At 39.8% G+C, this 144179-nt stretch overlaps 1 protein-coding gene and 1 long non-coding RNA gene across 3 annotated transcripts; one reads left to right on the top strand and one right to left on the bottom strand.

Moving 5' to 3' along the window:
* Window positions 1-2630: 2630 nt before the first annotated feature.
* Window positions 2631-111910, bottom strand: adarb2 (adenosine deaminase RNA specific B2 (inactive)). 2 transcript variants are annotated; one of them, XM_088283297.1, is made up of 10 exons: window positions 111443-111910; window positions 38522-38608; window positions 36917-37869; window positions 20505-20619; window positions 13768-13936; window positions 12117-12268; window positions 11447-11615; window positions 9104-9285; window positions 5194-5375; window positions 2631-2969 (listed from the first exon to the last, which is right to left on the bottom strand). In XM_088283297.1, the coding sequence occupies exons 1-10, from the start codon at window positions 111546-111548 to the stop codon at window positions 2793-2795; spliced, it is 2292 nt and encodes a 763-aa protein (XP_088139423.1). In that variant the 5' UTR covers window positions 111549-111910; the 3' UTR covers window positions 2631-2792. The 2 variants fall into 2 exon arrangements, with proteins under 2 accessions (XP_088139423.1, XP_088139422.1); XM_088283296.1 differs by having other exon boundaries at window positions 38522-38611.
* Window positions 111505-115796, top strand: LOC148318288 (uncharacterized). The gene is made up of 3 exons (XR_015839936.1): window positions 111505-111937; window positions 112020-112073; window positions 115515-115796. It is a non-coding gene; the product is annotated as an uncharacterized LOC148318288 (long non-coding RNA).
* The last annotated feature ends 28383 nt before the right edge of the window (window positions 115797-144179 follow it).

Genomic DNA, 144179 nt, shown 5'->3' on the forward strand with positions numbered 1-144179 from the left:
AAATGTCACAATGTTGTGGTTTTATTCACATATACAGTACAAACATTCACTTTTCTTTTAATTACTGAAGTGCATTTTGAAGACCTTAGAAGTAGTTCTTCGTATACTGTAAATGTACATCATTAGACATTTGAGGACCTCTTATCAACATCTCATATGGTACAGTTTTACATATTTACAGTTGTAGGTAGAATATTGCCATTCAGACATGAATTCAATGTATACAGGTCTGTTTGTGATGACTGCCGTTGACACACAGGTGACAAATAAAGGCTTCACTGATTTATATGAGATGAAAACACAACGTTTTCGGGTGTCGGTTTTGGGAAAAACTTTCATTGCTACATAACCGCTTTCCCACCAATAACACTTATTTAAAAGATTCAGTGTAACTGTCCAAGTTGTATTTGTGTAAAAGTGTGGCGTCTGCATTGGCTCACTTGATATTCTCCAATTATAAAAGTGCATGCTCCTCAGAGCGCAGGGGGCAAAGGTCACAGATCTGTACATGGAATTACCACAATGTCACTCTCGCTGCTTCTTGGTTATTTAGATGCCGTGTCACGAGCTGTCAGTCTCCTCAATCATAATGCAGATAAAAGGTGTCTTGGTCGTGCGGGTAATGTGATACTGAGACATATTAGTGAGACTGGATATTCTCTAAATGAGGGATGATGAAATAATTCCTAACTATATCTTTTAATTATCAAATAACTCACTATTTTTTTTTTTACCTATTCTCTTATTCTTCACTATTTTTGGGCTCAGGCCATAGCGATAAAAATAGTGCTTTGGTGCCATCTCTTAGCGTCTTGTTAATAAACAACTATATTAAGATGAGGAGCTTCATTCAGGAAAAAAAAGTTGTGCTTTGCTGCCATAATGTGGAATATTGCTGTGAGAAAAACATGTTGAGGGGAGTTAAGGTTTTTTTATTTTATCATAAATAGAGCTTTACCACCATCTTTTTCGGGACATATCCTGCATGAAAAAGTTACATTTGCAGTTTTTGTGCTCAGAAGCTTTGTAAAATTAAATTGCTTTGGCGCCATCTTGTGGCATGTTTGTGCCAAGAAATTGCAGCGTTGACGTGAGGAGAGGAGCTTAATAAATCAGGCTGTTGTGAGCAGTTTAATAGCAAAGTAGTGCTTTGCCGCCTTCTTATAGCATGGTGTGGCCAATTATAAAACTTGATTTATTTTTTTTATGGGGGGGGGGGGCTTCAATTAGTTGCAGATATTTGCTATTCATGGCAGGCCTATATATAGCCAAAACAAATGCAATCCTTTTTGACATCTCATTGCACCTGATTTTTTTTCTTCTACTTTTATGCCTTCCGACAGGCCACTGTACTCTTTAACATTCAGTCACCAAATAAAAAAAACAAAAAAACAAAACAAAACAAATAAATAGAGATGGAAGTACACTTGACTAGATTTGTCTTTTGCATGGATTTATATTCTCTCACTCTCTCTTGCAGATTTTTTGGCCTAGCACAAAGTTTTCATAATTTATAATAATAATAATGAAAATAATATGTAATATAGTAGTATATTTAGGAATTTTTATGAATTAAAGGTTAGGTTTAGCAACAGGTGGAATGAAACAGCAATAAATTACAACACGGTAAAATTAGTATTACGCAAGCTACTAGAGTTTGAACATAAAAACAACAATGTAAAATATCTAAAAAAAAAAATGTTTTTTTTTAAATCAGCGTAAAAAAAATAAGCAGTGTGACACATAAAGCCATCTCTGATTAAAATGTGCTGTTGATCATTGTAAGCTCTAAAAAATAAGACTCTTTCCTGAACGTGATCGTAGAGAACCGGGTCAACGAGGCCCACGTATTCAAAAAGTGACGCGAGATATAAAGATGTGGATCCAGGTCAGGCCACAAAAAGGCTAAGGAGCTATATTAAGTATGAAAGAGTAGAGAACAGAAAAGTGGCTCCCTCCGTCATCAGCTTCAGTCGCACTTTGGGAAGCACTAACGGCCACGCTCGTGCACCTCGCCTTCTCCCGACTCGGCGGGGTGTATTAACCTGTCGTCGTGTCGTGTTAAACTGTGCTGCGCTTGAGAGGCCAGGCCGCCGTGGAGATTGACAAGGAGCGGTGGGGGTGGGAGGTAGTGAAGGAGACAAAGGAAGTGGCGAGAAAATGGACAAAGTCAAAGGCGGGAGACAACCGTAGAAAAAAGGTGAAGACGGGTCGCTTGAGATGGCATTGAATCGTGTCTCACCCTTCTTTTTTTCTCACTCTCTCCTCCCATTCCTTTCTCTTCCTCTATCACCCATCACCATGACAGGGGCAATAATTGGACGAGGTCCTCTCTCTCCCTCTTCGCTTCCCTCCGTCTCTTTCACTCTCTCCCATGGCTTTGCTCCTCAGCGGGAGCCTCGGGGCCCGGAAATAGCTGATGACAAGATAGCGGCTGCCTTTCATTTCGCTCAAGGTTACCCCACCCTTCTTTGACAGACGCCACACCTGAGGGGCGGGGGTTGTGCTGGCACGAGTGTGTAAGTGACTTTAAAGGAGACATAGGATTAAAAAAAAAATAAAAATACACTATCCCTTTTATTTCCTGTTCCTTTCAGGACATCCAGTTGACCTTCTGTTTTTTTTTTGGGGGTTTTTTTTTTAACTTGAGTGGCAGAGTGGAGGTGTGGCCCATTCACAACAAAACACGGATGGCCCGTACCTTACCCTAAAAAAATATAGATCAACACTTTCACACTTACTATATACACAAACTCACACACACACGCACAGAGACAAAAAAAACACACTCTTCAGTCCGATAGCAGGAACTGTTCCTGCTCAGGTGGCTTCCTCACCCAGGTGCCCAGGCCTGTTTCTTGCAGAGACCTGAACCACTGCTGCTTGACTGTCTGGTATGGGCGAGCCGCCATCTTGGCCTGGCAGTAAACCAGCTGGCCGTCCTCCGAGCGGGACACGGGGATTCCCGCCTAGCAAAGGCAAGAGAGCAAAAAAAGAAAGACGTGACGGGCGTGGTAGCTTCCGGTGTGACCAAACCCATTCTGCACAAAAGTGAGGAAACCGTGGAGTGCCATATTGTTGTCATCCAAACGCACTATACTGAGTATCGGTTACTGCAATTATTAAAAAAATGGAGTGAATTTTGTTCAATCCTGCCCATTTCTCAAAACAGGAAATATATCAAAATTCTTTTTTACGTTTGTACATAAGTACATTTCAGAGTCAATTACCTGGACTGCTACTTACGCGTGACTAGGCTGCTTAAAAACAGAATTCTGGTTGCTTCAATCAATACCTAACCTAACCAATAAATGGAGTTCAAAATAATACATCTCACTTTTAACCTTGGCAGAGGTAAAAAAAATAAATAAATGAAATGCCAAAAGACAGAATGGGCTGAAAGGCTAAAGGTTGCGGCGGTGGAGCGAGGGGAAGACGACGAGCAAAACAAACCGAATGAGGTGGCACGAATGTATTTAGGGGGGGTTGAGGGGTGGCGGGGGCCTTCAACAGCTGTGTAATCTCCCCCATTTAAATTTCACAAGCAATTGAACATTCTCTGCGCTTTCTGTGCATTACTATCGTCGCAAGGGGAAACGATGAAGATCAGCACGGAGACAAAGGAGGGGCGGGGGGTAAGAATGCAAAAGTTTCTTTTGGAGATTAGTGCGACTGCTCTTGCGTGGCTTTATATGCATTGTGCAGGGAACACTTAGGTTAGGAGGAAAAGGGGGGGGGTGTTATGTGAGGGGGAGTGGCTGACGCGCGTCGAGTACTTCTCCAAATAATTATCGTTTCATAGTCATTATGCTTTAACGGCCGCCATTTGGCGATGAAGCCGCTGTCTGTTACATAAAGTTTCTGAATGGAAATTAGAGTGCGTCGAGATCTCCTGTTAAAGATCGACACTGCGAGGTTGCGATAAGCTGCGAACAGCACACACTGGCGGGTCAACACATTTATCTGCAGGAGAAAGACAAATGTGTTGTGCTTGTGTTTGCTCTTGATGTTGGTACAGATCTCCTGATAATGTTTGTGTGCTGTGAGAGAAAAAGCCCGCTTAATGTTTTGATTCAACGGAGTCTTCTAATGCTGTACATTAAGAGAAAATTGACATCATCATGCGCCATTGCTCAACACTTCTGACGCCTTTAAGAAAAATAGAAATTGTCATTTTATTTCTAATAGGCAGTTATAAAAAAAATACCCAACCCCCAAAATAAATGTAAAAAATATTAATATATTAATATATATATATATATATTGTAAGATTCAACTGCCATGAGTCATTGTTTTAAGTATTAGATTTAGACATGGAAGGAAATCAAACTTTCGAAAGAAAATCTGTGACAACCAAATGAAAAATGTTACAAAGTATTGGCGTGTCACGGATGTGCTCTCTGGTGTCGTGTTTTGCAGACTGACATTGCGACGAGGGCATCTTGATGGTGCACCTGTGTTCTTTGCGCAGTGACCTAGCACCATTATTACTATAGACGCGGTCGACCTCCCTTTGTTGAACTAAAACATTACACAATAGTTGAACTTATCCAAAATCGGATTTTACCCAGCGAAATTGCTGAACGCGTTATCGGGTTTCAGAGAGGTGTTATCTTCGGTTTGCTGTGAGTAGCTCACAATGGAATTCTAACCTTGAGGGAACATTTGCCACTGAAATGTTCTATGTGAGTTAAATAAATCAATGTTGGCTGATCCACAGCTCAGACAAGAGGGGAGAGTTGTAGCTGTAAAAATAGTTGATGGACACATTTCCCCTCATGAAATACAATGCTGAAAAATGATCTCTATGAGTAAGGAGGAACTATCCCAGTCGCTAAGTCTTTACTTATTACATGTGATACATCAAGAACAAAGTCAAGTGAAAATTCTAATCATTAACCCTTGGAAACAATCCCCAAATCAGCACAAATGGGAAATTTTAAGGAGAGAGGATAGCGTCCAACCCTGAAAATGTTCAAATAGTCGAATATGCCAAAGCTGAACCGCAAGGACACACAAGCACACAGAACACCAAGCACCGTGTCATGCGTGTTTTAATTTGGAAGATTTGTTCTAATGATTGGTAGCCATAACATGGTTGCATATGTCCCATATTTTTTTCGGGTATTTATTTATTTATTTATTTTACTCTCAGCGACTCCTTTTAGCTGAGTGGATTGAGAGGGTCCTCACCTTGCAGTAAAGTCGTCTCCAGCGTGTGAACAGCGCGTGTTTGCAGAGGCGTGAAGGCATCCCTGAGTCACGTCTCCGTCCCGTGGCGGTGTTGACCGCCTCCAAGTGGGCGTCGCCCAACGTCCAGTTGACACTCACGCACAAGGCCTTCCCTGAATGCTGATACTCGGCGCAGCTTAACCCTGTGGGAGAAATGCCAAAAAGGGAGATGGGTTCTAAAATTTGACAGAGGGCCCGGAACAGGAGCAGCTGGATGGTGTGTTTTGGTAACCTCACCTCATTGGAGAAAAAAAAAAATACATTTCATTTCAAATAAAAATGAACAAAAGCATTACAACAAAATATTTATGTTTGACACACCAGAGTATTAAGAAAATAAAACATTAACAAGCTTCATTTAATTTTTTTCAAGTTTGGCCGGCCGGATTAAAATGTTTAACGGGCTGTATGTGGCCCCCGGGCCGTAGTTTGCCCACGCTTCCTCGATAGCTTCTGCGGATGCGTCGCCAGCAAAGCACCAGCAATGTACAAAGTTCATTGTATTTGTTCGCTATAATGAAATAACGAGTATAGATTTACAAGGATTTTACACGAGTCTAGCTTCAGGCTACAACATAACAAATGAAGAGGATCTGAATAGTCTCTGAACACACACGTTTACCCAGAGGCTAATACCGGTGATACAACTTTACAGCTGCTTCAAACACTACTTGTGTGCGCGTGTGTGTGTGAGTGTGTATAACCCTTAATGACAGCTTAGGAGATTGAGTCAGAGAGGTGATAATGAGCGACCTAAAGGGATTCAAGCATACCTGTCAACCTCGGACAGTGACTCCCCTTATAAACCAGTGTAGTTCCCCTTATAAATGGATAAAAAACCTTATAAACACAATCGCGGCATTTTTTAATTATATTTTATTATCACTATTAAGTATTTAGCAAGAAAGACAATGTAATGGAAAATAATAAAGGCAGTATGCATAACATTCTTGCATTGTACTTCCAGGCCCAGCATGTATTCAAATAAACAATTTCACCTTTATTTTCATAGTCAGTGTTAACGTTTAATGTTTTTTATTATATTCCGATGTGCATGATTTTGCTGACATAATCTGTAGTGAGTAGAGCTGTAAGAGTGTCAGTGCCCATTGTCTTTCTATATTCGTCGTCAGGGACCAGCGAGACGAGACGAGACGAGACGAGACATTTTTTATCCGAAAAGCGTCAGTCGATACCGGTTGGATCCGAATGGCGAGTCGATATCGGTCTGGACTGAAACGTCATTGGGATTTTTTTTTGTTTAACTTTTTTGTGGTTTCCCGTATAAAAGTCGTTATACGCCGTATGTGATTAGAAATTGTCAAAAAACGTATAAAATACGGGGAAACCGTATAAGTTGACAGGTATGTTCAAGCAAAGTGTAAGCATGCACAAACTGTTATCAGCGACAAGTGTTGCTAGATGCTGAAACTGAACCAAATCCACTGAATGGAAGGCTTTTTATTAAAAAAAAAAAAATAAAAATGTCCTTGAAAAAATATATTTTCTCCATAATATGCAAGTTTCTGATGGAATTTTTAATGCTAATATCTGAAAAAAAATAAACAGTCAGACGCAAACCCAAAAGTTGGACATTATCCGGGTAATTACAATTAAGCCGAGAAAACATTGAACATGCTTATTTTTTTGGATGGAAGAAAAAGAACGTTTGCTCCCTGTGGCTCTCCAGCGTCGTTGTTTACCTTTTGTGTTGTAAATAAACATTTCCAATTTGAGTCCACCGGCACTCCATCACACCCAAACCCTGACAAACTACATGCCCACAGATCATTTCCCCATCATCACCATTATTCCGACATACCCGCTGATGCTCTTCTTTTGGAACCGCAATGAACTGCCTGCCGCAGCAACAATCCTCACGTTGTGTTATTACCCGTCTCCTCTCTCTTTTACCGACGCACTCCTTTGTACAAAAGAGGCGCTCTATCCATCTTGCCTTTGCCCCCCCCCCCCCTTTTTTTTTTTCTTTTTCTCAAACCATTCATGGCTCATTGGAGCCATTCAATGGACTCCACTCCTCTCGGTCTGTAATAGCCAATTCCATTTTTCTTCCCCTGATGGAAGACTTGATCGGTGTCTCGGGCTGGGAGAGACTACGCGCGTGCGTCAGACATGAAAGAGGCGAGAATTAGTCTGTTTAGTTACGAGACGTGTGACAGCAACACACAGGGCGGCGGGTTAATATCAGAAGCGGCGGTTAGCGTCGCCCATAACGGATACTGTATGTGTTCAGTTGTACACAATGAAATTTGTCTCATGTTCAAGCTCAGCAAAAAATAAACAGGGTGTGGAAAAACAAATTGCATTCATATTAATATCAATGTACATCCAGCATGAGCCACAACCTCACATTTATGTCAAAGGGTTGATCTGGAAAGTTGGAAACTTTCCATGGGAACTCACAGGAATTCCCCAAAGTGTGCCTTTATACCATTTTTTGTTGACTACTCTAATAATGTCAGTGAAGAACCGCCATGACACAGATTTGGTGCAGGGCCATCTCCACTCTCCGTTCACGTCCCTCTTCGTCCAACTTTCATCCCCCTACAGCTGCTTGAGCTACAGCAAGCGCAACGATCTGACGCGCAAATGCAAAGGGACGAATGTCATTGGAGGGAATGTCCAATTGAGGGGCGGAGTGTTTGTTGCAAACTGAATTCCAGGCCACAACGAATTCAATTGTCAACTCATATAGCATTCTCCTTGCACTATTTGGGTGAAGAAAATACATTTGTGGACATAAACTATAAACATGAATCTTGATTTTACTTTATGTCGTATAACTATACTGTAAAATTAGAAAAGAAATGGCATGATATTTTTTGCAAATAAATTAATGCCAATAATTATTTTGCTCATCAAAATTTAAATGGATTTTTTTGTAAGTATCAAATAAATAATGATTCATATCAAAATGATTTGATGTCAATTCTACGCAAGATAAAATGGAATCTAATGTGATTTTTGAAAGAACTGCTGATTACAGGTGCTATTTATTTCCGTCAACATATTTCTATCCAAAGAAAGACATGCCCTACATGGCACGTGGAAATTGCTCAAGGAGTGGCCTAGATTGGACGCGATGGCTGATGCAACATATACAAGCTGGGTGTCATTCAGAAGCTTTTCCAGCATTGAGCTTCACTACAAACGAAATTGTCGGGTCTCAGTGGAACCTTGGAAGCAGATTTGCTTGTCTGGCTGCCGTAGTGACACTGTCGGGTTGGACAGCGAGATGAGTTTGTGCGCCTGTTTGTGTGATGTTTGCATGCACTGCTGTTGTAGTTCATTTGGTACAAAGTCGGCACGTCTGGAAAGCGACGATAAACCTCATATGCCAAACAACACAGCAGTCAAAAAAAAAAAAAAAAAGAGATTCTCCAGGTAGATTCTAAAACGTGGAGGCATGTTTTAAGAATTGAAAGCACACGTAATGTGTCAAATCAGGCGATTTTGAATAGTTTTGGATTCATTTAATGAATTAATTAATAAGGGCATTAATCCGTTCGTATTACCAGTAGTTGAATGTATTTTGCAAAACACATTTATGTTGGATTTAGGTTGCACTACGTTATTATTATTTTTTTTAAACAAATCGGATCTTTAGGTTGTGTGTAAACATCCAGGTCAATTCCTGCACAACCTGCATTAATTTATTCTTAATGACTTATCAACAAATTTCAATATATCGGTTATTCAGTTTTTAGGGAACTTTGAGAAAAAAAAAAAAATATATAATTATTATATTATTTTTATTTATTTTTTAAATAAATTTGCCTCACCATTTGTATTGCAATCCCTTCATAATGAAAATCATAAATATATTGTTTTTTTTGGTGTTTTTTTTTACCACTGAGCAGCGGCTGGTTGCGTCTGTAATTGGCGGGAAGGGGGCCCAGTCGTTCCTGCCGCTGGTTCAGTACCCTGCCCAGATGGCCCGTGTGGTGCAGGCTTCCTACGGTCACGCTATGAAGGTACACGGGCTCCATTAAGCGGCTCAGCAACGCACCCTGCAGGCCAAGAATATTCCACCTGTGTGCAAGAAAAGAGGAAGGCTGCCTTAAGGAGTATTTGATGTCGATGATTAGGTGAGGTCGATGGTGTGGAGAGCGGGAAGGTTTGAGGGGATCGTGAGGGTGATGGTGAAAGTCGTAGGTTTGGGTGAGGTAACGGGCAGAGTGAGAGGGACCAATTTGAGAGCTTCAATGACAGCTAGAGACAATTTGATCGTTATCTTGATGTGCTACGTGATGAATAACATCTGCTGGACCGTCAACGCACACAAACGCACCATTTTCCCGCCGGTTAGAGACACAAACCATCAACAGCGCCGACAACAACAACACCGCCACAGGTCAGTGCATCAGCATTCATTACGGCAACAACACATTAGCATGCGTGCATTTGTCAGTGCCAGTGGGGTTAATGCACTGCACGACGTCGCAGGCAGCCCTCCGTCCATCACCGAGCGGGAGGTCCATCACTGCCAGTTTGTTAAGGGACACCCACCTGTGTCGGCCTGCCTCACTGACGCCTGATAAGGTAGCCGGACGGCCTTGCCTTGCAACACGAACTGCTGGAATTCAGTGATGGAAAGTGATAATTGCGATGTTTAGATATTTTTCAAGCCTCACAGAGGGCATTCTGCTGTACGGGATTTTTTTTCGACATTCCTAAAAGGGACTTGTGAGGTTCGTATAAGGCAGGGTGTTTCCCTTTTATCTGTGGTTTTATTTACAACTAAATTCAGGCATATGCAGAAGGTGGATTTCCGTTCAGAGAGAGACGTCTATTTTCTAGTGATTAACGTTAGCGTTCTTTCGGTTAATCAGCGACGCTTTATCATGGGTGCAATTACAGTGACTACTGTTTTTCTTTCCTGGCTGACTTAATAATCACTCATTACAGCGCCTTTCACTTCCTAAGCAGTCAATTAACATTAGCGGCTATCTGGGAATCGCTAAATGAGCTCATGATGCGGTGGCCACATTTTACCTGCAATCTGTCCGCAAAGGCGCTCAGCGCTTTGCACAAAACGCACGGACTACCTCCGCCAAAACCAAAATGGTTTCGCCTGAAATATTAATTTAGCCAGAAAGCGACACCGTGAATCAGAAACATCTTCTAATCTCATGCAAGAAAAGGCAGCCATCTGGCTCGGGTGTGTGAATTTAAAGAGTGGGGAGAGGAGAGAGAGAGGAGACCTCCACTCTATCTCTCTGTCGCTCGCCCTTTCTTCCCACCCTCCGTAAACGGCGCCATTAAAGTAATGTGATCATCTGCATAAAACTACGAAAGGATGGAAAACATCATGATTATATGAGAGCCATTCAGGACCCTCAATTAAATCCAGCTGTCAAATCAAATATTAGCGCAGGGGCATCGGCGGGCATCAACAACTCTCCGCCTGGCCTAAGAGAACATAAACGGCTGATTATCACCATGTGGCATCCACGTAAGTTAGCAAACATGTTTATGATAAGAGGAAACAGCCTCGGTGGTCCAAGCTAAACCAACTCTAATAAAGTGCAGGTCCTCAAGGAAAAGGGGGGATAAAAAAGTAATAGAAAGGGTGTTACAGAGGACAAAAAGAGCATTGATGGGGATCAGTTTAAGAGCGTGCGTGTGCGTGGTCACGTTGCAGTCCTCTCACCCTCCACCCTGACCTTGATAAAGCGGCCCTTGGTGACCCGCTCACTTTAACGATGAACACCGGTGATTTACAGCGATATAAAGAGTGCTCAGAGGAGGCTGCAGAGCAAAGAGTGTGTCTCGCTGGATTGTGGAAGAGAGGGGGAAAAAAAAAAAAAAATCAGGGTGTCCCTTCACCCTCTTCTGTCACTCCATTTTTTTTTTTTACAAAAAGTAATTGCTTTCACCCTTGGTGGTGACCTGGGTATATTTAATCACACCATCTCCAGACCTTGCCAACTGAATCAAATTGGTCAAATTAACAGCGGCTCCACAGGAGGATGGTTCACCTCCCGATATCTCACTCTCTTTTTATATGTACTTTTATCAACCTCTTCACACAACCGAGGCTCGGTTATGGTCCTCTCTAAGTGAAACTCGAAGGTGCAGGTCTTGATGTTTAAACAGAAGTTCCTATTAAAGAAAACTAAAAAAAAAATACTGTGGAGGGGCTCGGCTCTGTTCCCGAGTGGAGTATTTTTGAATATTTGGTAGGACAAACCTGGTGATTTTGTCAGTGCAGGACATGGTGATGAGCTGCTCCCCCTGTAAAACACCGTCCCACGTCTGGACGGAGCCCCGACACCGCACAGGGACGGTTCCCTCGCCTGATTCGATTTTGGTTCGCAGGTGGCAGCGGTGCTTCCTCATGAGGTGTCTGCTGCTGGGTACTGCGAGGAGAAATGAAGCACACGAGCAACGTGACGTGATGACAATTCTTGTATTTGCGGCTGTGTTGGGTATTAATTGAGCAAATAACATTAGAAAATAAAAGTAATCTAAGAGTAAAATAATCACATTCCTTTAGAATATTTAGGAAAGAATTTGTGAACAGAGCTCAACATTGATGCGTGTTCCCGTACGGCTCATAAATTTGGGGTTCAATTCAGATTTAATTGGTAAAAATGTATTTTTAAAATTCATGCTAAAGGTTGCGTAATCTGAATCTGGTAACCAATTCAAGACTTTGAAGAGTTTTAGCCTCTACCCTGACCGACTTTGTAGCAACTTCCTCACTATTGTAATGAGTATAATGCATTAAAAGGATGACACGTAAAAATGTGTCCATTAAAATATAAAGTCCTCATTTTGGAAAAATAATGCGACGAGGAAGATTTATCATGTATATGGAAATTATTTTCCATGAGTTGGCATGAGGTTAGCACACTTACGATCAGTGGTGATTTCGTAGGGCGAGTTGAGTCTCCCGTCCCCACACGGCGAGGTGCTGATGTACATGTGGAAGTGGACGCTGTCTCGTAACCTGTAGCTGCTCTCCTTATGCCGCACGAAAATGGACTGTTCCCAGTCTTCTGGCCTTTTACTTTGAGAGAAACATGCAAACAGGATTTACAGAGTTTGCGAAAATAAAGCCTTAGAGCAGACGTGGGCAAACTACGGCCCGTGGGCCACATGCGGCCCGTTAAATGTTTTAATCCGGCCTGCCGTACTTAAAAAAAAAAAAAAAATGAATTAACCTTGTTAGTCTTTTATTTTCTAAATATCGACCTATATATTGTTGTAATGCTTTTGTTCACTTTCAATTAAAATTAAATGATTTTTTTTTTCTCCGATGAGGTGAGGTTACCGAAACACTATCTGCTCCTGGTCCGGCCCCTCTGTTAAATTTTAGAACCCATTGTGGCCCGCCAATCAAAAAGTTTGCCCACCCCTGGCTTAGAGGTACAATTAACAATAATGAAAAAAACAAAAACCTCTAAAAGTTCAATAAAAATGTAAGAAAACAAACAAACCTCGGCTATACCTGATCACAAGTGGGTCATTGATTCACAAGACGATATATTTAAAAAAAAAAAAAAAAAAGCATCACAAGCACTCTTTAAATAACCTCTCATCTGTCTGTGGTGTCCTTTCACTGTGGGTAAATATGTCAGTTGTGGCATTTTGGTGGGTCATTTCATTATGAGTTATCTCCTCCATTAGCCTTCTTGCTCAACCGCAACTCCTTGTCACTGCCATCCAGCATTGTGCTAAGATGGAAAAGTCTGGCTGCGTATGCAAATATGACATTCTGCTATCTACACTTCTTGCCACTAATCTGATGAATCAGCCTTGCCATTAAGTTCTCGGTGGGGGCGGGGTTGGGAGGGGGGCATCATTTATGCTTATGGAAGCAGGCATCACGACGCATCTAGCCCGTCTCCTGGTCCCTATTGTGGGAGTGCAAGCAGACTGGACAACTATGCACAGGTTGCGAGAGCACATAAAATAGCTTCATTTACAACAGCTCTATTCTAAATCAAATAAAATAAAATAATATATATCACTATCGGGTTTCTGAGGTGTTTCATTCGCTGGCATTTATTAGGTGTAGTGATTATTAAGAAGTCAGTGTTGAATGGAGCCTTGCCATGGAGCTTTTCATAGACGATGGAGCAATTCTTAGCACTGCAGTGGGAGGTCACGCCAAATAAGCTCTTTAATGCTATTAAAAATTGAATGTGATAAGTTATGTTGCCGCAGGCATGTTTGGCAACAAACACCATGTAAACCTGGCAAGTCAGTGAGCTTGGACCAGTGTTGATCGTCACAAACAACTTGAAAGGTAATGCCTCTAAATATGCTTTATTTATATCTGTATCTTTATTAAAAAAAAAAAAAAAAAAGTTGTTTTGTTCGGAACGCAATCTAAACTTCAATGCTGCTAATATTTAAAGCGTACATTTCTGCATGACAACTATGAATTTTGAAAATTCTAATTCTAATTCTAATGACCGATTATTACATAGGCAAGATTTTCAGAATATAGTGAAAAAAATAGACGAGTGGACATAAAGCCACGTGGTTTAGTCCACGCCTTACCTCAGGAAGAGCTCAAGTTGAGAGTAGAGGAAGCGTAGCAGGGCTCTGCGTACCGTCACTTCAGCATGACAGTCATTGACCACTTGTCCCTGGTCACTCAGATTCTCCCCATTGATGCATTTGGTTCCTGTGGACAGCGCCACCACCTGGGCATAGTTCATGTCCAGTCCTGTCCAACACACAAACATGCTTGAATACATTTTCGCCATGACAAGCAATTTTGCATTAGGTACTGTGTAATAACATAAGTACAGTATTTTTCAGACTATAAAGTGCACCGAGTGAAAAGATACATCACTGCACATCAAGGGAAAAACACCTTCCCCCTGTGTATACCTTATCCACCGTTCGCTTTTCAGGTATGATCACCTGTCATCCATCAACCAGCCGGCTTTCCTCTTTTGCCAGATCATTGTCTCCGCTACTGTGCTCGCCAGCTCCGTCAACCCTTTCGCCCTTCCTTGCGTGATTAATCATCATTTACCTCAGCTCCCGCAAGTTGCCCTCTCAGGTTACACTGCTTGCCCGTTGGCCAACCTGTCAGCCACCTTGTCTGCTCCATTCGCCACCCTCTCTACCCGGGTTCATTACAAGCAGTTCTGCAACTCACTTTATTATTCTCTGTCAGACTCGTCTTGCTCACCGACCTCTTCCACTAGCTTCCCGTCTTTCCATGTCATGTCACTATATATTCGCATCCATATAAGAATCTGGGTTTGGGTCAAGACCTAGTGCCTGGGAATTTAATTTAATCCCTTTTGGCAATATTTGCCTCACACTTGTTTGCCGAAATTCTTCAAAGTATTCGGTTCCGAGACCAGACCAGCATAAGGCCGTGCGAGCCATTCCTTTGTTGGTTTCCTCACATCACTCCCCTCGCCTCAGAAAGTCAGGCTCCATTGGCTCCAGGCAGATCCGCAGGCGCTGCCGGACCAGCACGTGAGCTTTTATCAGCTTCGGCCCAGACGGCATGGTGGAAGGAAGCGTCACGACACCTCCGTTGATGAGAGGAAACGGTGGAAATGTTAGGAAGGGGTGAGTCATGGGTGGCAAGAGGAACTAAAAATAGCAAAGAATTTGTATTTCATTTCTTGAGTATTCTAATTTGTGGAATCGGAGAACTGTAAGACACTGTGAGGCATTTACACTTCCTTTCCCTTACCTAATATGTACCTTTAGTGAGGCACAAACGATACTAACCATGCGTCATGCAAAAATTAGAAAGGAGCCTTCAAATTGGGACATCCTCTGTCCGTATTGTGATCTCATCGACCTTCAAAACGCGGCCCCTGAATTGGGACTCGGCTTAAATTCTTAAAGTGATTAAGATCACCATTATTAAATTTCAAAGGTCTTGGAAATGTGATTGAAAACACTACAGCAAGGCTAGCAATGGTACAAAGAGGGATGGTAGGTCTATATCAGGAATGGGCAACTGGTGGTTTTGGGCTAATTTGAAATGACATACAAAATGCATTGAGAAAATTAATTATGAAAAATAACATTTATTAGGATACTATGATCATCAGAGGTGTCCAAACTTTTAACTGCGAGGGTTGCATACAGAAAAATCATAGTATGCTTTTTTTTTTTTTTAATTATTAAACACACTAAAGGAAATCAATCAATCGAGCGATTCTAAATAGTTTTTATAATGTATATATTTTTTAATTGCAGTCAACATTTTCTGTTCAAGGTGATAAGGCAAATATCAGAAGATTTTTTTTTTTTTTTTTTGTAAATTGTGGCGCACCTGTATCCCACTTGAATAGATCATCCCATACATCAGGTGAGGAAGTGCCTGGTGCTTTGACCCCTTACTCACACCCCTTAGCGCTGATTACAAATTGTGGCCCCCTTCCATTATTTTGTACAAAATATACATTAACAACTTCAAAGCATCCCAAAATCTCTCCATTTTAAGTCAACCCTTTCCCAGTTAGTTTTCCCTGTATTTCCTCCACAGAGATAAAGTGAGTTCAAAAAGGTAACAGCCTCCCAATTTCACTCTGCTGCTTTTCCTCATCGTTCCACTTTCCAATTGTTTAGATCCATTTTGCAATGGATAATTTCTGCAGCGCTATTCGCTACCGTGCCATGAAATTGGCACTGAGTTTGCTGTTGCTTCGCACGGGGGGTGTGAGAGATGGGTGCAAGGTGGAGAGCGAGGGGGGGGGAGACAAAGAGAGAGAGATGGTAAAAACGATAAAGCCCCCCCCCCCTCCCTCTCATTCGCTGTTTTAAAAGCAGAAATAATCATCTAAAAGAGGGTGGCTGTAGATTATTGCTGCTTTTCATGTCACGCCAATGGATGACACCTCTGTCACCGAATGTCAACTGGATGTCAGTGCACAGTGCTATACGGGAGCTAAATGAGGCGACCAAAATATTATCAACACCATTCATTTTGATGCAGCGCGGCTCTGCAAACAGCAAACTACAGCAACGATCATAAACACAATGTTAACTGAATGTTAATGATTGACGCTGTCAATCAAAACAGATCGTTAGTGTCAAGCCGGCTTTTTTAAAAGTCAGTGTGCAGATGGTCATAATGTTCTGGCTAGTCAGTGTACACGACCGTGTAATGAAAATATGGATTATATTAGCCGCTCATGATAACACCACGTTAAATTCAAATGGAATCGTTCGAGTGATTACTTACACCACTGTAGAAGAAAAATCTGTTACGAAATATTTAGCCTTTGAAAGGAAGTGATTAAACTATTTATTTAGCAAATATACTGCAAAATACCAACTGACAACATCCTGTATGTTGCAAACATTACAATGCTCAAGATCGTCTATCAATAGATTCACCCAAGTTTTTTTTTTTTTTTTTTTTCCCGCAGTCCATTGCACTAATTTAAAGGAAACAGTTTCAGGATCATCCTTTTCGTCAACCTGGGGCACACAATCGATGCAGGACAGGAAAATCAATAAGCCCCTGCTGGAGGACTACCATAGGAAAGTGGGTAAGCATGACATGCTACACGAGGTTACAATTAATTCACAATTTACGGTACGTTCATATTCTTTAAGAAAGTAAAAAAGTATTGACGTCTGCAATTATTTTAGTTTTTTAGTGGCAGTGCATTTTTCGTAAATTTGGACCATTTATTTTGAACTGACGCTGTTGTAGGACAATTTAAGATGCACATGACTGGCCAATGAATGAATATCAAATATTACGCTCTATACAATATGTTGCAATTCGGAATCCACAATCCTACTGGGGATAAACCGTATAGAAGAAAAGTGGAAAAATAAATGAGAATTGAAAAAATATTTGGTTTTCTTCCCGTTTTGCATTCATATTTTTTTTAAAAACACGTCTTTTAGTGCATAGCAAAAACATGTTTTTCCTCATCATGCCGTCATCATAAAGCATATCTTCTATGGGCTCTTTGAGCAACTTTAGGTGATTAATTGGAATGACATCCAAAACATGTTCTTTGAATCATGGGAAACCTCTGAACATCCTCAATGGTTGGAAGAAAAAGGAGAGTTGGCAAGAATAGAAAGCGCACCCTGTTGAATCTTTATTAGCTTTAGCAGGCAAGTGCTCTGTGCACATAAGGGTGTCTTTGTGAAATGGTACTGAAGCTCCCAAAATCTCTCCCTGGGCTGCAACACACTGTGCACATCTCCAACCACCCCCCTCCTCCCAACCACCACTTTTCTACTTTGAAAGGGTTTTCTTGCCTCATGTGATTACTGACTTGTACATTTTCAGGCAGCTTGAAAACCAGATTAAGTGGTGGGGGAAAAAAAAAATCCCTTTTTGAAAATGAACGTACAGCCTAAATGCCATAACTTAACTGTCATTTGTAATCAAAATATTTAAATCCTTTTTCTCTCTCATCTTTTTTTTCCCCGTCAGTCCCTCTGGTGGCTCTGCATGCTTCGGCATCTTGTAGCTAAGCTTCAAGAAATATGATTCTGAAAAACCTTCATCCAATTCAACCAAAAGCAGTCTCCCCATGCAGACTTTGAGATTTTCCGTGTCTTTGAGCCCATTTGAACATGAAAATCTCCACGCTATTTCATGCCGTGTGCTGCTTCTTTACTTTGACTCTCGTCTCGCGACTCTCACCCTGCTGGCAAGGCTAATCTCGATCTCATTGGGGCTCAACTGCCTCAGCGGGACTCCGTTGGCATGTGGGTAGGGGGATTCGCTGTCTGTCTGCGCTTCAAAGACGGACACTGATTAAGATTCTCGAGGCGCAAAACGGGGCATCAGACACAAGGAGGGAGACAAAGGAGGAGGGGGAGGCGGCGGTTAGGCGAGGCGACACAGAACAGGGCTCCCCAGTGTTCCTGTCAAGTTCTGCGTCTGCGTGAGCGGCGGCGGAAGCGCTGCGGCGGCCACCTCTGCAAATGCACAGGCCGTTTGTCTGGATCTTTGAAGATAACGCGCTATTAATAAACAAACAGAAGCAATTACTGGGAGGCAAAGGAGAGGAGAAGGATTGGATTAGGTCAGGATGGGCGCAGCCGCTCTCACTGAAGTCAGCGCTGATGAGCTGCAGCGCAGCTGCAGAGATACCGATCCCTCCTCGGTGACCCTTACAACCCTGCTGCCGGCAGCCACGAGGGAAAGTTAATTCTCTGGGGTTGGATTCACATTCGAATTTGTCCCTCTACTTATTCACAATTTAGTGCTAACTTATTCGCGGGCATTTGAAAGCTATCCATCGCTCTCTTTCTCTGGCCTTTTATTACTATTACTTATGAAATCTTACTTTAGTGCCACAGAACTATGTTTAAGTAAATTGAAGAGCGTCATTGTGACAAAACTAGTGCTTTGCCGCCATCTTATGGTGTCTATAGACAAAACCTTTTCCATAATGTCAAAAACAGATTTTCGCTATTTGTGGTAGGGCTTTGTCCCTATCACCTGTGAATAGTGGGTGGAGCATCATATGCAACCCCCTTGCCCCCCAATAAAAGAATGAAGACATTTTTTTATTTTATTATTTCCTCTAAAAGTGTAATTTGCAATAATTTGGATTTTTGAGTTATGGTACATTTGTTCTATTATTATAATTTAAAAAAAAATACAATTTACACATTAAAACACACTAGACTGTTTTCCTAACACATTTACTGGGAAGCTGTGGATTTTGAGGACCTTGGGTTACTTTTATCCAAGGTATGATTAGTTATGGGTGGGGAGAAGCTGCTCACCATTTTGGACAGGTTTGTTGAGTTGTCTCTGGAACGAAAATGTTGGTGGTGGCTGGATGGCTCAGTGCAGGGGTCTTCAATCCTATTCCTGTTCCATCTGTCCCTGTTGCAACACACCTGATTTCAATGATTGGGGATTCTAGCTTCTGCAGACCTTGCTGAGTATCTGATCATTTGAATCAGGTGTGTTGCAACAGGGAGAAATGCAAACAGGATTGAGGAACCCTGGTTTAGTGCATAACAGCACTGCGCGACGGGATTAAGGTTCAGATTCTGGTGAGGGTGGACAGGACTCATGCGAGTGACTTGTTGGTATGATTCGTATCAATAACTTTTTTAACCACATCTTTACTGATGACCTGGAATTGGAACCATTTTTAGTAGTTCTAACTCATCAGTATGAGTAGTTTTTGGGTTGAAAATATTGACCCAACATGCTGGGTCAAATGGTCAACCCAAAAGACTGGGCATAAATAACCCAAAGTGTCTCCTTCTGAACGCAGCCAATTTGGGTTACTTTAAACTTTTAGAGTGACCAATCAACAGAAAGACGCATTTCTACCGTCAACGTCCAGAAGCGTAATATGATATAGGTTATTGAAAAGTAGGAGGATTTGGGTTAGACATTTTAGGAGAGAAATACAATAAAATATGTAATCTCCCAAATTGATTAAAACTTCAGTCCTTGATGGAAATAAGATTGTCATTGGAGATTTACTTCAGAAATCTTGGGCTTTTGTTGTTGTAATGTAGGAACTGCATTATTTTAATTTTAATTATTTAAAATGCTTATCAATAATATATTAATATGATTAAATATTATTATAATTGATAATAAAATAATACAATTAAATATTAATAACATCATCATTAAAAATAATATAAAATATGAATTAACATGATTGGTTTTAATAAGTAAGTAATATTATTAATAATATATTACTATTATTAAATATAATTATACTTAATAATAAATAATAAAATTAAATACTAATAAAAATATAATAATAAGAATTATTAATTAACATTATTAATTTTAATAACTTCAGAAGGCTTGTGTTTCTAATTTGGTAGTGTGCACAGGTGTGTAGGTGACAATCCTCCTGCAATGTGCAGCCAATACAACATATGAAATATGAATAAAGCATGAAAGATGAATGTGCAGTCATAACTCATTGTTTCACATCACAGTGAGAAGTGTCATCCACCTTGCTGTTCCTTCACTGAGTCACACAGTCGGTCGCCAGATTTAAGATGATCTTGTTATGATTCCCAACGTGACATCGGCAAACTTGTGTCAAAGCTGCTTGGGCACCCAAAGTCCGGCAAGCAGGAGGGAGACTGACTCCCACCAGCATGTCTCCCAACCCTCGGCGATTGAGTCGTCAATAATTCATTGGCAAGGCATAATTCTTCATAATGTTTCTCCCAATCTAGACCTCCTCCGAGTTGCTCATTTTCAGTCTCTTCTTCCCCTCCACTCTTTATATTGCACCACCTCAATAATTCAACGCGATATATAAAAAAGTCAATGAAATTTACCATACCTCGGGTCATTACGATGCCTGCCAGGGATTTGTGTTGAGCGTAAGCCGGATTGCAGCCTCCCACGAGCAAGCGATACTTCTCCCTCACCAAGTGGAATATTGAATCGGCAAAGTCCTGGAAAACACAAAATAATTGCGGCCTCAGTTTCTACTCGACGCAAACGAGAGACAGTTGTGTTGTGTAAAACCACACGTTAGCATAAAATCAAAAACACAACAAATGTAATGCATTCACTAATTCATTCCCGCTCTATTTTTTCATCCATAATCTCTCTCACTCTCTGCTTGTGCCACTGTGACACCTCATGATGTCCTGTTAGCAAGTGGAGGCTTAATTTGTCCAAAAGACCCACTCGGCTGCCAGTCTGTTGATCCATTTAAGCTCTGCAGTTGGTGTGAGCACTGCTTGAAAACCAAGCCCTTAATAATAATTGCTCAAGTAAAAGACTCCAAGGGGTTGTGGGTATGATCATCATGTTTTGGCGACATCTGTTGAACTGCGTGCAGTCAAGTGGATCAGGAGTAACAGATGCCGGCATGGTTAGAAGGAGATCCAAAATGCAAGGACATTCCTCTGAACTGGTTTGCATTTATAGTATGTCACAAATCTCAAATTCTATTAAACATTACTGATTTGTTTCAAAGAAAAACAAATTAGTGTTAGTATTAACTCATTCAATGCCATTGACAGCTTTAGACGTCAAAGATGCATTTTTACCTGAGCGCATGTGAATAAATTAAGATTTTGTTGGATGCTAGTTTGAGTTTTGGTTGAACATTTGGGTCAATATTTAATTGTCATTTGTTTTATGTGTGGGGTTTGCTGGAAACTTTGGGGAAAATTGGGAGAAACGTGAACGCAAGAATGTCTTTATGGTTTATCATGATGGTCTACCATTTCTTGACAGCGAGATAATGAAAACAAGTTTAAAAGAAGACTTTTAAAAATTTTAAACTGCTTCGTTGTAAGACATTTTGATCACAAAACTCTCCGTATTTTCATGTTTAGGTTTGGCACAAAAAATCAGTGACAAGGTCAAAATGTAAACAGTCACAATTATTATTTCATTAAATTTTTTTTTGTAAAGTTACAAAAAGTTACTCTTTGGAACAAGGACAGAAATACAGATGTCAAAATAAAACTTGCGTCATTCATTTTGATTAAAAAAAAAATGTTTTTACAAAAATAATCAAATCGAAATCGGGGACGGAAAATTGAATTGTATTTGCTTTTGTTTTCCCCACACAATGTGTAAAATCACATTTCTCCCTCCGTGTGACTTGAGTTCTACCTTGACTGTGGGCCTAATGTGGCAGAAAAATGGGGCCAAGGATCACGCTCCACAGTCAGAAAGATTGTCACGGCAACCTGCCGTCAACTGCGAGCGGCGATCATTGTGCGCCCGTCTTCCTCTTGGTTGAACATTGCGCTTTATCCTGCTCCCGTAGCGGCGTTTTCACATTTGGTTTTCAAAAAGGATTCCACTTAACTGATGTGATACGTCTCAGCTCGCGAGATCAGTGCTGAAACTGCTGCAACGGCCATTGTGTGACTCACCCCACCTGGTGTCTCGGCAGCATTAGTTCTGAACAATTTAACAAGCAATCCCTTCGGGCCTCGTCGGGATGGAGGAAACAAGCAGCAGGATTTATTTAGTAACTGCTTTGGCTGCACTAAAGGAGATTTATTGGAGGGACACTTCTATCAACACAAGTGTGTTAAGGCTCGTACTCATAATCTCCATTTGTCAAAGCAGAAATATTGGCGGTGTAAAGATGACTTCGCGCTCAATGAAAAATAGTTTACACTGACTGGACATTTTGAAGTGTTATTTACACCTGCGCAAAATCCAATACCAGAGCTATTGCGCTATTTTTAGAATAGGAGATCAAAATGATATAATGAAATTTTTTACGGATGAGATTTGACTTCATAAACTCGGAGAGTGCTTTTTTTTTCTATGACAAACAAATATAGATAGAGATAATAATTTAGTAATTCTGACTCCATTTTTTTTTTAATGGATCAGTGCGTATTGGTTGAGGGAATGAAATAATTAAAACGATATATGACATCATTGACTTGCATCACCAGTATAATTTTTTTTGTGAGCAAGTGCTTGACGTAATCTTAGAAAAGCGCAACCATTTGCGTGTGCGGCAACAGTACTGCTCGATATGGACGATAATTTCATATCCCAGTAACATTATTTATCTGCCAACGTTGTATTGTTTTTGAAAACTTCCCGAGCCGAATAGCAATTTTCGGACAACTTTTTCCATTTATAACAATTCTGAAAGGTAAAATACATGTTTAACGTGCCTCTTCGAGCTAAATGTAATGTCACACACAAAATGTCAATGGGGAAAATTCCCAGTCTGCATCTTGACCTGAAATCCGGGCACACGTGCACATGCATACGAGGGGATGCGTGTTTGTGTGTGTGTGTGTTTTGAGAGTGAAATAAATGTTTCATATATTATTTAGCTTCATGGCCTCAAGGGGGAAATGACTGAAGAATCGAGTTTTCTTTTCCCGCAGGTAATATTTTAAATCCTCTTTACATTCCCCATATGCTTACTACATCATACTTCTTACGTTGAAGGTAAGAGAGTACTAATACTGAAGTCACCACGTTGACGGCTACCTACGGTATGTTACGCCATTAATACGGGCCTGAGCTGCCGTCTCTCTCGCACACACACACACACACACGCATAGACACGCACTAACAGACATGCACGCACACACTTTTAACCCAACACCTTCCTCTCTTATCACCTGCCTGCAGAGTGGCCAAGGCAGCATAAAAATGGGGCCATGTCTTCTATTTCTTTATAGAGCTATTTAACAATTCATTCTCCTGAGTTTTAATAGTGTCTGCCCTCTGCTTGGATATCTTCACTCCCACTCCGCTCCCCACCAAAGCCAAGCCCACCTTTCCTTCTCACCATCCCCCCCCCCATGTCTGACGCCGATCAAGAGACTTTTGAAATGATATCTATTCATTTGCTGGAAGCTGACTTCTGAGCATGTGAAGCCCGTCTCCTTGCAAAGAGTAGTATTTCCGTCTTGTTTGTTCTCGGCGTGACGCATAACATTCCCGTCGTTTTATTCTATTGCTGGCCTTTGGATCTCTGCTACAGGGTCCTTGTCGCTAATTTCTCTTCTGTCACTGCACAGTGCTCCTGGTATCACCTTGATGTTAAAGGGATCATCCAGTTATTATATATTATTATCAAGCGTCTTTTTAAGAAAGCAATGAGGACACTGATTTACAGTCACAAATAATCAGGTTGCCGACATTCAGTAGGTTACAGTTGTTCTGTAGTAGCTAAAAATACACTAAATGTTGCGCAACGTGTACAGTACATGCTTTAACTTGAATCAAATCTTTATAACACGATGACCGCTTGGCCTTGCCTAGACTCCGAACAGCAAGTCCCCCCCCCCCGTCACTCACGGCAAGCCATCAGGCTGCCACCATGTGGCCATCGTCATCATCAGAGGAGGCTCCCTTTTAAAGCGCCAGCTTGATCTTCAGGAGCGGGAACAAAGGTACAGTATATGAAGACGCAGTGACAGATCTAATCCGCCTTTCCCGTAGCTCACCTCATCCGTGCATGTAAGAGGGGAGCAGTGTGCAGGTGGGATGATACACCGCAGGCTTCCGTAAGCAACACAGAACTCAAGCAGAGATTCCTCATTAGCTTGGAAAAAGTGGAAAGAGGACGTTAAGCCCGGTATATGAGAAAAGGATCAAAGTCAAGGATGAGCATCTACGAGAATGATAGCTCCATCTGAGAACCAAGGGCTACCTTATAATGATGCGAAACATAGAATAGGATCATTATTTCAACGCGGTCAATACATTCGAATCTTGATCCTAAAGGAATGGGGAACTACAAAGGCACTCAGTAGACTTTGCGAGTCGGTGGAGTAAATACAGATTTAAAGTCACCTGGACAGTTTCATGTTCCATCCAAGTGATTGGCAGGACAGGACTATGCAAAGTGGAATTAGCTGTTCCAGATTGTGCAAAGCAAATCAACCCACAAATGCAACAAAGAACAGCTTGAAATGAATTTTTCCAAATTCAAAAATGTGATTTCAATAAGCAACATATGAAGGTGCTCTGAAGTGTCACATAACTCGTCCCCTTTTCCACAAGCTCGAGAGTCTATCTGTTGAATATTTCCAACAGACTTACCACACACGTGATCAAGTTTGCATTTTCTTTTGCATTTCAATTCTTCCACACCGGAACGCTTTCAACCGCATCTCCCCTGGACTTGAACTTTTTCCCTGAGTCCAAAGCATAGACTCGTCTTGCTAAACTGAACAATTCATATTCTCTCTTCTAGCCCAACCCCCTGACTAAAAATAAATAAATAAAAAATGACACCAACTTTTCCAACTAACTTCACATGTCGCTTGACTGGATACATCTGCTCAAATCCAGTACAGCTTTTAAGCTGTAAACCAAACATTAATTTGGGAAATGTAAGCCAAACCAACACAGAAGCCAAAAAAAAAAAAAAAAAAAAAGGACTCCAGCCAATGAATCATGACCACCAACCGCAAATGTTAAGCATGGCAGACTCTGGAACTCATTATCAATCTAAATTCTAGTCATAAAATCAGACAAGAAGAGCAAGTTCCAACACAAAATGCCACTATCAGACATATGAGCATCTGTGGCAGCATATTTGGTTAGGTGGCAATTTAAAACGGATGCCAAGTCCACCAACGTTCACTATAGATAAACAGCGTGTTTACAAAGTGTGAATTAAGCTCTGTGGACCATGTTTAAAAACCCAAATCCATTCAGATCAGACATGAGAAAAAAAAAAGGTATCAGTGTGATGAGATAGCTAAATATGTATTTTTATATAATATTTTAATACTGAACAACTTAATGCAGCAAATGGAATACTGTGCTACACAAAAATGATGATAAAAAAATTTAAGAAAAATTTAATAATATATTTCAAGTAAGATAAATCATCGGCCAAAAGGACAGGAATTTGCTAATAATTTTTTAAAAATATTTTTATTGATAGTCAGCATTTTGTTAAAGCAAGAGAGCCAAACCTGTTGGTTTGAAAATAATATACAAATCAAAAGCATATAAATGTGCACCCTCAACACTCAGGTGAAAAAAAAATAAAAATAAAAACAACTATCCGCGTATTAGAGTTTGCGTTTAATTTTTAATTACTTTGAAGTACAATTTACGTTGTAAGCTAAAATGACACTCAGAAGATCATTTTATGTTACTATAAAATCCAAAGACATGCTGATGATGAAGCATCATGAGTCTATTTCTTTCATTTATATTTTTAAATTTATGGAGTTTGGCACAGGATAGACCTGAAAATAATCAGGATTCAAACTCTTTCCTCAAAACTATTGTCGAGCTATTACAACATATGCTCATCAATTCCACGCCCAAGCTTCGGTGGAGTGTTAATTTCGATTCATCGTTTACCCAAAAGAGCCCTTCAAAATAACGACTCGTTCGCGACCATGTTGAACATGAACGTATAATTGATTGTCCAGGTTTTTCCAGGATGTGCGGGAAACCCCGACGATGAGATTAAAATGCTTGATTTAAGCACACGTCCCTTTTGACTAACCTCCAAGGTAAAGATAAAAGCAAACAACTTAATAATGTCAAGATGGTATAAACCACACACCAGAGGCCTCATACAATATGCACCATAGGCCAGCAGAAGAATTCCTGTGAAACGATAACATGACCCTGCCCTGAGGGGAGATAAGGAGAGCAAAAGAGAATGAGGAATAAAACAGGCGGGCATGAGGAAAAGAGGCTGGCTCAGGATGAGAGGAAATAAAAGGCTCAGTGATTAAGTTCCAACCAGTCTCTCCTCTCCACAAGCAGACTGAGGCCACCCTTGACTACTTCATTATATTACATAATATGCACTAACATACACTGTATATAATTCACCAGGGAGAGAGCAACTGTCAGTGTAGTGCCTCACCAGATGGCTGTTTTTATTCTTTTAAATATGTATTTAATAAGCCGTATGGAGGACGAGAGGTTAGCATGTCTGCTTTATGGTTCAGAGCAGGGAAGGCTTTAGAGCAGGCGGGGGCAAACTACGGCCCGGGGGCCACATGCGGCCCGTTAAACGTTTTAATCCGGCCTGCCAAACTTGACAGAAATGACATGAATAAACTTTGTTCATGTTTTATTTTCTAAATACTGTGTTTTTTTTTTCAAAGAATGCTTTTGCACACTTTCATCTAAAATTAAATTACATTTTGGAACGCATTGTGGCCCACCAATCAAAATGTTTGCCCACCCCTGCTTTAGAGTGACTATCGGTTCTTTTTTTTTATTCATTTTTTTAAATACATTTAAAGGGGAAGACAACCCCCAAATTTTCCTTTTAAGAATATGTTCTATGTAGGCCCACTAGTGGAAACGTGGCATTTAGATTGTCCTGGATCAGCTTCAGAAAACAAGCCGTGATTGGTCATTCCAAGACATGCATGTTAGGTCAATTAAAGACACCTTAAGTAGTATTGCATACGCTATACTCTAGAAAGTTCCATTTATATTTCCTGCAAGAGATATCATGGGACCAAAGCTATGCAAGAGATGTTATTCGAAGTCCGATACTGGTATAGAATAATAAATATACAGGAAAAATAATGCTGTGGTCCGGGAGACAGACCTCCCGGCTGTCATAACTGGGTTGCATTTTTCTTCTTCTTCTTTTTTTTTTATTTTTTTTTTTTTAATAAAAGTCATATATCGGTACTGTGTGTCCTTCTCAAACATTTATCAGTCTAACAATATTGTTCGTCTCCCCACAGAGAAGTTCAGTCTGGAAACTGTTATATTTGATATCTGTCAGGGCAAACAAATATACTTTGAGAGCCTCAGATTTTATATTAGAAGCACAAAAAAAAAGATATTTTGGGATGTCTGGAAGAGCCACATCAACTCATGTTACCTTGAAATTCTAAATTATATTATGTACATATTTCATAATACATCCTAATGATAGGTACGGCATTGTTGTCACTTCCTAAAAGTTGACCGGGGATCAAAGGGAAATTTCAATGTTGAATATATATATATATATATATATATATATATATATATATATATATATATATATATATATATATATAAGTAGCACCAATAGGGACCTAAACAAAATTGTGAGTCAATGTTGTGGTGTGTTATGACTAAGACATGCTTTGGATGACTGCTGAAGTTTTGTGCCTTGTTCTGACTGCACTTGAGTGGTGAAAGAGCGGAGTTTTGTGACTACCTTTCAACCCCCCCCAGGACAAACTAAATACAGGTTGTCAAACTCTGACATTTGGTAGCGCTGACCGACGACGCCCAACCCCAACAGCAACGAATATGTTTATCTTCCAGATAGACGCTCTAAGTTTACACCTGGCCTTTGCAGAAACTCGCCTTGCTCTTTTCTTTGGTGATGAATATGGCTTCTAAAAACATCCCCTGATAGAAGCGATCGCTCACATTGCCAACCCAAACACACCCACACACACACACACACACACACACAAACGGTACAACAATGCAACAAAATGTATTATCCACTTCACAGCCTAAGGAAGAACGTGTGAAATGGTGTAAAAAACCCTTTTGAATTTGCAAAAAAAAATGAAAAAAAAAACCTTTGGTTTATACTCATTTAACATTTACTGAAATCCATTAGGTGACGTCAGCAAAGTCGGCAGACTGCTAGATTGACTACAACAAATGCTTCTTTCTTTTTACGTCCAATCTATTACGATGAGGATGCTATCATATGTTCACGCACTCTTTCTCGGGCGGAGGGCAGGTGATGCACGACAACAGACAGATGGCGAAGCCTAAAATGAACTACGTGGCATCAAAAGCAAAGAACACTAAAAGTGTGAGTGCAAGTCAACAACTTTGGCCTCAATGATGTTATTCGCAGTGGTGACAAAATATACACGGGCAAGCCTGTGTGTCCTCTGCATGCAGAGTTCAGCACTTCCTGCACACGAGGAGAAGACGTGCCGTCAAAGGAACATTCTGGTGTGACAATAACAACTCAGACAGCATTAACGGGCGGCCCTAGGGCCACATTTCAAATCATGAGGTGATCTCTGTGACCTGCATTGGAAATGAAGATTTTCTGGAAGCACAAAAGTAAGACGGAAAAGGTCAGCGCAAGAGTACTGAATGAAAAAAAAAAAATAATATATATATATATATATATGTATATATATATATATATATATATATATATATATATATATAAAGCAGATCATGGAGCATGATTTGTGTTTATTTGTGAATATTGCCAGGATGAAGATGTTTGGATGAAACATGACTGTCAGGATGGGGAAAGGTCTTATCGTGACGCAAACGACAAAGACAAAAATATATTTATCTATGCGGATTTATTATTTCAATTTGCAACAATACGTTACGTTCCGAGGAGAGTGGTTGTGTTTAATCCTGTTGACGAACCAACCAACACGAGGCAATCAAAACAATGCCTTTGACATTTGCTCTTGCCTAAGAAAATGGGATTAATTTATTTTGCCCAAACGGATGCCTCCATTGAATGAGGTGTGTGTGCATGCCGTGAATCTGTGCAGTACACACTGTGAGGAAATGTATTCATCACAAAGAGATTTTGTTTTCCTTTGATAGACAATGGAACGTCATGGAAATCATGAATGACAAAAACTATACTGGTTAAATTAGCCTTTGCCCATATCCAATAATAGGTTAGGAATCAGATTTATTTCATTTTAATTTTTTTTTCTTTTTTTTTTTAAATAATTTAATTTTAATTGGTTTTGAGAGCAGTTTGTTAGTTTTTAATCAGTCCCATTTTTTGTTGGGGGAGGGGTCATTTCAGTTTAGTTTTCATTAGTTTAAATATCTTTTTTCTTTTAATATGTGTAATAGCGTTTTTCAAGTGCAAGGTTTATTTAAAAAAATATTTGCAATAAAGTAAAGAACAAATTTCAATATCAAAATAAATACATTTAAAACCAACCCAGGAAGCTCATGTATGATAATAGAAAAAGAAAATGGAGGACATTTTCAGTTTCATAAGATGCAGAGTCAATTAGTTTTAATTTTTTTCATTTAGATTTTTTTAAAAATGTCATGTTTTTCAATTTAAGTTTTCGTGAACTATAATACCCTCATTTGGTGAAACCAGATGTGGGCAAACTATGTCCCGGGGGCCACATGCGGCCCATTAAACGTTTTCATCTGGCCCGCCGAACTTGAGAAAAACTTTGTTAATGTTTTATTTTCTAAATACTGTTTTTGTTGTAATGCTTTTGTTCACTTTCATTTCAAATTAAATCTATTTTTTTTCTCAGATGAGGTGAGGTTACCGAAACACTCCATCCATCTGCTCCTGGTCCGGCCCCTCTGTCAAATTTTAGAACCCATTGTGGCCCGCTAATCAAAAAGTTTGCCCAGCCCTGGGTTAAATGCTGCTTTCATACAATTCATACAATGAACATTTCACCCATTTGCTGCTGATGCTACATCATATTTAGGATATATGAAACACTAAATGGGGCACAACAATTCAACCATAATATTACATGCTACATACGTGACCCTAACATGATTTCCCGGTGGGATAATGTAAAAATACACAGAGTTGGAAAAAGAGGTGCCCCATCTATTAGTCAATAGTTCCAGGCACTGCACATTTCCTAACTAGCTGGCTGTTGTATACTCATGGGCGGGCAGGCTGAAATATGAGTGCTGAGGACACGAGGTCTTCCCAGAATGCTGAACTTTCTCTCTGCTGCCTCACCATCTCTCTCAATACGCCCCATCCCCCAGACTGTGCCCTGAAACCAATCTGACGCCTAATTAATCCTGAAGGTCTTTTGTTCCGCTGAGGTTTCCCTCTTTTTCCCCCTAGTGCAGTCCATCCATCCTCACCTCTCGCTCCCTCCCATAGCCTGCCCCTCATCTTCTCCATGCAATTCAGGATTTTGCCCCTGCACGGCAACACACCAACATGCATGTTCTGGAAACCGTATTCCTCACTCACCCATTTCATCATCCCCGGGGAGGCTTAGTCTAGTCTTGCAAAGCAGGACAAAGGTAACGGATGTATTAGCTTTTACACATTCAGCATATTTTTTTTCCGCGAAAAAGACTTTCTAATTATAGGAAAAACAGAGAAGTACAATGAATTGATGTCGGCAACAATGCTATTAGCATAAAGCATAGCGACTAATCAACTAATGCATAATTGTTGGGGCTTGAAGGTGGAGATTATATTTAGAGTGGACGTCAACCCAAAAACATAATTTGCAAAAAAATGTTCTAAGGACCTCCGCTAATCTAAACGTGGCATTCTGATTAATATTGCGTTTGTGGAATATGAGTTAATGTGCATAATCCACCCATTTTTTTTAGCCATCTCATTTTGTCATCTTTTTGCTGAAGTTGAGCCATGATTGGTCGTTACCTGTGCAACTACGATGTCATTTCAGAGACAAAATGGCCACCCCTTGCGATGGCTTAAAAAAAAAAAAATCTGCTTAACTCATATTCCACAAACACAATATTAATAAGAATGTCGAACATATTTTTACAAAAAAAAAAAATTATGGGATGACCTCCCCTTTACAAAAATAGTTTTCTGTCATTTCCTTGCAGAATGTGGAGCGTAAAAATCCCCAAAAATAATAACCTTTAATCCAAATCATTGGAGAGAATGCAAAAAAAAAAGTGTTATTATTGTTGAGACAAACTGAAGAACTCAAATTTTGGCCTACGTCAGAAAGCAAAAGATGGATAAGGTACCAGTGTCGTATTCAAAGACAAAAGTCAGAAAAAGAAAAGATGCATTCGATGCATAAAAAAATGGGTTAAAAGAAGGGATCATAAGAAGAAAATTATTTGTTCAATATCCGTCATCAAACCAGGCGACAGGAATTCGACCATCTGGTATCTTTTAATGCGTACATGATAGTCTACATGCTGCTTGACTGCATATTCATGGTGGGACTGATCAGTCAATGGAAGTGGAATACAATTGCCGTCTGCATAGAAACGGACTTTTTTTTGCAAGTTTAAAGCTGCATTGTATTCATCTTAATGTCTGAGTCTGTGTTTTAAAATCGCAAGGCAACATCTATCAGTCTGCATACTGTACATATGTTTGCATGTTACCCTCACAAACAACGTGATTTGCCAAACATGATGCAGTGTGTGACAGGAGGGTCCATCGCTGTAGACTGGAAGGTCATTAAAAAGGCCGGACTTCCAGAACTCGCCCCTGCCTGAGAACTAAAGATAAACAAACGACGCAGCAGCCACGCTGGACCAATAGTCATGATTTATCTGTCGCCATTTGCTACTTGAGCGCCTGTGAAATTGTAATGAACTTGGTTGTGCTTTTAATGGAGTGTGAGGGGTGCCTGAGAATTAACTGTTGCCATGCTCGAGCACGCAGGTCCAGACGCCGTGCAAGGGGGGAGGAGGAGGAGCGGAGGACAGTCTCAAGCAATGAAGACTTAGTATAGCACATCTGAGGGTGAGCCGAGGGTCTTTGGAACCGATAGATAGCAGGGGCGTTTTTCACGATATGCCAAATGACTTGACCTGACCAAACCATTTTGATACTGTCTCATTCAGGGATTTTCTCGCAAAGCTGCATGCTGACGCGGTACATTAGATTTTAGCAGCCTCATAGGTCATATTTTGCATACTTATTGGACAGTTGAGGATGACGCTAACCTTTCTATGTACATTCAGATGCAAAAACATCGTTTGGTAATTTCACACGTAGAAATCTCCATTTTATTCAGGGTTGCCTTAAAAAGCAGAGTGATGTGGCATGTGGAAAGGGCAACTGATAATCCTGAATTAAAGCGGATTTCAAACCGCGTGAGAAATAGTGAGGTGGAATTTCATAGATGCACAGCAGTCACGTTAGTCCCCTTTCCTTACATCAATTACCGAGGTCACAGACAATAATTAGCTTTGATTAGGGCTGTTAAGTTCATGCGTTCATGACTAATTAACTTTAATGAACTAATTTAACATAATTTTAATGCCCCTATTTTCTTTAACGCAGATGAACACATGCTTTGTTTTTATGACCTTTTGATTTGGTGATACCTCGTAGTGAGCAGCCCCGCCGTTGTCTGTGGAGGGCTGTCAAACAAAATACTAGTCGAGTGGTACTATAATGCTCTCAGCGACTGTTCCGGCCGACAATTTTTATTTATTTATTTCATTGTTTTATTAGTCAGAGGGTGGGGTGTCATGCCAGTTGCCGCACCAAATGTGCAATTTTCATTATCCATGCATCCATTATTTTAAAGTGGCTACAGCTTTCTCCAGTGTTTCTCACTAAAAACATCAACTTCCGTCAGGCCGTAGTACAACAGCTGGGCTACTACTTTCAAGTGACCCTTATCCAAAATATCATTGTGCTTTTCTTGCTGAACAGCTAAAAAAATGCAAAACTGTGCAATAACTTGGCCAAAATAAGATTCACTATGCTACCAAAACATGTCTGAGGTAAGAAGCTACAAAAGTTTAACGGGTAGGGAGTCTACAGTTTTAGTAGGAGCACTCGTCAGGAAAAAAAACACCCACACAATTAGATGCTAAATGAGTAAATTCTGCTAAAAAGTCCTAATTTCGATTCAAAATTGTTACATTGAAAGAATCAAGCATTTTATAATGTGGATTGTCTTGTATGTAGTGGATATAAAAAGTCTACACACCCTATTCAAAGCCCGATTTCAGTCGTATAAATAATTTGAAATCGCTTTTCACGTTACCATACAACTCAATTAAAAAAATAAATAAATAAAATAAATAAATAAAATAAATAAAATAAATAAAATAAATAAAATAAATATATATATATATATATATATATATATATATATATATTTATATTATTATATATATATATATATGTATATATACAAAAAAAACGTACTTTTCCAAACAGGGAGAAAAAAGAATAAGTTTATCATCTTGCACAGTAAGAAACTGGGACACCAAATTAGCTAAAAAAACAAACAAAAAAAACCCCACACACATTAGCACCGACTCTACGCATAAATGCCCATTTTAAATATAAAGGTATCGAATAGTTGGAATAGTTTGTCAGGCTATTTGCACGACAACCTTAGGGCGTTAATAACATCTGATCACAAGAGAACGGTTTGCTGTCACACAGTGTTGATCTGCTGCCATCGCTGTCCACATGCTGCGGTTGTAACACAAGCAACACTGATAATGAAGTCCTCTCAAATGTGTCGTTCACACCTTCTTCCTCTGTGACTTGTTTTTTTTTTTTTTTTTTTTTAAGATGGGCGGCTTGGCTCGTTCACAGTCTCAAATTTGTTGTGGCAATATTAATTAATGATCAGCCTGTCACAGCTGTTTATCGTGAGACAGATCAGAAGTGGGAGAGATTAGACAAAGAAAGCAATCTGTTGAAAGCCCGCCTCCTGACAGGGGTCACCTTCACATGTCTCAAATCATATTTAATTTGCTGCGCCGGAGGCAGAGAAATTACTCCACTTGACCATTTTGGAGCCTTCTCTATCCGTGAGGAGTTAAGTGAATCAAATCACTTTGTCACATTTCATATTTGATGATATCGCGACCAATGCAAGTATTCTGTAGTAACGCTTTATTGACATAAACTATAACGCAGCATGCTTTGAACCTTCGGTCCTTTTATGCTTTCTTTGTTCGCATTCTCCTTCATTAACCTTAATTGTCATTCAGCTCTGCTGCAGAGCACATTTCCCTAATCAAATGAACCTTAATCCAAGGTGGCGGAGTGCAGCATCCTGACCACTAACCTCTGTGCTGTCCTTCCACAAGCACCTGCACCAACTCTCTCTCTCTCTGCCGCTGCACACACGTTTCAAGCTCATGGCAACACTGCACTGCGTTGTGACATAAATGCGAGATAGATTAAATGACCAATCACGGCCTGAACAGATGGCTAAGCGTTGCACTTGCGCGAAATAGGTGCCTGGATTACGCCAACACTTTCTCATTGTAGAGTCGAAGGGTATTTTAAGAGGCAAATTGGACCTTTATTTTAAGAAGAGGTTGGCGGGGTTAATGCTTGGCCAAGGATATAATCCTTCCCTGACCTGGTCTATTGCAGCTCAGCCCATGATATTAACTCCCACCAGTGTTACCAAAGCAGTATGACGGACAAGCCTAGAGTAATTCGTAATCAATTAGACTGCGTCACAAAATGAAAATTTTGTTTTGTGTCTTTGATGTCAAGATTTATGATTACAAGCACGGTTTAAACAATGATTTGAATTGAACGAGGATACTGATGAATGGATAGATTAAATGATCACCATATATTACCGTTTCTCAACCTCAGCCAATCAGAAAATACAACTCAAGCGTTGGTACTTTTACTGAGAGTATGCTAATTATATATGATACCTGGACAAAATGGATGTTCATCAGAACCAAAGCAAAATTTGTTAAAGAATGTACAATAATCTTGTCTCTCCGATTCAGCTGCTTTAAATCACATGCAAAAATCCATTTCTATTACTATGAATCTTCCATTCTTGGTTCTGTGATAAAAATTGGAAATTCCTTTCTAGTAAAGATAACAGTCAAATTCAGATTTCAATCAAGCAACATTACGACGATTCCCATCAAGTAGATTGCTCACCAAAACCATAAGCGGCACCGGACCATAACGCTTCGTGCACTACAGCTGGCATCCGAGCCCAGATTTCACATCTCATCTGCAGGGCAGTCAACCATTGCTCATGCAAAACGCATTTGGGATAAGAACTGCTTCACAAAAATAGGGTAAAAGCATTTGCACTCGACCGCAAGCGACACTTGAACATCACATTCCAAACACGCTGCAATTATTCCCACACGCATGTACAACTTGTTCAACTTTTCTCCTTTAGCATTTGAAATGAATAACTCGTGAATCTGGCAGACAGCTCGTCTGACTTTCAAGAAATCTCCACAAAAAGAGTGCTCTCTGGAACTAAACTGGTGCGCCAAATCCTCTTCAAATCGCTTTAGACACCGTGGCAGAACGGAGAAAGGGAAAAGTTTCTCCAAGGCAAAAGCGCAGGTTTGCTAGGTTGATGTCATGCTCCGGGGAAGGACACTTGCCAGTTTATTTCTTCAAGGATGGAAAAGGATGTTAATACTACACAACATGTGCCCGACACAACTGTGTCAGTAAAAGCCTTCAAGAAAAGACTTTCGGGCGGGAGACTATGGAGTACAAGAAATGAATTGCGGTGTTTTATTCGACCTTTTACTGGATATAGTTTTCTTACGATTGTTCACTGATGGGAGAGTGATGATTGGAGTACAAATATATGAGAATTCAAAAGAAAACAATAAAAGTTCTTTCAATTGACAATAATAAGTCTTAAAGTTTCCAAACAACTAAATATATCAGTCTGAACACGTAATTAGTAGAATTCTGCAGCTGAAATTAAGTTTGGAATAGTATCAACAGGTGCCAGACAATCTCGCAAGTGACTTTCAATTTCCTCATGTTCCTCAAAAACTAGTTTCCTCGCTCTGATTGCAATTTCCGTAAATGATCCTAACATGGGCTCAGTGTTTTGCTCGTCTATTTTTTTGCTATGCTTTTCTATCAGCTCGAAGCGAGAGACCAGATTTATGCTTGTCGTCGCTGTGAGGCCATAACACAATTAGCAAAATTGAAACAACTTAACTGTGTCCTGATGTGGATTTTATTTCATTTGTTATGCGCCTTCCAATGCATGACAAAACGACCAACAAACAGACGGATTTAAATATAAATGCAGTGACATCTCCCTGAGGTCTTGAAGTTAAAAATTTTAGATTCCAGAATCTGCCGAATTTGAATCGTCATCATCCATGATGTGAGATATTTGCAAATGAGAGAGTCAACTTCTGATCAGGGAGTAAAGGATCATTTCCAGAAAACCAACCTCGACAGAGTTTTTTAAGAGAAGAACAAGAGAGGGAAGAATATGCGAGGGGCGAAAGACTCCAGCAGTGTCCCATTACTTTTGTACTCTTCCACCGTCAGAGTTGACTCAAAGTTAGGTAGGTAGTTAATTGCAATGATTCATGGTGCTACTTATGACAGTATTTTCCATTTGGACTCGAACGACAAAGAGTACATTTGTCGTTCTAGTTCAAATTATTCTGATTCGTTTCATCATGCAGATTCTACTGTAATTTTGCATCCCTTGTCATTTTAAATTAATTCTTCAATCAGTTAGTTGGCTTTGAGTTGGACGACTCCTGTTTTGGTCATGACGACACATTGTGCGTTTGGAGTGTGAGCTAAAGAAATTTAGTGACACAAACAAAGAAGGCTAATTCTGTACTCACCTGGGGTAAATGATGGCATATCTTCCTGCTGGCTTTGAGAGCTATCCTGCCTTCAGGGGCTCTCTTGATATTGAAGAGCGCCTCAAGAGCACACTGCGCTGCCTGGTTCTTGGCCATTTTCTTGCTGCGACCACAGCCCTCAAAAATCCGTCCATCCACGCGCACCGCCATCACAAAGCTTCGCAGCCTCCTGCCCTCGGCTCGCTCGGAAAGGCAGGCATAGCGCAACCCTGGGCGGAGCTCATTGAGCAGTACCGCAGGACTCTTGGGCGCATTTGGCTCTGGAACAATTCCTCCTAACCTCTGCTGAGCCTGTACCATCAGGTCCAAGGTATGGCGAAGCAAGCGTCCATGTCTCAGTAGCTCACTTGATAATAGTTGACTTTCTGTTTCTGAATTGCAAAAGGTGAGGCCAGCAGAGCATGGGGAAGATTCAAACTCTTTGAAAAGAGTGTCAGGGAAACCGGCTTGGTCTGAGGTGAAGTCAGCTGATGGGTTTGAAATGTTTCCCATGGCGAGGTGGGCCTGAGGAGCGTTGGGGAACTGAATAAAGGATTTGAGGGCTTGCTCAGCCGCCCTCATCTTCGCTTTCTTCTTTGTAGGACCCGTTCCTTCAAAGGTCAATCCATTAACCTCAACGGCAATGGAGAAAACAGGAGCGTGCACAGGACCCGTTTGGGAAACCATGCGGTACTGAAGCCCTGGACGGAGCTCATTGAGCTGAACCAGAGCATTCTTGGGTGCCTCGGACCAGGACAGTTTCTTATAGATCAGACGGAGTTGGCTCAAGTGACCGTTGTTGTCTTCCTCCAGAGGCCGTTTCCTCTTCAAATTGGAACTTCCACTTCTTGCAGATTCAGAGCAGAAGAGTGATTGACACTCAGCAGATGCCAAGGAGCGATCCTCCAAGTTATCAATGTTGCGGTTTTCTTTCACCTCTGCGCTGCTGGTACCTGAAGAAAAAGAATGTACTTAATCTCTGCTGAACAAAATGGATCTAGGAAATCTCTGCAGGCAGATTGAACAACCTGATATACAAGGGAATGATAATGAACCAATCTTGTACCACGGGGCTTGGTGATATTTAAGCGTTTTAAAATACAAATCCCTTAAAATGGGGATGCTATCTGCCAAATCGTTCTGTAATCTGCCTCTAAATTGGCTGGAAATCCTTGTTGTAAGTGAGAAACATTGGTCCCTGTGGCCAATGCAAAGTAAAAATCCTATTTGTAACGGGGGTGGGGATTCCACTAGTGAGAAAGGATGAGAGAACTGTCTGTGGTCTGCTTTATTTCACACGTCTATCCTCCGTGAGCACAGAGGCTGAAAGTCTGTGATATGCTCTTCAAATCCAGTTACAAAGACGCCTATTGCATTACTGATAGGATATTAACAAAAATGTCTAGATCTTGCCCAAAGATGACAACGTCCTTTTACACATTTGATGAGGCGCGTTGTGTTGCCGTTCTATCGATCGCTTTGATCGATTAATTGGGATATGTTTCCTGATCACTTTTAAACCCGACGTTTTTGGTCCAAACGACGACAATCCGATCATTTCCATGACCACCACGTAAGAGAATGAGAGAAAAGCGACGAACTTACTTAAACTGTCCTCGTCCTCTGTGCTGCTGGTCCCAGGGCTTATGTACTTGAAGGGAGTGATCAATGCCGACAGCATACTGACTTTCTCTGGAGGTGAGACAAAGGACACGCACAGTCAACATGAGCAAGGCAACGCTGGAAAACCTTCGATAGTATAAGCGATTAAAAGCCTTTATAAGTATTAGACCAAACACAGCAAAAGTGGTTATATACCCGAGGTCTTTTTTTTTTTTTTTTTTTAACTTGAACACAGACCCTTCACTTTGGTGATAAACTTCCCTTCTTATTAGAGCTAACTTGATGGTAGCTGTTCTCTCCTGTTATCCCCCAGGGGACGCCCTGTAGCCCAGGTATGCGTGTTGTTTGCAGTTTGAAGCCCTATTAGAGCAAACACTTAGTTTGGTGCTCTTCATGCAGTACTGAGCAGAATTGACAGACCAGTCTGGCTCCTTAATTACACTCCCTCTGTGTTTGGAACATCAGCTAATCATCAATAAAAGAGATTTCAAGGAGAGGGAAGGATAGCGATCTTTTGCGGGAGGAATGACTTGAGATAGGTGGATAAGATACAAGCGTAAGATTGAGGTAGACTCGGATAGCTAAACAGTACAGTGTATTAAACACGTTTGGAAAAGAGCAGAAGGTTGTGAATGAGATTGGCCCTCGGTGAGCTCCTGTTCTCATCACAGCTCAACGGCACTCAAGAGGCTAAATGAGTCATTGACACACACGGATTTGCTCTAAACACGGAGGTTGAAATTGTGCTGGTCTTTATGGGCCAACATCACAATACAGCCTTTTGCATTCTGACCTAATTATTGACAAAAGACAAATACAAGCAGCAATTTGGAGCTAAATGACTCCCCGAACCAACATTATTTAAACCATTTTCAAATTAGTTGATATTTTATCAGGCCTTTAGTAAAACATGGCATGTTTTTGGAATGTGGGAGGAAACCAGAGTACCCGGAGGAGACCCACACTGGCACGGGGAAAACATGCAAACTCGAACCCACGGCCTCCTTTATAAATATCCACGTACATTTATTTTCATTCGTTCAATTGCATTTCTTTACGGAGCGTTGATACATTCCCACGAGCGAACCAACCCCAAGTAATCGCACGCTGGCCGGATTTTGTGTTATCGCGCATGGAAAAACATTTGCATGTTGACACTAGTGAAGGAGCATAGAACATTTTATTGCAAATTCATTTTTGGGGTTGACTTCCCCTTTAAACATTTGTGTGTGAAGCTCAGGCATTGCCCATCATCATGCGTGAATGTACACAGCACTACAAAATTTGGAATTGGCTTGGAGCTACTTCTGAACAGTGGTCCAGTCAATGTTTGTATTTAAGTTATAAAAAAAATAAAATAAATAAATAAATAAATAAATGAAAATTCTGTTTTAAGGACTGACACATGCCCAGAATTTTATCACACTCACTTCTGACAGTGAGAAGAACTTAGCCCACAGTTCATTTGAACTATCTGAGGATGTAGCCACTGAGCAGAAAATATGTTTTTCCACTAACTCATGCTGAATCAACTATGTGCAGTTAGAGGTCATCTCTCAAATGTCACCACTGATCGTCATTTCGCAGCTTTATGAAGTGTTGGCACAAGCACATGTTGGTCGGATTTATGAGTGGGCTACGTACAACAGCAATGGCACATTCTTTTCGTGGTTAACAGTGTGAAGGCTGATTGATTTCTTTCACAGTGAAGCACAGTATATTTTCAACCTCGTAAATTTAAATAGAAAATACAGAACTCGCACAATAATGGTACTAATGGTCGTCTGTATTACCGATGCTGATTTGAATGTTGATAAGATGAAATGGAAGAGGAAATTTAACACAGGCGTGAGCTCATCTCATGTCAATGTCTTTATGTCTTAAAAAAATGCACTTACTCACTCTTTACACCTGCTTGACTTGGGCATAAAATAAAGTGGATCTGCACTCAATAGCAGGAAAAATATGATTAAAATAAAGGAGTATCCCCCATAATTGCTAGTATAAAATATCAGTTAAAGCAGGCGTGGGAAAACTACGGCCCGGGGGCCACATGCGGCCCGTTAAGCGTTTTAATCCGGCCTGCCGAACATGAAAAAAATTAAATGAGTAATCCTTATTAATCTTTTATTTTCTAAATATTCTGATGTGTCAAAGACAAATATTTTGTTGTAATGCTTTTATTCACAATTATTTATTTTTTTTCTCCGATGAGGTGAGGTTACCAAAACACTCCATGCATCTACTCCTGGTCCGGCTCCTTTGTCAAATTTTGGCCCACCAATCAAAAAGTTTGCCCACCCCTGAGTTAAAGTGTCCACCAAAAAATATCGGGTTGTAGTAGTGGGAGATGCAGTATCTTAATTAGTCAACTCCGTGCATCCAAGATCCTATCCAGGACAATAATGTGACAGTACATTTTGGATGAACAGCTTTCTATTGTAAAGTCTGACTGCAAAGTCTTCCTCTAGTTCAGAGTTCATCAAACGCGTCACGCCTGATGCGGACACCGTTACCTTGCGTGCCCTTCACAGTATCTCTCTTCCATTCCTTCTCATTCATCAGCGGGATGAATGAAGGAGACAACGCATGCCAATAAAGTCTCAGCTCACTGCGTCCATCCCCTCGACGCACGGCGTGACACAGACGGACGCGTTTGTTTCCACCAAAGTGGCAGAAGCGGACGAGAGTCTTGGCACGTGGCCACAGGCTCCTGATAGCGACAACAATTTGATGCGTGTCCATTCGCCATGTGAATGACTCCATGCTCTCCCTTTATCTGTTGTGAGGAGAGGGTAATGAGCCCAATCAGATTTCCCCATGGCTCAGCATAACGAATGGGTCAGATGAGCGAAGGCAGACATCGCTGGAGCGGGCTGTGGGGGAAATCATCGACTGCGTTCTTCTGTCTCGCTACTCTTCGTGTTTTTCTGCAAACCCCATACTGAGATCGCTAAACAGCTGAATGGGAGGCTGCTTTGTTTCCCGCCAATTTGAGAATAGATTTTTGTCACATACCTAATCTGAGTCTTTTGAAATCTCCAGAGAGGTTGCGTTAAGTTTCGTTTTGGTTCAGATTTATCACCATAGGGACGCAGAAGTCTGTACACAGTTGTGTCTTGAACTAGGAGTCATGAAGAAGCTTAAAATGTAGAAATATTTATTGCCTTTAGTCACTTCTTTCTTTTGAAATTCTTTTCAACAGGGGTTAGTGTTTGGCAGGTTTTGCATCTCATTTAATCACGTTAAAAGCGATGCATGAAAACCTTTGAGGGTTGCGAACCATTATGTGTGTGAAATCCTCATTTTTTTTATTAGGAGAAAATATCTAAAATAACATTTGCCCCAATAAAAAAAAAAATGAGAAAAAAAGAAAATGTGGCATACTTACAGGACATAACAGAGTCATTAATTTTATTTATCTAACACTTATTTTTGTCAGTTTCAATTCATATCTGGCAGCAGAGGGCATGCAGGATGAGATTTTTATTTTATTTTTTTCCATGAGTGGCATGCAAAACCCATCGCCATATCCCATTCATATTGGCAGTTCTAAAAAGTGATGCCATTGTAATCGGACGGCCCTGAAAAAGTGTCGTTGAAAAGCAACCACTCAGAGTCGATCAAGGCCGTTGTTCCCGGTGTGGAATTGGTACAATGAAAAAGATGCTTTTGAAAATAATACGTTTTCTTCCAAGGGTCTCGGTCGACATTACAGTCAGTAAGCTCACATATATAAAGAAAAAAACACAGCGACTCAATAGTCATGGCTGACAGCAGAACGACAAGTAAGCTAGGTTAAGCCCCGCCCCCCCTTCCCATTTGAACTTGTTACCACCCCAGCTAAAAGTGTCTAGATGCGCCACTGGGCACTGTGTAAAAGTCAACAGTTTCATTTGATATATATATATATATATATATATGTGTATATTCCTTTTTTTTTGACAGCACAGTCACAGAACACCTTAGCGTGTCGTGCCTGAAAACTCAGAAAATCAGAGGATAAAAGCCTTTTAATGTCACATGTGTGCAGTCTAGAAATGGTGTTCAAAATAGCAATGCAAGATGAATTTTTCACACCATGTTTCTTTTATGTTGCGCATTTGGCCCTGTAAAGTAAAAGCTTTTAGCACTAGAATAGAGGGATCTCGTGAATAGTGCGTTGCAACGCCAAAAAGCCTTTTGGGAAAAAAGCATCTGAAAAATTAGCAAACCTTCAGTAGTGCCTATAAAGAAAGTATAGTTTCAATAAGGAAATAATTTTTATTATTTTTTTTTACCTCAATACTTTATTTAGGCAGTAAAGAGCCAACAGGAACACAAATCAAATCATGATCCGTCCCTGATAAGTGGCAGATGTAATGCACACTCCTTTTCCTGCTAAGCAAAATCCATTATTAATGTAGACTGTCATCCATGAGAATGACTCATTTACAAGCAATCGGAAGAAGCCGAGGACTCAAACCTGGATCAAGTTTGTCGCCTCGCTCGCTTGATAACAAGCACTCCGGCGTATTCGCAAGGCACAGCCAGGAAGATAAGTCTTTGTTGTAATGACACAAAGCAGGTCAGTGATGTCTCTGCCGCTCAGCGTTTTGTTGCACATCTCGCCCGTGGCACAGCATTGTCATCAACACCAAAGCTTGTATTGCAAATATGGCCAACGCGCAGAAGTTACTTTCTTTTCTCACATCTTATATAAAAGTACAAAAGAAACCTGTAAATATGTAGTGCGGTCCTATTTTATTTTTTTTTGTTTTTTTTATAATCTCCGTTTTTGAGTTTTGTGATAATGGATACAAATCTACTCAATGCAGTCCTGATATAAAAATGATATTGTTACTGTGACTTTTCTGGATATAACTTCCTTCAGATATTGCTCACTGTATGGCTAGCAGATTTCCGATCCACATTTACCGCTTTGCCGCGCCATTACAGGACTGTAAATTAGCATAAATGTAATCCCAAAGTAGGAAAAAAGTGCTTTCCTCTCCCTCCGGTGAAATCAAGTTTCCATCTCGCCTTATGACAGATCTAATCGGACTAATTCCCACTTTTTTTTTTTTTTTTTGTTCCATGCAAACTGCTGCGCTGTTGGTTTAGACAAAGCACAGATGGGACGTGGCCACTTTTTTTCACCGGCTGTTCCATATCGCAGCGCCCAGCACATCTGGAAGGCAGTGAGAAGCATCTTTGCACTAATTTGTTTGTCACTATACATCGAAGGTACGATCTGTCATCCTGCCATGCTTTGGTTGTGGCACCATCTTTGAAGAACATGGCTAGTCATAAATTTCTGGCAGTCTGGCTGCTTGGCCACGAGGGACTTGCTCGCATGAGCCATCTGACTGTTTGAATGAAGAGGGACGGAGGCAGGGATTGTGTTGGCAAAAAGAGAAGACGGTACATCCGAAGTTCTTGAACTCAATGAAATGCACATTAAGGAGAAATGAAGACAGCACACACTAAGTGTAATGTCAGTTTGTGACCACAGGCAAATAAAAACATCAGCGATCATTTAATGTGCCATTTCAAGATTTCACCCACTGGGCGGCAGAAATGACAGAATCTCTTTTTTTCTGCTTTCCATTTTCAATTGATAGCCTGAAGTTTTTGGCAGGAGACTTGGAATAGAAACACTCGCTCCTCCACAACATTCGGTACATAATTAGAGCAATGTTTCAAAAATTGACATTGAACATTTTAAACAGCTATTGAATTGTTGTTATTTGATTGTGAGTGTATATTACATGTACTGTCTGATGCATGTTATATACCTGTACTTATATATGCTTTTCTTAAAAGCAGAAATCTAAGTGAGGCTGTAAACGTGGTGCTTTTGAGTGAAATGTTAATGACTCTGCCAGTACCAAGATCTGTTTTTTTTTTCCAGGTAAAAAAACTAAACAAAACACTTATCTGTTGACAAGCACTTTCCTGGACTACTTAAGAACAAATTAATATTGCAGGGGAGGATGTCGCTATGGTAATAGTAGCTGCAAAGAGACTTCAGAGCACTCCACATCTCAGACTATTAAATTTAAGGTTTATTTAAATTGAATAGGTAAAAGCATCTGCGTCCGGGGCTTGCTCGAAGAAACGGTCAAATATTGTCTGATTTTTAGCAATATACGAACTCAAGACGGTAATTACATGTAATAGCACTTGAGAACTTTGATTTCCTGTGAAGCAGGATATAGTAAATAATCGAACATTTAATTGAAGTGAAAGATGATCAACTTTGAACACAGAACACATTTACCGTTGTTCTTTTTATGTTATCAAACAAAGGAGACCAATCATTTTGATCAGAATCGGATACAATTTGATTGCTGCAGCCAAGGTTATATATATATATATATATATATATATATATATATATATATATATCAAACCATTTATATCTAAGGAAACCAAAGAGATCTAATAAATCCTCACTTTGAAAATACATAAACCAAATGCAGACCTCCGTCCACAAGCTCACTTTCTCCGCGTTAGTTGCGTGTGGCACTCAAGAAGGGTTTAACAGGCGGAAAAAAAAAATATTATTCACATGCCATGAATAAACGAATGAGCAGAGAGGGAAAGACAAAAAGGAAAGAAAGATATACAGTATTTAGTCTTTTTGTTTCAAATTGTCACCACTTTCTGAGAAGTGGCTTAAATAATGAAAAGGTAGAAAGAATGCCTTTAGACGTCATAAAAGGATTTTGCTGTATTTCTTTAACTAGGTGTCACGAAGGTGAAGGTGTGCTGTCTGCTATGTGACAGCTTTAATACTGGCTGTTCTCAAAAGTCTAGTACGTCTTTAATCTTTAATTCCCTTGCCACTTCCTTCATGAACCTTATATTTTTTGTTAAGTCGTTTCTTGGGGTACTTATATCCATTTTTTTGGGGGGAAAGAAGCAGCCAGATCATACCCTAAACTGGATTTATATGAATTTAGTATTAGTCCATAAATGGGTCTCATCATGTATGTATGTTTTTATTTGACATTTTGCAAGTTTGAGCTATTTTGTAAGATCTAAGGTAGGGGTGGGCAAACTACGGCCCGGGGGCCACAAGCGGCCCGTTAAACGTTTTAATCCGGCCCGCCGAATTTGAAAAAAATGAAATAAAATGTACATTTCTTTTCTACGATCAGGTGAGGTTACCAAAACACTCCATCTATCTGCTCCTGGTCCGGCCCCTCTGGCAAATTTTAGAACCCATTGTGGCCCACCAATCAAAAAGTTTGCCCACCCCTGATCTAGAAGAAGAAAGAAATTAGAACACAATCTTAAACTCGGTTACCTGGCACAGATGGTGTGAAGGGCAAGCAAATCATAACACGACAATATAAATTTAGGTTATTCAATCTAGCAATGCTCATAGATAAAAAAAACATAGCATTGGAGAAGTACTGGCTATTATCAGCGCAACAACTATAAGAAGAGTACTATTTAAAGTCCTTAAAATTACTTCCATTCATGCAAACCTCAAATCTTTCTCACACACACCTTCTGTGAGCCGTTGCCACCTCCTGCCACAGCCGCACCTCAATAAATGAGAACTAATCATGATGCACAGTGACTTCGTTATAGACGTGTGCAGGTTTGAAAGGGAACCCTGGAGGCTTCATTTGTACAACATTCACTTCTTTCCACTTTCAAGTGCACATAACACCTGACGTGAAGTAGGAAAACTGGAGGACTGCTCATTTCCACTTATTGAAGTTAAAGAAGCTAAATAAGTCACATATGGTCCGCAAGGCTCTTGATGGAGGCAATCTGAGAGTTTTCGCGTTCATTATATATGAACATATAAGCGAAAAATATATACTGGATTGGACGCCGAACCTGAGGGCTTACCTAGCTTAGCGCTAGCTAGGACGGGTCTTCTACAATGCAACAGAAGTCAAGAACCAGCGAAAAAATAAAATCTAGTGTAAAACATAAAACACACTTTTGCTATTTTCCTATAAATCAACCGTTTGTCAATATCAGGCAGGCTACAAATATTACAAATTTCTTTGAGAATTGAGCACAAAGTATATATCATGGAAGCTGAGATGATATCTACTTTCTGTGTAAGCAACGCTTTTCGCTTATGGTGCATGACCCAAAACAGGCAAGTTCATGGAATGGAAAATCGGCTTAGTATTGCTCTAATAGTCTCTGATGGGGAGAAACAAACCGAGCTTGGCAGTGCTACACAACATAGCTGTGTGTAATAGAGGGCATCCTAAATGCTCTCTGACACTAATACAAGCCTCTGTCTGTTTAGATCCATACGACTGAAAAAAAGGGGCACACGCTGTCCTTGCCTATAGTCCAGCTGTCTATTAGGTGTGTTAGCGTGCTTCCGTAATTTACTAGGAACAGTAGTAAACCGTGTGTTACCTCTGAATGCCATTGTAGATATTAACTGAATGCTAACGCTACCAAAAACTAAAAAAAAATGTCCAAATAAAAATTTGCATTAGTTTCCTCACTTCATTGATTTAATGTTTCATATAGACCAACATGTATTCACACATTCACACCTTTATCCAAGACACACTTCTTTAGTAATTGTCATTTTGCTTTTTTGCTTCTCAACATCCACCGTATTGACCCATCATGAATCATCCTTCCTTTTCATTATATTGTGTTTTCACCTCATGTAATCTTGAAAATATGAAATCCATATTGAGCCAAGGATTTCTTGTTCCTCCCAGAAAAGCTTCATAACAGAAATTCTATTGCCATCGTTCCCTAAGCGCCGCACGTCGTGCTATGTTCATTGCGAGAAAAATCAACAGTTAACTTAAGTGCATGTTGCGTTAAAAGTACTCTGACGAGAACAATCGATCCCATCCTTCTCCTAAAGGTGACAGAATTGCTCATCACCACCCACCTCTTGGGACTGCGCCTTATGATCTGAAAAATATGGTACACGGAGGTTATATACCATCAAAATTTCAGAGAGATTTGAAAATGTTATCTCAATAGCCTTACAGTATATAAAACAATTCTGTTCATCAATTTGCAACGCGCCGTTCCAATTCCAGCCCAATGGCTGTGTGTTGCTATGTCTCATCGCCTGGTCAAACTGTGCCTTCGCTTCCAGCAGTGAGCCTCCATCCGAGTGGCGTGTGCCTGGAAGCAGCTTCTCTACCTGGCTGCACGGCGCCCTGCCTGTCAAAGCGGCTATCTACCCATCAATCTGCGAGTGTGTCCACCTGCATGTGGAGATAAGGAACTGTGGGTGTCTGTAGCCCTGACACCAGCTGATTTATGCCGGCCCCTTCCCTACAGGAGTCCAGTTTGTGACAGACTCACCAGCAACTCATGCTGTTTTTTGTGCAAAACGAGCGTGTGTCTCTCTGTCAGTCTGTTTGCATGCGCGTGCGTCACAACAGCACCATCCATCAAAACAAAGATGACGACGAGTTGTGACTTGTTTGTTGTCACATTTCGACTATGGTGCATTTCTGTTTAATTGGGTGACTTGATAATGACGTTTTACATTATGGCGGGCGTGAGAAAACTACGGCCCGGGGGCCACTTGCGGCCTGTTAAACGTTGTAATCCGGCCTGCCAAACTTGAAAAAAAAAATTAAATCAATAAACCTAACCAAATTTTAGAACCCATTGTGGCCCGCCAATCAAAAAGTTTGCCCACCCCTGCATTATGGGAAAAATCTAGACTGATTCAACCAAATAAGTCGGTTAAGCTGATAAATGCTACAGGAGCATGTTTTTGACAGCAAATTCCGATTCTTTTTTTTTTTTCCGAATACAAAAGCTTTTCTACAAACAGCTGATCATCGTTAAACATGAGACACACGTTTGCCAATTTCAACGCGAACGGATACATTTCAGCTGTTGTGTGGACTTATCGGAACATTTGATATGATCCCCCTCGATTAAACATGACATTTTTAAAGCCGGCTATATCATCATTACTTCTTTTCCTGTAGTGCTGGTGCCAAGTGCCTCTCAAATGATACAGTCATAATGAAACAACGAGCCTCGGCACGGTTTTAGCTTGCACGCGACCCTGATAGAATATCGTACTGTATATTCAATACACCCAGAGTCTGTTTGCTGAGATAATTAAATTCTCAAAGGATGTGAGGAGATGCGGCACGTAAATTAATTTGAGCTGCCGCAACAGAAAGGATTTATACCTCTTTGGAGGAAGTAGTCACTCCCAGAACAAATAAATTGGATGTTTTTTTTAATTAATTACTGTTCCAGTGCCATTAAACAGAATCACTTAGCAGATGACAATGAAATAGAGTCCACACTTTTGATGTGTTATGACGACTATGTAAATTATCCATTCTTACTGCAAAAGAGTTACAGACTTATCCTGAGTGTAGACAAAGGACAACGCAAACAAAATAGTTAGATACGGGGATGGCGTGGACATAAGTGCATTTTACAGAACGGGCGCTATATTTCAGGGCCGGTCCGAGACATTACAACCACCGTCCGACACACCCTGGGCGCATCTACGCTTTGGCACATGACGGCCCGTCAATGGCGACTTTTCAGAGCTTGACGGCCTCACCAAGTGAAAGTTCAGAACCTGCTTTAGGCTCATTCACTCCACTATATATATTAAAAAAATACAAGCTTCGGAATGAAGTAAAAAACTTCTTGGATGGAAGCCAGAATTATGGCAGATATGAGTTTTGAGTCTCTTGGCCGGGCTGGATTTAATAGCCTGCCTGTTAATCCATGTAAAGAATGGCAGAAAAATGGTCCATTTGACATGGGATAACCTCCCCTTGTAATTAGAAAACCTAATTAAGTTCATTAAGTCATCCCTGGTGTTGGGGGATTTGTTTTACATACACCGCATATAGACTTTGCCACCAGAATGTACGGGGAGGCTAACTGAGGCGCTTCTCTTATAGACAGAATACACACTGAGGCATTTAGGCTGATAAAAGGAACCACTGTTTGGGATATTTAAATATTAATAAACCATTTTAATGTTGATCACAACATGCTGTTGGGAGTGGGGGAAAAAAAAACAGCGAGTGAACTCACAGTAGCACTTCGTTTAGAGGGAAGGATATCAGTGTGACACATCCCTGACTGGCCCTTTGTCTTTTCTATTTATTAGTGGCCTTGAGCGACACTGTAACAGATGACTAGACGCCGCAGCTGAGGGCGCTACCCCCCCCAGCCCCCCAAGTTTGGTCAATGATTGTAATTTGGGTGTCAGTGAAAGCAGTGATTTATCAGTGGCGCGCTTACTTAGCGGGCAACAAGCAGGGTGCTATTCATCTGTGTAGCAGACACAAACTCAGTCAGACAGACACCGTTGTTGGCAGTGCCCCCATTGATACTGATGCGGCTAGTGAAAAATAAAGTATTGGACACCACATTTACAAAGTAGTGATGCGCACAATGCTGGAGTTACTTTTTTTTTTTTGGTATACTGGGCTAGAAAAACCCAGTTTACAAAATGAGATCATGTGGCTGATTTATTGAGGAAAGAACATTTCTCTATGACTCCAAAGCTCATACATATTCATGTTTTCCTAGTTTTCGGCCCACTTCCTGTTTTTATAAGGGGGCGTGGTTCAATAACCTCTGTCATTCCATTTTACTGCCAGGTAAACTATGTTGAAGTGAGGGGAGGAGCTCCGATTATTTAGACCATAGCTTTGTCTAATAGAAAATGAAAGCAATTAAAAACATTTTTGGCTGTGTGTAAATTAGTCGCGGATTAGAGTTTCGCCCCTTTCCTTCCTCAAAAAAAACAAAACGAAAATGAATACACCGATGGTAAAGTTGTTGTGCCCTTTATAAAAGTAAGGATGGTGTGAGAGACTGCTGACGTTTTGGTCGACATTTCCACTCCAATCCTATAGGTGGTGGTAAAGCACTTTATACAATGCAACTGTGAATACGTTATCATACACAGAGGAATAAAGTCAGCACTTTTTCCCCCAGTGTTATGTTACGTTGCAAATGTTGCCATAAAATGTCAATATGATGCAAGCACATTCGTGCAAATAAATGTTACAGTATTGGTCCCCTCCCCTCACCATTCTGGTTCCTTCTGCCCTGCCAGGCCTAAACACCAGCCTGTGCTGCTGATAAGACAGACGAAGCGCTTGCCTCCCTGCAGGTGAAAAACAAGGTGGACACCCAGATATCGTGTCTTATGCAGCATGCTGAATTTACAATAAAACCTCTGTGGCATCAACATAAATCTACAGCATGTGCGTGTCCGGGATATGCATGACTTAATGTCCTAGTCTGAATGCCAGAGCACCTATTCATTTTCGAGGCAATGCAAAGACAAAGTGGAGGCTAAGCACTTATTATTCAGCTGTAAATGAGGTAAAATCTAATTCTAGCAAAAGTGTTCTGTAAAAATATGCTTCTGACCTCACACTATATAACTTTTCACCGCTTTATATTTAACAGTGGTTAACTTCTTTTTACACTTATTTTAAATTTTAGCAATTTAGAATGTTCTACAAGGCAGTCTTTATTACAAAGTACTAATATGTAATGTTGATTTGCACATCAGCAAAAAATACAGCACCCAATGAACTCATTGAACGTCATGGCAACTCGGAGAAAGGGCTTCAAATACATGCTTAGTCACCTGAAATACCACAGCATAATTATCTGTCTTCATTGAGACGGGATAAAGACACGGATGGGCAAAAGTGCGATTGCATCTGCAGTCCGCCCGATTCATGCGAGTTGTATCAAACGAAAAAGTAATTAAATCGTTTGAGGATGTCATTGGAAATGAGGAGTCTATCGTACGATGCCCGTAGCTTATCGTGTGTGCGTTGCGAACAGACATGCCACTGTGCAGCTAAGACGACACCTCTGTTGTGCATTTGTTAGCAGACGCAGCTAGTCGCTCCTCATTAACCTTCTGAGAGATAAGCCCCCTTTTTTTTTTTTTAAGTCGTGTTTGAACAGCCTGTGTGAAGTATCTCCCACTGATATGTGGCTAGCCAACCACCACAAGCCTCTTTCCCCTCATCTTTCACATTCATTATTCCTCTTCCCGCACCTCTGCCAGATTACCAGAATTAAATTTCAATTTTAATTACAGGCCTCAAAATCTCCATGAATCTCGCACCTGAGCCACATTGAATCAGGGAACAAGCATTCGGGGATGGCGTGCTGTCGTGGGCTGCTAACAAGGTTAAAAGGTGCACAGTGTGTGTAATGGGAAGCAGAGGAAGTCACTGAGCAATCGTTAACAGTATATTAGGTACTCTCCCTCTTTGTCTCTTGCCATGTTACCTTCCTATTTTCCAAGTGAAATACACAGCGCGCCTTGTTAGAGGCACCAGGCTAGAAGTAATGTAATTTAGCTAAGTGGCGAATGCGGAGGTGCCAGATGTGTCTTTACGCGGAATGCTGTCGGCTGCCGTGACGCGGCTAGCGCGGAGAGGTAAAGCTGTTACATTTTCTGCAGCTTGCAGTGATGCTGGAAACAGGATGTGATCATTGGGAAAAAGGTCAAGTCCTTATTTTTCGTTTTTTAAAAAATGTTCAGCTGGGTAAAAAAAAATTGTCCGTTCCATGAGGAGGACTTTGCACTTTTAAGGGAATTTTTGACATAAAAATGAGGAAAACAAAAGTTGAATGTTGTTTGTCATTAGTGCACTGCATAACGTCAGCTAAGGCCTCCATTCGCAAAGACTTCCCACTCCTCTAAGCAGTTACTCGACACTGAAATGGAAACAGGAGTTCAGAACATTCAGGAAGATTTTTTTTTATCATTTTAGAGAGAAGGCTTTTACTGACAGACATTTTGCTAATGAGCAATATTTCAGGTTCAGGATTGTTTTGTTCCCTTTTTAAGCACTATTATTGCTATTTGCACATTTGCATGTTTTTTTAAATAATGAAAACGTATGAGGAATGAGGGAGCCATTTTTTTTGGTAAGCCGATGCATGCATTTAATTCAGATTTTAAATTACACTCGAGGTGCAACTGAACAATTTTCAAGTAAGCAAATAAACTTTTTGTCTTCGCCCTTGAAAAACTTTTCCAACTCTAAAAAAAGCGGGAATATGCATTATAGTTTAAAAAAAACGCCAAACAATTAAATTATAATTTTTGGTCAGATTGGCCAGCATTTATTTTTTTGTACATCAACTGATATTGTTAAAAATCCCCCCCCGAGATTGTTACAACAACGAGCTGCTGTCTATCGAGACAATAATCACTCTGCACTAAAAGTGAGACTGAGCAACAATGAATCCCCACATATGCTCTTTGTCTCAAGCTGCAGGCGCCGATTTTACCAGGAACAATGTCATGCCGTCTGTAATACAATTATGCGTGAGAGGACTACATGTAGGAATGGTGAAAGGACTTTTTTTTTTTTTTTACGTGACAGGATTTCACGACTATGAAAAGAGATTTTCTAATTAAGCAGTGGTGCATAATGGGAGTCTTTGAGCTTTCAACTGTGTGAAATTGTGTGGCAATTAGATAATCATCTATGTTAAACATGGGAAAAAAAAAACATTTCCATGAGAACAGAATGATTAAGAACAACAATACCAGAGTTGTACATGTCATCTATTTCGGCCAAACTTTGATCTATTATTAAATTACTTTTAACAAGAAACCCAGCAAAAATAAATGCAATAAAAATGCATAATTGACTAGACAGAATGAAATCAAGGGGTAAACAAATCAAGTAAGTATTTTTCATAACATATATTGAGGCGACCTTTAGCCGAAAATGTCTTTTTTTTTATTTATTTTTTTGTCTGCCGATCAAATTCGGCGCAAAGTAAACCAACCAGTAAAGACACTTTTCTAGGTACGGCTGCACATCTAACGCCTAACCCGCTACTTTTGTGCTCATATAATGTTGTGGGTCAGATTGACCCATTGTAAAATTTGTATCTTCAATGAAGTAGTAATTATAATAGCTTAAGTTTATGTTTGGGGAATTTGTTTCCCTTTTTCAGAAACTTTTTGGATACTTTTTGGGTCAAATTGAGTTCCGTTCCCGAGAAATCAATCTTGCAAGTAAATCCCTGTGCATAAATTGGTCCCATTAATTTTTCGTACTGAAACTTAAGGCTTGTGACTCATGGTCTATTCCTTCTTATAAAGCAAATATCATTTATGAAACAGTGAGTAATGACGTAAATGAAAAAAGTTTTTTTTAGACTCAATTACCCAGGAAGTCAATTGCTGTTTCTGACAACTAACATAAGAGGAAGGTTAATGAGGACAAACGGAATCCGTAGAAGTTGCATGAATCATCTGTGACAAAATATCACAAGTTCAGACCCGCTCTTCTTATGACATAGTTCACGCCAACAGCACGACAACCACGATCACAAAACAAGCGTTTAATTACTTCTAATCAAAATTGGACACTTATCTTTGTCATACTACTCCTGTGTCGACAGATTTAGATTGTCCAGTGCAGGTGCGTGTTACACATATATCCCTAAGCAATCGTCCCATCATCAAAATGATGATCTACAAATCAATAAAACATATTTCTTCCAATGTCAACGCTCACCGCACCGAGTTGTAGCCCCTTGCCGCTTGACGGTAACCATAGCAACTGCAAACAATACAAGCGCCATCGCACACAAGCGAGTCCTTGATTGCAAACTGTGCTCGTGGATTTGTAAACAGACAACCCAGATTGACGAATTGTCTTTGTTTCCCCTCAGTGAGCTCCACAATAGAGTAAAGGAACGAGCGCATTCGCATCGGCTTGGATATTTACGGCTGAATATGTGAAGCCGTTTGATGTGTGAAGTTGGAATCATTTTTATGCCATTTAAGTAACGTTGGTGGCGAGTGTACAGTACACCCCAAAATTAAAATACTTTGTACACAATTACCCACAATTTGAGAATATTCTCTGGAAAAGTCTGACTTGAGAATCACAGGCAATTCTGTGATGGTTAAATGAAACACTATTCATGTTTTTTTTTTTCTTTTTTGATGGCAAGAAGAAAAAGTGTGAAACTGATCATAGACACCAATGGGATTTTTTTAAAAGATTAATTTCATTTAATTTATTTTTGAAGGGCAAATCAAATTTAAAATGTGTACCAACATGCAATATATTGTAGGTCTCCACAATTCCTTTTCTCAAGCCATCTGCCGTTTTTGTATTGAATGCAATTAGATGATAATGAACCTAATGCTTTGAATATCTATTTTATTTCCCATTTGTCTTGTTAAAGTGAACTGTAATGTAATGTTTTCATGCAGAAGCCCACCACGTGCCGACACACACACCTTGAAATTAACACCTCCTTTCGTTTTCACAGGCAAGCAAGAAAAGCAAATTCCTCGACTCCCCAGACAATATTATCTCATACGCGCAGACAAATTACCTCTTTGTTTTAAGGACATGAGTATTTATTTATTTTTTTTTCCCACACATATACACACACACACACACACACACACACACGGTCACATTATGAAAATCCCCCCATAAATAGGAAAAATAAAGCACTCAAAGGGAAGCTAAAGTGGCACTTACAGATACTCTGGCTAAGAAATTCTCTCATTAAATGGGTCGCCCTCTCGCTTGCCTCGCTGCAGAACAGATGAAATGAAGGTTACGCTGTCCTCTCTCATGGCCTACATCCCGATGCCACAGCTAATTGCATAATTTGTTTCAGAATTAAAAGCTAATAGCAGTCTCTCGCTTTTCCACTCACTCGCTACACATTCTTTTATCCTCCGATCATGTTTTGCGTATATTTTCACAGACTTTTACAAATTTTTTAAAATGTATAAATATTAAGAACGCAAATGATTTACAGTGATATCATCATTTGGCTCATCTTTTTATATGACAAGGGCGACGATAGTATCTTTATTAACTTTCACTTCTCAATGTGATTTCGGGTATCTGGTTTGCGAAACTAAACCAATCGAAATGGAAGACGGGGTCAAAAGAGCACTTTGTAGCTGCACCTCTGCAAACTGTATCAATCAAATATAGGAATTATTAAGGGAACGTCTGTTTGTAGTAGAACTGTTTTTTTTAAAACCTGGTGCCAGGGCAGGTATGAATTACTTGACACACACTTGATTGCAAATCCAACAAAGGTCGCCATGGTAAATATTGAAATATTTTCCTGTCACATAGGTTGACCCAGGTAGCCAATGATCTGTATCTGGTTCCCACTCCTTCCTGATGCATACACCATGCAAACAGAGCCCCGGGCACAACTCTTAATTAAGTTCCTGCTCAATGCGCAACCTTCATACAACTTGGCTGAAACAAAAGGGAAGAAATAATAGAAAAATCGCCCCCATCTCCTCCTCCCTTTTTAACATTTGGGAAATAACAGCTACTCGTTGAACATACCTCATACCTTTGCCTGGAATGTGATTATGACCTCAGGTCACCGTTTCTATTATGGCAGGTAATAATGTTGCCGTGCATTGATCCAGTTTGTACATTTAAATTTGACAGCTTGCGTCGTAGGAATAGAAGCACAATATTCAGTCATAATATAAAAAGGGCTGAAACATTATATATCTTTTAAAATAAAAAAAAAAATGTGGGTTTGATAGAATTTAGTTTAAATTTATACCGGTGAAAAGATAAACATGGATGTGAGGGTTGGGAAGCACAACAGAGTTTGCACGGAAAACCTATGTAAAATGACTCTTGTTTCGATCTTGTGATCAAGTCCAAACTCTGCTAATGGCTATGCTTGCATGGACAAAATTTATTTAATCCCATCAGAGTTCGTATTAAAATGTTGACGGGATGCACTGTTTTGGCATGCGCAGGTTGACCAAATATATTGCAAAACGGTAGCGGAAGAAGAAAAAGCTGGAGCGACTTCTTTGTCAACAAAACATCGGTCCACTCATTTGCACTTTGCCCGTTAATGTTATTTTTGCATATTTTTCCCGTTTGCGCTATATGTCGATTTAACACGCCCAAATGGAGCTGCAAATGTACATCACAGACATGCGCTTTACCGCAGTTTGTTCCGATATTTCGAAATAAGTCTTTTCATGCTCACTGATCTTATTATCAATCGACATAAACCACCCTTCTCATTTGGAATAAAATCTACATATGAATGGTCTTTATCGGGTCAGAATATTCCAAAGGAGCTGTATAGATTGCAAGTGAGACTTTCATTTGTCCTGATATGCACTTCTTTCCTAACAACTCTCCAATTTTAACTTTTCAACAATGTCAGTAAAGCGTGCTGCCCACTGACTGCCCGTGTGTTGTTTTCTACAGTAAATGTGAGTGTGTCATTTTTCACTTCACGTTCAGCAGTGCTACCCTATGAACCCCCCCCCCCCCCCCCCCCACCACCACCCCGCCCACTATCAACCCACCTCCCCCAACACGTCCGGAGCAATATCACTGGCACCAGAGACAGCATGTGACCGAGCTTTCCTCACCTCGGCTAAATCCATATATGACACGCACACACCTACACACACATACACAGGGCAGCTAAAGGCAAGTTAATAACAGACCTACCTGCTTCCCAGAGTCAGCAGCAGCATAGAGGAAAAGGAAAGGAAACAAAAGTAGATATGAGTGTCAGCATGGGGGAGAAATACTTTATGAACCACAAAGGTTAGAACACAATAAAAATCAGAAGATATAAATGTGGGAAAATAATAATAATGATAATAAACAGATTACACCATGACTGAGACGATCTAAATTGGGTTACGCTATTGTATATGTGAGGCGATTGAGTTGTGATTTAAACGGCGCCAAAAAAGGTAGCAAAATTTGCTTCTATTTTCGGTAAAAATAGCCCAATTTTTTTTTTTTTTTTGAGGACAATACATGGATTTGACGGTGATCTTTAATAGGTTAGCCATGAAACCACCGCCAAACAAATGCCACAGCAACAACCAACAAATAGCAACAATAGTTTCTGAAAGTTTTTAAATTTTTTATTTTTAAATAAGTTTTCTATACTTTTAAAGTAAATTGCCTTTGAGGTAATTCTGTCAAAAATTTCCATTTTCATATTTCGTTCAGATACCTAAACCTGATTCCATACATTAGATGTCTGACAAATAACAATAGAAACCCGTAAGAACAGCTAAAGCGTACATTTACTTTGTGTATTAATTATCGCCAGGATAGCAGTGCTGATAAGCCAAAGAAGAAAAGAGACAAACCACAAATATGTGGTTCATTACATACTGAATATCTGCAATTATACGACAAAAAAAAATAAAATAAAAAATCACCACCACCCTGCAGCCCCATACAAAATGAACAGTTCACGCTCTTATAATCTGGTCACAATTTAGAAGCGTTTCCACATAGATAAAATGATCAATATATTTTGCTCATAGGATTTTATAACCTTGACAATAATCTAACCTTCCATTCTGCCTGCAGCTGTTTCGCTAAACAGTAACTTTTTGCAACGCTCCCCGTCACACATAAAATGAATATTTATCGACCGATAAACAAGCATTAGATGAATGAAGTGATGCAAGAGAAATGTTGATATGATGATTGGCTTTTTAATGCAAGTAGAAGTGGGAGATTTGAATGGAGATTTGAGACATTCTACCACGGTTGGCATAGGTTATCGTTACCCTGTGTGTCAGCCTCCTAAAGCATGTTTCCTTATCAGCGTTTAGCACATTGATAATGCCGGAGAACAGCAAAATGTCATGATTGTGCTGAAGGCAGGCCAATATGTCTGTGGTGAACAATCTCTTTCGAATAATGGAGTATATCTGCTGTCGATGGAAATGAAATAAATATATTTTCAAGGTTTTTCCAATTAGATAAAAATTTGTTATGCAAATATGAAATCTCTTTTTAATTTTTTTTTTATTGCTATTGGATGCTTAAGTGCTGAATATGTACATTGCCATACGACTTGAAAAGTGATCTGAAACATGTACCAGCTAACAGTATGGGCTAAGAATTGGATGGGAAAGCAGGCAAAGATGTGATACGACCCAGAGAAGTGCGAAACCAAACACTTTTGGCTGAGGCTACAAACACATTGAAACAGCCGTGTTTTGTCAAGCTGAGCAGCAGCTTGCCGTCAGCCTTGCCATTTGTCTGTCACACGATTGATTCCGCTTTGACCAGATGTGGATTACATCTGTACTAACATGTGGTTTCGCTTGCCTCAAGACCAAACAAGTAGAACAAACACTGAAATGTTTCCTTCAAGGTCCAACCGCCTTGTTTGTTCTGGTCTAATTCTTATTCTTAATTTTTGTGAGTATATATATATATATATATATATATATATATATATATATATATATATTATATATTTTTTTAAATTTTATTTTATAATTTTTTTTAAACACATTGCGAAATGAACGATAAATTTAATCAACTGAACCTAATACACTTTTATTTGCTTTTGCGTAACATTTATTTAAATCAGGATTGTTTATAAAGCCCTTACCAGATTCTACTGTCAACACCGTTACCCATTATCTGCAATATATCTGCAATATATTCGCCCGCGTTTTGCACACACAGTCGCAACATCATCGCTGAGGTGAAAATAGCGCTGCTGGTGTGTGTACTTAGATTCTCAAAACCGTTTGAGACCATTTCCGCGCAGATGTTTCGGCGCTGTCGCGTATAACTCTCTCATGATTTGATTGGCAGGCCAAGTTAGACAGCGACACGGCGCTATAATTACTGACGGTGAAGCTGTATGCACATCACAAACAGAAGCCGACACAGATATCTACGTTGGGCTGAGCTGCCGCATTCATCTCAACAAAGGCAACATCCTAAGAGTTGTGCTAACATTATTCAATCACGTCGTAATTGATGTTTCCCCTCTTTATGCCGGGAACAAACTCAAAGGAACACGCTTTTGTCAATTTGCTTGTTGTTTTTTTTTTTTCCCTTCTAGCGTCTTACTGGTGCTTATTTCCTTTCTCCCAGACAGCCACATGTTGCTGTAGCAATCACAGTTGATGAAACATAAAACATAAAATACGTGCACTGTCCTGAGAAAATGTTGAAAAATGTGTTTGCATCACCTTTAAATGAAAAAAAAACAAACTTAACTGATTATTGCAATGAAAATAAATATTGAACAATCCTGCAATAATATCCGCCATGTAGTCTAAGTCGTATTTCTAAAGCACCTACAATTTTATAGATGCAAGCACCTGAACGTTCTGTTATGTTGTTGTGAGTTGCTTTATGGATTATTCCACGCTGTTTACCTAGCATAGAATGATTATGGAATCCTAATATCAGAAACTTGCGTGTGTGTGTTTTTGTCATTAAAATGAAAGGAAAACAAACAGCGGAAGGATCCCTGGTGCGTTGCAAAATGCAGTGATGATCGACATATCTCAATTGGATTATGCCTTAATTCAAATATAACCTTCAGGTTTGTGTAAACGAATATCAATTTCATGCAAGTCGGTGTCTTATTACAGTAATATTAATATGTAAATGAGCATAAGGTGGTCGTGTTTAGGAAGCACTGAGGGGGCAGCTAATGGAGTTGCAGCCTGACAAGTGCAAAATTTTGTGGTGGCAGGGCTGGTTGGATTTATGCGTTGTATGAGTTTCAACATGGATTGTTCGTCATTACAAGCAAACATGAGGATGGTAACCGTGGAAACTATGCCATACATGAGATTTGGTATTTCGACTTTGTAGTCGTGCAATATATTTACCTTTTAGTTTTTATGAGAATCCTTCGTCCATAACCACATCCGAAGTAATTATTTACTAAATAATTAAATATTAATGACTGCCTCTATACTCACTGGTCCAATGTTGTGTTAGCCAGCAGCTAAATTTGTTGAAGGTAGATAGTGCACATAATGCAGCTGATAGCAAGTTGCTTTTTCAATAGCAGAGATTTTGCCCTTTTTATAAACCAGTGTTTTTCTTTGATAAAACAGCATATTTGTTGTTATATCCTGCATAATCCAGACGACGGCTAAGAGACTGCTTGCTTACACAGCTTTTACTTTTCATGTTTGAGGACGCAATTCAAACTGAATTTTAAGAAAAAAAAAAAAGGTCTGAATTTAAAAATAAATTCATGCTGTACGGAAAACCTGGCGATATTGGATGACGAATGATAATAGGTGAGCCATTTGTATGTAGCCAAGCAAGCCACATCAGGAGGAAGGCTCATTCTTCTGCCATCTGCTCCACACAGAGCCACCGTTGCCTCTTGCTCCCATTCATTTCAACGGCCTGGACCGGCCAACGCTAAGCCAAGCAAGACACAAGGAGGAGCATTCAGGTCCTGCCAACTCTCCTCTCGCTTGCACCAGATCACTTCGACAAATTAGGGGACCGAAAAGTAGATGGATGACGGCGAAAACAAACGAAGCCATAATGAGCTGTTGAGAATGCATGATAATTGGCATTACATCTGTTTGTCATTTTCTTGAACTTTATGCCATCATAAAAAAAAACAAAAAACAAAACCCAACTGACTAATTAAAATGGCTTTGACTCCATGTAACTGTGTCATTATTCTGCAAGGCCAGCAAATGAGGTCAAGCATTGCAGTTATAGAGTCCAATTAAATCGGTGCGCATGCACTCAGCCAATCAAACTTGACGAGAAGTGTTACCTCGTTAAATAACAGCAACAAATGGATGGAATTAAATAGAAAAATCACAGACGCACGCACCCAAAAACGCTGGGACAACTCGCACTGGGAATTGCCAACAGCAAATCAGAAACCCAATGCACGTATTAGACGTCGCAGAAACAGCTTCATCACGCTGTTCACTTTTTTTTTTTTTTACATCATGTGACCAAGACTAGCGTCAACGAACAATTCTAGATCAGTAAAATGAGAAAACATAAAGTTGCCCATGATGGATGATGAATGAACGAACCGAGTTATTAATTACAAGATGGATGCATCACATTGCACGAACAGATTCCGGGACGGATGGTTGGACCGTCACCACAAAAAGTTTTTTGACAGTTTAACTCATTCCAAATGTGACACAAACACAGATGTAAAGCCGATCGCACAGTGAACAAACAAACAGCTGGCTACTGACAGCATCTCCTTGCAACACACACTCTTTAGCAGACACTTCATGCGTGACCATCGTCATGCTACTAACTTTGGAGCGGACGAATAAGGGAAGGATAAAGTTGCGGCTGTCACTGAGTTGACAGAATGAGATGTGGCAGAGATGGACGATGCCTGGAAACATGCAGAGATGCTCACAGTTTGAAGAGGAAAAACATTTATTCTGTCAGAAGTGTTATGACTGTTGGCTATAACAGCAGTGACCTAACGTACTCACATTGCGCAAACAGTTACTACTTTCACAAAGGAATTGAGAAACCACGGAAATCCTACATCGCACTATTAGCAATATTGTAATAACAATAAAAGTTATCTATTTGGTACGTGGATGTTTTTGCATGATAATTCTAAAGAGCCTTCAATGCAAAGCATTTGATAGGTCAGAGTTCAGGGCCATCAGCGGCAGTCTGGCAAAGAAAACAAAAAGCCCCTTTTCATTTCTTGTCGACACTGAATTCCACCAGTTAAAAATCAAGATTCTGGAGGAACAATTGGGCCTCAACCTAATACTGATATATATTTAAATAAATAAATCAATAAATAAATAAATAAACAACAACAACAAAAAAATATATATATGTATATAAATAAATAAATAAATATTTATTTATTTATTTATTTATATATATATTTACTGGAAGAGATTATGACAGCATTAAGTATTGCCGCCAAAACCTGTCAGCTCCAATATAATGTTGGCAAAGGAAGGTTTTCAGTGAATATTTTTAGTGTTGCACACAATCTGTTTTTTTAAGGCTAAATATACAACTAAGAGTAGGCGCATGGCAGTCATTCAGATCTGACTCAAGACGTAATAACTAATTAGTTGACCATGACTTAAAATGATTTTTAATATCCTTCTTGGAGCTGTGCGTTGTTCTAAATCGGAACATTTGAGCCGCCGCCAAGGATAAGCCGGGCCAGCCCACAGTTCTATCTTCATTTCATTGTTAGCCCTAATATGCTTTCATAGTCTTTTGCCTGAAGCTTAAACATGTTGTGTGCATATCAGAACACTATGTTGTGTGAACTGGTTCCTGCACAGCAGCTGATCATCAGATGGATTTATCTCACAAATATTCTAATTGCAGCTCCTCCAGATGTTAAACGCGTGGGTCCGCATATCATTATATTATCGTCTGTCCTGACGCGAAAGTTACAGAGGAGTGAGGCGACCGGTGTCATTCGTAAGCAAACATAACATAAATGCAGACAAATGTAGATTAATGTCATCCTAACCCAACTGGCACTGTGTTCTACATGCATGCGTATGTATTAGAAAGAGGGGAAGCGTTTCCTCCGGGGCCATGTGGCAGACACCAAACACTTCAAAGACTCGCCGCATGATACCGAGCATGATTTGTGCCTAAAGACACAAGGTTTAAGCTCTGATCCGCCACTGTTTTCGTTACGATTAACCACGCGGCGGAGCAGAATGTCTTTTCGTCTAACACTGTTCTGGTGGATTTGCGGCACTGTTTGTCTTCTTAAATCTACAAAAGAGGGCTTGGCAAATGAACCCTGAGCCCTGTGAATAAATCAACATGGGGAGAGCTGGGAAAGTGGCGTGAAAAAGACTCGATCGGTAAGAGCATTGAGGAACTAAGAAGTATTGAGAGCAATGGGACAGGAGTTGATAGAGAGCACAGGTGTCAAACGAACGAGCAAGGTATGTTGTACGTGTTTCTGCTGTGTTTATTGAAAATCATTTAATGCTAATTACGTTAGCATTAAGCTAGCATGTAGCAGTCTTGTGTTAGACTAAACTTACATGTGTTCCGAGGTTGAAAATTTTGCTGCTTATATACACAAAGTTTAACTGTCTTTTATTTCATGAAAAACAAAACACCTGAATGTGAGTATTCTTTGATTCTTATTTGGACAAATGATCGCTGTATGCAAAACTGAGATGCCCAAGGTGGGCAGTATAACATTTAGTCATAAAAAAAAAAAAAAAAAAATTACCTAATAAATCTTGCAGTAAGTAAGGAACAAGTGTGGCTCGCTGGCTCGGGCCGTCGTTACACACTTATTCTGAAAACAAACAATACAACTCATCTTCTAGTTAGCTGTCATCGTGACTAATAACGCCTTTAAATTGGACATGACTCATTCCAAAGCTCCACCAGGCACAGTTTAAACACAAGTACTTTTAAATTGGTTACATTTCAATCACAATCAACCACGTTACTTCAGATAACATTTGAAACTTGGAAATCATCATGTCCCAAGTTGTTTTTTTGCCAGGTCTCTATTGTCTTATTGCCGAGGACTCTCTTTGGTCATTCTGTGTTTAAAGCGATGAGTGTGGTGAATTAATATTTGCACGAGTGAGAATGTACTTTGTGACATCACAAGCATCTTTACTATCTAAACCAGAGTTGGGCAAACTTTTTGATTGGCGGGCCACAAAGGGTTCTAAAATTTGACAGAGGGGCCGGACCAGGAACAGATGGATGGAGTGTTTTGGTAACCTCACCTCATAGGAGAAAAAAAAATAAATTTAATTTTCAATGAAAGTGAACAAAAGCATGACAACAATATTAGGTTTATTCATTTAAAAGTTCAGCGGGCCGGGTTACAACGTTTAAAGGGCCGCATGTGGCCCCCGGGCCATAGTTTGCCCACACCTGGTCGAAACAAACGTTTAAATGCGACCCGGCCAACAACCGAATCTTCCGGCACTATCAAACACAGACTTGTAGGTCATTAGCTTAGAGAGGCAGTTTGGCCTCGTGACATTTCAACCAACATAGTCAGTCATTTCTCACTAATGAATATGTTCGTGTCTGGCCAGAGAAGGCCTGTGTAATTTTTCCCTCCTTTTATCACAAGGATGCAGGCCGGCACAGTGGTGGCATACGTTCAACACTCCGCTGGGACAGACAAACAGGCTCTGCCAACAAGATGGAGTGTTTATGCATTTCCCTCATCAGCGGTAATATTCAAATACCTTTGCCTATTGCCACTATGTGTGCAAAAAGAGAAGAAAAGAAGAAAAAAAAAAAACACTCTTTGGCTGGTTGTCTCAGCTTGTGGGCATTGATGACAATTCAATGAGCTATCCTGACCCAAAGGTTCTAATCATAATCATAACCCACCCACTTACTCACTCCCCTCCTCCGCTAAACACTGCTGGCTCGCGACCAACGGGCTCATTATCTTATGTTGGGGGGAAAAAATATGAAGGTGGACTTTAATTATTTCAACACTTCATCAAGCTGTATTATTCAGTTGTGTAGGAGGTATTTGCCCCCCCCCCGAAAAAAAAAAACAAAAAACAAAAAAAACAATTTTAATTCATCGCTTTCATTTGATTCTCTCGGTGCTTTATGCAAAAATGTTTTTTTCATCAATTCTTACAGTTACTTTGTGAATGCCGCCACGTCTTTTTATAGCGGGATCTTTCAGGTAAATAAAATGTGTTTGCCAATGAGTCAGACAAAAATAAAGGTGAGAGATGGTGGAGGTACACTTCCAAGTGCTAATGGATAATTAAACTTTTGGCATGTACAAGAGTTGTAGATGACTTCTCCAAGTAACAAACATCCCCCAGAGGCTTTTTAGATGAAGTGTTAAGGACTGGTGCCAGTAGTGCTTGGCTGCTGGCACATCCATATTTAACGAGAAAATTAAAGACGGTTTCAAATTATTATTTTCTAGCGAAGGGAATGAGATAGATATTCTTAGCAGCTACGGCCAGAACGGTTAAAGAATCTGAGGGAAGTTGCAGAACTATAAATCTATACTCGTGTATTTCGGCTTTTTGAAACAGATCGACTGTGAAAACAAAAAATTCCAGTGAACCAAAGCCAAATATATATAAAAAAAAAAAATCTTAATCCGATTTCACATCAATTTCGATTTGAAGAGACTTCAAATCACCCGTCAACTCAGAGCTAACTTTTCACGACTTCCAATACTGTCCATCCCATTTCACATTCAAGGGTCCATTGGCAAAAAGCACCTCAAATTTAACATTTCACAAAGTCAAATGGTGATATTTACATTGACTATTACCCCGCCAAACCAGAAATGGGAAGGAAGTGGAGGACATTGGTGCTATATTTTAGCAGCTCATTTTAAGTGGCTTAGTGGGCCCGGGCAATCTGCAGAGGGCACCTTCAGCAATCAACAGCAGTAGCTGCCACATGTGCGGTGCATTATGGTTACTCAAAAGCACGGAACAATTTGATTAATCCCAACGGATAGAGAAAAAGAAGACATTTCAAAGAAAATTATAGAGCTACAACCTATTTGCTATGCAAGGGTCTGTTTGAATAAGTACTTTGTTTAATAATAATTGAATGAGGACAATTCTGAAAAGTGAACAGGAGTGAGCGGGGCTGGCGACTTCTGCCCGCTTTTTCCTCTTCTCACTCGAATTGTATTTTGTGCTCGAGTGAATTAGGTGATCATTTTTTTATCTTACATGCGGCGGCGGCTTCTGGAGTTTCTTGCTTCAATTGGAGGGGAAGAAGAAGTCGAACATTTATCGCATGCCGAGGTTAATCTCCTGAAATGGTGGGATTTGGTCAGAGAGCAAGTCGAAAATCCACGCTCGCACTAGCAAGCTGCATTACAGTCACATTTCCTGTGTTATTTCTTCACTCCCCCTCTCCTTTTCTCCACCCTTCGTCTTTACGATGAAGTCAAATCCTTGGAGCTCAAGTGCGGTGACAAGGCGAGGCAGCAATGCATAAATTAACAGTGACTAAACTTGTCACACGTTCAGATTCACTCAGAATGCAATATGCTGGTTCCAATGTGTCTTTAAAGGCCAAGTCAACCCCCAAATTTTCTCTACAAGAATATGTTCTATGTTAGGCAGAAAAATCCACCCGTTTTTGTCCGTGTCAGGGGTCGGCCATTTTGCCACATGCTGTCAACTCAAAAATGACATCACAGTTGCTCAGGGTTCGGCTAATAAAGAACCATGGCTTCAGAAAAACAGGGGAGCCGTGATTGTTCGTTACCCGAGTCCTGAGCCACTGGGATGCCATTTTCAGTCGACAGAAGTGACAAAATGTCCGCCCCTCTGAGATGGCTAAAAACAGGTGTATTTAACTGCTTAACTCATATTCCACAACACAATCTTCATCAGAATGCTATTTTCTGACTCATGTAGGCGCATAGAACATTTTATTGCAAATATTTTTTTGGGGGGTTGACTTCCCCTTTAAAGGTAAGAAAACACCTGCTTTGGAGTGCATGTGAAATGTTTACTGTGGCGAGAAAGCAGATGGCAAATGCTTTCATTAGAAATGCTTCTAATGACTGAAAAGTAGTCAGTTATTCATGGACTTGTTGACGAATAAGATGTGCTAGCAGGTGTATATAAAAATAAAAAAAAAATCAGTGAGTATTTCTTTCCATGGCAGGGTTGACAATTTAAAACTGTCAGGATAAACCAATAAATGTTAACTATAGAAATATAATTTCAACGCAAACATACCACACATTTGAACTCTTTTTGATTTACAAGTAGATAAAAGAAAATTTTATAAACTGTAAGGCAAACCCAGGCACCTTTAAAAACCTGCAAAAAAATATGCGAGCTACACAGTGTTGGAAGGGTGCCAGGAAAAGCCTGATAAAATACAAGACTCTCTTAGAGTCTCCTGGGAAAAACGAAGAGGATTAGCACATATGGTAAAGGCCATTTAGTCAAGTCGTAAGGGTGCAGTTCTGAAAAAGTTTCAAGTATAGTGCTCGACATAAATGCGCACACTATTTGAAAAAGGACAGGTTTGAGAATTATTGAGGACTAGACACTTTATGCGCACATTGAAAATTCTCAGGCATCACGACCGCCCCCCCCAAAAAAATTGATGGTGCTTTCTTATGTATTTATATGATATGAATTTTATTTCCACTTTTACCCTCCCGTTCACCGTAATAAACATATAATAAATGTTTAACAGCATTTACGGAAGTACTCAGGTTTGGGAATTTTTGCTTTGCGGATCGCAACTGATATGCTCACCCCTCCCTTAAGAAAAAAAAGTAAAAAATACTAGCTGCACCAGTGCTCCCCTCTATTTAGACTTTTTTCTTGAGGCACCTGTCATGTCAAATCTGTCCACCCCAAAGGAGCAACAAAGAATAATTCAGGTAGATGCCTTCAAATGATACTTTCATCACCGCCCAAATTGTCAATCATTCCAATACATCAACGGCCACAGTTCCTGAAGATATCATTTCCAATAACTTGAAGTGAATTCCACCCACAGGCTGGCAGGCAAGTGAACTCATTTGAAGCCTGTTGTTTTTGACAAAGAAATGCCTGACCTGCTGTCAGTAATGAGAACTGCTCTAGTGCCTTCCCTCTTACCCATCCTGTCAGCCACTTTAACACACCACTCGCATGCCGTGGTGGCTTGTACCTCAGCAGCAAGGCCGGTGGTCTCATCGCTCCGCACTACATACTTGCCTGTGTACAATATCTCCTCTCATTAAGTCAGTCATAATGTGTCCCTCCGGCAGGAATGGCGTGTAATGTGAAGCTGTCTCATTAACGCTGTCACGTCACTTTCATTTAGGCGCTATCCAACAGCATTATGCGCCTCTTTGAGCACTCAGGCCCTCCCAGGCTAGTTCAGCATGTCCAATGACTTATTCCTGCTTAGCGTTTCACATTTCCTTAACTTTCACTCATTATGGCAGGATTATGAAAACATATTCCCAGAGGAGTTCTGCCAATTGAATCTTTTGTTAATGTGTATGGTAGAGTAATCTAATAAGCGTCAGTTGAAAATAAGGCTTGGTGAAAGGGAGAGGGTAATTACTCAATGGTCAGTCGTCAACGAATGCGCAAAAAAAGCTTGGATAGTCATTCCCGAGAAAGATAATGGAGGGGGGGAGGTTAATACAATCAACTTAAAAAGTCAAATTAATTACCTGCATCTTGAAATTGTGAATGCTTGGAAGCATTCATCCAAATCCAAAATGTTTTAATGTTTTAGATGAGGTCTATACTATGTTGTACGGCTGCAAAGTATATATATATATATATATATATATATATATACAGCTCTAATATTGTATTTCATTTTATTCTGCAGGTGTATACTATTGTAGCATGTATGTGAGTGACAAACTCAGAATAAAATATTTTCCCGAGCAATCTATTCAAAACCAGAAATGCCGAAGAACGAGTGAATGAATGAATCGTATATTTCGGTTATATACATCAGTGGTCCCCAACCACCGGTCTGCGGACAGACATCCCCCGCACTCCAAACACCACCCCCCCAAAAAATATTTGAAATACGCAGCTGATGGGCAGCGATGGCTCGGTGTAATCTTCTGAAGATGAAGCAATTTTGAGAATAGAATTTTCTGTGTGTGTCTACAGAGCGACACAAAGGGGTAAGTGGTCGTGCAACGTATGTCGTCAAAAAACAAGGGAATATAAAAAAAAACCTTGGAAATGCGAGCAGAGTTTGCACAGCATGCCCACGTAAACATTAGCAGCACACATGCTATAAACTAGCCGACAACCGTCCGACCAAGGCAGCAATCAATCAAATAAATTGTGTTTTTGAACATACAGCGTGGGAGTGGAGGGCACAAAATAAATAAATAAATAAAATCATAGACCTCTTTTACACTAAACAGAAGAAAGGTCAATATTTAAAAATGTAAAGTTGGCAAAAGGAAACATGTACAGCATACTTCTGGAGTAATCATCATTCATTTGTAATGTGGATCCGGAAGTGGTGAGTTTATGCCGATAACTCTCTTGGGCCTTTTCCAAACAAATTATGTGCAGTTCACTTGACACCGCTTATGACTGACAAAACGCCAAGCAAACATTTCGAGCGAACGCCAGGCTGTGTTTGAGATTGCTGACAACACAATCTCACATCTCTCCATTCACCAATCTTGGCACTTTTTCCCTAGCGCGTTTTTTTTTTTTTCTCCTCCTTTATCAATCCCTACCTCGTTTGATCACGTCTTCCTTCTCTATCCTTGTCCAAAGCAGAGACAAATTAAACGACTCTCCCCCCCTCTAATGGTGGAAACATAAGCCTCTGGCAGTGCTCTATTAGCCAGGCTGCCTATTTGTTAACTGGCTGGATTAATGTGCTGCACTTGATATGGGAGGCCACCTGCTCACACAGTGAAGGGTATTCACAGGCTCACCAGTCCGCGCACTAATCTTGCTCCAAGGATGATTGCAGGTTTCTGTTGCATGATAAGGCAGCTCTTTTCTCGCTCGTTTTACATCAGTTAATTTCATGACTTAAGGTGTCAGATGAGACTCCTCCTTTCAGTCTACAGCGCTCAGATCTTGCAACAGATTCACATTTACTGGTAATCTCAATTATACGTCACCATAAAGAAAATATAAAGAAAATCAACAGTTGAGAATCCAAGTCAAGGATGGACAACTTAAATTCTGGAGGGAGCCATGTATGACAAAAATGTCACTTTAAATATGGACAAAATGCATGCATAATACACTCTTTTTCAAAATACAGGTATAAAATATCCACCATCCAGGGATCTCTTGCATAATCGCCACTCGAGGACAGCACAAAACTGTTTAAAATCAATCCAACATTAAGTGCAAGAACTCATTTTTATATTCAGTTTTTTTTTTCATGTTTTCCTGTTTTATTCCTCATTCCCGCCCTGTTTTCATAGGAAATGTATTTCACGAATTTATCAATGAATTATTTTAAATTGGTCAAGGGGGCACACCATCCCATGCTTCAAAAATACCATTTTACATAAATGGAATTGAAAATAAATTGAAAAGGAAAACTTGTGGTAAAGCCACTGCTAATCCCCTGACCTCAACCTTATTGAGAATCTGTGGCACATCCTTAAAATGGAAAAAAAAAAAATCTATGGGGCTGATGGGCAGTACGTATACCTCAACAGCAAATGTGGGAGGCAATTCCTTCAAATGTGATGCACGTTAAATGGACGAGACAGTTATTAAGGTCATAGCCAAGGCAGGTTACCATTTTACTATTTAACTTCATCCACATTCCAAAAAAAAAAAAAAACAATGTGGAGGGTGAGCAAAAAAGTTCATGTGTAGCCACATAATAGGGGATGCAGTTTGTTGTTACCAAAAAGTTCCTTAATAGAATATAACAAAGGTTGGTGCTGATGGCCATAGATGTTGTAGGTCACACACACACACACACACACACACACATACAGAGGTGATGTCACACTGTCAGATACCCATGGGTAGCGCTATGTTCCACGTCAGGGAAGAGAAATGATCTGTGAATCCTCGGGGAGCAGTCAACTAATGTGCGCTGAGCCCTGTGTCGCTGCACTGCCTGGATGAAGTGACATGGAGGCTTCCCTTCATTGCTCATCCCAGTCTACGATATTGCATTTTTTCCCTTAAAATTAATTGATTGAGAAAGGCACCACATGGTTCCCTCCGCCACGTATGAGGCAGGGTATGTGCGATTGGTATCCATTATTTAAAAAAGATTTCTCACAGCTTTATGGACGTGTGTAAATTGGGTGAAACAATTATAATTTTTGTGCATTTTGCTAATTAATGCAGCACTGAGTTTATGTGAGACTTCTACCTTGTGTGTGTGTGTGTGTGTGTGGGGGGGGGGGGGGGGGGGCTGGCGTTTGGTGGGGTGGTAGGGGTTGTTTAAACTATTTTTGAACCGTTCTATGCTTTGGCACAATTAGATTTGTTTTAGTAATTCTGTGATGATGCAACTAAAATGTCACCCAAGTAGTGTGCAGAATTGTAACGGAAAAAATAGGTGTAATAATTGATTTATTACACAAGCAAGCGACACAAAAAAAACTATCAAAATCAATTTTAAGTAAGTAAAGTGCACAATCCTGAAATTTCTGTCATATATTAGATTGAGTGTAATGTAAATGCAATATTATTAATATGAGAGAATAATATATATATATATATATATATTTATATATTCCCTTTTTAAATCTTTTACTTTTGACTAACTTAATTAGTGTTATCTCTTTATATGTTTAATAAAAAAAAAAATTATATACGCTGGGAACATAACTATACTTACCTCGTTGTGGCCCCTCTGTGCAAGATAGGTAATTTAACAAACCCTGAACAAAATGATCTGTTTTGCTTTTTCATACCTCAACTGATTTGCAAAGAGAAACAGAGGTGCTAAACGCAGGAGGCGCCTGCCATGCTTGAATAGAAAATCATTACAGAGAAATGAGAGCGAGAGATGATCATGATGAGAGTGAGCGAGAGAAACATAGCTGGGCGCCACCACTCACTATGTAGACGGGTGACACAACGCCCTGCGCCCGCGGCTTCAGCCGTCATAAAAGCAGTAATAGAGTGAACAGACATCGTCATTAGCGATTGATTCATTTCCAATTCGCCATTAATTTTCGGGTTGGGGCGTTGCCACACAGTGGCCTTTTTTTCCCTCCCCGGGCTACATTCCTCAGCTCCGCCTGACATAACTGTGGTAATTACTGTGGTTTTTGCTCCCGCCCAGCAAGCTGTTCAGTTTCATATCACAATAAAAATGGAATGAGTATTTGAGTGCAAAACGCACATGATGGGAAGTGGAGGAAGAAAGACATGCTGACTGGAGGGGGTTTGGGGGGGGGGGAATCAAAGAGAAACAAAACACAATCACAAAGAGCGTGTGGTGTGAATAATGACGCTATTTTAGCCTCAATCGTCACATTGCTTGTGTGGGATAAATGTTACAGCAAGGACAAAGTCGTGAAGGAAGGTGAGAAGCGAGGCGTGTTGTGACTGAGTGAATAAGTTAATGTGATCCTCGAGAATGAGCGCGCGTTAGTCATCAAGTCCAAGTTAAGTATGCTAAGTGAGCGGTGACACATCCCCACTTGGAGGCCAGCTAATTCGCGAGTGCTGATAAACACATCGGGACGCATATGATGAATGACAATGTGGCGCTGACCCGTGGTTCAGACTACAGCTCAGGTTTATGTCAGGTGCCTCGGCTTGTTAGCGAGAGGTCACTGACAGACTGTTGATGTGATGCAACCCATGTAATGAAATTGCACGCGGATACACAGTGAGCGGGAAAAAGAAGCCTTACCTGCTGGAAGAAAGCATCGAGGGTAGCACGGGGGTGAAAAAGACAAAACCAGTAATAAGTATTCATTTTAATACAATTCATGAGACCTGTCAGAATAATATTTAATGGCTGTTCTGACATGGGAAGCCATAAACCAACCTCGGTTTCCACTTTTTAAAAATCAGCCGACGTATTTACTTAATTTTATAATGGAGATTTTTCCATCCAGGAAACGAGAACACGACCACATTCAGACATTTTTAATATAGACGTAGTTCTGATAACGTGCATTAGCGAGAACACACCAAAACGAGGCTACTTTGTACATATTACAATAAAAGTGAAGCCATATTTTTATGGAACTATATTAGCAGCGTCCACCTGAAATTTGCCAACCACAGAATAGGGCTATGATCACACAACTCTTTTTTACGCTTTGTACTTGGTCAGTTTTTTTTTACTCATTGTGTTCGCTTGTGGGTTTCATATTATCTTAATGCGACCGAGACAATTATCATCTTAGAAGGAGGTAACAGAATCAGGTCACTTGAAAATAAAATACTTTTCAGCCTCGAATAATAAATAAACTGGAAGCATTGCAATTTTTTTTTCCCATCTGAGCAGTACCGATCCTCAAACTCATGGGACGTCCAAACAAGGACCATTCTCTTCCTTAATGTTCATTTTCTTTAATAGAGTAATTCCATGAATATTTAGTGTGATATATTCCAGGTTTTTACATCATAAAATGGTCCGATTGGCATTGCCCTGCTTCCTCCGCAGGGGAAAAAAAATAAAGGACCTGTCCTGTGCAGCCTGGAAACCTACATATAGGCGACACATGTTTAGTAAGTGGGGAACATTACTATTCTGCTATAACCTGCTCAGGAAAGCAGCACGTTCATTGCACTGGAGGCTACCCAGTGGTGTGGAGAGGGAAAAAAATGAACTCCATCAGGTTCATCTATCACACAAGCTGCCTCCAATGCTCCACAGAACACGAAAAAAAGGGGGGAAACAAATGGCAAAGCAAATCAATTACATGAAAAAGAATCATGTCACCCGTCAAATATACACTCGGCTCCGTGTTGGATGATTTTTTTTTTTTTCTTCAACCGTGCACCTTTTCAAGATTGAATTTTGAAAACCTTATACATTATTAACACTCTTCATGTTTCATCAATTTCGAGAGGTGCATTATGCTTCCCTCCTCTTTCACTACTGGAAAAACATGTTTGTTCATGGTATTAATGCACTTTATAATCCATCACAACAACAGTAATGTAAAACACACCTCGGATTCAGTTTCATTATGCTTAATAAATTTAGCATCGGATTATCGGAAAAAAGGCGAGGGAGAATTTAAAGGAGTAAAACACTCGTATGTTTAAGACACTCATGAAGCGAAGCATGATGTGGCCTTGAAGAGGCCGAAGGTGGCCATTGTGAGGTTAACTGAAAATAAGCAAAAAAATCTAAACAAAGAATTTTAAAATTTGCACTTATTAAACATACTTGGGTGAGGGAAAAAAAAGAAAAGGTGAACTAAACACCGGTGTTGTCAAGGAAACAAGTGCCACTTTGACACCTTAATCTTGAGAAATATAATTGGAAAAAGGAGAGATGAGCATCTTTCTGAGTGCACGATGCACCAAATATGTTGGAATGGAAGATGCCTGAGCACTCATTTGTTGAGTGAAGGAGAAAATAAAACAAATGGATACATCAGAAGCATCCTCAGGATTAAACAAAGTTGTGTAGAAAGAGCATTATTTCATTTTCACGGTGATGAAAAAAAAAAAATGGATCCCATCTACGGTCAAAATGTTGTCATCGTAAAATCTGTCAGAACTGTATCGAAGCGCTTCAAGTAACCTGATACTGTTCGAAATGTATAAAAATAAATAAATACACCAACCCGTCCATAATAAAATTATTTTATTTTTTATTAGAATTTTATATAAATTATGAGGACATTTTTGGCTTTTAAATATGAATGGAAAATAAACAATAAGTAAGAACTGACTTACAAACAAGTATAAAAGTTGACCGCGCCAATAATAATGATAATGTTAATTGTGTATCATATTGCATGCCTAACTTTTTGATTAAGTAACAATTTTCTTTACTCCAATTCCGATTTTGATTATGAGCATTAAATAAAATTATTTCTTTTCATTATTCCTATTATGATGAGTATGATGAACTATACCATTCACAAGGGTGCATATAGACGCCACGATGAGCGAAATGTGCAAAATGACAGGCAAATAAGAAGGAACTTGAGAAATCTTTGCCATCTCTTCCCAATTATCTTGTTAATTACAAAGCATTGTCAACCATTCTCGCTGTGAAGAGGTTTGCTGATTATACACTGCATTTCTTCCCAATGCCTAATCAGTAATTACTACCTGCGGCCGAAACCCAGTACAGAAGACATTCGGCCATTTTGGCGCGATGGGGACGGCGGGATTATTTTGAGAGAGCTTGGCTCAGTCTGTAAAGACATATTTTGCTCACTTGGTGGGATCTTGGAGGTGCACTCGGAATTTGTCACCAAACAGTCAACAAGTCTCATTTTCACACCTCCTTGTTTTTTTTTTTTCACCAAGTTATGAGTAACATTGTATGTAATCATAACTTTGCTATTTTGTTTACTACTGTGAAGCTACCACACAACACAAGTGGGAGTATTAGCAAAAGCATTAAAAAACATCATCTACAACACTTCACTAAACGCTATTAAGACATTTCTTATGCTGTAATCATCCTTGCAATTTGCTACTGTGGTTCAGCCCAAAGCATTTGCATTTGGTACTGGTCCACTTTTCTTGTTCTATCATGCGCTCTTGTTTTTACCACCTCAGATGTCACAAAAAAGCTTGTACATATTAAAAAAAAAAAAAAAAGGTTCCACCATATAGATGCCACAATATTTGTGATTTCCTGATATGCTTTACTTTCAGTTTCTTGTGTCAAGTCCTCAAGCTCATATTGGCCCCAATGTGAACCAAATATTGCCTTCATCAATTTTTTCATCAACTATTCAATGACGATATTACGGCAAAACAGTTAATACATCACCATCAGCTCTCCGGTAAAATAATTGCACAACAATAAACAAGCTTCATAAAAGAAGCATTAAGGGAGAGGATTACTTTCATTATTGACGGTGGACTCGATGGTAAGAATAGTTCATTTAACTGTCGCCAAGCCCATCGCAGGTTGAGAGGGGTCATGTTGTTATTCTAACATGGTCACCTTGGAGTTGCATTCTAATGAAACGATACCACACACTAGCTGATATCCGAAGCATTAAAGTTGCTAGTTAATACCCAAAACGTATTCTCGATGGAGCTGGTACAGAGGCAGTGTTGCAGTTCACCGCTCACAGTACTTATGTGCGCGTCCTTGTACATGGTTATGAATATGTGTGCTTGTGTGACAAGTCAAACAGATAAAACCTGGCGACCTTCAGAGGTCAGGGCTCCACTGGCAGACTATTCATCAGTCATGTGTGGCTGCTGTGTGTTGATTCTACTTTGCCAAGGTAGACACACACTCCTCAGGCATCAAGAGTTTAGGAGGAAACCGGACAAAAGCCGCAACATAAGCATAACTGGAACAAGCTCTGACGTGAGGCAAGACATGCCAGAACTGTGGAGCGCAGACCTCCACCAAGACATCCTAATGGTGTCTAAGCCATTTAATTGAAGAATCATGTTATGCCAGGCGATAACGTAGGTGGCGGTAATGCGCAATAAAGTGTGTGTCAACTACAACACAAAGAATGGATTTTCATGACATCTCCATCTGTTGCATCCGGTGGGTGGGTTGCTGCTCAACTCTGGCATAATGGAACTGCATAAAAGGAAATAAAATTGCTCAAATTGCACATTTATCCTTGGTTCATGAGGCACCTATCGACAGCGTCGGGGACATTTGTTTTCGGATGTATGCGTTGTAATTGTATCACCCTACAATCTGACCAACTAACAGTGATTCACGTAAAGAGCCCATAACAACAAGAGCCATAATAATGATAATAAAGTTAAAAAAATAAATAAATAAATAACTAAATAAATAAATAAATAAATAAATAAATAAATAAATAAATAAATAAAATGAAATAAAAACACATTGAAATGTGTTTTAATATAATTTAATAATTTAGTTTATTTATTTATTTTTTTTTCCCAGCGAGTGACAAATTCTGTAGTATTGACTCTCCGGTGCAGCTTCCATTCGTCACGTTGGACTTTTGGTAGATGTAGGGCCCTTCTGTATGTGTGTGCGCACATGAAGTGCTGGGGATGGATGGATTAATGAAGGAGGATGATGGAGAGCGTCCCGGCGGATGCAGCAGGTATAGGACATGATTGGGGGGGGGGGGGGGGTTCATGCGTGAGGGTGAGAAGGCATGCCAAGAAAGAGGAGGGCTGGTTGGCAGGATGGCGGTCTGGATGACAGTGGAGTGGAGAGAAAGGAGAATGCTTCACTGCTTCCACTTGACAGCTGAGTGAGAGGGGAAGCAGAGTGGCTACTCCATGTAATTTGTTAGCAGGTCCATGATGCATGCAGGCATAATACCGCAGCAGGACCGCAGAACACAAAGCGCCAAGCTAAAGACAGATGACTGATACTAGGCAAAGTTTCAAGTGCGAGAGAAGAAAGGACAAATTATATTACATGATCGAGTGATGATACTTTTCCATACTACATATCTTGTTGATGGCTACAGAAGCTGGAATTGACCTGGTGTGCTGAAGTTGCCAGCGTAGGAGTGAAAAGTCTTGAAAAATCTGGCAAAAGGGGGAACAAGTAGATTGTGATGAAAAGTGGTCTAAATACAAGGCCCTGTGGTATGCCTTGGTTGATTGGCGGTAGAGTGAATCTGACGCTTTGGCATAGTTAGACACCCTAAATATGCTGTTTTGTTGTTTTTGGAGAGTGAGGCATTAAGAAGGTAAAACAGCAAACCGTCAGTCTCTGAGATACCCGTTTGTGAGCATGACATATCTTAGCTGCTGAATAAAATAAAAAAATACTGTGTGTGCACTGTGCTACGAATAATGACACCCTGTTGATGTAGCATGTAGCAAACACACAACCTGTGTGTTTGAGTGCAAAAGTGTGCGTTTGTGGCTTGTTGAAGTGAGACTGATGAAGTATGCCTTGGCAGCTGTCTCCTTTTATTACATAGTCGCCCGATCACATATGCACACATGAACACAATAACATACACAATCCTGATTACCTCATGAGGAAAGCTTTCTGATTGGCTCCCATTTTTACATCAAATAATGAGCGCGTTTGATTCCACAAACGTTTGCGCTCTCCGACTATGTTTGATTAGTTGCTACATTAAAAATAAAAAGGCCTCCTGTTTTGCTAACAGTTTGTTGCATGTGCAATTTTGAAGAGACTGGTGCTTGAAAAGGAAAGGTCTGGCAGGTAATTTTGAGACTGAATGACTCTATAAACGCTGGCTGCTGTGTGAATAATACATTCATGCCATCATATACATTCACTACACAAAACAACCCACTGCAGTTTTCAGCCCACACTCATTTCAATATTACCATAATGAAATGTACAATTACATTATGAGCCTTCCACTCTGAAGTGAAAATGAAGCGTTAGCGTTTTGGATCGATCAAGCAGAAAACAGAACAATGATGGGGACCAAAGAACTATGACATATTTTGACCCCAGAACAACTCCACTTGTGATTCATATTAATGGTGGTTGTGTGTGTTGGGGGTCGCTGACGTGGTGCACTTTCAATCTGACTCCATCTAAACAGGTGGAGATGTGCAAATGTCATTTGCCGATAATGGCAATCACCCTCAAGGCTAAGAGGCCCTGATGAGCGTAATGAGCTCATTTTAAAAGCAAGCGCAATCTTCATATGTTGGGGCGAGACTTTACATGCTGTTTAGTATGTGAAATGTTAGTGATTTAATGACATACTTAGATGCATCTCAAATATAAAATGTAAATGTTTCAACCAAAGGGGAAACTTGAAATTTCAATGTTGGCTCAACACTAGTATAAATCTGATGTCATGGAACGTGTCTTGACCTTATACCAGGGGTGTCAAACTCAAATACACAGCGGGCCGAAAAGTAAAACTTGAACAAAGACGTGGGCCAGCATTTAATTTTTTTAAAACAATATAAATGCATATTTTTGTATTGATTTTTTGTATTATTTATTGTTATTTATTTTTATTAATTCAATACAATGTTTAGTTTTTTAAAATTACCATTATCATTTTGAATGTTACTATTATCATATAGAATGTCACTATTGTCATATAGAATGTAAAATGGTACAGCCTCACGGGCCAAATATAATTAACTGCGGGCCAAATTTGGCCCGCGGGCCAGAGTTGGACACCTATGTCTCATATCATATGCTTCACTGTATTACTGGAGTTTATTCACTAAAAAAAAACGTTTGCAGTTCAAATCTCAGATTGGTTGCTAATCTGGTCATTGTGCAGCAACGATGTGAATGGAACTTTGATAATAATCGTCGTAAACTTGTTTATTTTTGTGCTTATAGCGTATACTAGTGGAAAAATTCCTATCAGCAAATAATGTTTTTAATATTTTACCCCTCTTTTGTAGGTCAGAGAGCACACACAGTATCGCCAATCCATAACGTTGGTGTACCTAATGAAGTGGTTGGTTAGATTAAGTCCTTCTACACAATCTCACAAAGGACAGTGGCCAACAACGACAGGAGTGTAAACAGTGGTCTTTGTCTCTACGGGCACGCCTACGCAAAAGAATCTCTCGTCTTCTAATCCTCCTTTTTACAAGAGCAACCACTTTCCTGGCCATTGTGGTCGGTCGTCTCCCTCCATTTACTCCCTGCACGGCGCTCATTTCAGCCAGTTTAACGGCGTCTGGGTTCCAGGGGGAAGGATTAGGACACGGTGCGCGTCAGCTAGTGTGGCGACAACATTGACTACATAGTCACGCCTCTCTCCTCCCTCAAGGACACACTTGTGGTCTGAAAATTTTCCTCATGAATTTATGCTGATTATCTGTCTAAGCGTGCATTCTTAAACCAATCAGGCGTTGCAGCAGGAGGGGAGCAGCTGTGCTCTTTGCTACATTCAGATGAATCCAGTTAGTCCATTTACTCCTATTAACTCTTTTTTTTTCTACTTGAAACTTGGATGCTGATGCAGGGAAGCAATCTTGACTTGTTTGTCTGGAAACAGCCGGACATTTCCATGAAACAGGCGGGGGGGTTGCAATATTTGGTTGCTTTTTCTGTCAGGATGAAAAATAACCCCAAATTACTGAAAATATTCAACGAGACCCAAATCAGCTGCTTATAAGTCATATACACGTTTACACTTTAAGTTTGAACGCAGCTAATTCGATACGGTTTCCAAATGATAACTTATCGCTTCAATATTGGCAGCCTGAGAGCTAGTATCATTCAAGTTTACTGAATCATGAAGGCCGATGATGATGGGGATGTCGCATTACAGATTCAGGGTCAAGGAGGAACGGTTCCATCTCGCAAAATGAAAAAAAAAAAAAAATCCCCTGGCAAAATTGAAGTCAGCATTTGTGTTGATTGCCCATTGCTCTTTTTGTGAATTTGCTGTATTCTGATAAATTGTTAAAATGAATGGCACTCATAGCTAGTAGCGAGTATTTAATTAGAATCGTTATTTTCACCAATGGCAATATTTAACCATTCATCAGAAGAGTGTCATCATGGCAAAAAAAACAAAAAAAAACGTTTCTCTCCCCACAAGTACTTCCTCAACGGCAGCATCAATGGATTACACATGGAGGAGATGGCTAACGGCAGGTCACTTATTCAAGTGGAGTGGCAGAGGTCAACGGCGCACATGCGCTGACACCATTTCATTTAGGTTGCAAAAGGTTTACACAAAAAGCCGATTACCACAGTGGGCAAAGCCATTAAAATTCTGACCTTTCCTTTTGCTAAGGGTTGCGCATGTGTGTGTTTGGAACAAATAACTTCCATTAACTTGGCTTGCATGATGGAGAATTTGTCATGTGTGCTGGTGATTGTGAAGGGCAACATGCCACTTGAAGGAATATCAAAATGTAATTGTTTTAAAATGTCTCCGGTCGAGCTGGAGCCAATCCAAGCAAACTTTTGATGAGAGTCACCAACCAATCACAGGGGACTTTTTATTTTATATCGAGCTATTAAAGTGATTAAAGTGTCCAATATCAAACCAAAACAAACAGCTTGTAGTTCAACTAAAGTCTGAATTCATTTTGAGAAATCACTGCCCATCGGTTTGATTGCTTATTTTTCCGACATCTCATTAGCGATGCTTGCAGCCTATTGTGTTCAATTCAAAAATGAATTGGTCAGAGGAACAGGCAGCGTCCTTTTGTGAATAAACCGCTCAGAAATGTCCTAATTACATCCGGCCAACGGCGAGCAAGAGAAGTCAACAACAGAGAGGTCGGGGGAAAAAAAAAAAAATCCAATTCCTTCTCCCAAAAGCAGAACAATGGCAGCAATGGCCGAGCCTTGACTGACAAAAGGAGACTTTATAACAGCTGAGGCGAAAAAGGCATTTTGGTTGACTTCCTATTATGTTTGTACCTCTGAGGGATCAGATTTTTTTTTTCTCTCTCTCCGGCCATTCACTCACACGTCAGTCTATTATCTTTAAATACATGTTTGATTCTCTCACAATACACTCACTCCTCACAGGGAACAATGAATGTAAGAGAGAGAGAGAGAAAACACATTACATAAATGGCCTATGAGTGCAAGACGACAATAAACATATTTGCTCAGAGAGAAATAAGCAACGCTCATCGTGATAATGGATGTATCGCAGTGTCGATGCAATACTGTCACCCCAGACTCGAGGACACACAGGGTACGAGAGAAAGGTAACAGGTTGTAAAAAGACGTTAGCAGTTAATTTTAAAGTTGCAAACACATTTAAATTCAATTTTCGAAAATGTTTGCAAAATAAATGGGTGAGACTGTACCACAGATAAGCTTGCCCGGTAATACTGCTAGGTCCTGACATTTTGTTGCAATATAAAATGACATTCAGCACAATGTGGCTAAAGGTTAGCATGCTAATACCGTCACAAAGACAATGAGCTAATGCCGGCGTTATCTTAAAGGGGAATCACGCAGTTAATTAAACTGATATTTTTCTGCTTTTTACTCTCAGTCAAGGTGTACGTGCTTTATATGAGGTCTTCAGATCCTTCGAATCATTCGGGAGGGAATTACAGAACATCCAAACTGACATTGTGTGGCGCAACGGCAGCAAAAGGTCAAAACATTTAGTTGCTTATTTTCAATCTTCTCTGCAATTACAGCGAACACAGAGACGCCGTGGACCGTGACAGAATAGATTGTTCTAGATCATATATGAGGGGATGGACATCTTTTAACCAGCTTCTCGAAGGACTTTGGTTAAACTGACTTTCTCTAGTCTGGGGAAGTTTTTCTTTGTTTTTAGCCACTAGCAAATATGGAGTAAGAAAGAGTCAATATCTAAGAGATCTGTCAACAGCAGCCACGAAGTTCTAATGTCACTCACTCGAAATCAAGAAAACCTCAGCAGCAGCAAACAAGAGAACAGAACAAAAAAAAAAGCTATTACTGTACACGTTGACAAGTGGCCTCCATGGACCAGACAGCTCAAAGACAGGTTGTGTTTTGAGTCGAGACGTGACAGCTGCTTTTGATGCAAACAAAAGCTCTTGACATCTCTGTTTTTATAGCGGTGGTACAAACTGACAATGGACTCGAACCTTTTGGCAATTGGTCCTTTAAATGCCCTGAAAGGAAATCTGGGAAATACGTAAATACCCGTCAATGGGATTGAATTAATTATGTCGAAAATAATCACAGTATGCTTAGGGAAGATGGCTACTATAGGATGGCCACTCATGCTTTTTCCATTTCCTTCGGTCTGATCACAAACCTCCAGGCAGCCAGTTGCCCATTAAACCCATCAACGGCATGTCGACATGCTTTGTGGGAATAAAGACGAAACTGTAACAGCACTCGACTACTTATCCAGATTAGGGAATCGTGTACTCTGCCTATTCACGAAGACACTCAGGAACTTTGAGAGCTTTGTTCACGTGTGTGTTCTATTCTTTGTTGAGTCGTCCTCCTTATGCTATTAATTCTGTACTGCACATGTTCACCTCTATCATCGATGAATTGTTACACACACATACATAGACACGCACACGCAAACACGCGCGTACACACCATGCTGACACGGCTCTGGATCGAGAAGGGAGGCTCATCATCACACCACACTGAGAGATAACTGTGAAGAAAAGCCAAGGCACTATGGGTAATGCTGCTGATTAATAGCATTCAGCAGACATTAATGCCCTATGATTATCTATCCCGCACAGTGCCTCTCTTTCTCCCCCGCTATGCTAATTATCGTGGTGTCACTCTGAGGGGTCAATTCAGTGTTTTTCTTTGACACACACTTTTCTCCGTTATCATCAACAGTTGCTTTTGACAATCAAAAAAAAAAAACGAATCACCGTGCATATACTCTACAACACTGTGCAGATTAAACACATCTTCCTATACAAAAGACTGAAAGGGAAATTTGAAAAAGCAAAAGTGGCAGGTTAATAGTCTAACTTGTATGGCATGTGATGAAGTTAAAAAAAAAAAAATGGATCTTTGACGTCTTCAGCCGTCAATGGAAGTGAATGAGTGAATGTCAATTATCTTAAAAATACACAACTGAGGCAAATACTCAAATTAAACTGAATACAACTAGATGAGTATTTGCCAATGCTCAAGCACAGTTCATTTTTCTTGTCCTGGCACAGTTGGATGAGGTACGCTTCAGAACATACTAATGTACAAGCACACGCACGAGCATAACATTTGATAATACATAATCATATATATCCATATATGGATACATTATATCATATTATTGATGTGGTGTTTCCTCCCGACAGTTATCATGCATAGTGCATGAAACAAATTATCGGGAAATAGGCCAAAAAGGAAAATTGCCATGGTGCGTAATCTCAACAAAAGATCGTGAAACAAAAAAATAATAGGTCTTAATTGTGAAATATTGACGACAAATCACTTCAGTATCGATCTTGTTTTCCAAACATACGGTGTGTTCACAAATGACAGAAACAATATGTAATTGAGAGATCCAAGTAACTTGTCATTTCTGTGTTGTCCCTCTGATGTTTTTTCCCTAAAGTACATAATTAAAACGCACGTTGCGCACTGTAGTGACACCCGTCTCATTTTCCTGTACAGCACAAATACTATTGATTGTGATGACTTGACAGGTGGTTATCTCCTTTACACCGATGTGGAAAAAAAAAAGCACACACAATTACCCTGTTCCAAGGTAACGTGGCAGACCAGATGGACTGTTTCACAAATCCAAGCCGTTTGAAAACAACTTTGAAGGTGATTACATAAATTACAGGTCAATCACCTGTCAATTAACGCTGGCACCAAAAAGTACCTTGTGTCTCTTGCTGAAGTCAGTCACGAAAAAAAAAAATTCTACTTCAGCTTGGTCTAGTTTGGATATCATCTGCTGCTAATTTCCTTCAGAGTCACCTTTGTAAAAAGACCTAAAGTGATAAAGGTGACCATCAGGTGTCGGCCTGACCTCCTAGCCAACACTTACAATCTCAAGAACCTTAATTCCTCATTTTATCACGACAAATCTATACTTCTTTATGACCATTTTCCAGCATGTTTGTGCTCAAGGCAATATTTAGAAAGTTATGTTTCGATGACTGTTTTCGCCAATTTGACATCAGGTAGTATCTAATAGCTTCATATATATATATATGTATATATATATATATATATATGTCTTTGAAAAACCACAGTATTTAGAAAATAAAACATTAACAAGGTTCATTCATTTAGTTAGTTCCAATTTAGGCGGGCCGGATTAAAACATTTAACGGGCCGCATATGGCCCCCGAGCCGTAGTTTTCCCACACCTGAATTAACACATTCCACTTATGTATGCTGACGTCAACAGTACCAACAAACTGAAAAATGATGATGCAAAATCTCAATCCCCACATGGCCTGAGAAACAGGACCCATGAAACACTTGACAGCCTCATTAAGCCCCCCCGGAGCCTGAATGTGACAACGTTGCTGTCAGTGTGAGACAAGGCAGCGTTTTCACTTCCACCAGAGACAAGCTTGGACTGGGATGCAAAACATCCGGGAATAAACTTGGACTGCACGCAAACGCAACCCCTTGTTGTTTCAATCAACGTTCCAGGCGCAATCTTCACTCTTCCAGGGCTTCTTCTTCCTTAGCATCGGAAAATAAAGATTTACTTGAAGGGCTACCGGTAAGTAAAGCTCTCCGGCAAAGCTAGGGGCACTGGCAGGGATTTCTCGCCAGTCCAGTGCAATGGTTCTGATTTAGCCCTCGGGGAGAAGCAGCTAAAGGCAGAATGTGAGAAGTGCCACTGAACATGACCAGGGGGCACGATGCATCAGACAAGGAAGGTCGCAAGGTCCCACTGAAAGTGTATGCTGCTATATAGCATAAAGACTAATGTGCACGGTGTGTGTGTGAAGAGATAATAGAAGCTGACAATAGTGAGGTGCGTCCTCGTACTCGGGGACTGACAAGGACATGTGACAGCAACCAGGCCAGCTCAACTGTCAGGCCCACTCACCGAGGAGCCATACTGATGACAGAAGACAGCATCCAAACACCACCTCTCAAGAAGTGCCGCAGACATAAGCGCACTCTTGTTTTCATATTTACTGCCACTACCCGGAGCAATTTAAATTGGATTGGATTCTATTTGAGAATGTCAGATTTTCCAATTCAAGTTTGATGGCTCCGAATAAGTCGAAGGGTTTGACGAACTTGGCCCTTTTCCATTGTGGTTCGGGTCCTTTTCACACGGTCAGAAAATATCAGATTCATACTCACAAATATATGCTCAATGTGAGGAATAATTTGACATTTTACGTTTTATGCCATTTCCAGTGGGCATGTTTAATGTTAAAAAATTACACTAGGTTTAAAAAAAAATAAAAAATTGAAGGCTGCTAAACATGATGTATTGAGTATTTATGAATAAATGTGGTATTTTTTGTTGGAGCACAAATACAATTAGACTAGAGCAGGGGTGGGCGCGTTTTGATTGGTGGGACACAATGGGTTCTAAAATTTAACAGAGGGGCCGGACCAGGAGCAGATGGATGTGTTTTGGTAATCTCGCTTCATCAGAGAAAAAAAAATACATTTAATTTTTAATGAAAGTGAACATAAATATTACAACAATATATATGTCTTTGAAAAACAACAGTATATAGAAAATAATGTGGCCCCCGGGCCGTATTTTACACACTGTCACAAATCACTGTTGCATTTCATTGATGCACAGTTGTCTCCAGTAACCAAATCCCTAGTAGAACAATTACTGCGCATAAAAAAAAAAAAAAGACGACCAAGTATCTGTAGTCATGGCTCGGGAGACGAGACGTTGACTCATTACAACAAGAAACACGATGGAATGGGTCGTAATGTTAAACTAGATAGCGACTGTTGAGCAAACAGTGGGGTAGAGGATGGATCCTCGAGTTAGTAATTGAGGCGCCTCCAACACGCTAACTCTCTTTGCCCCCCCCCCCCTCCCCACCTATCGTTCACCTACGCAACAAAGTGGAATTACAGCTCTGTGACAGAAGTCATTTCATTTAACGCCTCTCCTTTTCCATTCTACCACTGCTGCCATCAGCAGTCGTCATGTGTGTGCAAGCAATGCAAGTTGGCTAGCTAGTGGGTATAACGGCTTTGCAGTGTGAGGCCAATATGTATCCCGACAGTCAGCAAATGCGCTTGAGGAAAGTGAATGCTGGGTGACATGTCACCAAGAGTTTTGGGTGACCAAATGCTTCGGGCTGGAGAAGGGAACAGAGAACAGCTCCTCACAACAAAACAGAAAACCGATGACTCCGAAGCTGACCTGTATCTTTCAACCTTGATTAACAGTGTAATGGCGATGTAGCACTTGAGATAGACTAGGAGCGCTGGTCGTGAACCAAATTTTCACCACCTGTGTGAAAAGCAACAACTCGTACCACTATGCCTCGAATTTAACTCCTTTAATCTTCTCTTTTTACATTTTAAGATTCCATATATTGTTGTGTACATTTATGACCAAAATTTGACCATGACGACTATTAATAAACACAACAAGCAAACACCACAGATAGAGAGTTCAGATTTAAGAACATGTAACGCCTATTTAGCATCTAAATATATTTTATTGGTTATCTGGAATTTGGCATTTTGTTTCAAGGAACCATTGTGAAAATTATAACATTACCGGTGTGACATATAATAAAACATACATAACTACAATGAAATGCTTGATACATTATTATGTAAACATGCAAAGTTGTCGCCGCTAAAATAAAAAAAAAAAGTCATTCTGTTCTCCTTGGAATCCCTCACAGAATTTAAAATGTTTTTCATTTTCTCCTGTGGCTGAATGCAGCAAAATTGTTTCGTTCCTTGCGCATAGAAAAAAAAAAAAAAACAACACAATTTAGCAGGCACTTTGTTATGATTACATTTTCCCAATCTGATGGGATTGTTAACGAAAGGAAAGTCAGTCTGGGGTTGTTTTTTAACGTTTTCAGGCACCCAGCGGGGGGGGGGTCTTCCAGCTGGGAGATGATATCGGCGTGAAACGCTTCCGTGCATGCAGATACACACATTCAGCAAGGCGTGCACACATGCGGCCACATCAACATAATCAAGTAATAAGAGTGGTAATCAAGGCTGGAATAACGCAGCGTTTTCAGGGGTATATCAGAGATGCAAGGCTAATTTTGCTATCCTCTCTTGAAAGTCAGAAGGTTGCTGTGCTAATTAATGGAGCATGAATGTTGTCCTGAGGCGTACGCGCACACACACGGGCGCATATGCCAAGCAATTCGGTTGGAGGAAAACTTCACACACACAAAAGGAAACAACTTTATATGCAAGTGCAGTTGCGTTTGTGTGTGTTGGAGGAGTAATCAAGTGGCATGCAAGCCGCATACGCAATCATACAAGCGCTGATTGGAGTTGGAGACACACACACACACACACGTACACACGCACACAAAAAAAAAGCACACAATGACAAATTTCCTGTTAATGCTATGATCATACAGTTGTTGTGCATGGAAGGGTTTGAATTCTTTTAGTTCTTTGTTATATTGTAAGAATTGCCATGGATACTGTGTAAGTTTTGGTGTTTCTAATACAGTAAGCCCTCATTTTTTCACGGATAACCCACCACGAAAAGTGAAAAAAAAAAAAAGACAAAAAGTAGAGTTTGATATTATAATTTTGCATTTTTATTTTACATTTGTATTGTAATTACGCCTCAATTACGACATTGCGCCACCCCTATGTGGTTCTCAACCTTCTAAATATTCACACAAGTTTAACTTTGAAAGCAAAATTAAGAATAAATACCAAGTTGCTCCTGTTTCTTCTTTGTCTTCATCTCTCTTTGCTCTTCTTTATTTATTTATTTATTTTTAAAACGATGTTGGAAAAATCCACGAAACACTGAAGCCGCAAAAAGTGAAACACGAAGTAGAGGGTGATTACTGCAATGCAGTTACGACAGGGAATGATTAGGATCAAATATTGTTTTCTTTTTTCAGAATAATCCAAATTATTTTATAGGGTTCGTCCACTATATTTATCATGATTTGAGTATTCTTGGTCATTTTTATATGAAGCAATAAAGTCTTCCTATAGGTACACTGGGCTCGTTATATTAAGCAGGTGTACCGGAAGGAGTCAATTTATGTAGTACCGTGAATTCAGGGTGCAAAAGGTGAATGTCAGAGGCTGGTAGGATAAGGGATACAACCTTGATTATACAGGACCTCACCTGGAACACCACCGCCACTTACTGCATACAAATACACAGAGCAGACGCACACGCGGCTGTCGGTTACGAACTGCATAAAACGGGACAAATCGGAGGCTGGGAAATATACCAAAGCCAGATGGGACGAGGCAGCGCATACACCTGTTCGAAATAACACAACCTGTCAGCAGACAAAAGCTTGCAGTGGCTGACATGATTCGCACCCTTGTTTTCCATCATCAGGCCCGTGCGCACTGTCATCGTGAATCATTAAACCGAGCACTAAACTGGGCTGACTTTGTGATGCCTCTCGGAATGACATGCTTTCTCGCAGCTATTTGAGCTGAGCATGAAAACTGGATGAAAAGGTAGTGCTCCGTCTGATAATTTTTCCATCGGTTTTGCGGGTATACAATAAAAGCAAAATCTTTTAAAACAGTGGCGCCCGCAAGAATCCTCTGGGGTAGGCTGCGAAGGGGGGTTTCCCTCTAGCAAAAGGGACTCGGATGCCAACCCAGTTTCTAAATGACTGCACTCTTTTGCTGAATCCTGACCCAGAAGCATAATTCATTATCACCGACATAGTGCGACAGAAAATGAATCGGAAGAAGGAAAAATATTACTTATAAAAGTCATCAGTGCGCTGACAAGGGCACTAAATCTTAGCTTGCACTCAGGTGTGACGGCGTTTTGTGAATCAGGTGTTAAATTTGGAATTAGCTGCTCGCTGGCTAACAACACATACATCACACTAATGCAGTTCTGTCACTGCGGCGCTCGCCCTTAATCAGGACGCATCTGTGTTCTGATGAGCCACCTCGGTTCACTGTGACACACACACACACACACACACAAAATCAGATGTTTGCGGACAGTTTGGTTCAACAGTTGAGGAAGCATTTTGTTAATATTCTGCAAGTTTTTGATCTGTTGATCCAAAACATGTTTCACATTTCAGAGTTTATAGCTTAGTACAAGACAATATTTGGAGTTTATATCTATAGTGTTCTTTTATTTGCGTTTGTTAATGACTGTTAGATATCCCATTGAAAACAACACAACAAGCATATGGTCTCTCTTTATAGAGACGGATTTTATTCTGAAAGAGACGGAGGGCAGCAAGAAAACAGGCTGCCTGCGGCACAGCGGAGACTGTCGAGCACTCGAGTGTTATGGCAGAGCAGGAACTTTAGCGGGTGTTTATTTTTGGCGTTATCTCGCTGTCTATCATCAAACCAATGACTTAGCAGCAATGATTTGCAACACCTTTTTTTTTTTACACAAGCTAGGCACACTTGGATAGGTACTAGATTGATTTTGTATAGTATGTATACTATGCAGCCTCACGTTGTGGTCGATATTGCGTTTGTGGTATATGAGTTAAGCAGTAAACGCCACCTGTTTTTAGCCATCTCAGGGGTCGGCCATTTTGGCACTGGCGATCATAGTTGCTCAGGGCTGAGCTAACTACCAATGATGGCACCGTTTCAGATAACAGGCTAGGCCGTGGTTGGTTTTTACCTGAGCAACTGTCATTTTTAGTCGACAGAAAATGATAAAATGGCCACCCCATGAGATGGTGAAAAATATTCCATGAACGTTGTATTAATTAGAATGCCATGTTTAGACTAATAAAGGCACATAGAACTTATTATTCCGGGGGGGTTGACTTCCCCTTTAATGATCTTAATTAATGGTCGTGATCATTTTCCACTTTACCAAGCACAATAATTTTCTCCAATGGAAAAATCAGAAAATACAGAAAGTCAAAATAACTTCACCAATACCAAATGACTTGGATGTTTTACAACAGGGTTGTCCCTACAGCAAATAATGAAAATTTGTAAAAGTGACACCATCCCCACTCCTCAAAAAAACCTTCAGTCTTGCCAATTCTGTAGATCCCACAGAAGAGACAAAGCACTGCTTTTCTCTAAATTAAACGTCTCAACGTTATCAATATAGAATGTCACAAGATGACGGCAAAGCACTGCTTTTATCTAAATGGCGCTCCTAAACTCACTGATATGCCATAAAATGACACCAATAAAGCAATACTTTATTTGGCCGGTTTACCTATTCACCATTTTTGTGTTTATTTCCCTGACTGGACTGTTTATTACGGTATTTCCATCCTGATTGGCAGCAGGGTCAGCAGGTAGCATCACACTTAACTATGGGACAGCTCCATCTGCGACCGGTTCATCCCGGGGATTATCAGACATCACGACTGACTTTTCCGCCGCGGCCGGCTCTCAGCTCCTCTGCTTCTGAGCAGCGCTCCACTGCCCATCTTAATTGAGGCCGATACCGTTCCCCTATGGCTGCCATCTTTAAGCGCCCCCCCCGCCCACACCCTCCTCCCCTTACCATCATCCCATCCCTCTGTCTTCCTCATTGGCCTTATCAGTGTACTAAAATCCTCCCTGGACCAAGCTGGAGAAAACTACCTGACTTTTCATTTTCTGACCGACAACAAAAACAAAGTGATGAAATATGAAAGCTATAATTATTTACATTCACCAGTGACAGATTTACCAAGCCAGAGCTTTGGAAAATTTTGGCTTTACAAAGATAATTGGCTGAAGCCGCAGGGGAAGTATTTATTTCATGATGGTTGGTGTTTACACTGCAGAGCAATATTTGTGGTCAATATATTTAGCAGTGAATATTGAAAAAATGAAATAATAAACATGTGAATCTAAATCGAAAGTATTGGCTTTTCACAAAGGCAAGTTCAAAAGTGACAACAAAGAAAATAAAAGTGATGATGTTCAGTCATGCATTAAAACACTTACTAAGCATCAAATCTTATTTTTGCGATATACCATTGTAGTCCTTTACTCGCAATGATATTAATCTAATATACGCTGGGATAAACCCAGCATCATTCTTCGCATCTCTTTTATCTAGTCAGACTACATCATTTTTTTTTTTTTTTTGCATTCAAACACAATTTCAAGTTTAAAACGAAATCTAAAGTGAAACCCATCTTTTGATAGTAACACTTAACCCCCTTTAACTGAAATAAAAGTAATCACCCACTGTCAGGGAAGCAGACAAAAGTGGGCCGATCTTTGAAAGGCGCAGGTTGCAGGTTGACAGTGTTTTCCCTCCTTTGATCAGCCAGTGTCAGACAGCAGCAGATAAGGAATGGGTGAACGCTCACTTTCTGTCTAACAATACACATGGCCAAGTAATGTTACACCACATTACATGTGCATGTCAACAGATTTATTGAAAATTGGATTATTACCTATATGCCTTTCCAAAGACCTGACAAAGACTGACAAAGACTGTGGATTTAATAGGTCAATTTATCGAGTTAAATTAATTTAAATCTAATTAATCTGGACCCATGCATAAAGTGATTCAAAGCACAGTCAAATAAATCCATTCAGACACTTATTATTGACCCAATTCTTCAACAATGTCATTTTGCCGTCACGGGAATACCGCTTAGTCTCTTTTTAACAATACCCAGACTAAGTAATGATGTCCGCTGCTCAAACTCACAAAGCCATTCCACTGAGCAAACTTCTAAAATGAGACATCATCACCATCATCATCATGCAACAAAAAAAGTCCGCTCATAAATCCACGACTAGTGAGATACTCTAGAACTGAGGAAGCTGCCCGGTTTTGACGAGGACAAGGATGGAATCTTATCATCTGCTTGAATTTCACCACAGTGTAAATGGAGGAAAGGGGGGTGTTTTAGGGGGTGGAGCAGACGGTGGGATGAACTTCTATGAGAATGCTTCGTTGCATCTCCGCACCATCAGTATGGCAGTCTGAAGACAAATTACCAGACGAATGACTGGAGAGTACTGCGAGCACCCCTTCCCAGCCTCCTCCAGATGGACATAATTAAACCATTAGCCAGCAAGTGGGGGCTGATGACTCCATCAGGACCCATTTTGGGTTTAAATAAACGATAGAAAATAAAGCTGCGTTGAAAATTGCAGCCCGCTTGTTCATGCGCCGTTTACCAGCAATGTGCTGTAAACCACCATAAAGGAGGGGAGGTTGCTTTTCCATATTTATTAGATTTTTTTTCTGTGTGTGTTTCTTTTACTGCTGTGTACCCTCCGCACTGAAACGATAGAGAAAAAAAATCAAACGAAAATCAAACGAGAATCTGGTCTTCTTTGGAGCACCTCTCACCAGCCGGAGTTGTTCAGTCGACTTCAAGTCTGGGCTCAAAGATGGGCCACTTTATTTTTACAAATATCCATCGTCCCAGTCTGAGGACTAATTTTGCAAAGCCAACAGAATATTCTGTTCTAATGCTATCCAAACACGGAGCTATGACGCAAAAAAAAAAGACTTAGACGTATAAATACGTCTTTGGGAGGCGGGGACTACGTTTTTGAAAAGGTATATGTATGTCTTATGGATTGAATGAGTTAAGGATGATCGGTGGAAAGACGGCTGCATTTCAGCTCAATTTTGTGTGTTGAGGCAAAAACTGAATTTGAGATGCGTATCCTTTCACAAAATTCAGAATTGAAAGCAATGCAACAGAAATGCAATGGCAAATATAAACTAACTTAAAAACTTGACATGGACCGTATTTTAATATTATAGAATCATCTCAGATTTTGTCATTTGTGATTTCATAAGGCAAACCAAATGAAGGGTCAAGTGCCAGTGCTGAATGTATTTGATTCCGGAATATCCACTGTCGCTCTCTAGGCATCACTTCTTGGATCAAGTGGAAGTGGCTTGCTGGCAACACCACAGTAAGGTCTTAATCAGAGTTGATTTAAGATGAAATGTTCAGGGTTGAGCTCTGAAGAGACTCGCTTGCCCCTAGGGTCTAGTTTGACTATCTTCACCTCAGCTGTCCCATATATCTCGGCAAGGACATCATTCTTGCCATCATTCACCGCGCCTGATACTCTAAGAGCCCCTCTGAGTACCACCACAAGTGCAGCGTCAAGCAATCATGGCCAAAACGGTGCGACATTGACTTCCTCTATCTCCTACATTCGAGAAGAAAAAATGTGATTTTCCGTGGATGTTTTCTTTACAACAGGATTTAACTGAAGCAAAAGTAAGATTTTCCTGTTATGGCTTCAAAAAGACAGTTTTGTGTAAGCAGTGACCTGAGCTGTTGCACCATCATTTTCTATCCTTACCATCTGACTTCAGGGGCATTACTCATACTTCACCTTTCCCTGCAACTGTGAATAATCAAAAAATAGCAACTGTGAAAGGTACATGACCCCACCGTAATGTCAGCCACAGGGATATATCAGCGCAGGTGTCATAGGCTGAGGATCATATAATGGCCAATCATAAATTCCTCCTGATCAGAGGATACGATAACATAAACTGTCATGATCAGGGGTGGGCAAATCTTTTGATTGGCGGGCCACAACGGGTTAAAAAATTTGACAGAGGGGTCGGACCAGGAGCAGATGAATGGAGTGTTTTGGTAACCTCACCTCATCGGAGAAAAAAAAATACATTTAATTTTTACAACAATATATATGTCTATGAAAAACCACAGCATTTAGAAAATAAAACATGAACAAGGTTTATTCATTTAATTTTTTTCAAGTTTGGCGAGCCGGATTAAAGTGTTTAATGGGCCACACGTGGCCCCCGGGCCGTAGTTTGCCAACCCCTGGTCAAGAGGATCTGAAATATATAAAAACTACCTTATACACTCACGAATCGATAAAATTCTTCTTCATCAGAATTTGTTTGTGTATTCACAACTGGATAAAAAGTACGGAGGAGTGTGGAAAAAAGAATCCTGGGCTATTTAAAATAGTGTTAAAATAAATAATATATGCACAGGTAATTGCTTCACTAAGGTCTTGCACGATAGTCGTTCCAAGTCCAAATTTTAGTGCGACTTTAGAGGTGGATAGTTCTCCAAAAAAATTGTTGATTTCCTGAATTGTGTAAACTCAGTGGCTTTCAACTGCGCTCTTTCCCTACACGAGGCTGCCAATACCCGCTTTCCTCTGCTCCATAAGCTGGAAATTTAACAAAAAGGTGCTGCAGTGTATCATTCCTTCACTTTTATTTTTTTGTGTGCCTCACCTCAACCCCTTCTTTCTGTACCTCAAATATCTCCAGTGTTTCATTCCATTACTTGCCTCTGACAATGAAATACAGTGACACCAATCTCGGGGTCCCTCGGCGCCAACACACAGCTGTGTGGCTGTTCCACTTTTCTGTCATCCAACAGCCTGCCTGCTGACATTCCCTTCACTTAGTTCAACCGACAGCACTGATTTCCCCTTTTCTCCTCGTCATTTCCTTTAACCTGTCTACTCTTCCCTTTCTGTTCCCTCTTTTTCTGTCACCCACTTTACAGGAGGTTGGCAGCGTCTAAGATAAGGGCCAAACAAATAGTTGACGTCCCTCTGAACATCTGCTCCATATTTGCTGCTCGTTCGCTCTACTGCTCCATTTTTAACGTTTGATTTCCCCTTCGGCGTCTGGGGAACCGTACCGTGAGCTGCGAGTATATGACATCCGAGAAGGCTTCCAAAGCGGTCTTGTTGAATTAAAAACATCAGCACATGCTGCTGAGAGCAACTTGTGATAACATGCAGAGCAGAAATACCTTCTCTTTAGGAAGCAGCGCAGACATACCTGTCAGGTAAAGCAAAGTGTTTACGGATGTAACAGCTTATTTGGATACTCGGGGAGGGCCGATGTAGTGTCAGTTTAGTACATAGAGGGCAGGATTTCATTCTACTTTAAACGCCAATGAGGACAGAGAAGCCTTATTGATGTTGCTGGGAAATTGCAGCAAGGAGGTTAGAGGGCAGACTCTAACATGGAGCATCGTTGCTGCCAGGATTAGAAGTAGTTTACAAAATGCGAGGATAAGACGACACAATGTCGACCTAATTATCCTGTCGAACACAACCGAGTTGCTAAGGGGAGCCAATAATGTTTTCAGTCCACTTGAACATTTGTCCAAGGCTAGCATTTACAGTATCAATTTTTCACGTGCTGAAAAATGTTTATGCAATTTTTTTTTATTTTATACACATATTTAGTAGTTGATGGATTTGGGTATTTTTAATATCAGGAATATCTAAAAAAAAAAAAAATAATAGCATAGCAACACATGCTTCTCTTGTACCAGGTGTCCTCGTACTCCTTGTAAAACCCAAAAAAGTAAAACCAGGACTTGTGATTTGGTACTGACATCACTTCTATTGGCGGCTTAATACATTTTTGTACAGCATAACCGCTAAATTCTGCTTCACTATGTTTCCTTTGAACTCTGGGCTCTAATACGTTTAAAGGCGGTCTGTTTTTTTTTTTTTTTGATTTTTGGCTTGTCCCAACATACCATACTTCCATTGAATAAAACCAGTATATTTCTTTTTATTCTTCCATTCGCTGTAGCGCTTATCCCAAGTGATCTTGAGCATGCTTCGGCTGACTTTAGGACAGAAGCAGGGTATCAACACTCATTCACACTCACATTGACACCGACGGACAATTTCGAGCCTTCCATGAAACTCATATGCAAGTTTTTGCAAGTGGGAGGAAGCAGGAGTACCTGGAGGAAACCCACGCAAGTTTTACGTTGAACATGCAAACGCCACACAGGAAGGTTGGAAAAAGGCAAAGAGTTCAGCTGTTCCTTGTGTGGTTGAGTGTTAATTATGACACACTGACACAACAGCAAGTAGAAGCAGACTTTTAAAAAGACAACCGCAGGCATTGATCCACAACACGCGCTCTGAGTTGAACCACCAGCGTGGCAGCGCGCGTGTGGGGGAGATTGTGTCTGTCATGTTCAAGCTGAGACCCAGCAAGAACACCCTTTAGTCTTCTCCCTCGATCATCCTCCCAACCCTCTAATAATCACTGACACTCTCATCCCTCCCATCCTCTCATCTGATGTGCCGCAAAACTGGCAATTGGCCTCAAATCAGCCAGACATAATTCCGGCATCCTCCTTGTTTTCCTGGCCGTGGCTCCGACTTGGGCAAGAAACAACAGAGAAGAACAAAGGGGCTGGTAGACTTCACATCTAGATCTGGCTCAGCCTCTCTGCCTCCTCTCGTGTCAGAGTGAAGCAGTGTTTAGCGCAGTCAGCTAGCATCGTGCCGCCTCTATTGTTCTGTGTAATTGCACTCAATGGACCTTGTGAAGAAGACAAACTGCAGCTGGTCTTTCTTTATTTTTCATGCAATCATAGAACACTGAGGAGAGGTGAAACCAACAACAAAACTTCCAACAAATGTTGTGCATCCACTTGAAAAAAAAGTCCACTCTCAAGGTTTCAAACACAATTAAATGCAGCTTGTTCGAGACACGAGTTATTTTCAAAAATACAGGAGAACGTTTAGTCGAATGAGCCTGGCGTCATAGAGACTTCTAGCCTTTGGGGTCATATGTGCATGGAACAAATGTTGAGCACTTGTTTATCTCATTCACTGCCTGCCCAGGTAAAATGAAAGTACGCCTATATCCGTCAATGGTAGCGAATGAGTTGTTTCCAATCTATCATCCAGTTTTTCTCACCCTACATCAGCAACATTTCAGCAGACTTTGATATAGAAGCAGCAAACCGGCACCGGTGACTCTGCACCACCATTGCAGGAACATACTCACAGAAGTGGACAAGCAACAATCGGAAGGGCTCGTGCCATTCTGAAGCGAACGATTTATAAGCAGACCAGGTGCCGTATAGATGAAATAGCACACTTAAATCAAATCTTGATAATGATGATACAGTCGAGTTAAGGGTAGTTCAAATTAAATATGACGGCTTGGTGTGTGCATGAAAAGTGCCTATTTGTGGCTGAGCAGGAAGAGAAGGGTTAGAGAGGGTCTTGGAGCAAATCAATGCTCGCTCCAGTTTTCCCCAACTTCGATTCAATGGCTTGTGACAGTGCACATGTGAGGGAATATCGGCGGCATGCCACTTGACTCCCCGTCATTAGGGCGCGGTGGTGCCAAGCTACAGCAGTTTTATAAGCATATTTTTTAGCAGCAATAACCAGCTGGTGAATGTGGCATGCTGGGAAAACAATGGTGTGGGGGGGGGGGGGCATAATTGCACCATGTGGAATCAAAACCTCAGTGGGATGAAGTCTTAGGTATTTTTGTGGCATTCATTGTCAGAGGTGAGTGTTTTTATTTATTTATTTTGAACTCTGTAGTCATGCACTATTAGGATATGTTAAAGACAACCTGCATCTTCTGTCAATGTGTCAGTCGATCAGAAACATGAAAAATGTAACAACCCATTTTAAGTCCAAATAAAAAAAATAAATAAAAAAAAAACACTGATCAAGCTGCATGTAGGTGTTTAACAGCCACTCAGGTAAATCGTCTCAGCTGTCAGGTGTAAACAAGGCTCACAGTTGCACTGGAAGGAAAATCAATAAACATCTGTTCATTTATCTCAGGCAGGAAACCAAATTGAAAAATGGATTGCTTGACTCGGCGCTCGGCGAAAAAGATCGGCATTGTAATGAAGGAGCGATAAGTCTCAGCACCTGTTTAGCTCATGATAATGGCCGCCGCTGCAGTTTAGCCAATTGGGCAAGCCAGGAATGCATCGGATAGCCATCTTGGCAATGGATGCTTGACAAGCAGGTGTGGACGCGGGATGTTGGCATGGAAGCTCAACCTGAACAGATCCCAGGAAGAACTAAGTAGCGTAGTTTAGTCCTTCAGAACAATTATCGCAATTACTTACAATATGTACATTACATGTACTTGGCCATCAAAGCCACCAGACTTTAAATTCTATTAAAAAAAAAATAATAATAAAAAAAACAATCATTGCTTCCATTTTCTATACTGTTGTACGACTGGTGTCATGCTCGGCAATCGAGCAAATCCCAGCTGACTTCACAGGATGACGGAATGGTTTATCAAGTGTGTTGAGCAACTGGCAGCTGCACGGCCTCTGCTTTGATGTAATGATCAATGTTCTAGCTGCCCTGAAGTCTCCTCTTGAATAAAATATCCCTCCAACAAGAAGTGCATAAAGACGCAGGTTTTTGTTGAGGAGAGACCACCCAAATGGCGGCTCGTGTTTAATAGAGTTGAGCCGAGTGTAGCTGCGGCTCACGGGCTATTTCGAAGTGTCATCAGCATCATATTAATTTGTATCAACATTATGAAGTAAAGTTACAAGTTAAATATCCACACTTGCATTTTCTCAACTGACTTCATTAAAGTAGGAAAAGTAGTCATTAGACATTGTTGGCATGGAAACCAAATTAAGTATCACCTCCAAAAAAAAAAAGTTTATAGCTACGCAAACCATATATTGTATTTCTTTTAACCAACAGTATCCATTTATTTAGCAGGCATTATGAAGAGACTCATTTAATTCCAAACACATTTATGCTTTTATGTAATTCCACAATTTCATTTCCATGTAGTCATTATTATGACCCCCCCAACCCCCCCCCCCCCCACACACACACACACACCCAGGGATCATTAAGGTTCCATGTTATTTTATCTTATCTGAACAGGTGATGTTAGTGTCGAAGTAAAATGTCTCTTGTAAAAGAGGCACATTTGTGCTTGGAGCAAACCAGTCTTCATTATAGGAGTCTAATGGGTGAGAATGAAAGACGATGAATCTATTCGCCATTCAGGGTTGTCTGGCACATTTCACAGCAGCCACACTAATGATAATGCACTCTCTATTTTAACAAAGAGTCACTCTATAAGGCCTAATGCTCATTACATTGCACAGCCGACTAGGTCTGCAGTGGATGGAGAATGCTTATCGGTTTATGAATGATATTATTTTCATATTGATGGCATTCTTGGTTTCATTACTGCTTGCGAAGCGATTGGTAATTGTGCTGATTGTATTATTGCATAGACTATTAAAGCTGCAAAAATTAATGCGTTTGAAATTAAATACAATGTAGCCGGTCATTGGTGGCGGAAAAGACATTTGAAATTTTCACCCGAATCATATGAAATGCAGCATTTTCTTGAATCAAGATTTTGTATTCTTTTTGTGGTTGTTATTTTTTTCATTTTAATAAAAATGTTTTATAAACAGTCAGGGGAAAACTAGCTCACATTAGTGTGCAGTGCACAGACCCCAAACACAGCAAAGCATCTAACAAGGCTTACAGCGTCAAAGAAGCAAACTGGTAAAAAGGGACACATTTAAATAAAACATGACACTGCGTGCATGCGCGTGTGTCTTTGTTGCTGGAAGACAAATACTCCTTTGACCTTTGCATGAACCACCTGCCCCTGGTGCGTGATAACTCATGACCCGGTGGAATGATAGGTCATCCATCTCTCACCATGATGAGGATGAGTGCGATGATGAATACCACTCCGTGCTGCTATTTAGATAGCCCTGAAGTCACAGCAGTGACAAACTACCCACACAGGGACCGGGTCTTGTTTATACGGTCGACCCATTCCACAGCAAACCGGGAGTGTATAAAGGCTAACGGCGCCAAAGGCAGTTAAAACAAACTCACGGTCAACTTAAAACATGGGCCTGCTTCACTGAGGCTGAGGTTGTACAGTTTGACAGCTAAAATTCCTGCAGTATCATAAATAAAAAAATAAAAATGTAAAAAAAGAAAAGTATACAAAAATAAAAATAAAAATAAAATAAAATAAAATAAAATAAAATAAAATAAAATAAAATAAAATAAAATAAATAGAAAGAAACTGCAGCTATTTTCATTAACCTATTCTGGGTGCATTTTTGTATGAATAGAAATGCAGTACTGTACAGTTGATGGAAAAAAATGTCAGAACTGTATAAAAGTGCCGGGATGAAAACCATCCCAAATTCCTCTTCATAGATGTGAATAGATTTAGTTAAATATTGCTGAGTTGTTTCAAAGAACAAGCATAAATGAAAATACCTACTTTTAGAGATTCAGTGTAAGTTTCATTCATTCACAAACCGTTATAATGTTCGAAATGGTTCTTAAACCTTCAGCATTTTAGCAATTCTCAATAATTGCCAATTAACAAATGCTAAACCGCCATTTATCGTAGCGGAAACATTGCAGAACCAAAAGTGCATTTCATGTCAAGAAATGTGAGCTGGAAAACATAACGTCGTATAAAATCACTTTGGGGAAACAAAATGAAGACTCTTGCTAGTTCTCTAAATAAGAGAAAAAAACAAAACAGTAATTTTACTTAAGCTTACAGTAAACTGGCAAATTAAATGTTCATTCAAACCCTATAACTTCGTCTGATGAAAATCGACAGCTTAATACTAACATATAATAAGAAATACCAACGATAGCCAACGGAAATTAAAATAGTTGTCACCGGTAATTATGAACCTTCAAACAACTGCTAGAACACACATGGCGCAGCAACACATACAAACTGAGCACACAACGATCCAAATCCAATTCTCAAGAAGGCATTATGATATTATGCTCATCCCTACTGTCAAGTGCGGAATACTCATTTGTGATATTGACAAAAAGAAATCGAAACACAGTCTTTGCCTGTCATGTTTGTGTTTTAATCATCAGACCGTCTGAAGAAATTCTGCTGGTTTGCAAAAGGCGCCAAGTAGATAATAGCAAGTGCAGCCCGGAGCTGTCGCCTCATTGACCTGTGGGCGTCTTCTCCATTGCTGCGTTGTTGCTGGAGAATGCAGACACCACACACCCGCGCCGTCTCGGGCCCACGCTCTTCCAAATAAGTCACAACACACGTATAGTACACGAGCGTGCAATTCGCTGCTTATCCAACTGATGGCCTATTCAAATTACAATTAAGCTTCATCACACTAATAGGAGTCAAGAACAAAGCGCTGGCTCTCTGCAGTCAGCGGGAATAGCGGCGGGATTACGACTGCTGTCGCCGGTGCTATTATCATTAAACCCAGTACACACTCTCCTTCAACACCCACGCGCGCACACACACAGGCGTACGTTACGTCACGAAAGAGCCCATGCACGGCCAAGCAGCCTTCAATAAAAAGGAATCTTTCAAAATAAAAGAAAAAGTTTTACATTTTCATGACATGACACGGGAAAATAACGGCGAATCAATGTGTGATTAATTATTTTAGTTGGCCTCTCGTTTTTTTACAACATGACTTGAAACTCAACAGGAAAATGTCAGAATAGCACAAGTTAGCATGTTAACTGAGGTAAAAATGTCACTAAAGGTATCTTATGGCGGGAAAATATTTGAATGACAAAAGCAGGCGGTATTTGGAATTATTTTTTTCTGAAGGCTGTTTTGTCAAGAGTCTTATTTTGAAGGTTACGTTTTATTGTACGTTATTTGACGTCAATGGTCGTCAATGAGTTAATTAACGTCATCAAATGTGTGATCACCTTCCCTGCCCTAATAATTTGCATCAGTGTCCGATTGTCTTCCCTTCTGTCTTACATCTCTGGTTGTAGTGTGTCAGCTTGGTTTGTGCCCAAAATAATTATGGTTATGTCTTGAGTGCATACTGGTTTCGTGAACTTTGTGTTTAAATGTGGAATACACGCGATGGTGTAGGTGGACATCTCTGCTTTTCAACCCAGCGACATAATTTACTCTTTGTCCTTTATGCAAGGAAACATTCATAGCCTCGAGTACTTCACACCCTTCACCCATCATTGAAGGCTGCCGCCCCAAAGCACAGAAGGAAAAAAAAAAGGGGGCGGGGGGGTGAGGGGTTTAGCCACCATACCAAAACCCATCCAAGCAAACCTGCCAAAGAACCATGGATGTACAAACAATTCAACTGAATTTGAAATGATGTATACTCAGGCCTTATCTGGCCCAAACCAAATACACTCTGAACTATCAAAGTCAATGGACGGGTGATTGGAACTCTTAGTTTTTCAGCAAATGCACACACATCCACTACGCTCTATCACTTCAAGCTGTACAAATCAAAACCGGGGCGGAAAAGAGGAAATAAACACAACGCTGTGTGACTGTTAAACTTCAAAAAACAGGATTGCGTGCACTGCACAGATCAGCCCGGGGGTTGATAAATATCCAACTTGGCCATCAGTTCTAACTCCGAGGTGATAGGCTGAACAGCCGATGGAGGAAATGCAAGCAAGGATTTTTAATACCTTTTCAGGATTTGTAAGATAAGTGTCTCGGGCTCTCCGAGAAGGAGACCCTTGAGGATATTTGAATCGATGGATGAGAAAGGATTTATTGTAAGGTGAGGAGAGGGAAAAACTGTTATTTAGTGCTCATGCGTGAGCAGAATAATCAAACAATCGTCATTATCAATGGGCTAATCTGCCATGAAGCATTTCCATCAGTCATGGATCTGGAGACTTAACATTTACTGAGGGAGCGCAAGCCATCCGATTCATTGGCGTATTGAAGCACGATTAGTCAAATGAGACTTTTTTGAGACTCGACACATAGAATAAAATAAAAGTATTCCAGTGTGACAAAGCAATATTTACTCAAGAATTAAGATCACGGTGTTACAATTGTCATAGAGGGATAATAAAAGTGTAGTACATCATATTACCAATATTCTGTCTAATTTTCCAAGCGTCTGAGCATCCGTTGGACCACAGTGAACAACATCGGACATGCACACAGCGGCCAAACCAGTATCACAGCTGTCCAAAAACTCAGATCATAACAAGTCACATGACGTTGACACGTTACAAAAACATTCAAACCACCTACATCGTAAAAGAAATTTGTAACATCTCAATCAGCCAAGTTTTTTTAATTTTTTTTTTTTATTTTAAACACAAAAGTCATTTCAAGCACAATGAATACAATTGTAAAGCACAATTGCTGTTGACTGCCATGCCATAAATCCAAAATGCAACTTCTTTAATGGACTGCAGACAAAACTTTTGGACTTTGTTGAGGTGTGGGATTCTCTCTGACCTGCGGAGGGATCCCTAAAGAGAGGCCCTCTTGTAAAACACGCCTCCTCATTAATGGAAATAGATGCTGAGGGCACCCCCCCACCCCCCTCCACCCTCCTCTCTGTCAGCAGTAAGAAGTGTCTATTCTTGGCTAAAGTCTCCTTCATTAACGTTATCTCAAACAGGCACCCAGTCTGATGGGAAGAGTAGGGACAGTGTACAGTTAAGCTGCTTCATCCAATTTCATTATTCGGTAAGAGCTTGGGTATCAATGTTGTCTTTGCAATGTCAGCACATCGGACGAGGTGGCTGTGCTCTCATGTGGCCCAGGCATGACATCACTGCTGATAAAAAAAACTCAACCGAAGGGGAATATGCATTCCATAAATTTGCTTTTTTCATTTTCCAATGTGCTGCCAGTCAGAACACATTTCCGGATTTGTCGTATTTTTGTGGCATGAGGCACAATTTCTAGCACCCTCCCCTTTACTATTTTCTGCTCATGAAATATGTTCTTTTTCACAGTAGCGGCGATCCCGCTGTGAATACATGCAAGCAAGCCGTGGGACAATAATCCAAAGCGTGTGTGATGAAATGGGAAACAAGAATGAAACGGGAGGAATGTGAAAGAGCGCGAAGGTGGGGATGAAAGTGTTGCGCTGTGGGCCGTCAAATGATCTGGCCCGTCTCCAGGCATGATGACTCAGGGATGAAGGCACAGTTAGAGCTAATTAGGATCATAAACTGGAGAAATGTTTTGCCTTCTTAATACACGGGGCAGTACAGGCACCATCGTTAGACGTGCCGGCTTACGAGGTGTGTGAGACAGGTTTCCGGGACTGGTGTCACGAAAGATCAACTGGAAACGGCAAGGTCTCCCCTTGCGAGTGTTTAACCGTGACCTCAGCGCTCTGCGACCATTCACCTTTTTTTTTTTTTTTTGTTTCTTACACCTGCTTTTATATTCATATCCTCAGTGTCAAGTCATCAAGCAATAAGCAGAGTGATTGTTGATGAAACCGAAGAGAGCAGAGGGAGAGTCATCACTGGTGATGAGTCACGGATCTGAGAGTACAAACCGCAAACCAAACGCCAAAGCATTCAGTGGAACAATCCGAGGTTGCCGAGTCAGATTGATTACGTTCTTCGATGTTAGCGGTAACGTCTATCGTCTTTGCTACGGGGCTAAATGATCAAACGCGAAAATGCAAGAAATGTTTCAGGACAACAATTGGCTGTTCAACGTGACAATGTGGCTGCTGTCAGAGCTGAGCATCTGTCAGTTCCTGGCAAATAACTGTACTGTGGCAACTTCCTTACTTAACAGATTTTTACTCTTTCTTAAACTCACATACAGTACACCATATTAAAAAAAAAAAGTCACAAAGTCATGGAGCAGGAAACGGCTACATTTTTGTGAAAATCATGTTTTCCAACAAGCAACAGAACCTCAAAATCTTTTGACAGTTGCTTAGAGGCACCTTTCTCTTTTTCGCTGTGGAAATATTACCGTCTCCGGCAGAGTTCGTGCTCACAAAGACACACGTGCACGCACGCACACTGATAGGCGGCAAAAATGCTGCCGACTTGTTGTGCTACATCTCTGTTTATAAAGACTGACAGCTCACTGTGAACTACAACGCACCAGCACGCGTTGTACAAATGCCAGCGAAAGAATACAGCCAGAAACATCACTTGCCACATGCGTGAAAACAACACGCGTCAATTTGCATTTCTTAAGCGGTATTGCATATTCAGTGTTGCGCTTGTCAAGTGCACCCAAATCAATGTTTGAAAATCAACTAAGAATAGATGGATGAAAAATAACCTTCTTCGTTCTATTGTCGCCATAGCAACCACTTCAACAGGTTTAAAGAGATGTGAGTAATGCCCTTATGTCTCAGCGAGTCATCAAACAAGACTAATTAATACAATGTCATCTTCTGCGTGTTTTAAGTCTGCATCTGTGCCTTGGCTTATGTGATTCATTCTTCGCAACCCGACTGGAGCATTTCACCATTTGCTGTAACAACTTGTTTTTTGTTGCCTAAACTTAAAGTTGATTTTCTGACTAGCACACTGTAAAAAAAAAAAAAAAAAAAAAAAGCCGAGAGGGACTATTACAAGATAATTACTAATTATGCTAATGTGTTTTGCCATTTCTTCTCCTTGGTCATTTTATCATCTGTCCTCAAGAGACCACAGTCAGTAGTAATAACCATTTTTCCCTCAGCTAAGCGCTCAGTCACTTAGAGGACACAGTGTCCTAAGCTGCAGAATTCTAACACTGGGCCCCTTAATCAGGAAGCGTCTGTAAATTCACATGAGCACGCAGAAGGAGCGCAGTGCTGTTTGAATTGGCACTGACCTTCATTAACCTAATAAATGCCGGCGGTGTTTCTGTCGCAGCACTTAATGTGTTTATCAGCACAAATAAACAAACAAATGTGACAAAAGCGTTTCAGGGCGGAAACAGGAGCTTCCCATCTGTGAAATGTATCCCCTCACCCAAAAGCACCTTTTTTCTCCCCCCCCCTCACCCCTCACTCCCCCTTCTTCACCACAACACACAAGCCGCGCGACACTGGTCTCTCCTGGCACAAAACGCAACAAGAAACAACACAGCCATGTTTTAATATCTACTCTGCGCCACATATATTTGTGTAAGATGCTGGATGATGCAATTATGAAGCAAGCAGCAAAGTCATGAAGTGTTTTAAAAGTGTACGTAGCGATGCTAAGTTCTGATAATTGAAATCAAAAGTGCAAAATGGAGGAAGGGAAGTTAAAGAAAGTGATCGACACGGATCTTAAGAGCATGAACAGGAAACTCACAAAAAAAAAAAAATGCTTACGTGCACAGTACAAGAATTTTTAGGTGAGTAGATTAGGACACAAAGCCTTTCACAGAGGTGGACTAGATTTGGTTACTGGCCAGAGACCCCAAACAGTCGGTACCAACTCAACAACTTAAATTGAAGGCTGCATCAGCAAGGACGTCCGGTGTAAAAAAAAAAATAAAAATAAATTGAAAATAAAATAAAATTTATAAATATAATAAATATATAAACATATATATATATTTTTTTTAAAAATATAAATAAATAAGGAGGCTCAAAAATCATAAAAAATTGAGAATCATATAAAAAAAATATTAATTTAAATGCTAAACCTGTCAAGCAGCTATTGTTTTCTATTAAATAATGTAATGTAGGACATCTAGGCTGTTTAAGTGTATGGGACATGATTTTTCCAAATTCTAGTATGTTGTATTGGCCATTTTCAGAGTCCGAAGACGACCCCGTTGGGCCAGTGACGTCACGCACAAACCGGGTCAACAGGCCAGTATCAAGTTGTTTTCTGCACCTTTTTTTTTTTTTAGATAATTTAATTTATTTTATTATTTTTTTTTAATTTTTAACCAATGTTATCTTATTCGTCAAATTCATGAGTGGCTTTTTTTACACAATGTCATGTTACTATGATGTCACACACTTTGAAAAAACAACCGACATTAACCTACATACCCTGTTGCAGGAATACAATTTTATTGTTCGTGGCAATAGGAAGTGTTCCAACACTCCCAAGAAAAGGTCAGAATTCTGCGACAAGTGGAATAAAAATAACCTTGTGAATGCTTGTTTTTTTTTTTGTTTTTTTTTTGTAGCAGCGTCATAAACACACACAGCTTCTTCACACTCACAGCTCTTGGACTCATCACAGTTCTATTCAGAGTTTTGTTAGTGAAGTGCAGGCATTTTCTCAATGAACTCTCAGCAGCGTGCTTTGTGGCTTTCAGACTATCTTCACTCTTAACACAAATGACATTTCAAGCTATTTATCATTCAGACATAGTGTTTGCTGAGGACCCGCTTTACCGTTATCCCTATTCTATTGCTTAACACTCGTAGCATACCACTTAAGTACTGTCTTCCTGTTAGTTTGTCACTCAAGGATGAGCAGTGAGACTGCCAAGATGGTTAAATTGTCAAATCATTTTCCACAGAAATCAAGGTTCTGATTAGAAATATACTCAGCCGTGGTAAAATAAGGCACAGGAAACTAAACAGGATTGCATATATACAATGATAAGGTGTAACAATTTGAAGACAGTCGCAGTGGGATGCAAAGCATCTCACACTTTGCTGCCTAATACTCTTCTAAAACTCAACCATATTTAATTTATAGTAGAGTATACGTGTGCCAGAACGTGCTAATGCCGACTCTAAACCGAGCCAGGAAAGAGGAGCTTTATACGACACTGCCGGACCAGTGTGCTCCAAAGCTGCCCGGCATTCATGTTTCATGCGTAAAAAGCCTTGACAGAACGTAAGAAACGTCAAGGCCCGTATCGGAACGTGACGGGCCGCGGGGAAACGTAATAGCGCCCGTGGTAATTCGCAGGCCCAAGCATAGTACACCTTTCAGCCTTTAGGATGGTAATTGAGCGAAACTTGGAAAATGGACAAAATCTCATGGTGCACAACATTTCTGGAAAACGAGGATTGAAATACTAATAAGTGTCATTCATCTGCCGTGAATCCACACTGTGGACAAACCGGTGTTAAATTCTGACTATTTTTGAGGTGAAAATTTCCTTATATATGACGTACTGGTTTATCAGACGCACCGGGTTATAAGGTGCATCATGGGAAACAAACCAGTACGGTAAACGAGTCAACTACAATTTGACATACATACATAAGGCACACTGTTAAAGGATTTTGATTTTTTTTCACATATTTAGTTAAAACAAAGAGACTGAATATTTCCAAACGTTAAACATGCCTGTTCATTTAATAAACGTCAAAAAAATGGTGAAAAGAATCATTGAAATATTTATTTGCTTTGGAAAAGGTGTTTTGAAGTTTGGCAACCGATTGTGCATTAATCTTGATTGAGTTCATAATCCAATACATCGCAAGCAACAGTGCCCTTGCACGTATGCAAACCGTCACCGCACTGAACACGCTGAATCCCAAAACCTTTCAGAATTCCCTTAGGAGGCAATGGTTAAGATACAATTTTAACCTTTAAATAATAACCCCCCCCCCCAAATAACCCAATGTGTGCTTCACAAATTCGTACACTCGACTAATGGCCCTGGCTGCAGCCCCTCTCGAGAGAGCAATGCCCCCCCCCCCCCACCCCATACGCTCCTCTGGCCCAGACCTGCCATCCTCCACTCGACCCCTCTGCCGACCCTCACTCGGAGGCGGAGTGTAAACAATAATTGCAACATGAATTATATCCCCCAAACGCATCAGCCGTGGCTCTCCTCACCATAAACGCCACCAAATTCTGCTCAAGAGGCAGTGGTGATCAGATGATGATCTACTCTACAAGGTGCAGCGTGGTTATATCAATAATAATGTTAGCTTATAAATCTTTACATTGTGTTTCATTTCGAACCAAAAACCACATTATGTGTAAAAGGCAACAAATATGTGGCCCATATGCCACAGACAAAAGGAGACGGAAGGGGGGGGGAGACCATGTCATACTGATGGAAAAGATTGACAGAAGTGATTTGGCAGGCAGTCACCCTGGGTTGTGCTATAAAAGGCGCCGCAGCACTTTTTTTACCCAGATGTTCCTGTATATCACCAGACTGTCATATACGTTATATTTGTGAGAGAAATATGGCAGAATCATTCCAGAAGGGCACAACCGTAAATCCCGGCAGTGTGATTAATTAACAGGCGCATACTGTAGATAGCATGTCAATAAATCATTCCGGTTAAACACGGAAAACTGACGTGCAGCTTTAAGGGTCAACAAATGTATGTGAAGCGAAGCACGCATCTCGCACGCCGAGCTCCCGGCAGCATTTGAACGGCGAATGAAGAGTATAAGCAGGTGGATTTTGCTTGGCTATGTACATAGTTCCGCTTTTCAAAACCTGCAACCTTGCTGAAGAAAAGCAGTGAACAAATGAACAGAGGCAGCAGGAGGTTATGAATCAGTTCCCAACCTCTTGAATTCACACTTACTGCAGGTTTGTATGAGCCCATCTACAAAATAATCTACAGCCTTTTCAAAGGATTAAGTCTCAAATGCCAAGCGGTAATCCTCAAGGACTTTTTTTTTTTTTTTTTTTGCCTTAAGATCCACAAATAAAAATTGTATGAAATCTCAAGATTATGATCACCTGGTATTTTGTCTACAGACAGTAAGACGCTGCTAAGACTAGAGAAAATGGGTGTAGAAATAATTTTAAAAAAGAAAAATAATTAAATTAAAAAAAAAAAAGAAAAAAAATCAAGCTTTATTTAATTTAACTCAAAAAATAATTAATTGGACAGATTTTTTTAATTTAGCCAGCCGAATGACCAAAATTAAAAAAAAAAAAAAAAAGGGACCATACTGATTTTGCCACCTCCGGCAACCTCTTGAGGAGTCAGCGGCTATCAAGCACTTTGCAAAGACACACTTAATTTACAATGGATGCCTGAACTGGACCTTAATGTCCCGTGTTATCAGAATGAATCAGCAGTGCTGATAAATTAGTCGTCGGAAAACACAATACGCTACGAAGGCCTGTCAGCTAATGTGCACGCTTTGTGTGATATTCATATGCAATGCTTAATGTTCTGGAACCGATTCTGTCATTCCCATTATGTAAATACATTTGCCTCAGTGCTATATTTTAATATATTGTCTCCCTTGTCTCAATTACTTGGGCTATTAAAAACAAAGGGGTGATGGAAACGAGGTGCAGTTTTGTGTTTGCAGTTTGATGGCATGTACTAAGTGTTTATGAAAGCTCGTTACACATTCTGTTGCATTCGGATATGTCAACACACTCAAAGCGTTCTTCCATTTGCCTCAAGGAGGAGGACTTCGGAATTTGGAAAGCATAGGGAAAAAAAGCACAGAGTAAGTGAATGAAACTGTTAACAATATAAATAGCCACTGATCATTTCAATGGGGCAAAAATGATTTTGTATTTTTGAGTTAGAACTAATTAGCCGATGCAATTTAGTTCATTTGCGACGGAATCTTTTTACAAGGGCTGATATTTTTAAATGTGTCACACCATGGTGACTAATGTTGAATACTCACAGGTGCTCATGTTTCTTAAAAAAATAATTTTGCCTTTTTCCCACCCTATTGTGAGCACCTTAAAGGTGCAGGGTGTAAATGACTATTTATCCTCTGGCTATGTCATTACACATGCTACAAAAGCTTTTAAGATCTTTGATACAGAACACCTTCAAGAAAAAGGTTCCAAGCTCCCTAAAAATATTTTTGGTCAAATTATGAAATGGGTAAACGACAATGGTAACTGTAGACTGAGTGACGTCCCTGCAGGTCGCAAAGTGATAGGTGAAAGGTTATTCATTCTTGTGTTTATGCCACGTCAACCAATCAAAAATGTAAATAAACTCAAATATTTCTGAAAACGTAAGCATTGTTGGTCAAAGTCCATACTTGATTTTAAAGTAGTTCTCTTTTTTTTCCCTTTTAATTGCTTAATCTTGCAGGTTTGACTGATTCTAAAAAAAAAATAATAATCTCCAGGTTAGCAATTATTAGTAGACAATACATTTTAAATTGCGGTTATTGGCTGAATGAAACTAATTTCGCATTAATGGAAACAAACCACGTGCATGAAATACAACTAAGTGAAATGAGGACGTCAGTTCATTTATAACCGCATCAAACAGTAGATTAAAGTTATTTCAATTCAAACAATAAAAGAGGGAACTTGTATCAATAAAAAAAAAAAACATTTGGAAGGAGGATTTAAAAAAATAAAAGCCTTCTTTGTTACAGGGACGAAACTTGAACTTTGGAGTTCAGGAAAATAAACGCCGTCAAAAACCGCGAAGGGGCTGAGCCTACTCTTCCAGGCACAACTATAAGCATGTTGTTACGTTTCTCCGATGTATTTAATTCCAACTTTAAGCAACACAAGCAGGAAAGCGGAGATGATGAATCCGCACACTATCGCGCGGCTGCTGCGCTCGAATGCCTCGCCAAGGTGCGCGCGACCTCAGTTTCTCCACCGGCTCGTTAAAACAAGAAAGCGGTCAAAACGTGCACCAAAAGTTGTCAATTCCTTTACCTTTTCGCTTTGATCTCCTCCTCCTCCTCCTCCTTTTCAGCTTGCATTTAACCTGGCCACCTTGAGCTCCAGACGCGCGGCTGTTGTTCCCAAGTACGGACGCCATCTGCCCTTTGGAACGACTCGTCGGAATAACTTGAGACTTGTGGCCGGACTCTTCTCTTTCGCCTCCTTTATTTGCCCCTCCTCACTGGAAAAAAAAACAAGGAGGGTGCGTTGTTTTTAGCAGCTCCTATTTTCACAACCTTCTGGTCGTAACTCCGCGACTGGAGGGGACTGTTTTCTCTGCGCTCAGCATCACTATTGCGGGTTCTCGGTGCGCTCTGCCTCTGTGGAAATTTAGGCGTCAGCTACTTTGGATTCAATCAAGCAGGACACGCGTGACGCCTATCTGTTCCTCAGCCAGCTTTCTAATTAGGGTCCAATCGCGGCTGCCTGGGAGGTGTGACATCACATCACCAGCTCCAGTCACATACTAACACAGGGGGTGTTTTGGTTAGTCACCCGAGCCTTTGTTTGTGATACTTGTGGCATTTTACTTCATACTTGAGTTATTTACACTTTGTTTCCTCCGCAGAGAGAACCTTCGTTGTGCCTCGGGAAGGTCAGGCGAGACGTCACATTGGCAGAGGTAATAGTGGCATTCTGTCTGATGACTTGATACTATTTACCAATTATTTTTTTCATTGATAATTGGACATGTCTTCTTTTATGAGTAGATTGCTCTTGATAAAAGTCAAAGTTAATCGGTGGTATATGTACAGGGTGAGTGAAAAGTAATGTCAGTAAATATTTTTTGTATTTTTCATTTTTAAAGTATGATAATCAAATATGTAATTTAACTTGATTTTTTACAGGGGTATACATTTTCCCCATTCAATGACAGTAGAGGTTTCCTTTTTTTTTCATTTTACAATTCAGGTCAGAACGTGTCATAACACTGTCACTTGAGAGGAATATAGAGATGGGGGGAAGAAAAAAAAAATCAACCAACTTGGTTATTTGCACCACAAAAAATGGTCAAAAACAAAAAAAAAGTATGCCTCAATACTAATATTTTTTCAATGCCTGGAACCAATGTTCCGTGTTTCCTTACAGATATTTTTTGCCACAGACTGCCACAAGCACATTATATTCTTCCGGCAAAAGAATTAACTGTCCCTGGGTATGCATTATCGGGGTACAGGAGGTGGTCTTCAAGTGTCCACAGCAGCTGAGGCGAGGGTCCATGTCAGGGGCTGCCCAAGTCCAGCCCCCCCCCCCAAAATAAAAGTCTCGTGACCGAGAATTTCACCAAGATGAGAAGATTCCATTCTAACATTTTGCGTAATGCTGAGAGATCAATCATCATAAAGATAACTGAAGACAGCTTTTCACAATCCTAAATATCTTAAGTGTGCCTTCATTGGTGTGAACCAGGCCTGGAGTGGCTAATCTGGTCATTTCCTGATGGGCCAGCTTGCCGATCCATTCTAAAAATCAGCAAATGTATGGGGTCCACAGTGGTAGAACGCAAATGTCGCTTGCTCGTACAAATGTAATAACTATCACAAGCAGGCCTTAGTATTACATAAATGTCATATCATTGGAGGGAATGGTGAGCTGGTTTAAATTGATACTCGAACAAGGGTAAAATTGTGTATTTTTTCATTAAAAACGCTGTGAAGAAAAATGGGCTTTGTTGGACGTGTTTGAATGACTGTCACTAGGCTGCTTACACCGAGTGATTTAGGTAGAACCATATAATATATGTCTCGCAATCATTTGTAGCTGGTAACTTTGTAATACAGTTCAGGCGTTTGAATACAACGCTGAGCTTGCAGGGCAAAACTCCACTGACTGACTGTGTTTATGGCCGCAAACTTTGAAGATTGTGACATTTTGGCATTGTTGTGAGAAAGTGGAGTGTCAGGGCTTTCAGAAAGCATTTGCAGCTCGCCTAGCTGGAGGTTATTGTTTGAATTCCTCTAATGCGCAAGGTCAGTTGGGTGTGCGGAGAAGGCGCTGTGGTACCACCGCACATTCTCAGAAATCACAGTTAACGGCTTTGTTATTGTCAGAAATTCATCAAATTCATGCATTTCCGTCTTTTTTTTTTTTTTACTTTCCAGCAACCTAAACATGCAAAGGCATCTATCTACGTTATGCTCATCAAGCGTTAACGGTCAAACTGAAAAACAACAAAGACGGATTGAATGTGCCGGAATAACAGCACATGTTAGCTGATGTCAGACTAAAAAGTCACTTTGAGGCACTGTTATTGGATGGAAACATTTCCACCTGGGCCTTCAGGCGGGAAAAAACGAGGAGAGCGAGGATGTCGGGGCCGTGTGCCTGCCTGCCGCCTGCCCTCAGGACGCCCGCAAATATCCATGTAAATTGCAGTTTAAGAGAAATCAATACAAGTGACAAGTTGCCAATGCCACTATCTGGGGTAGTAATGAAGGTGTGCTGGCAGGGGCCTGAAGCGCACATAGATAACGGAAAACAGTTTTGGTGAGGCAGGTTACACACGCGTCAAAACACAATGCAACAAGGTCAGTAGTTCTTACATCGGTGCAAAGTGCCCCAAAAATCTTGGACGGCCGTTTACAAGTATAATATTTAGTGACTTTGGGCCAGTGTGACAAAAAACTTTTATTACTTGCTCAACATCAACGAAGGCTGTGACATTTTGCGTGCAAGCTGTGAATGCTACACGTTCTACATTTTACCGTCATGTGCTGCATTGTGTTAGTGTAAGTCTGAGTAAGTTCCAAAAATGATCAGCACAGATTCATTCCACCTGTGTGTCTGGTGGTAATTCAAAAACTGAATACCCCCATGCGTCCTGAAGTTTGGAGTAGGACCCAACTTTTGTTGGAAAAATAAGCCATTAACTCATTCACTACCAGCCAAGTAAAAAAAAAAAAATGACGTCTTTAGCCGTCAATGGCAGTAAATGAGTAAAATACAAAAACGTCAAATGTAACATCAGTGGCATGGCACAATATTCACATCTACTTTGCATATAAAACTATAAAAAAAAATAATTCCACTTTTTCTCAGTGAGCCAAACGAATGAGGAGAAAAATTTGAGATGTACACACGCAATTTCGTGAAGCGTATCCAACTTTTTTGGCTGCCAGGATGGCCGAGTGGTCTAAGGCGCCGCGTTCAGGACCCAGTCTCCCCAGGAGGCCTGGGTTCGAATCTCGAATTTCCCCATTGTGGGACTAATAAAGGCAATATTATTATTATTATTATTATTATGGGTGATGGATTTTTTTAAAAAGAAAAACTAAGGGTGCTGTATCTCAGTCAAACAGACAAATATACTTAAAAGACAAGGACACTGAGTGACCTGATGTTTTTGGCAGTGGGAGTGTAAACTCTTCTCATCTGTCAGCCCTTTTTTTTTTTTTTTTTTAATTTTGAAATCCATGTTTATTACCGCTTAATAATGCATGTGCGGGAGCATTAAAACATCTAAATGTTTGTTTGTTGTGAAACCTTGCAAATCCAGGCATGTCTAAGTGTTTGTTTGGAGCCTTTTCGTTTGATGTCATATCTATGGATCGAAGAGATTAAAAAAAAAAAATAAGATTGCACTGAACGCATGGTGACAACTCTCCTCCCCCCCCCCTTCATCAAATCAGCCACCTGCCATCTATGATAAGGAGACCAATCAGTGCACCAATCATACACATTAATTTGCTGCAATTTGATTTTGACTTGACGTAATTTAAAAAAAAAAAAAATCTTTTTCAACTTGATTAAATGTCTCAGTTGGTCTGTTGGATTAATTAAACAAGTCATTCCTTTTGGAGGATCAACTTTGTTCTGTTATTACATTTTAACAACCAGGTCAGGTGGAAACACAAAAAAAAATCATTTTATCTCACATTGTCTTCCAAATAGAAATATATGACAAATCTAACAAAATACAGTTGCATCCTCCTGGATGGATTTACTCGAGTCTCCTTATCAACATTTGCAGCTCGGTTGTGGAGATGGAAGCCTGGGAGGCCTCCTCCCCATTAGTCTTTGGGAGTATATTGACTTTAAGCTTTTAGTTTGCTTTTTTCCAAAGGTGGAGCTTTGGTGGTGATGTTGGTGGAGGGGATTAGTTGGCTGTCGTCTTATCAAGTGTTCAGACGGGCAACTGGGAGAAACGTGTACCTTCATCTCCCCCACACAGTCACTTTGCTACTCTTTGGACGCCGCAGCAAACTAACATCACGGGAGCCGCTGTCCTTTTTTCCAGAGTGCTATTTATTATAATCTGGAAATAGAAATAAATATTTGCTGGAAACACTTGCAGATTAGATTAGATGACGGAAATATCCAATAAAAGATGTGATTTCAGGGACTGACAAATGTTTGTATAATCACAATTAACTGTTCTTTATCACCGATTTACTTGTTTGGGAAAACTGTCATGCAAAACAATGTATGCATGTTTTTTTTTTATGTGTGTGTCGGTGTCGCCAATTTCCTCTCACACCACTTTGAAATACAATTAAAAAAAATAAAAAGTATATATTTTTATTTTTTTGAATTATTTTTATTTTATTATTTGCATTAATTATTATTAATATGATTAGTGATTTTAATTTATTAATTAATTTCTCACTGTTTCTAAAAATGGCATTATCGTCTCTGTAAAGGCAATTGAACTTTATTCAATAATGCAAATATGGATTCAAGCAGGCTGTAAATATATGACGGATGTGCAAGAGCGCGTGAGTGGAATAAGTAATATACTGGGGGACTTTTTACTGATGTTAACATGCCACCAAGGTTATTTAACGGTAAGTAATTGTGGGTGACAGACTCCACCATGCAAGAATGGCCACACCTGCAGCTCAAATCCACATAAATCCAAATATGCAGAGAAACTAGTAAAAAAAGAGAAGCAGTCAGTTCGGGAAGCACAAAACAGAGCTGGGAGTTAACACAAACACACAAGACGAGATGGAAACTGAAAATATAAAGTTAGAAAATTCCAACAGAACAGGAACGATCCTCAGGACACCACCACCAACCTCGAGTTAAAATCAAGAGGCCAGCGTGGTTCATTTTTTTTGGAGAACCGTGAACATTTGCACACGTGTGAATTACTCTCCAAATAGTCTTCCATTTCATCCTGCAGTTGTGTGTGCACAACTGTGACACTGAAACGGAAAACTTTGAAAGTGACATTAAAGACTTCATTTTGTGAGTGTCATAGCGGACGTGGAAAAAAAACTCCTTGTGCCGCAATCTTTTTTTGGCTGGCTTAATTTTTTTTTCTTTTTCTCCTCTCTGCAACCTTTCTTCAACCCTTCTTAATTGACACCCATTAATCACATTAAGTCTTTGGGAGAATTGTCTACCCGGCGTCAGTCTTGGCTGACCCCGACATTTGGAGAGTGAAGATAAAGATGATGCAGTGACAGCTCGGAAAAAGCCATTTTTTTTTCTTGGGTCAGCATTTAGGGATAATATGAATATCATTATACATAAGAGAGAGGAAACAAATGAGTTCTTTAAGAGGAGTTGAATGAAAGTGGGATTCATGAGCGTTTGTGGATAAATTAGCTGGGTGGATTTCAAATTAACATATTAAAAGCAGAAGTCTTCATCTGTGCTTCTGCATACTGATGAGATCATCTTGCTGGCTTATTATTACAACGTTATTACTATTAATACAGTTATTTTTGATTGTTTGGATTTGTGGTGATGTTTTATATTGGATTTCTTAATTTTATAATGTGTTCTTTGTTCAGATGAATTCCAATCAGAATGTCTCTCTGAATAGAAGCTAACATATTGCCCTTAATGTCACGTAACATTATCAGGCCCGTGGTTCAGTACAATAGAGGCATTGTGTTCTGTGGGTTGAGTGGGGGGGGGGCTTATCAGGGAAAGACAGGAAAGGAGAAAATGAATAGAATAAAAGTAAATTTGATCTGTTTTGCAAAGACGAGATTTCAACCAAATAGTATTATTCAATGCCTGATTCAGAAACCTCATTCAAAATACAGATGAACTGCATTGCTCTTGACTTAAAAAAATAAATAATCACCAAGGACATATCCATGGTGTTTTTGCGGTTGTTAGTTTGGGAATATGTCGCAGTGACTTCCTGGAATTATAATCTGCCTTCATTCAACACTTCCAATGGCTTTTAAATGCAGAAGTCAAAATATAAAGCCTAAAAAATAAAGTACACTATTCAGAACACTGCATTTGTTTTGTACAATATCAGAATACATACTTTTTCACTCATAATAATTTTTGCGTATGCACCTGGAATGATTGGCACTCAACCAGGAGGTATTTTGATTGTCCAGCTACGTATAAAAAGTGGAAACCAGTCAATCACAAGGCCCATTCCCACCAACTATTATGCCGAGTCTTCGGTTAACCAAATATGTATGATTTTGGAATGTTGAACGAAGGGCAGAGATTTGAACCCCCGAATTTCACTACTGTGAGCTATCACCATGTTGCATCTGATATCATATTTGGATAGATTTGACAAAAATAAATCTCTCATGCTGACAAATGTGCTTGTGTATAATACTATTTTGTCTTCTTTTTCTGTTTTAGTTATGTTTTCAGGTGAATGGAGATCTGTACAGACAAATAGCAGGGACGTTGTGGAGGTCCCTGAAGCTACATACGCTGGTTGTGCCAGGTCTGATTACGATGAATTCTGCATCGAGGAACGGGGAAGGGGTGGTGGAGAGGAGAGACTGGGGGCTCTCCACAGGTAAAGGGTGTTCTCTTGACATCTAGGATAGCAATTTCACTTCTACAATTCAAAAGCAACTCTCCAACCAACGGCTGTGAGGTTAAAACTCCTTTATCGTCAATATTTGCTGTAAATTCACGTGCGACGATACACAGAACAAGGACATAATCTGTAATCTGATAGTTCATTTGGGGGTTGAATGATTTCTTTTCAGGAATTGAAAATCAGAAAAAAAAAATGTGAGTTTTATTCATTTTTAATTAAAATAAAAATTAAAATGATTAAAACAAAAATGGGAAATATTTATGCAATTTTTTCGGTCGCCCCCCGCAACACAATATTAGTAAATATATCATCCAGAAGTTCCTAAAGGCCTTGATGCTCAGCTGTATCTCATTTTGGAAACACAGATTAATTGCCTCTTTTCCAAACCAACATTAATCCTTGAAACTGCCTCTATTCGGTGCTCCTGCATCTCAGGGAGCCTCCATTCATCTCTCACACGCCACTAAAGCCATCGCGTAAAGTCAAGCCGGCCCTCCCCGACTGCACACACTTTACGACATCACTAACATCCAGCTCATTAGCACTTTAAAGCTTTCCTGAATTACTTTAAGTCTTGTTTGATGTATTACAGAGTCGCAGTTGTGCGAATGGCAGGAAGCACGAAGAGCAACAATGTTGCTTCTCACGGCGAACAGTTCGTTAATCTCGCCACGCGGGTTAATTTGCTAGCTCGGGTGCACTGGATTTTTTTTCCGGGGCCCTTGTGGTTTGCTGCTTCAGAGCCATCTAATACCTCTTGGAATAAACGCAAAGATCAGAGAGGGAGGCGCAGTTGTCCCTATGTGATATTTGCAAGGCACCGTTTTAATTAATTTCCCCTGTCTTTGTTCACGGGACCGTGTGCGTACAGAATGGCAGCATATGGTGCTGCTCTGTTTTGCAAATCCTCCAGAATCCAATGGTGTGGGATTTATGAAAGTAACAGATGAGGTTTTGATCATTATGGCGGGCTGCTGATCGTCACCACTGCAGGAAACTGCTTGTGCCTTAGATTCAAGTGGCCCGGCATATGCTGAGCGCGGATGGCGAGAGGTCATCCAGATCTTCGGCTATTTCATTATTACGCCAACAGATGGCTGCAAGGATTTTTATCATAAAATCATCCCTCTGCTGAATCAGTTGTGCATCATCAAATTTTGTGGTTTCGTCATAGCTTACATTACACGTGTTGTCGTTTTGGCTTAAATATGACATAACAGTATGAATAGGTTTCATTAATATTTGTAACTTGAAATTCTCTCGCAGGTTTCTTGATTTAAAAAAACAAAACAAAAACAATGCGACATTTGTATGCAGCGGGGACAAGGCAGCTTTCGACATAAATAGCATCCCCTGCACTTCATTCCTGATTACAAGGCCCCACTGACTCGCCATGCTGGCATTCTCTCCTCCAATGACAATGCACGCTGAATGGTGTGTAATCAATCTTTGATCCAATCGGAGGCAGGTTGTCGTTTGACTGACAGAGGGGTCTCTGTGGGATTCTGATGAGGGAGAGCAAAAGTGCTCCTCGGGGATCGAGGGGCCACGACAAAGCCGTATTCTCACATGAATGGAGTCACCTCGGCTGCATCGAGCTCATTTTTCTATCCATTAATGTTAGGAGTTAAATTTGGCCAATTTGCAAGGTCGGATGGTGTGAAATCCTCATCAAATCGGGCCAAAAATAAATAAATAAAATGAATAGACTTGAAGTGCTATTTAAATACATTTGAGAGCACCACTGCCACCTACTGCAGTGGATGTGCAATTACATTATTATTTGCATATTAGAAACAAAAACATTCGCATGTCTCTCTCTCTCTCTCTTTCTCTCTCTCTCTCTCTCTCTCTTTCAAAGATGCATATCCAGTGTCTCTGGTGATATCAGTATTTACATTACATTTGCACAGAGGTAGTATAAAACTAATGAAGCGTAATATTACTATCAAAACCCATTATTTGGTTTATATCAAAGTGAGCAACGGTGATGTGATGTTGATACACTCCTCTTGAGATATAAAACGACTCCCTCATATGAACAGTAGATGGTGGTAGTCAACATTTTACATGGAGCTGAGATATTTTCAGATACAAGCATTGTGCTCCACTGCGGAGTGCTTGTCCTTTACCCCCATCAGACAACCTCATTCGAAACAGTGCTTAACCTCAAGAAACTACACATTTAGGTGAAGGTGTTAATCTTCTAATACTGACTGAGGGAAGCATCAGTAAGATAAAGTAAGTAAGTTTGTTTAACTAATCTGATTACAACAAAAAAAAACAAATGACATGCATCACTAACTGAATACCTACAATATAACGGATTTTAAAAAGATAATTACTACAAAATCTACACACACGGTTACTGTTATCGGGCTGCCCTGATTAAATATACATGTTTCCAGAGCTGGGCAGTCCGTCTGGGGTCGGAATGTGGTCGGGGGGGGGGGACAATTTTTCGCCCAGCCAGATCGTGGACGGAGGGCCAAGGACTGACCGGCAAGAAAGGGTCAAGTGCCCAGCTCTGCATGTTTCAAAATTAAAAATGTGCTCTGCTTGTCTAAAAAGATAAGAAACACTTCAGTGACACAAAAATAAAGGCCCAACAGCACCATGTCTTTGAATTGACAGAGCCGAGGGATGGTTCACTGTCAAGGGAATTCTGTTTTGCCTCTTTAGTTGGAATTGATTTCTTCAAAGGCAGCTCGTTTTTTTTAATTAAAACACTGAGCTAGCTAATTGTGAAATTGATTGTGGCTGTGTTTTGTATGGTGTAAAGCAATATACTGACACCCGTATAGTGCAATCTGTATTTATCAGGAAACGACAGTGAACTCTCTGCCTGACTTGGTCCTGACATTCTATCATACACAGGAATGCATTTTGTGAATCCTTCATGTTATAATCTCACAACCGCTCAATGTTGGAGAAATTATAATCTATATGTACAAGTGACAGCATGGAAGTCTTTAACTCATAGCAAACCCAGTAAGCTAGCTCATCCTCAAAGTAGCTTGAAAGACTATCAAGCAGGATTATACACTGGACCCATTCAAACTTCACGAAGGGATATGCACTTGGTATACATGTCGCTTCTCTGGATAATGGACAGCTGAAATGTAAATGTCTGCTACAAAGACTGATATGATGAACTCATTGTACCTCTCCCCCTGCTAGTAAGATTTACGACTCTGATGAGATGCGATTTCCTTTGGAAAATCATGTGACGAACGTTCACATTCGTCTTTCTTGAGGGCTAACATTGCCTTCGGAGACATTAGGTATCAGCAGAGCTTTTTGTCTGTGAATTCATCACTAGAGCTTCAATAATTCATCCTAATTTTTGCAAGTCTCAATATGAAGTCTATAGCAATACAGACTCTCCAGGCAAATGTCCAAACTGACTTGTTACTGGCGTAAAAAAATTTATAATCAAGATTAAATGATGTAATTTTGTTATTTTCTACTAAATAATTAAAAGAAGCAAAAGTGTGGATTTTTCAAGTCAAGCATCGAAGCCTGCTCAGTGGAAGTTTGTTTTATCTATATTATCTATTACTCAATGATTATTCTCTGGTGTGATTTTTTTACATTCTCCAGCCTTCTCATGAAATATTCGATTCACAATACTGATGCGCATGGTCAACACCGAGCTCAGCAAGTTCCCGCTGTGACTGTGACGTGAAATGTAATATAATGAACAGCAAATTGTAAGTGGCGTGAAACATGGGCTGCTGCCCGACATGACTGAGGAGCAACGTGTGCTGCATATTTGGAAAATATTTCCCCAAGCCATTCCCCATAATAAGAAAATGAGACGGAGAAGAGTTTTGTGTGCTTTTATATATATGTATATATGTATATATATATATATATGTATATATATATATATATATATATATATATATATATATATATATTTATATATATATATATTTATATATATATATATTTATATATATTTATTTATTTATTTTTGGGGAGTTTTGGGTTGTGAATCTGCAAGTTTTTTGTGTGGCATTGTGACATGTGGCATGACAGATCTATAAAATATGTACGTATTTGGAAATAATGAATGTCGGGGACATTGGCACATGGGACAGTTCAAAACTCAACATAAGCATTAAAATAAATAAATAAATACGCCGTTTACCACGACGATGCATGTTGACCTCTCTACTTATGCTCACATCAACCTCTAAAAATATGACAACCGCCCCAATATTTTGTATTTTATGTTATTTCCCGTTCAAATAAGTAGAGACGTCAACATAAATCTTGGTGACGAGCGATCGCAGTTTTCGAATATTCGACAATGTTTAGCTTTCATCAATCACGGACGGGTCTGCATGTATGGCGTCAAGAGATGTTACGAACCGCTTATGTATATACTCCTCTCAAGTTGATGTGGCATTTTATTTTTTTTTGTTGCAGAAGTATAAGCTATGACACAACAAAGTAGCGTACATTCAAGAACAGCAAATTAACTCCCACCCGTCTAGTGCTCACTGAAGCAAGTCTCTCACTGTTGACCTGTTCTGGTGTAGACGAACCGAGACGTTGATTCAGGTCTGGGTCTGACAGACATGACAGACCATGAACGGCTCATTCTGTTAAATATGTCATGGAAATGCATCCCTTGCTTGCTCGTATAACATTTTCCGATTAATTACGTCTCACTCAGCACATCGCTAATAGTTCCAGTCAAGTCAAGGAGTTAAGTTTATTCATCCCTTGTAAACGTTTAAAACTTGAACACACACCCATACAGATACACACTCAAAAGCCCTCAGAGAGCCAATGAGCAGCTTTGTTTTCCGTCTTTGAACCTTCCAAAGGCACTGTTAGCCGTTCTGTCTTGTTAGCATTGCAGAGTAATTAGTACGACATATCTTCAGGGAGGGACTGTCACTAATATGGTGACACTTCTATCCAGAGAGAGCGAGTCAACGAGGGTTATGAACCACCTGTTGCTGGATTTATTAGTAGTGGGCAATATCGTGTAAAAATCTCGCTACACCAAAATAAGCTGCTTTGGTTCACGAGACGGGTACGTGGCGAAAAAAAAAAGAAGCGGGACTAAACATTGAGATGTTATTTCAAACACGGACCGAGTGAGAAAGCTTGCAAAGCTCACTGCTGAGAGAAAATCATTCTCACTTAAATCCCAGCGAGACTAAAACGGATTCAAGGATTACACTGTGTGCTCACTTAGCTTTAATCAAAGTGCGAAGCCGCGCAGGCTAGTTTGGTCCTTGTTAGACATTTAAGACTGGCAGGTTCTGTAGCACAGCGAGGAAATACTTTGTTTTGCAACGTCGACCTGTGATCTAATGTCGCGTTCCTATTTTGAACGCCCCATTTGTTTCCCTTGTGCTTCTTTTATGTTTCAAACAATTTCAGGGCGATAAATTTCATCTTGATAAGTATTCCAAGCTCATGTTCTGTTCTGAATAGATTGCTGTTGGTTGTTTGTAAGTTTTTTTTTTTTGACATTGCATTTTTATCCCAGAGCACTGTGTGTGTATCTCCATATGGAAGGCTGCGTGTTGTAGTCTTGATCTCTGTAAAGCAATAAAACCCTTTTTTTTTTTTGCTTTACCCACAGATTCCCTCTGGGATTGCGTCTCGCGCTAATGCGAGTCCTTGTGTAAACAGAACAGGTAAGTCTGCGTTTGTCTCGTTTCTTTCGGGAGGCAGAAAAGACAAAGAGCGCCCTGAAGCTTTCTCACAAAGAACAAAAAAGAAAGTGAGAAAAAAAGTAAATATGGGTTATTGCGCGACGTGAGCGTGCGTAGGCAGCAGGCACAGGAATAACTGTCGTGAAATCTGATATAAAAGTTAACGTCCATAGAGAAACTGGTTGAATTTTTTTTTCCTTGTCATTTGTCTACATTTAAACTGCCCCGAAATAAGCATTGATTCTTTTAGCATGCAAGTTTGTACATACGCTACACACAATTGAACAATACACTTCATTGACGCTCAATTTCCTCGATGGTTCGCACCTTTTATAGACCCCCTTAAACAGGTGATTCGGAATCACCATCGCAATGCATGACGAATCCTTTTCCTCATTACAAGCAACTCCACAACCAAATTTAGCTCGCATGAACTTTCTGACTTTTTGTCACTCATTATCAAGTACAACTCACGAAGACCTTGTTCCAGGTCTGAGATCAGGTCCGCCTCTTCAAAGGGATAGCGGGGCTGAAAACGTTCAGGTAACGAGAGAGGAGGATTCCGTTTAATGAGTCTCTTCTCTGTTCTCATTGACCAGACAGCGGTGTCTTTTTTTTTTTTTCCTCTTGGATAAAGGCCGGAGGTCCCGTGGTTTGAAGAAGATGGGAAATAGCTGAGGTTTACGCTGATTACTCGAGATTCTCGTTTTCAGAATTGTGTTGAGGAAGTTTCACGTTTATTGGTTCATGGAGAGACGTACAAGAAAATAAAAAAAAAATGGAGTTTGTGCTGACGTCACAGCAACAAGTCAGCTTTACAGTTCAGTGCATGTTTGAGCAGCTGCTGGGGAACTAAATTGTGAAACTAACACGGCGGGCTGACTTAATTTCTATGTTGGTGCGTCTTACCCTTCACTTGCAAATCTTATATGCTGTCATTTATTAAAAAAATATTTTTTTACTTTAAATTTAATGTGCTTCAATAATATATAGGTTCGTAAAAAAAAAAAAAAAAGAAAAAAGCTACTCTCCGTAAAACAAAAAACATGGCACACTGTTGAAAATGCATATTTGAACAAAAGGCAGAATAATTCAGTTAAGTCGAGACGAGTCTTTTAGAAATTTTAGCCTAGTGCTAAAATGGGCGACACCCGTAGGACTTGAATTAAGTTATTTTAAGAATAAATGTGTACATTAACTCTACAACATTAAACTGGACATTTAACAATATTCTCCATGAGTGGAACTCCTAAATCTATTATTTCAGAGCTACTTAAAAAGGACTGACAACATGCCACATCAAAGCAAAAGAAAAATGCACATTTGAGGTTTCAGGTGAGTCTCACATTGTTTGAGGGCCATCAAAGTAGTATCATCATGTCATCATGACACATTCGGAGTCCAAGGGGCTCCAGCTCGGATGATGATGATGCTGCCTGGATATACCCTCTTCTGTCATGTTGACTAATATCCAGCTCTTTGTCAAATCTTCTTATACGGATTTTTTTTTTTAACAATCTTTGATGCCGGGTACAAAGTGTACAAGAACAAAAGACTACCACCCCAAAGTTGAATCCGGATAGGTCAGGTGACGAACCAAACAGTAATGACAGCGCATGCTGATGCAGCCCGGATGTTTTATCAGCTCTCCACACACTCACTGAACACGTTGTTTGTCCATCTGAGGTCGGGAAAGAGGTTTTTACACAGCTGCTTTTAAAGGTCACCTTATACATTGACCCTTCAACATTGTTTGATGGAGACTTTTGAACACACTTTCCGACAGAAGAGAAACACATTTATTTTATTTGCTTTAACAATACTTACTCTAATGGATATTTATTGGGACAACCATTAGCGGTATTCCACACAAGCATATTTTACTAAAGCGGCCTTTACTTGGCGTCTATCAAGGATCTAATGTTAATCTATCGCGACTTGTTACATCAGCCTTGCATCCATCCAGGACTTGCCTAATTTGTTGCTGAAATGGCTTGGAGAATAAGGTGATCCCCACTGTTTCGCTTTGGTTCCGTGCTTGAGTGGGATTAGGGGGGGATAGATGAGGACTGAAGGCATCCGTTCGTTCTTTAGCAATAACCCCACAGGGAGAAGTAAAATCCGGCAGGCCGGGTGGACAATACACTGGATGGCTCAATAATCTTATCCCCTAACTGGTTAAAAATCAGGCAACCAATGTTCTTGTTTTTCCCCTTAAAGGGGGACGTCAACCCCAAAATATTAATATTGCTAACAACCAATAACGGCTCACCTGTTTTCTGAAGCTGAGGCATGATCATTATCAGAACCCCGAGCAACTATGATGTCATTTTCAGTTGTCCCCTGAGATATACAAAAACTTGTGAATTTTACTGCTTAACTAAACGAAATATTAATCAGAGTGTCATGTTCAGAATAGTGGGGTTGCATAGAACATATTTTCATGAAATTTGTTTGGGGTTGACTTCCCCTTTAAGACCACTTTAGTTTGTTCTTTCTCATTTGCTCTACAAGGAGCTCCACATTTGGGAATTAAAGACACACTAATGTGATTCATGAGATGCACCACACTCTTATTTTCTATTGGTAAGGGAACAACATCAAACTCCTGAGAGAGTTGAACAGAGTCATTAGCTAAAAGAAAAACAACATCTAATCTGTTAATAAGAGAAATGCAGTGTAAATGAGAACTGTCATCTTGTGCCCGGTGGGATTATTTGATTTTTTTTTCCACTGTACCCAACGCCTATCACCCGGGCTCTTTTGGCTACTACCCACTTGAGAGAACACGCGAGATGATACGATGCTGTTTGGCTCCCAGCAAGTCGAACACAAACCAAAGAACCTTTCAAAGTTAAACAAATCACCCTCGGGTGTTGTGTCCTTCCACATTTGGCGCCGACACTTGCAGCAAAGTAATGTTTGTCGACGACACAAACAGCTGCTTGGCACAGTTGAGAAACATGAGCAATGCTATGATTTCATTTAACTTATATAAAATCAGCAGGAACCAAGTGGCTTATTGGAAATTCCTGGCCAGGCAAATTGTACATAAAACCCTGTTGATGTTGACAGAATTAAAAAAAAAATAAAAAAATAATAAATAAAATCGTCTCCAGAGAGATCCGTGGTAGCATTGTGTCAAAGTGGTGCCCCGTGTACGTATTGCGATAAGCGTGTGATACTTTTGTTACTCCTGAGAGCTGATAATTTGTTGTAAAGCAGTATTCGGGACAGACAAAAAAAAAAATTTACGTATTGATTTGAATCAATTTTCCATTTCATAGGCCAATAGAGACATAAAACCATATATTGATACTTTTATTAACGTCTTTTTCCCCATAAATTTACGTGACTTCTCGTGTCACGCGAGTTATTTACTTGGCGAAAGTAGCGTATTAAAACAAAATGGTGGAATTTATTTATTTATTATTTTATTTTTTATCAGGTCATGTTAAATAAAACGTACATGATTAATGTAACAGCATTGGCTTCAATTCTTAATGTTTTTTTTTTACTAATGAACCCAGTTTAGACTAATTGCAGCATTGGTTCTTCTGAGAATGCCTTCCAGATCAAAGTAAAATTGATCTTTAAATCAAAAATCAATCAGAGTGAGTTGTGAATCGAAAAACGAATCAGCTCCTTGTCTATCGTCATCGAATCAATTCTGGAAATTTGAATCGATACCCATTTCAAGATATACGTGTATTTTTAACAGGAGCGTTTTTATGTGCGGACATTTAATTGAGCAAAAACAGATGATTGGCTGCTGCATCCAGATTTTAAAAAGCCATGTGATATTTAACAAAGTTGAAACACGCCATTCTCACATCAGGACTTCATGAAGCTACAGTTCTTAAACATTTCCTTTTAAACATCTCTCTAGGCATTCTGCGGGCAGGTGATCAAAAAACAGATCCGAAAGGCAAGAGACTGATGAAGATAATCCAGACATCCTCTTCCCTCACATTGCACTGCAGCTCTCTAAGGAAAGCTTGAGGCATTCTCAGGCCCTATGAGCTATATAATCCCTCCAGCAGGTTCTCGCGGAACATGCGCACAACAGCAGACAGACAGGAGGCAACCTAATCAGATACCATGACCACCTTGGCTCCTACTTTTTACAGGGAGGAGACTAATTCTGCCCTGAGCTCCCTCCAGACTTTCGAGCTGCTCAACAAATCTCACACAGTCTGTATCCACATTTCATTCTTTCCGACACATCCCTGAAAAACTGTAACTCACACAGTAAATTTTCTAACAATCTCTATGTGTTTCCCAAACAGATTTTGATTCAAATGAAATGGTGTCCTTTTGTGATGATAGCACTAAATTTCAAATTCCACATCAATCGAAGCAAGCGTTAAGGAGCTACAGCATGCCGAATTTTACAATTTTCGGCAACAAAGGGGCATAGCTGCTTTTCTTTGAATGCTTATTATCTCAGAAACTACTCTTCAAAAACCATATCTTTTTACAAAGGGAAGTCAACAAGGAACGCAAATCTACAATCATTTAGAAGATTGGGGCATATTTTAGTGACTTGGCCTTTTGACCTCGTGGACCATATCATGACAAATGTAATATGGAGAATATTTTTTCGTGAAATGTAATCTGAATCTGAGGGCATGGACACTTTGACTCCTTATTGCTACTAATGAAACAAATGTGCATGTCTGAAAGTTGTATGTTTTATAGTTGCATGCTGTTATTTCAGTCATGCAAATGAGTCACTTGGAAAAATTGTGGGTGGAGCTTCCTCTGTTAATTGCAACATTCCGAACTCCTAATTCGTCAACCGTGAATTTTTTTTCTCTCACAGTCTTGTTGTGAAATGCACTAAATAAATAATTGAATTGAATTATTAACAAGAATAATAAGTTGTGATAAAGGCATTTTGTTTTACTTTGAAGATGAAAGCCACAATCATGTTATGAAGTTATTTGCTGGCCTCAGACAGTATGGCCTGGTCAAATCATTACCAATTTGAAATTGGATCATTTTAATGAGTTAAATCAAAACTCAAAAATGTCATTTTTATTTGCATCAGTACAGACTTTTACACTTCCCTCCAGCAGTAAGAAAAACTGCTTACCTTGGGCAGGAAATAGGCCAAAGACGACCGCGTCTTCTTCCATCCTTCTCTCAGTAAAAGAATGATTGATCTCTCCATCGGTGATAAGAAGCTCTTCCCCATTTGGTTCCCTGTCCCACTTTCCCTGAGCTATCATGGCAGGCCTGTCTGAGAGGCCAATGATAACGCTAGACCTGGGACACAAAGGTAAATCAATCTTAGCAATGGAGGCGAGAGGTGCGAATGAGTGTGTATGAATGTCAGGGTATATTTCCCCCCCCCAACAGCTGTCATGGACATGTTACCAGTGCATGCGCACACATTTAGGTGTGATAAAATAGTCAAGACATAGTGAGCAATTTATGGTAATGCATTTCCAAATTAATGTGGCAAAACAGTTACCGTTATTTTTAAGTTTTCTTTTGTTAAAAAAAAGAAAAAAAAAAAAAAAAAAAAGGTCGCTGTGATAAGCCTAAAAGGCAAATTGTAAGTACGAAAAACTGCAACTGCAAGTTGCCTACAGTCTTATTTTGAAAGTTCTAAAAATAGCGCAGCAGTGGCAGGATATTGTGATTTCCTAGGAATGGCATAGAAGTGAGCATTTCAAAACGTTTTCAAATGCTTTGAAATGTAAAAATATTTTTGCAGAAGAAAATTACAAATTCGAGAAAAATCGATGTGCTAACTGCCATTTCACCAATAAAAGGTAAAATTCAATAATATATTAGTTTCAGATGTAACTTGATTAAATCACTTCAATGTGAAAAATAAGTAAGGTGAAAAAGTATCATGCGTTTGTTTGTAGATTTCTAATCATAGTGGTAATCCAACAGCCATCACAGGAATAGAAGCCCAAGTGCGGGGGGAGCAGGCAAGGAAGCAGTGAAAGAGAATCTCAAATTGTATTCAAAAGACAACCATGCAGTAGACTCCAAAAGTGTAGTGACTCAAATTGTCAGGAAGCACCAACGTAGCATGTGAAACTGATTTTGAGAAGGTACATTTACTGCATGTTGAGGGTCTACAGGGCTGCGCCACCATTGGTGCTTTGAAGCCTCATCAGGCGAGTTAAGTTGATTGACCATTTGTGTTACGCATGCTATTCTAAGCAACGTGGAAGTTTACAAATTAAAATGTTGCTTCATGTTTGTTTAAAGGTTTCACATCTTGTGTTTACACTTTAGATAGTAGGCACATTTCAGAAATCAATGTTGGTACAGCGGCAAAACACCAAATTGTGGGTCCCAAAGCAGCAAGACAAGGCAGTATTCTAAGAGTTCATTTAGGATGACACAAGTGTAAGGAAAATAAAACATTAAAAAAAAAGGTGATCGCGGATCAAACTGCAGAAAATACAAAACAAAAAGTTGTAAGAGAAAAGTCAACCAAAAACAGAATCCAGCCAACATAAGGGATAAAGTCATGAAACAGAAAATACTTAGAAAACACACACAGTAAGAAAATGTACCAGCAGATGCAACAAAAAACAGGGAGAGGAACAAGTAGGAGCTGAACTACCACCGTCACAAAAGGGGGATTAGGAAAGCAACCTCACCATGTCCTGCGTTTAAATAACCTGCCAATGATAACTGCCAACAGGTGTGACGCAAGAGGCTCCACCCACCAGCAAGAGACTACAAAAAAAAAAGAGAAGGAAGGCAACTAAACTGTGTTGGCAAGAAAGCCATTCTGCATTTCCACTTCAATGTTACATTAAAAATTCACGTTTTAATATATTAAAACATGCGAAATAGTGCTCGAATTTAGTGGTCATGATTTTTTTTTTTTTAATGATTTATTGAACCTTTTAAACAGACAATATAAACATGTCATAAATTCAGTTAAAAAAATAAATGCTTTTTTTTAAATTAAATAATATAGTCACAACAAAAGAAAGACAACAGTGGTAGTTATATGAGTCGACATGCGACAGCCGCAACCCATCGCCGACGTTTCGGCATGTGCCATAAATATATTTTCAAAACCATATTCAAGCAATCAACACTTACTACTGTTCTTAGATTTGGCTGTTCGTGACGCAGACTGCAACACAGACTTACAGGTTGAAAAAGTGAACTATTGATCCAGCAGCACAAAGCTATTTAAATTCATTTATATGAAAATGCCAAAACTATATATTTTATTTTCAAACATTGAAGGCAAGAAGTAACAGAGCTGGAGAGACATTAAAAAATTATGACACATATGAAAGTGATCATAGAAAATCAATCAAACGCCATCAAATGTATTTGCTCACATCTCCTTGACCTTTACCAAACACAATTTGACATTAAACTAATGTCTTCTTAATCAATATGCATTTCATAGTTTTAACAGACATTGATTTTATGAGTATACCAACCACTGCGAGGCAGTCCGTCACATCACAGTAATTTAATTTGAAGACATGAGATTATAAAAAAATGTACCATTGCTTTTGTTTTATTTTTTTGTAATTTGTTCATTCTATCAAAATTGCACTCAGCATCCTGCTCTTTAAAATATAATTTTGTCATTCCAGCAAATGGATTGGTTGAAAAAAAAAAATCAATATTTGATTATAAAATGTGTATTTCTTATCTATCTTGTGACTATCGCAACAAAATCTTGTTATCTTTAAAGCTCACCTTGACAAGGTTATGAGGGATTTATTGATGGTCTCTGCTTGCTGTTCTGTTTGAGTAGCACCGGTTTAAATCCAAGGATACATGCTGGACCGGAGACGGGGGAAATGAACTGTTGAACAATGGAACAGCAATTTAGCAAAGTGTTATGCAGAGCCTGGTAAAACCATCAAGGTTAAAGTGGACTTAATATGTACCAATCACCAGTTGTAACTGTGATTTGTTCAACTCGAAAAATGATTGAGAATGACAAAATATATTTGGAATAATTTGTGCATATAATAGGTTAAAATACAGTTTTAACATTAAAGCTGCCATAAAAGTGGAACATGGAAGGGTTATATTGGCACCTCACCATGCATCCATTTTTTTCATTTTAACTTTCACACACCATTGTTAATTTAATGAATAATTTTAATATTATTACTCAAACAATGAATAAATGTACATTCTGTTCGTACTAAATGTTGATGGCGAGACTAACTTGGTTTCATTCTCCTCAAGCTTCTCTGGGGGTCTTCACACCAAAGAATTTATTATTTATGTATTTATTTATTTATTTATTTATTTATTTGACACCCAAAATATTTTTAAGAAAAGTTGATTATATATTCCCTATGGGGCACATGGGCGAATGTGGGCAAATATTCCCAAAAGGCAATTATCTGGTCAGGCACCTCGAGGACCCAAGCAAACTACGGCCCGAGGGCCACATGTGGTCCGATAAACGTTTTAATCCGGCCCGCCGAACTTGAAAAAAATTAAATGAATAAATTAAATTAAATATTTTATTTTCTACATATTGTGGTTTTTCAAAGACATATTTATGATTGTAATGCTTTTGCTCACTTTCATTTAAAATAAAATGTATTTTTTTTCTCCCGCCGATGAGGTGAGATTACCAAAACACTCCATCCATCTGCTCCTGCTCCGGCGCCTCTGTCAAATTTTAGAACCCATTGTGGCCCGCCAATCAAAAGGTTTGCACACCCTTGATTTAAAGCATACGTGAATACATATCTGGTGTGCGCATCCACCACATTGGACACTGCACATGGGGGCCTCACCTCTGACTAAGTGACCTTGCGTGAGTCTCCTCTCCTTTACCACCTGTCTACAGTATGCTAACCGGACTGGCTCGCCATTATTATTTTTCAGTAGTGCCCCTCACCTCCTCCTCCCACAACAATGTACATCCTGCGATAGCAGGTCTGAGCTGTCATATCAGTATTCCCCACCGAGCAAAACTTAAGAATTTAATTACAGTGGCACAAAAGAGGAGGCAGTGGCTCAATGCAGTTTCATGCTAATAAGGCGACACGAGGTTGAAGGCAGCATTTGTAAAGTAATCATTGAGCTACACTTGATGAATTTTAAATGGCGAGATAAAAGGTGAAATTTGGAATTGTCACCGCTGAAGCGGGGAGGAGATGGGGTTGGTTGGTGGGCGGGTATGCTCGTTTCATACGGTACAGAGGAAACCCGAATGGGAGATTTCAAACATATTGCCGTCTGTAGGCCAAAGATACCGCAAAGTTCATGACCAGGTCGTATCATAGGTACGAGGCTGGTATTTATATTGAAAGAGCTTTGTGATGCTGTTCCTGCCAGGGTGGATCTTGAAGAAAGAAAATAGTGATGAGCAGTTTGTCTTTATGATGTGCAACACGTGCAAATGTTGCCCATAATTTATAACGCTTTCAAAGAGGATCGTTACAGAAAATGTTGAATGCTGCTATTAATAAAATCAACACAAGAGCATACATATATTAAATGTAATTGTGTTTGGGCTTGTGCAGAATCAACACGATTTTAGATTTTTTTCAGATGAATTATTATTATTATTATTTTTTCTTGCATTTAGCAATCAGTTTAGAGTTCCCACCCGCCCCTTGTTTGATACATGTCAACTGTAACTTTATTTGTATGTCGTCCAAATTTAATGATTCCACCACATCAGGGTATCGTCATAAAAGAGACATTTTCTAATGTCATTTATATGTGTGGCTTGGATCGCCACCAGCAAAAAAAAAATGAAGTAAGACTAATTTCCTACCTTGCTAGCATTTTCATTCGAGCTTCCGGGGAGTAGCCGCTTGCCTGGTTCGGACAATTTGTTCAGCACTTCATAAATTGTATCGAGGTGTAATGATTGATCACTCAATGTCGCGTTCCCAGGTAGCAAGATTTGTCCGACCAAGCATGGAGTATTAGCAATAACTATTTGGTATATGACTTTCACAGATGGCATAACGAGGGCAATGCTTCTAATAAAAGTAAAAAGGCCGGGCTGCGGTTCAATAAAATATTTGACAAAACGTTGACAAAGTCATGCTTATTCCACACATTAAAACTCCTTTGTGGGAAGTAATGTTCCGAAATAGATTAAATCCAAACTTATTGGTAAAAAATAGCAAGAACAAATGAGTTTCACCTTAGTCTTCGAAATGAAGGGCTCAGTAATCAGGGTAATTGCAAATAATAACCCCGGCCCACCGTGTAGGGCCTGGGGTTCTCAGCCAGCCCCTTCTGTCACATTCCTTGTTCCCACTGTTGGCGTCATTAACATAGCGGGGCTCCGAGGCACATCCCGCTGTTCAGCATGATTAAGATAGGCACTGACTCGGTGTCATCAATTCCAGCAGCAGCTATTTCGAACTTACTTGTTTGTTCTTATTTACCTGGCTGCAAAAATCCTAAGAAAATGTCATGTTCAACCCACCTTTCTTTCTTTTTTATTATTATTTTTTTTATTTAAAGTATTCGTTATCAAAAAGCCTTTTTTGCCAGTCAGTCACCCGCCGCTATCTCGGTACCCTTCCGGCCTCGCCCCTTCGGCCTTATTCCAAAAACGCTCCTCACCACAAAAATGTGCATCCGGCCGGGCCAGAGTGTCGAACCGTTCCGCCCCTGTTCTGCCCAGCTCGGTCAAAAACGATATCCTCACGACTGTAAGGCTCTGTGCTGTTGAATACAGGGAAGTTGCGACCATATGACATCTGTTGTCACATCGATTTTTCAGACCTGCACTGACAAACATAACCATCGCCTCTGTGAGTTGGTCCCTTGCCATTTACAACACAGCGGATGATATTTGTCCAGCGTCTTAATGCTTAGATCCCTGTCTCCTAATTGATGTTGTTCTTCAGACAAGAATATTGATGGCGAAGCTCAGCCAGATTGGCAGCTGCGTGAATCGTTATTAGCCCGCCAGTCGGATACTCCCGGCATGTTGCGAGACGATGTTCAAGTTATGCTGCTGGACCCCCGGGGATGTGATCACGGCTCAGACAAGAGATAATTAACCATCTGAGGCCGATAGCCCACAGGCCAGCGACCCGCTGAGAGGGTGAATGAGAGGAAAACACACGCTAAGATAGCGACCCTGTGGTGTGTTCACACCATACAAGCAGTTGATGGGCATCCAAACCCTGCTGAGAAAGTAGGTCGACAATATATCAATAATCGGCCCATATTAGTTGACAGACTCACTAGTTTACTCTGTTCTGCGATCAATCGTAACTCGGTAATTAATTCATTATCGGAGACACTAAATTGTCCATCGATGGGATTGTGAGTTTGAATGGTGAAATTAATAAAAATGATCATTAATAGAAAAATGGATGTATGGATGCATGATGTATAACAGTGACGGGTGAATTTCTTCATTAAGTCAACACATGAACAATTTGCTGCTATTTGCCATTTTCAACCTTGGATTTGTAAATGATTTTAAAGATCTCAAGTTGCATCTCAAATGCACAATTTAATTTGTTACGTTTCATTTGATCATTTTTATATGGGGAAGTGTGATGCAAGCCTGCCACCGTAAGAAAACAGAAACACTCTACCTTAACTTTAATAATCACAATAAGTTGGAATTTGTGCCCTTTATTTTTATCACTTCATAACATCCACTGAATATTCTTATATATTTTTGGTGGCGTAAAAAAAGGCATAAATTCTAATATTTTGGTTGTTAGAAATAAAAATAAAAATAAAAATAAAAATAAAAATAAAAATAAAAATAAAAATAAAAATAAAAATAAAAATAAAAATAAATAAAAATAAAAATATATAAAATATTATAACTCTTATTCCATATTAAGGTGAAGTTAGTACAGATAGTTATCACGTGAAACATTTTGCTTTTCCATTGTGCCAAACAAAAAAAATATATATTTCAGGAACCGCTATTTGTCATAAATAGTCGTCCACAAATTTGAATAACAAGCACAAAGATGCTAACAGCTTTCCAGATTAATTGTAAATCATTATAAACTGTCGTGCTGATAAATCATGCAAAAAAAAAGAAAAAAACAACCTGCATCTCATTATCAACAAAACATCTAAGTAAAAATGAATGAATGACCTAAAAGCAAATCGCTCAGCTCACTTTATAAACTGCATCTTTCTCGGATTTGCATAACATATCAGTACATTAAGACCTAAATTCCGCCTGTTTATTCCTGAATATTCCAACTTCACATAAACAGCTCTGCTTAATCGCATTTGTCTTGGAAATGAAGAGATACTCATCTCACTAACTCATCATAAGCCTCCTCACGTGTTCCCACACCTGACCCTTTGAAACAAGCTCAGAAGAGACTTTAGAAATTTTAAAAACAGCCTCCAATAATTATACACCTTCATCCTCCAAGGGAAGCATTTGGAAGTTGAACTGAGCAGCAGATCCGGTGAAGCAATGTGATTGGACAAAGGATTAAGCGCCATGTTCATTTTGTGCTCCACGTGGATATTGACTTTCTGTTGTCCTACCATCGCCTCATCCCTTCTACACGGCTGACATGAAGACTCGCGCATTACAGCATCACGCTGACAGTAAAGTGACGTTGGTTCTCTCAGAGAACGTCAAGCCTGATTACTTCATTCACCAGTTGCTCCCTTCATTAGTCACCGTTTCTTACTTTTAAGGACATGATGACGGCAAGTATGCAATTTCCTTGTGCTTTGTGTCCGCTTTTGCAAAATGTCATTTAATCAATAAATGGAAAGGGCAATTATTTTTCCTCATCCATCCGAGAAGAAGAAACTCACTAATATGTTAGAAGTCTCAACCATACAAAAAGCAGCAATTCCGATTTATTTAATACCTCCCCTTTACACTTGACAAATCCGAATCTGACAGCCCCTCTGCCCAAATGACACGAAATAAAAATACATAACCTTTAACCAATGCAAAGCTTTTTTTCACACCGCTCAATATAGATCAACGGTCGTCACAAGGGGAACCACAGCTGGTAAATTATTTTCCTTAAGGGAGCGTCCCATCTTTGCCTGTGGAGTGATATATTACCAATATGAAGCTTCTGGAGCTCAAGTATTTATTTACAACCATTGTAAAATATTTTCACGACTACTCTGCATCTTCACAGGAAATTATGATCACGACGGATTTATAGCAGCGTTTGAAAAAATTTCATGTTTCAAAACAACTTACACATAGAAACACATAAGTCAACCAAACTGTGAAAATAATTTTATTTTATTCTTTTAGCCAAAAAAAAATAATTAATTGTGATAGCACCTTCTGATGAGTCCATTCCTTAATATCTATAATGGAGACTTCCATGAATAAGTCACCAAAATAATCATAATCTCAGCACATTTGAGGTGAGGGTGTGTATCTCTGTCATGGCAAAATTAAATTGCTTAAATCATGCCTTAAAATGAAGCATTCAGAATCCCTCCCCTTACAAATCAACCAAGTTTGAAAATACAGTATAAGATACTATACTTTTCAAGCAGAAAAGGTTTGAAAAAAAACTTGAGTTCCATGTTAACAAGTGAAGGGAGGAAAAGAAGAAGAAAAAAAAAAAAAAATCAACAAGCTGCAAATTCAGAGACTGGTTCACGTTATGTCCATTCATCACCTGCTGCAGTGTGAAGAATAAAAAAGGCCTGTACGAATGGAGTCTATTATGGAAAGAGAGAGCCGCTAAGCCGCTTGCCACTGTTGATTTCTTGCAGAAGTCGATAAATTGTGCGAGGCCTAAGAAGCGGGCTATACGTTGTGTTAAACAGTGAGAGCCGCTTGGCATGCTGCATTTGTCACCGGCGCTTTAGCTGATTGCATCGCCGTATTGACTGGCGTTATTCATGCGCTCGTCATGCAGAAAATGCACCGGAGAAAAATGCTCTCTGATTGTGCTGTAATGGCGCTAATAATATCTCTCATTTTTACACTGTGTTCATTAAAGCAAGATAGAGCTGGGTGTGTAGCAGATTTGGACGCAGAGATAAGAAGGATAAAGAAAACCAAATCAAAAATATGTCACACAATTGTTTTATTTATTGTAGCGATGAAAGACACTTCATATAGACATTTAAGTTACGTAATTCACACGTCATGCTTTTATGCTTTTGAGTCATCACAGCGAAGTGACTTTTACTGATGTTAAATTTGTATTAGAAAAATAAAATAACCAGCTTATGTTTTACAAAAAAAGATGAAATGGTTTTGAGTAACAATTTTAGGGCTTTATAATTTTTTTTTTTTTTTTTACCAACATCCCCATTAATGGGATGTAATGAAAGTAATATGGAAGAAACTCTTGACACAAGGAACCAAAACATGACAGGATTAGCATAAATCATGACAGCGACAGCGACAACAATGAACAGAAGCAGCCTGCCAGAAAGCGCTTTGCTAAATACAAGCAGGAGAATAAAATGAAAGCCTAACAACTAAGACAAGACCAGGGGCATGGAACACAAGAAAACGAGACACAACAAGAAACAAAACTAAATAAAATCAAAGTCAAACCAACAAAATGACATCATGGCAATATTTAGCATGAGCAAAATCAAGTGAAATTATCCCCATTAGCTGTAAATTAGATTTAAAAAATCTGCTCTGGGTCTTTTTCTTTCCAAAAATAGATTCTATGCAGGTCCACTAGTTGGAACGCGGCACTCTGATTAATATTGCGTTTGCAGAATATGAGTTTTGCAGTGAAACATGTTTTTAGCTATCTCAGTGGACGGCCATTTTGTTACTTCTGTCGACTAAAAATTACATCACAGTTGCTGAGGGATCAACTAACGACCAATCATGGCTCAGCTTCGGTAAACAGGTGATCTGTGATTGGTTGTTAGTTGAGCCCTGAGAAACTGTGATGTTATTTTTCAGTTGACAGGAGTGACAAAATGGCCGCCCCGGAGATGACTAAAAATGGATATTGCTGCTTAACTCATATTCCTCAAACGCAATATTCATCAAAATGCCATTTTTAGACTGGTGAAGGCACATTTTTGTCTTTAGCTGACTCACACACTGACATCGGGGGGGATTTATACACAAATGGGTGAAAGAATGTTTTTAAAAAAATAATAATCAGGACCAAAAATAAAATAGGTGGATTGATCGTTTAATTGCAAAAGCCATTAAACTGGAACTCCTTTCTCTTGCATTGAAATGAAATGTCCTTGGGCCCTTGATGGTATTGTCATGTAAAGAAGATGGCAGGAAACAAGTTGCAATTAGTGCTCTGGCTCGCATCTCTTCGTCTCTTCGTCTCTCTCTCTCTCTCTCTCTCTCCACTGCACCTTCTCCTCTGATTACTGGCATTACAGCAAATTTGCAGTTGATAATCAGCCTCAGATTCCTGCTAAATTTCTCATTACTCCGCTGGAGATGTCACTTGGGCTTTGAGTTTGAATTAATAGGGTTTAATCTGCAAGTGTTTTGTGTGTGCGTGCGTGTGGGCGTGTGTGTGCGTGTGTCATTGTGCACGTGTGTTTGGCCGTGCAGCCGTACTAACGTATGGCCTCAGACACATCACACGTGTCAGGTACAATCTTGTAAGGATTCCCATGATGCCTCTTGTTTAACAATTACCCTTCATACTTCATTATTTCTGATTGGTGCAGAATAATTATTTTCAACCTTCTCAGCACAAGAGCTTAACAGTCTTAGCAATAAGAATGTCCAATTGGAACTCTTTTTGACAAAGTGTGTTCAATGTAGTCTTAAGCAAAATGGTTTTAATTGGGGGAAAAATAAGATTATCTACATGAAAATTAGTCTTTTTAGTGTAGTACTGTTACGCAACGACTTCTGTGCTAATGTTCTGTCGTAGTCACTGCCCACTAGATGACATCAGAACTATTATGTACTCAAATAACGATGTTCTATTTGGCCCCAGGTGCATGACTGTTTATTTGTGTTGTAGTGCATTATCTTTGTTGAATTCTCTGGAAAGTTACATGCCGTTCTTACATTTCTGTTACAGATGGAGATCGCTTGCACACCTAACAGTGGAAATGCAAATCAAGCAGAGTGTAAATTACCAACCAAATTCCCCAGTAGTAAATGTAATTAGAGCTACTTCATGGTACCGCCCATTATTATTTTTCTCTAGATGGGAATATCATTAAAAAACAAAAAAATAAAAAGACCATGATGTACATAACTTTGTTTTAAGATATTTAGCTTATTAATTAATTAATTAAATAATTTCAATGGCTGTGATATCTTAAAATTAATATGCAACACAAGCTATATTTTTCTGTTTACCATATTGAAAATATAGAATTGATAAGTAGACTAATAATGAAGACTGTTGGGGGAAAAAAAATATATATAATATAATATATGTTATAATATTTATATTTATATATTTATATATATATATATATATATATATATGTACTTTTATAGATGAAAATATTGAATTAATAATTATTTAATTAATAATAAAATAATGAATTAAGACCATGATCCATGGTCATATAATCCCCCAATATTTAATATTTTACAGTTTTTTTTTACTGTATTTTTCAACATAAATGTGATTCTGCACTTTTAGTTTTTAATCAAAATGTGAGGCAACACACTGTGCCTCACAGAAGTGATTCATAATCACTTCCCAATCATTAATATGATTGCGATATGGACACCTGGCTTGCGGATAAACAACATTCTCATTGCCCCCCCGCCTCAATCACTTGAAAATGATCCCACCGATTGCCACTTTAATTTGCTCATCAGCGGCAAAATAGTTTGTGAAACAATTCGGACGTCATAAAACATGTCTCGCATGTGATATTCCGATAGAAATCAGAACAAATTACACTTTTGTTTGATAAAAGTGCTAAACTGCCAAAAATGAATTGAAGTTGAACTCATTTGTAACCACTGTTGACAACTGCTTTTGCGTACTGTATATGCAAACTGCTCTTTGGCAGATTCACCTTCCCTCGCCTCAGACACACACGGGGGGGCTTTCAAGATAAGCAACCAATAATATTTAAGCAGTGGGTGAGGTAATGCAAACTTCAGCCTTCTCACTTCATGCTGTGCTATGCCTCAACCAAAGGCATAAAAATAAATAAGTTGGCAGGAGATGTGCTCTTGAAGCTGCATTACCGGGCTGACGGCTTAAGCTTAGGAAGAGCGGAATGAGGGACAAATTTAGCAGCAGATCTTAGAATAACTAGGTGGGGATAAAGCTTATAAAAAGTGCAAATGGCTGCACTTCTGGACAGCGTGCTTAAGGATGACAGGGATGAAATGCTGACTTTAATATTTGCAGTTTAGCGGGGGGAAAAAAAATCATCGTTAATATATGCACTTGAAAACTCTCAGAAAGCAAATGATTCACCGCTCCATATTTTCTTCCTGATTGTTATTGCATGGGATGAAATGCAGCTTCTTTTTTATTTATTATTAGGCTCATTTCTAGCGAGCATTCACATGCTGTGTGGGGTGTCGCCTCAAACGTGATGCGACATCCTACCTCTAATGCTTGTTTGACTCACTACGTGCACTGCGATTGTCTGAATGGGTGAGAGGACTAGCACAAAGTAGTAGCCGTACAAATAATATTGCTTATCATTTTTTAATTTAATTACCAATCACTTTAGTAGGATTACATACTGCTGAGACCATCCAGATAATGGCTGACTACTACTTTCCTTTTTCCAGTGGACCCGAAATCCCGAGCCACGCTCCTGCTCATGCCACATTGTCGTCGAGTCCCCATGTTAAAAAAAATAAGGGGTTCAAACGACACCTGCAGTGCTGTTTTCCTGCCCATCCTCCGTCAGCACCTGATAACTGGGATTGGACTCTCAGCTTCAATGATTGGGACATCTGGTCCTCCCAGCAGACATGCGCCCCTTCCACATTGGTCCGTGGACATCTTCAAGCATTCAAACAGAAACGTTGCCCCTCGTCTCTCCTCCAAGTCCTCAACTCGAGTCAATACACCGCTGCACCTGGAGCTATTACCGATACGCTCCGGCCAAGTGTAAAACTTCTATCTTCGACTTATCAGCACACCAACTATCGGCCAGGAAGAACTTGCCTTTATGCCACACCACCTCTCTATTTTCTGCAACAATGATGCAGAAGTTGTGCCGCTGCATTTGTGCCCTTCGGATAGGAAGTATTTCACCTTAAAACTAACCCGAACTAATTGGAGTGAAACAAGCTTACTAATAAAATTCTGCATGAGCAAACGGAAAAGATTTATGCCAAATGATTCTTTTTCACAATTTATCTTTCATTCATGCAACATTGTGCACATGCACACATTTATGCACACACTAAACAAATGAAGAGCGGGTGGAGAATAAGTGGAGCCGTCAGAAATTGATTAACTCTCAAAAACAAATTTGGTCTTTGACGAATGGACCTGCGTTTTACTTTCAGATCATTTGTAAAACAATATGCAAATTTGGTTCATGAAAACAACCATCATGATGTGACGCGCAGTGTGCTGTAAAGTGAATCACATATCAATACTTCAAAAAAATCAAAAACATTCCAAGTGCTGTACATAGTGTAAAAATCAGACTTCTAAAACCAAAGACAGTTAAAACAATTCACAAAACAAAACAAAAACTCATTTAAAGCCAGAGAAAGCGGAACTGCTCTCTTCTGGCTTTCCATAAACAAATGTTAGCCCCTGGGGTGGCTAATTTTGAATGTAATATTCTATTTAATCACAAGTTAACATTATTGATCCCTGTGTTAAAAGCTATTTACGCCAAGGCCTGTGGGCTGGCCGAGCGACGAGCGCACTCCCCTCTGTGTCATTAATTTCCCATTTCAGCTAGCCTGAGGCCTGTAGCCTGCTGAGGAGATAACAAATTAAATGTGTGGGAAGGATCATTTATGCCTAGACTCAAGAGGACACAGTAACTCCTCACTTAGGTCATCACAAACACATTTCTGTGTACTAGACAATCATCCTGACTCATAATGTTTTAAAGTTTGAATAAGATTGATTTCCACACAGGTCATATAAAGCTATCATTCTTATTCTTTGAAAAAATAATCTAGACACTGGATTTTAATTTCGAGTATGTTAGCAAATCATAGGAAATTTAAATCAATGGCAAGCGTCAAAAAAAAAAAAAAAAATGCTTAATGACTGGGAGGTGACTCTGGGAACTTTCCAATAAGTTAAGATCAGTGCCTTGGACAGCACTCACTGTTCTTTGCACACAAAAAAATATATATTGAGCAAGAGAAATTGCTCCAAGACATCAAGCTTTAGAATCCATTTTGTTGTTATTTTTAATGGAATAGGACCTTGTCACGCTTTTTTACACCGAGTCACAGCGAAAATAATACTTAGCTCACCAATTACCGTCATCATGACCATCATTAAAATGTAATAGTGCAGATGGACTGAATATTCCTCAAAATCAATATCGTTTTTGTTCCTAAAAGTATATATTAAAAAAACATACGAGAATAAAAATTCAGTAAAAAAAATAAATAAATAAAAGTTAAATACAACTGAACAGTATTTAGGCATTGACTAGTAGTGCCCGTATCACACTTGGAAAATCATTGTGCTATATTATATAATAAATAATGAACATTTCCAATGATTAGTTAATTTATTTCATTTTTCTTTATTCCTTTGTCATTTGCATGTTTGAATTGCAATAAACTTTGCTAGCGATACTCATATTTTAAAACGTAAAATCTACTCTCATGTTTGCTTTTATTGTCATTTTCACTTCCTTATCAGAACTTTATGAACCTGTGCTGGAAGCCGAAGAAAGTATGTTATAGTTGTTTCTCAGTATCTCAATTGAAATAATGTCTGACTTCATGCCACGCAAGAAAATCACATTTCAGTCTCGTGTGTGAAATAGACTGACTAGGTGCATTATGATATCATATAATGCGATCCAGTACAAGACCTGTACGTTCAAAAATTCTCTCTCAAGCTGTTCTAACTGACAATGCTGTACATCAAAAGACTTGCCGGGCTCCTTTTCCTTGGTTAAATTGCATACGAAGAGCTGGCAGAGCCAACTGTAAATCAGACAAACGCACTTTCAGGAACGATGTAAGGATTGTGAAACAATTTTATGTATGCACACGGTGAAATCACTGGTCTTTATTAAGTAGATACGCACCTGAAAGCGTTCCAACTGCAGTCACCATTGATGACGGGGTAGCCGTCCGTGTTAGTCTGATAAGTGCTTCATCGGACGAAGTAGACATACTGACTGCGAAAGCTCGTCTCCAAGGTGCCACCTGTCTCATTAATCCGCTATTATGAATTTATCTATCTTGATGATCAAATCTTTTATCATA

The sequence above is a fragment of the Idiotropiscis lumnitzeri genome, chromosome 19, assembly GCF_059441095.1.
Source record: "Idiotropiscis lumnitzeri isolate Australia: NSW breed Sydney's pygmy pipehorse chromosome 19, RoL_Ilum_1.0, whole genome shotgun sequence".
In the NCBI taxonomy this organism is placed as follows: Eukaryota; Metazoa; Chordata; class Actinopteri; order Syngnathiformes; family Syngnathidae; genus Idiotropiscis; species Idiotropiscis lumnitzeri.

Bases quoted from the DNA above. Each gene is read 5' to 3' on its own strand.
- adarb2 (XM_088283296.1), bottom strand. From the start codon at position 111,548: ATGGCGTCCGTACTTGGGAACAACAGCCGCGCGTCTGGAGCTCAAGGT. The intron at 37,870-38,521 runs GTAAGTTCGTCG...CTTTTTCTTCAG, and splicing joins AGAGGACGAGGACAGTTTAA to GTACCAGCAGCGCAGAGGTG. The intron at 5,376-9,103 runs GTAAAAAAAAAC...TTTCTCCCACAG, and splicing joins CAACCAGCCGCTGCTCAGTG to GGTTAAGCTGCGCCGAGTAT.